General features: G+C 37.2%; 1 protein-coding gene and 1 long non-coding RNA gene across 3 annotated transcripts; both read right to left on the reverse strand.

The window, feature by feature from the left end:
* Positions 1–11,096: 11,096 nt before the first annotated feature.
* On the reverse strand, positions 11,097–12,261 carry LOC143611316 (uncharacterized). 2 transcript variants are annotated; one of them, XR_013149749.1, is made up of 4 exons: positions 12,154–12,261; positions 11,835–12,060; positions 11,444–11,754; positions 11,097–11,352 (listed from the first exon to the last, which is right to left on the reverse strand). It is a non-coding gene; the product is annotated as an uncharacterized LOC143611316 (long non-coding RNA). The 2 variants fall into 2 exon arrangements; XR_013149748.1 differs by having other exon boundaries at positions 11,835–12,261.
* Positions 12,262–33,706: 21,445 nt separating this feature from the next.
* Positions 33,707–40,521, reverse strand: LOC143611314 (ribose-phosphate pyrophosphokinase 1-like). The gene is made up of 9 exons (XM_077085540.1): positions 40,396–40,521; positions 39,511–39,684; positions 38,834–39,082; positions 38,163–38,306; positions 37,338–37,505; positions 37,185–37,254; positions 36,264–36,345; positions 35,266–35,425; positions 33,707–33,882 (listed from the first exon to the last, which is right to left on the reverse strand). Exons 1-9 carry the CDS (start codon positions 40,486–40,488, stop codon positions 33,844–33,846), a joined length of 1,179 nt encoding a protein of 392 aa, XP_076941655.1. The 5' UTR covers positions 40,489–40,521; the 3' UTR covers positions 33,707–33,843.
* Positions 40,522–144,179: the final 103,658 nt, after the last annotated feature.

Below are 144,179 nucleotides of genomic sequence, written 5' to 3' on the forward strand. Positions count from 1 at the left end.
GAAAGTTAAGTCCTCGATTCGTTGGACCTTTCGAGGTACTTGAACGAATTGGTACTGTTGCATACTGCGACTACCTAAGGAAATGAACGGGATACACAATGTATTCCACGTCTCAAATTTGCGCAAATGTCTAGTTAATGAATCTTTGTCATTGCCCTTAAAAGATTTCGAAATAAATGAAAACTTAAAATTCGTAGAACAACCGATTCAAATCGAAGATTCGAAAACAAAGAATTAAAAACAAAACAATGAAGAAAAAGTACTCCCACTTGTTCTAAGAACGAATCTCGCAGACGAGATTCATTCCAAGGTGGGAGGATGTAACATCGTGAAAGTTTCGGATCAAAAATGCCAAGTTTCAAAAGTTAAAGGACCAAAAATGTCAAAATCTAAACTTCAGGGTTTAAATTGAAATATCTGTTTTCCTGACCCATCGCGATACGCGATGGATGAGAAGGAAAACCCATCACGTATCGCGATGGGTTGTCTGACTGGCAAGACACGTGGCAAGCCTATATGTCTTGTCATCAGTCTACGTCGCGATACGCGACGGGTGACCAAGGGGACCATCGCCTATCACGATGAGACCCCTGATCAGCCTATAAATTGAGGTCTTGGACTCTCTCACTCCTCACATCATTTTCACAGCTCCTTTCTCTCTTTAAAGTATTCACTCTCTCACTAGAAACCGCCTCGTTAAACGTGCCATAACTTACCTCGATATCCGTGCCAATAAACCCATGTTTCCTTGATTTTCGTGCCACGTACCGACGACGTTATCTCAAAGAAAGTGCTTCCAAGAGACGACCCGACGACCCGCCTCGATAAGCGTTTCGACGAGTGTGAAGATTTGTGTGTACCGTTTTGCGTGCCAAGGAAAAGGGTTGATCGAGAAGTTCAAGGAGACGAAGCGGCGTCGAAGTGCTGCTCGATTGTGTAGGGTTTCTATATGCCAACAAATATAGGCATAATGCCCGAATAAAATAATAATGAAAAGCTTAAAACCCTAAGTCGAGGATATACTCGATACCTGGATAAATAACAAAAGAAATCATAACAAAGAAAAAAAGAAAAGAAAGAAATATGACTATAATATGAATCTTTATTATACATGTTATTTAAGTTTATAATTATTATAATCTTATATAATAAAGAAAAGAAAGTATACGTTTCTTATAGAAGAAACGTAGGGTTTTAAAGAAAAGTAAAAAAAGTTAAACTAGATGTTTAACTTATAAAAGAAAAGAAAAGTAAATAAGTTAAAAGAAAGAGTTTTAACTTATAAAAGAAAAAGAAAGAATAGATACTTTTAAACTAAATGTTTAAAGTAAAGAAAATATGTTTTGAATAGAGATCAGAAAGTCGTGGATAGTAACTTATCGGCTCATAAGAACTGAAGCTTGTTTTTAGTAGGATTGGGTTTGCTATCGTTGCGGCGCAGCTTGTTTCTCGCTTACCTGCCACTTTATTATCAATCGTTTGGTTGTTTCTAAGTAAAATAAATGTTTTGAGCTAAAGGTTTATAAAGAAAATATAATCGAGGTAAAGATTATAAAAAGAGACTAAAGGTCTTAAGCCGGATTGAATATTCGACTAACAAAAGGCTATACTCGTACTATAGGTGCGAGATAGCAAAGAAAGGGAAAGACCCTCGGACAGTGTATTGAAGCTGATCCAAAAGAAAGGTGAATATGCCCCAACTTTACAAACTTGTTTAAATAGAGTCAATTAAATGAAAAAGAATTACATGGGACTACGTTTCTCTAAAACGTTATAAACAAAAGTAATCGCTAGCCCTCAGGCTGTCGTGTATGTTTGTTTGGATCGTTACATGTGTGGTAAAAAGTCGGTGGGCACACCGCACCACACTTGGTCATGACCTCTGCCACGATGGGCCTACCTAAGTTACGTCGAAGTGATACTGACCATGTGTATACGTATGGTACCTAAGTAATGTAACAATTCGGATTTTCGTTTAACTTACTTATACCAAATACCCGACCCGTTTTATGTTTTGGAAATTTTAATTAATTATTATATTTATCGAGTTAATATAATAATATTAATCAATGGACAACTATCGAGTGTGGGGATAGGATATTTGAGTCGTAGTTAAGTAATGTAACAATTCGGTTTTATTTTCGGGAAATTTTAGTTAATTATTATATTTATCGAGTTAATATTTTATTATTTTGTTTATTATATTTAATAGATTATCAAATATAAACTTTGAACTATACACATTATACACCCTAAACTATAGTTTAAACCCTACATGTCTCCACACTTAAAGTACAAGGACCTTTAAGAAAAATCTGAATTTAAATTTTATTAATAGTTTTTTTTTTATAACCAAACCCAAGCTAGGAACCGAACCCGTATCCAGATTTCAACCCATGACCCATTTGTTTAACTTGCACCCTAATCTTCATCCTAAACACGGAATTGATTATTGTAAATCGTATATACGGTTAAAAAAACTACACCGACTTGTATATTAGGTAAAAGATCATACCTTGATCGTGTTTCTAAAAGCTAACGAAACCGTCTTGGTTCATATATTAATACACCATTTATAGCTAATTATAACACAATTAAACATACGTATTCCTGCATCTCAATCTCTCGAACCAAACCCACAATAATATTTTGATTATCACGGCCTTCGTGTACCTGTTCTACCCTCCGTTGTGTCGACTGCTTAACGCATGATTAAACATCATTACTTGATCTTCTGAGGTAATTAAGTGTATGTTTTAGTTCGTTTTGTTCCTATTTCATTAACCCTAAGGTTAATTGAACCAAAATGCAACAAATCTATGGATTTCGATTCTAGGGTTTATAGCAAATTGGGGCTAATAATCGGCATATGTATAAAATATACTGTTTTCGTTTGTTAATCAATCAAGCAGTTGGCTCAGTTGGTAAGGTCTGCGTGTTAGGACATGGTGGTCGCGGGTTCGAATCCGGCCACAAGGGGTTTTAGTTTTTATTTCTTTTTAGCTATTTTTGTTAATTAATATAGCTAATTTCAATAAATGATAATTTAATAATTAACTGTAAATAAATAATAACTTATGAAAACCGACATCATTAAGTTATGTCATTTGTCAAAATCTCGTTAAAAGTTCTCGTTTACGTGTGTGTATATATATATATATGTATGTATATATATGTATATATATATATATATGTATGTATGTATGTATGTATGTATGTATATATATATATATGTATATGTGTATGTATATATATGTATATACATACACATATACATATAGTCACGAAATGACGAGCCGACACCGTTAAACCATTTAAGTCACAAGATCCGGGTGAAATCAAGTATAAACTGGGCCTAAGATGAGATTAGGGACCACCCTAGCTCATATCTTGATCGAATGGGGCGAAAAACGGTGAAAAACGAGTCAAAACTCTTTTTCCGGCAAATCCGCGTTTTTCCGGCGACGGCGCCGGAAATGGTACGAGGTAAAAGGGAATGTCAGAGAGTGTTCTTGACATTCTCTGACCTAACCTTAATTCGTTAACGGGGAGTTTACGAATTAGGGGTGATTCACCAAGCAGTTCGTTAAAGTTAACATAACGAACTAGACTCAGTTCGTGTTCAAGTTCGCTAAGCATGAGATAACGAACTAGCTTCCGATTCGCTATGACCACTCGTTAAAGGAGATAACGAATTAGAAGATCCAATTTGTTACGCGGACTGATTCGTTATATGAACTAATTCGTCAAAAGGACCGGTTCGTTAAAAGGTCCAATTCCTTTAATAACCAGTTCGTTATGGTTACCCAACTCGTTAAGGATAATTAACGAACTAGAAGTTTAACATAATGGCAGAACAGTCCCTGGACTTAGAAAAGAATGAGATAATTAGACAATAACCTTTGGACTTTGATAACTTATGAAAGATACCTTTGAAGGTTAACGAGTAACGATTAACTAATCGGTAATGATCCAATGAAGTAAAACCGACTTAGATACGTGAGACTAATTAAGTAGATAATAAGAAGAGCTAGAGCCGTATTTAATATATGTATGATTATACAGTTAGTCGTGCTCAGCTCAGGAAAGGATTAACTATAACCGGTGAACGTAATCGCATACTCGATGTTATGTTTTCGGGGCTGTGTGCATACTCGATGTGATAATTAATACACTTACCTTAAATGGTAAGTGTATGCCTTGTATTATTTATGTATGATGATTGTTTGACAATGCATGAACGATCTTCGGATATTGCATGTACCGTCAAGTGATAGTTAAAGGCATGAGTGATGTGTATATATGATAAGTGAAAGATGTATGTATGTTATGATGGTAGTACATGAACGATCTTCGGATATTGCATGTGCTGCCAGGTGATAGCCAAAGATATGACTATAGATATATATGATATATAAATGATGTATGTATGTTATGATGTTGGTACGTGAACGATCTTCGGATATCGCACGTAATATTAAGAAAGGTACGTAAAGACAGGTATGGTACAATGTGCTAAATATAGGGAACCGACCCTAAGGATGTCAGTGAATGTAGGGATTCGACCCTAATAATGTCGGCGAATGCAGGGAACCGACCCTAATAATGTCGGCGAATGTAGGGAACCGACCCTAACAATGTCGGCGAATGCAGGGAACCGACCCTAATAATATCGGCGAAGGTTATAGGGCGAAATGCTCTTTAAATGTATATGTGTGAATGAAAGTATGTATGTAAGTATGAAAGAAAGAATGAAAGTATATGTGTATGTAAGTATGTAAGTAAATATGGAGGTATGCACCTTCGGGTGCATACATAAGTATGTGAATGTATTGTATGTCGTCTGATTAACTAGAACTCACTCAGCGTAGCTGACTTTTAGTATGCACACAGGTTAACAGACTGAGACAGCTGGTTTGAGCGGGACACATGGCAAGATTGAATGAATAGGCTGGCATCTGAAGATTTATCATGATGTTTGATACTATGTTTTAATTATGTTTTAAAAAGACAAGTTATGAATATCTGTAATGAATGGTTGATTTTTATATTGTTTCGCGAAAGTTTTAATTAACTCTGATATTTAGAACTGAGTTTATGAGTAAATCCATTTACGTTCTGGAAATTTAATTAAATATTATATTTATCGAGTTTTTATTTTATTATTTTGTTTATTATATTTAATAGATTATCAAATATAAACTTTGAATTATATACATTATACACCCTAAACGATAGTTTAAACCCTACATGTCTCCACACTTAAAGTACAAGGACCTTTAAGAAAAATCTGAATTTAAATTTTATTATTAGTTTTTTTTTATAACCAAACCCAAGCTAGGACCCGAACCCGTATCCAGATTTTAAACCATGACCCATTTGTTTAACTTGCACCCTAATCTTCATCCTAAACACGGAATTGATTATTGTAAATCGTATATACGGTTAAAACAAACTACACCGACTTGTATATTAGGTAAAAGATCATACCTTGATCGTGTTTCTAAAAGCTAACGAAATCGTCTTCGTTCATATATTAATACACCATTTGTAGCTAATTATAACACAATTAAACATACGTACACCTGCATCTCAATCTCTCGAACCAAACCCACAATAATAATTTGATTAACACAGCCTTCGTGTACATGTTCTGACCCTCCGTTGTGCCGGCTGCTTAACGAACGATTAAACATCATTGCTTGATCTTCTAAGGTAATTAAGTGTATGTTTTAGTTCGTTTTTGTTCCTATTTTATTAACCCTAAGTTTAATTGAACCAAAATGCAACGAATCTATGGATTTCTATTCTAAGGTTTATAGCAAATTGGGGCTAATAATCGGCATATGTATATAATAAACTGTTTTCGTTTGTTAATCAATCAAGCAGTTAGCTCAGTTGGTTAGGTCTGCGTGTTAAGACCTCGTGGTCGCGGGTTCGAATCCGGCCACCAGGGGTTTTAGTTTTTATTTCTTTTTAGCTATTTTTGTTAATTAATATAACTAATTTCAATAAATAATAATTTAATAATTAACTGTAAATAAATAATAACTTATGAAAACCGACATCATTAAGTTATGTCATTTGTCCAAATCTTGTTAAAAGTTCTCGTTTACGTATATATATACATACATATATATACATATATATATGTATATATATATACATATATATATATATGTATATATATATATGTATATATGTATACATATATGTATACATATATATATACATATATATACATATATTTACACACATATATATACCTATATATACATATATATATATACATATATATACATATATATACACACATATATACACACATATATATACATATATATACATATACATATATATATATATATATATATGCGTTATAAATATATTATAATAATAATAATAATAGTAAATCAAATTCTTTTTATTTATAACCCGACACTTTGATTAACGTTTCGTCATCTTTGAACGTCTTTAAAAACTTGTTTATATATGTATATATATATATATTAATAATAAGCGTGTCGAATAGATTTTTGTTAAAAGATTTAAACAAAATATTTATTAATATCTTGGTAGTAATTATATTTAATTATCTACACATTATTATAATTATCTATTTATTTATTTATTAGTAACTTATTTATTTAAATAATTAAAGGTATATTTCAATTAAATTATTTAGTTTATATATTTAATTATTTATATATATTTTATTATTACAACCATATCTTATATCTTAATTATCTAAATATTTAAGTATTTAATATTATATCATGGGTAATTATTGGGGAATTTATAATTAATACGACTATTAATAACAATGACCGTAGAGATTAATCGATCAATTAATAAACATCTTAATCCCAAACATAACTCAAATCACATCGAAATATTAAATCATTAAAGTATGTTGTATAATTTATAATTAATTCTTATTAATATTATTTAACTAGAAATCCTTGACGGTATATCCCGAAGGGTTTACTTTTCTCATCATCCTCATATATATTTCGTTTATCCGATCAGGTGAGTACCACATTCCCTCATTTTACTTCTTTTTCCACGTTTTGGGGTCATATGAGTAAATTATATTTCTTATATATACTTATACTCAAAACTGCAACTATTGTCGTGTGTGTTAACAACTTGTACCTTACTTGTTTATGTGCTTATTTGCTTTATATGCTTCCGCATTTGGGGAGGTCCAACATAATCTCAGTCTAGTATGATCATATGCCAGTCGTTTATAGCCTTGTGATTCTCGACATCTTAGTTATACTTGCTCATTTGGTTAATTTGTTATTCTCATATGACTTGTTGCAATACTTATTTTTTATATATATACTATATGTACATTTAAACTGGTGTGTTGCTCACTCAACATGTGTTGTTGACAAAATTCTATTTTATACGCATATGCAGGTTATCGTAGGAATTTAATGAAGGTTGGTGAAGACTTAGTGAAGAATTTAAGTTAGAAAGTAATTAATCAAGATCATTTATAATATAAGTTGTATCGTTGTATGATTATGGATTATGTATTTGTTGTATTTGATTTATTTGAAAACTTAATTTAATTAATAGATATTGACATTTAAATAATGTTACGTGATAGTAACCTTTGAAAAGCTGTGAGCAATCAGTTCGCGCCCCGGCATTTATGCCGTAGGTTGGGGTGTGACAAGTAATGTCGAACGTTGTGGTGTTTGCTGGGGTGTCTTGTGTGTGACTTGAGTTTATAATTGTGTTTTTATTTAAAGCTTTATTATTCCTAAGCCTCGATGGGCCGGACCTAAGTTATGTCTCGAGGGGTAATCAAGTAAAAGAAAATATTTTAGCATCAGCATATTCACAAGCATGTGTTGCTGACGTATTTTCTAAACATTTTGCAGGTAATCAAAAATAGGAGCTTGGAGACTCGAAGTGCATAACATATCTGATGGTTCGGATTATTTTGTTAAACTTTTAATTATAAATGGTGGTTTAACATAAACAACTAATTTTTTGTATAAACAAGTAATGCATTAAAACGGGTATTTTATAATCCTGTCTTTTGTAATGTACGTATTACACTTTAAATCCAAATAAATATAAGACTTCCAAAAGAGCCTACATTGATCGTGTCCTTACTCTTTACAAATGCAATATTGTAACCCAACTGCAGCTCTAGTAGTTAAAGGAGACATTTTCGGGGCTTCCAATATCCGGAAACAGAGGATGGAAAGGAGAAAATGAGATTGATACCTTATGCGTCAGTAGTCGGGAGCCTTATGTATGCACAAGTTTGTACTCGTCCATATATTGCTTATATTTCTGGAATGTTAGGCCGTTATCAGACTAATCCTGGCCTTAAACACTGCAAAGTAGCTAAGAAGGTGCTTTGATATCTTCAAAGGACGAAAGACTACAAAATAACTTATAGAAGAAGTGATAATTTAGAAGTGGTAGGTTATTCTGATTCTGACATTGCTAGATACAAAGATGACAAGAAGTCCACGTCGGGGTATATCTTTATGTTAGCAGGCGGGCCCATCTCATGGAGGAGTCATAAGCAACAGTTAACGACTACTTCCACTATGATGGCAGAATATATAGCTGTTTATAATGCTACCTGTTGTGGAATGTTGCTTAAAAATCTGATCTCTGGACTCAAATTAGTCAATTCCATTTCTAGACCATTGAAGCTTTATTGTGATAATTCAGCTGTCGTTAATTTCTCGAAAAGTAAAAGTTCGACTAGAGCTGGTTTATATCTTGATACAAAGTATTTGTTCATGCGTGAACGAGTTGAGGAAAATAAACTTTGTATTGAGTATATTAGTACACATAATATGCTGGCGGATCCGATGACTAAAGGTCTCCCACCTAAAGTTTTGAAGAACATGTTGCTAATATGGGATTTACTGAAGACCTTATTTAATTGCATACTGTACTTATTTACATTTTATTTAATAAAATTTCCTCAGTTTTGATTTTGTATGTCTCTTAATATGTTCTGCATACGTAATGACATATAGACAAATTATTATACAAATCAAATATTTGAAGGGCTTACTTATAATATTTTGATCATAACTACTTAAGTTTTAAATAAGGACTGCAGTATCATTAATGGGGTCTTGAGCTGATGTTCAATTCAATGACTGTATTTCTCTGCTCCAGTTTGAGTATAAAGCTAAAATGAGTGTTAAAATCTGCAGACTAATCTAATGCTCATAATATATGATTATTTGGCCAAGTGGGAGAATGTAAGAATAAATATATGGATATATATATATTTATGTATGGCCCTCATAATCATTTATATTATAATAGATCAAAGTTAATTAATTATACCTTATTATTATTAGCTAGGTAATTGTTGATGGACCAAATTACCCTTTCTTACTAATCAAGGGTTTCCCCTTAGGTGTATATATAAATATATGGAGAGGCTAATTAAAATCATACAACATAACCCTAAATCTCACATAAGAATTTGTGACCTCTCTCTCTCTATATAATTCGGTTTCTTAAGAACCCTAATCCTCATCACTAATATACATCCTAAAAGGGAACTCGACCAAGCTGACTATCATGTCGTCTGGATCTTTCTCATCAGTGGTGGTTTCTCTCTCTTTTGTGACAGGTATGTTTTAGTTGTAAGTTTATCACAATATTCATGTTTTCTATTACAAACATGACGAACTGATCAACAGGGTCGGGTAAGCGGGTGATGATGAAGGTGGTAGGAGAGACGGAGATGTTGCAGTGTACCTGTGAAGATGGTGTGTCGGTCGTGTACTGTGGAGGTGGCGTACGTACCCATCTTGACGGCCTACCAATGGTAGTGTGGTGGCCGGTGGTTGGGTGGTGTGGCTTGGGCGGTGTGACCGAGAGGGAGAGAACGAGTGAAATGGAGATAATGAAAGAGTTTGTAGGTTTGCTTGTTGGTATATGAAGGTTTTTATCTAAACGCCACCTTATATAAATAGTTATGAAGCATGGATGGTTTTAAATATCTTGATTAGCCTAGAGTGTGGATTTTGAATTGAGTAAGAAATCAAACAAAATGTTGTGATTTATGGTGAGTGTCGGCCGAAATAGGGTGAAGGGTAAAAGATTTTGGGTTGTACAATATATTATTTTGTGGAACGGCTTGTATATAATTGCAAAGATGGTGTTGAGAATTTATCTTTTGATTAAATAACGTACTATATTGAATCATAAATAAATGTAATGAAAGGGTGGTGGTTTTATTTGGTTAAAGAAAAATTGGATGAAGTGGGGGTATTGACATTGAGGAACCTTAGGTTTGGGTTTTGAAATTTAGAAGATTGTTTAGTGGTTAATTAATGATTTTAAATGTTAACTACACCGTATACATATGTTACTTTGATGTGTTTTAGGTGTTTACTTAACTGTTGTAGAAACTGTCTCGCGTATCTTTAGTGCGTGTTCGTTTTACAAAATTCATGAGAATTCATAAAGAATTTGAATTAAAATCTCATGACATTGTGTGTTCGTTTCATAGGAATTCTTAAATTTATTTTGGTGTGTTCGGTTCAAATAATTAGAATCGGAATTGGAATTCAATTCCTTCAAATTACGTCAAATAAATGAATTTCAAATCATTCCAAAATATGGAGGAATTCAAGAAAATTCATTGAAATCTTTTCTCGAGTTTTTCTTTTAACGAGAACAACAAATAAACATTTTAGTTCCTTTGTGTTGATAGATTCAAATTTATTTGTTAAACGAACACATCAAGAATGAAATTGGATTTCAATTTCTTCCAATTCCAATTCCTATGATGTTCAGATTCCAAGTCTAATTCTTTCAAATTTCAAATCCTATGCAAATTCCAATTCCAATTACATTTCGTTATGTGAAACGAACGCGCCCTTAATGTATAACATCAGCTAGTCGGATTTATATGTATAATATATCATTCGTTATACATAATTAGTTATTTATGTGACGTACTTCTATTTGAATATAATTACATATATACTGATAAAAGAAATACAAAAATTAAAATCTATGTATTTATTGTTGTAACAAGTAATCGTACTCGCGCAATGCTGCGGGCCGAACCGGTGTCCCGTTTGAGACATGTTCACGATTGCATTCGATTATAAAGCAGCCATATCATTGTTAGATTAGAAGTTCATTTTGCACATACACACTTCACGACACGGTTTGAATAAACTTAATTAGGCAGCTACTACGTTTACAAAGATAAATAACCTAAATAACACGTGACTTTAAAACGATAAACACTTGCACGAACGTGAACCATGACTATTATACAACCTCCAAAGCCTAAAGAATCAGCCCTTCATATTCTCCTACTCATCAACTACAAAGCTGAAACCAAGCAAGAATTAACAAACTTAATGGTGATAATATACTAAACTTTATTGAACAATTAAATGTGCATGTACTTTCCACAACATACCTGAACAAAGCTAAATTCCATATTGATGATGGATCAACATATTCAAGCTTTCTACCATCATTAAGCTGTGTGTTTTAGGATCAAGACAATGCTCCAAGAGACAATACCGTCACAGAATATTGCAAGCAATTTCAATATCCCATTGATAAAATAAAACAAATCAGTCACCCAATTAAAGATAATAAGCTTTTTTTTTACTTGATTATGCATGGGTTGTTCAATAAAGATTTAATACTACCACCTAAAACATGATGTACAATACGAACCTCAAAAGTATTTCAGTCGGAACCGCCTACGCAACCACCATGCATCTGAAAACACAAAAGATTTATGAAAAATGAAAACATTTATAATGCTAGTGAAAATTAGATTATCTAAGAGACATGCTTACATCATCGAGACCACCAAGATACTTAGTTGCAGATCTGCACAACAATATCAGCACCATCTGGGAGGTGCATTTATTCAAATATGTAGCAAATATTCCATCATTAGGTATACATAATTATTAAAAAAAATAGTAATAATAGTAGAATGAAACTTAAAGATTTACGTCGAATATTGTGTTCTGAAGGTGCAGCTTATTGAATTCCTAGGTGCTCATTGCAAAGCTAATTCTAGAATTCAAAACACAAATCAAAGCTTTAACTTAAGATACAAATCACAATTATACAAAATCATAAGATGGTAAATAATCAAACTAAAAATACATCAAAGACTGGTGATGAAGATTACCAGGGAGTTCTGACAACCCAATGCCGATGAGTCATTTTGGGTTTGGTAGCTTGTTTGCAATGCGTGAGACATTGAACCATTGCTTGATAAATAGATAAATAAATAAAATAGATAAATAAATAAATAAAATATGGTATGTACCTTCTAGATTGTTCTAAAGAACGACCTCGTTGAATAGCTTCTGACCTTTGCAAAAGAAAAGGTAATTGTTATCATGGTTATAAAAAATCATGATAACTATAGGGTTTATCCCTGACATGAAATTGGAAATTGAAGGTACCGTAAACCATAGTAAAGAGCTGCACAATCGCTATAGAAGATCCGACAACAGAATAATTTGTGAAAACCACAGGCAACATAACGACTTGTGATAAGCGACCGAGTGATAGTCACTATCTGTCGTCGCCATAGATGACCGGAAAGCTTCAATTAGTTGTACCTGATTCTTTAATAGTTGTAAAACGTTGCTACAGTAGAAATCGTCTCACAAAGACAATACGCATTTTAATTATAATATAAATGTAAGCTATAAAAACAAAGGTAATGTTATTTTAGTACATGTGGTTTGGCCAACTACGCAACTTTATTAACTATTCTTTATTTTGTGTAAATGGCTACATCAGTTTCAAAAAATTTGCATTTTTAGTACTTTTTTTCTAACCCCGTCTATTTTTTCGTTAAGTCAGAGATAATTTGGTAAATTTGTTATTTTCCATGTTTTTTTTCTTTTCTTTTAAACGCTTATATCTTGTAAACCCTAAATCCCCAAATCATAATATCAAAATCCAAATCCTAAAATCCCCAAACCCTTTCTCCATATCATCATAGGGTTTGAATTTTTACGATATTTGGGGATTTAGGATTTGGATTTTAATGTTATGATTTGTGGATTTAGGGTTTACAAGATATAAGCGTTTAAAAGAAAAGAAAATAACAAAGTTACCAAATTATCCCTGACTTAACGGAAAAAGTAGACGGAGTTAGAAAAAAGTACTAAAAATATAAGTTTTTAAAACTGAGATAGCCATTTATACAAAATAAAGAATATGTACTAAAATTACGTAGTTTGCCAAACTACAAATACTAAAATGGCACTTAACTCAAATAAATATATGAGCGTTCGAAAGAACAATCATCTAGTATATGGTATTAGATATTTTATAACAATAACTGCATAAGTTGTTTGTAATAATAGAATTCAAGCATCTAAAATTCATAAATTCTATTCGATTGTTTAAACTAGTTTTTTTTTTTATTTTACCACAATATTTCGTATATGTTGTATAAAATTGGAAAGCTCAGATAGATAATCAGAGGGGGCTTGCCCCAATGGCCAGGAACATGATAGATGACCCGGATGTTCCGAGTTCAAATCCTGATTCCGACCAGATTTTACCAGAGCATTAAAACCTGTCATGCCTTCGGGCGGGGTGAGCCAACTGGGTTTTACCGGATCGCCAAGCCAAACTCGGATGCCAGTGTGGATCCCGATCATGTCAACATAGTTGGCCTGAGTGGGGTGGTGGGGCGCGGCGTGTCACACCCCAACCTACGGCGGAAATGCCGGAGCGTGAAATGATTGCCACAGCTCGCAAGGTACTATCATGCAATTGTAAAGCGACAGTATCTAATTAATTTATTAATTGTCAACGAACATTTAAGTACAACAAAAATAGAGAAAATTACAATACAAAACCAACTATTCTTGTTTATGTTTAACATCCTAAGGTCATCTCTATGTGAGCTTCAGTTCGATAAGCAATCTAGTCTATAACCTGCAAATGCGTACAAAATATATATATTTGTCAACAACACATGTTGAGTGAGTAGATTCACCAGTTTTGACACAAACAAAATGATAATATATAATGATATAAATAATAGAGTAAAAATAAGCAAAACTGTTATCTGTGAGTATAAACAATGAATGTTTTAAGCAAGTAATGAGTGTCGGTGAAACCATTGCCAATGCGATCGGGCTCCGGCCACTACGACGGTCGTATGATCATACTATAATGAGATTATGTTGGTCCTCTCCGAATGTGATTCAAGTAAACAAGTAACAGACAGTCATTCAATTGATACACAGCACAAATATCACAGTTTGCGTTTGAGAAATAATAAGATAAATGGTACGCAAGTGTCCCCAAAACATTTGAAAACAAGTAAAATAGGGGAGCGATTACTCACCTGATCAAATGAACGAAATACAAATGAGGGTGATGTGAGAAGGTAAATCATTCTGGATATATCATCAAGGATTCCTAGTTAAATAATATAACATGAATTAATTATAAAATGTATATCATGACTTTAATGAATTAAGATGTCGATGTGATTTGAGTTATGTTTTGATTAGAATGGTCATTGCTTGATCGATTGAACTCTACGGTTACTGTTATTAATTGTCTTATTAATTATAAGTTCCCAAATAATTACCTTTGATATAATATATAATTAATCATAAAAATCCAAATAAGTATATAATTAATTATATATATTAAGAAAAATAATTTGATTAGATATAATCTGTAATATAATATTTCAATAGATACCACACAACATATATAAATTCTTAATATATCATAATATATAATAATGTTTAAATAAATCTAATACTTATAATAGACATATTTAGATGAATATGCATTTCAAATTCCTTAACGAAAATTATTTTTACGAACGAGTGATAAATACATACTTAACATGTTTATTAATGTCATACCATTTTATTTAAAGAAGAACAATATATACATGTATTATACATATAAAATATATATACACAGAGGTTCATAAGGTTGTTTAACGACAAGTTATGCCAAGCAAGACATGTCGGTTCTTACAAAAACAAAGTTTATTTATCATTGATATTAGCTATAAAAGTTTAATCAATAATTAATTAACAAAATTTAATGCTCACAAAAATATATGCGCTGGCCGGGGCTCGAACTCGTGCCCTGGCCGGCTCACTGATGCAATCATCCACACCAGCAACCAACTGAGCTAGGTGTTCAGATGGTTAAAGAACAAGAAAAAAAATAACTTATATGCAGATCTGCTAAAATCCGCAAATTAGATTGAGAACCCTAGAAAACAAGATCAATTAATCCCGTTTATGTTGGTTTAATTAACAATGGGGTTATGAATCCAGCAACATAGAAGAGTTAAACAGTATACTTAATTACCTTTATCGATGCATAAACGATGTCTAATCGGACGAAGATGGACGGCAAAGACATGAAGCAGTAACCCTTATCAGCAGGTAACTAAATCTAAATTAACAATAAGGGAATGGTTGGCGATGGGTGTGAGACGAATTCTGCAAGGTTAATTGAATTTATACGATCGTTTATGTGAATAATGATTTAGGGTTAGGTTCGGCCGGTTATAACATAAATCGCAGATCCGCTTTGATCCAATTAACATAATAGATATGTCGGCAAATCCGCGTAAGGCAAGTATAGCATGTCCAATGACTCATTTACCATGTCAGATGTGAAGATTTAGGTCCAAGCCAAGCCAAATGAATACGGGCATGATAATATGGTATGGATATCGGGTTTGGGTATGGAGAAAACGGGTTATCCAGATTTGATGATGGGTTATAATCAAAGTTTTCATTGTAGACCTTAGGGTTTGAGAATGGATGAAATAAGAGACAAGAGTTTATGTTTGGGTCATTTTTGTCAAAATATAAATGTATTTTATATAATTAATTAAACTAGAATATATTAATAGTTAATTTTCTCGATAAATGCAAATATTTAAACTGATAAGATTCTCAAAACATGAAATGGGTCGGGTTATTTAAAATGAAAAAGACCGAGTTGTTACACGGCGTGTTCGCGCAGTGAATTAATTTAACTGTGAAAGTCACCGATCGAAAAAAAAAACTAAATAAATTACGTAAATGCAATGCATTGTGCATGTTAGACTCATTATGATTAATTATCCATGCATTTTTTTAAAGGAAAGAGGAAATTAGTTTAATGCAAGTATCCTTAATTAAGCCTTAAAGTTGTATGGACGTTGACCAAGTCTAACGGGTGTCACGCCTTACCTAACTAGGTCTATTTCAGTGTTTTAAAAACCAGTTCAAACCGGTCGGTTGAACCGGTTAAACCGGATTTCGCACAGTAAGCCGGTATTTTTGACCGGTTTGCTAGAACATCATACCGGCGGTTTTTGTCTAAAATACCGGAATTTACCGGCAAACCGGTTTTAAGCCCGATATTTGTTTTTATATTTGTGGCCTATATATTCAAAATTACTTTTAACCCAACAATTAACATTTAAACGTTTAAACTTTAGGACTAATTTTTTAAAACTTGAGTGCTTTTGTATTATTTTTTATATGGATTAACTTTTGGATTATTTTTTATTATAGTAATCATTTAGTTTTAGGTTATTTTTGGATTAAAGTTACATTTATAGGCAATTGTAAAGTAAACTATTCAACCGGTTGAACCTCCCGGTATAACCCGGTTCAACATGTTGTACTGTTTTTTAGTCCAATCCGGTACAAATAAAATACCAGTTTTTAAAACATTGGTCTATTCTCTTTTTATCCTCTTTTGTGAGCCGGAAACCCATTTCTATGATAGGCTATACACTTGGTTCATGTTCTTCACCACAGAGGAAAAAAGTTCTCACCAACAGTTTTGACTGTTATTCATATATTACATTATTCATATATTACAACAACTAGTTTTAGAGCCCGAGTCACACACGGAATAATTTTAATTATAAAATTACAAGTAAAGCAAATAATTATATAGCGTATATAAAAAAATGTTTTACAATTATGCTTATATTTATTCTCTGTGTACATAAACTGATTTTATTTATATCACAAAATAATTTTTTTAAATGAACTTAATAAAAAAATGCACATGTAAAAACGTACCAGAGAATGCTTTTTTATATTGAAAATTTCATTCTCAGTGTCATATATGTATAATTGAAAGAATTTTGGTTATGAATCAATTTCATAAATAAGTCTTATCATACGATAGTAATTCTAACCACTCAGCCTAAATATAGAAGGAGCATTACCTTTATTGATATATTTATCAATTTACGACCCATCGAAGGTAATGAGAACATTAAATTGTAACGACGAATGTTCTTCAAGAACTATGTTTTTCTGAGAATTTTGTAAATATTTTGTTTCATTTGAGCGTAGTTTTGCATGACATGTTTTTCATACAACGTTCTGATCATCATTGAATGAAAAGTTAATGTTGACATAAATATTTCAAATTTGATAAAAGTTACAAGCAGTTAGGCATGGGGGTGGCATGTAGAAATGTTCGCAATCTTTTCTTATATTTTAATAGCCAAGGGAAAAACAGTCAATTTGCCAAATCCCAAACCTTTTGATTATTTTCAAAAATTCCCTTGAAAATAAATTTGAAACCCGAATCATGTTTAAAGTTCTAACTTTGATCCGTTTGACATTTTCATGTCAGCAATTTGAACCCATAACAAATTTGATAATAAATCTATTTGCGTTCTCAAAATTTTAAAATTACTCAAATTTCTCACTTTTGACCCGTAACAATTTTGACCTAAATGTAGTTAACTTGTACCAAACAATCAATTTACCAACTTTTAACCCATAAAAAAATGAAGTTCCACAAAAAACCAAAACAATTATTGATAAAAAAACTAAGAAATTAAATATGATGAACTTTGTTATGTCTGAAAGTGATTCGTATATAATATCCTTACATTTTAACATATATATAGTTTACCAAATTAATCGAAAAATAAATGGATTAATTTAAAGCATATATTTATAATTTATAAATTTATATGATAATGAAAATAATAATAATAATAATAATAATAATAATAATAAATGGATTGATTTTATAAAAAATGGATAGACTTTTAAGCATCTATTTATAATTTAATGATTAAAAAAATTACTTTGTAAAATAAAAGCATATTCGAGTTTTGTTTTTCTTTACAATATTCTACAATATACATAGTCTAATATGTTAATGATAAAATTTGAAATTATATTATTTTTCAATTTTTGAAAAACATGGTTTGTTGTTAATTTTTGGATTTCATTATGTATTTTGGAATATATAGTAATATGTTAATATTTATTTTTATAAAAATGTATTTATATATATATATATATATAATAAATAGAGTGTAAAAGGAAAGTGAATAATTATTGATCTGTTACATATATTAGGGCCAATTAAGATCTTAGTTTTGAAGGGAAAAAATTGTGAGAATTAACCAAAAGATGACTAAGTTAACTAATAGTTAATCAGGTTATTCGAGTTAACCCACCCGATTTTTTTTTTTCAAAAACGAACCCGAAATCCAACCATAATAATAGTTTGGGTTATTCAGGTTAACCTTAACAACGTGATTAATACTTTGTAACCCTATTTAACATGGCCCTAAATCCTAATTAGCTTCTTCAGGTTCGAGTCGGGTTCAGGCATTTTAGACACCCCTATTTGTTTATGTGTTATAATGTTTTGATCAAGTATCGAGTTATGCCTCAAATTATGTTCAGTAATTGGACACCCCTATTTGTATGCGTGGATTTTATTTTCATTTGTTTGTCCTTACTTGTACTGTAGATTTCTCCTTTACTAAGTAGCCTTCTGCTTAACCGCATTTTCTTTTTTTGTGTTGTTTTATTTGATTGACTGGTAAACATGGAAATTTAGGGTAACCAGTGATGAGAGAAAAAGATGTTCAAGACATTTCTCTTTCGTTTTTTTTAGTATTTACTAAAATAAGACTTAGGAATCCTTGGTTTGGTTTGAGATTTTGAGTTGTTCCTAGGATTATGCTTATGTTGTTATATGGGTTGTGTTTGGTTTTTGATATATGTAATAATGACACTTTAGCGTGTCCCGGTTTTGGTGTTGCAACATATAGTTTGGAAGTATAAACATAACATTTGTAGAGATTTGACATGAAACCCCTAGAAAAATAACGGATGTCGAAAAACAAAACGTTACCGTAGAAATGATTGGCGCGAGTAGATGTATGAAAATTCGAGTCAGATCGTGGAAATTTTGATGTTAATATCCCCAAATATCAAGTTTTTTATGTTAGCGATGAAAGTTTTGGATGAAAAGAGGTTTATTTGGTGTTTGACAAGGAGAAATGAGGAAGAAGGATAGAAGGAAGCTACCCTTTGAGCATATGTGCACTAAGGAGTTATTCATCCAAGGCAAAATGTGTTCTTGTTGATCAAGTCCTTAGACAACTAACTTAGCTCTTTATTTAGTGATAATGTCATTTTCATCATCTTATTTCTGGGTGTGACCACTAGCAGGAGGTGTAACCAGTGTTTTGAAACCCGGACCGGCCGGTCGGACCGGTCTGACCGGGACCCGCTGCACACACCGGTCCGGTTCATGGTATTTAGTCCGTTTTCTAAATATCTGGCCGGGTTTTACGATTTGCGGTCGGGGCGGACTCGGTGAACCGTCGGTTGACCCAGCATATGTGTTTTTTAAAGAAAAAAATGAAAAAAGAATCAGAATATTTAAAGTAAAAAAACCGCAAAGAACAACGGCTGCAACCAGATCTCGAATAGAGGAACAATAGGACGTGGGTAGCTGTTGTAGCGAAGAACAATGGCTGCAACAACTATCAGGTCTAAGAAAGAAAGCAGTAGTTATCTTATTTTTAGGGCAACTTAGTTGTGTTTATTGTGGGGCATGTGGGCTACGAAACTGGGCCATATAAAATTTTCTATATGGACTACTAAAAGCAATTGTTAGATAACATATAATAGTTCTAACAAATGATATATGGCTTAATACTTGGAACAAATAACTATTAAATTTGTATTGCTTTATTAAACTAATGAACTACTAATATTACTATATGTTCTTTTTAGGTTATTTTAATATCGTTTTAGGTTATCGTCATGAAATTTAGTTTTTTGTTATAATATATTTTGTATACATATATAAAAATCATTTATGACGTTATCCGGGTCAATGACCGGTCCGGTCTGACCTATAACACGATAAGATGTCCTGGTCAATGTCCGGTCCGGGTCTGAAAACATTGGGTGTAACTTCCCAAACATTGGGTATCATAATTGAAGAGGTAGGTCCCAGCAGAGCCCAGTTGGACCCGCAAGACACACCTTGAACAGGGACGTCTGCGCAATGACCAATTGCTCCAGGAGGACCCACCATGCTCAAAGAACCTTACGCGCAGTACGCCAGCTGTACCCGCAGGGAAAGCCTCCCAATGGTGAAGTACCCCGCCTGTTCCCGCAGCTGCGGATACAAGCCATCAGGGAAGGCTACCCGCACTAACAGCAAGGCTACACGCACAAGACATTAGCTACTTCAGTAGTCACATGAAGGAATGAGCAAGGCGGGAATACTCCCGCCTAAATGAGCCAGTCCGTATGCTTCTGGAAGGTCTTTCGTACTATACCTACTAAGGTATGGGCGGAACAGACAATTTGACCAGAGCAGCCCATGAACCAATCACAGGGTGACAGCTCACCGACAACAATACGAGGAGGAGCACCCTCTAGTACTGTTTGTCACTATTAGCCGCTGCCTACTCACCAACCCTTACGATGGGACGTGCACAGCCTACAGTTGGTGGAACAGTGCGTAGCCGGCAGTAACGGAACAGTATACAGCCGACCTTTACTGTTGGCCGTAGCCTATCCACCAACCAGCATGGCCTGTGCGTAGTCCACTGTTGGTGGAACAGGAATACTATTCAGCCGGCTGTACCTTCTAGGAAACCTACCTTCGGCTATAAATACTCCAACACCTTGGAATGGTAAGGGGATCATCTGATATCTCAATCTTATCTAGCAATCTCTTAATATACACTTATATTCAGAGCAATCTAGTCTGATTCTCACGCCGGAGGGTGGTCACAAGGAGGAACCCCCCCCCCCTTCTCAGTGACGAGCTTACGGTGTCTGTTTTGCAGGTCCCCTGAAGAAGAACTCTCTGCTAGACCTCATCCTCGTGGGAAACATTACTTAACCCCCAGATTATCTATAATCTGTCCAGGGTTCACTTAGTGTTTCTTCATTGGCGCCATCCGTGCATAAAAGCTAGAACTAATTCTTAGTTTTTTCAAAGTTTCTGAAGAAATGGTTAACGTTACTCCGGTCCCAAGACCAGTAAGTGACCAAGAAACCCCGGTGACCACAACCCCAGTAACTGGGAACACCGGCGGTTATACAAATCTTACGAACACTACCCCGGCTACCCAAGCCGGGGCAAGTGCAGTAAATATTCCACTGGGGTTCACTGATGCCCAGTTGGAAAAACGAACGAGGGTCCCTCGCCAAACACTAGATCAAGTGAAGGCGTGGGCCGAAGCACGTCAGAGAGAGTTCCAAGCTGAATTGGATGAACGCTTGCGTTCAGTTCAACAGGCTGACGAATTCGGCAGTACTCGCCAACATCTCAATATGAACAGTGAGTGCGAGTACTCAGACGACGAGAGGGAAGAATCCGATACCGACGCAAACCCTCGCCATAAGGCGAAAGGGAAGCGTAAGGAAACGGACTTCCAACCAAAAAGGAATTTTGGGGAAGCTTTTAAACCAACAAATGCGGAGAGAAACCCGCGTGACTTCTCCAAAACCTTTAGACCAACTGCTACAAATGCAGGAAAGTCAAAGTTCGCAAGGGACATTGCGGAAGCAATCGCCCCGAGAAGTGCCAAACAAATATCCAACATTGGCACTTATGATGGTCTATCCGACCCGGACGACCACTTGAACAGATTCATTGCGGGGGCAACTGTCAGTAACTGGACGGAACCCACGTGGTGTTATATGTTCCAGATGACTCTGGTTGGAGCGGCCAGGGCATGGTTCGACCGTTTACCGGTCCACCACATTTATGATTGGGCGGACTTTCAGAATAAGTTCAGCCAGCACTTCAGCCAGCAGAGGAAATATACTAAAGAACAGTGGACGATCCTCAACTGCGTTAGAGAGGAGGATGAATCTTTACTAGACTTCATCACCCGCTTCAACTCCAAAAAGCTAAGTCTCGGCAACATAAGTGAAGATCTTGTTCGCGCCGCTTTCATCCAAGGCGCCGAATACCCAGAGCTTATCCGCACATTGACGGGTAAGGATGGCATGCCATCAACATGGGATGCCATCATGACGGCGGCAAAGCGCTTTGCCGAGACGGAGAAGCAACTGGGAAGGGATCTTCCCCAGAGTACACACCTCTACACGCAGAGGACAAGAGAGAACAATGTTCGGATCGCCCGACAGAACAAAAAGAGGAAGCTAGGTATCTGGCAGTCAAGGGTAAACTTTGACACCTCATCCAGCTCTCACCCTCTTGTTGGTGGAAGAAATCACACACACCCTTCAAGCCAAAAGCACCGGTGGACGCCACTCACCAAAAGCGTCACGGAGATATTTGCCACTGAAAAGCTACCATGGCCAAAGGCTCCAATGATCCGGCAGCGACCTAATGCGGATCAGAGTAAATCCTGTGACTTCCACGGGACAAAAGGTCATAGTACGGAAGAGTGTACATCCTTGAAGGATATTATTGAAGCATTCGTCAAGGATGGAAGACTGGCACACCTGGTGGCATCAATCAAGAAGGGAGGAAGAAACGAAAACCGGTACCGAGGCAACGGACAAAAGCCCGTTGACATCAGCATCAACATGGTTCATGGTAAGATCAGAGGAAGAAAAAGGCGAACGACAGAACCATGTGCGTGGAAGGAAGCTGAGGTGCGCTTCCCGCGAGTGCCAGGAGGACCCAGCAAAGAAGGCCCTATCGTCATCAAAAGCCAGCTGGGGCACTACATCACTTCTCGCACTCTTGCTGACAACGGTGCCTCGTCAACGGTGATGTACAGGCAGTTCTTTGACAAGCTAGATGACGAAGACAAGGAACGCCTGGAAACGATCTGCGCCTCGATGGAAGGGTTTGATGGCAGCACAAACACCCCCTTGGGTATCCTATCGTTCCCCGTCACTCTTACGGATGGGAAACACTCCCGCACAGAAGATGTGGACTTTGTCGTGATGAGGAAGCCACACCACACATACGACATTCTCTTCGGGAGAGACGGGATGGCAAGATTCAACGCCGTGGTATCCTCAGTCCACGGCATGATGGGATGGCCAACAGCTGAGGGTGTAGCGATGATCACCGGCATTCCCCAGGTATGCATCGCATCTGTCTCATCTAAACCCAAACCAAAGATGGCTAAACCAACCATCACTGAACCAGAAAGATGGGCCTTCAATGGCAAGTACCCTGACCAGGCCGTCACCATTGGCCCGACAATTGTTGATCCCACACGCACCCTACTCAAGCGCTTATTACAAAAAAACGCTGACATCTTCGCGTGGACACCAGCTGACATGACTGGTGTACCCCGAAGTAAGGCAGAGCATAAGCTCAAATGCGATCTGGCTGTTACGCCGATCGTACAAAAGCGCAGAGTAATGGGGCCAGAACAAACTAACGCGTGTAGAACCCAAGTCAAGGAACTCCTTGACGCAAGCATCGTACGCGTTAGTAGATATCAAACTTGGGTTGCAAATCCCGTTATGGTACCGAAGAATAACAAACAATGGTGCATGTGCATAGATTTCAAGGACTTGAACAAAGCATGCCCCAAAGATTGTTATCCGTTACCCGAAATTGATCTTAAGGTGGACTCATTGGCACCGTTCCGCCTTAAATGCTTCCTGGACGCGTATAAGGGGTACCATCAAATCCACATGGCCGTTGATGATCAGGACAAAACCGCATTTCGGACGCCCGATGGCACATTTTGTTACCAAATGATGCCATTCGGACTTAAGAATGCCGGGTCCACATACCAACGCTTGATGGACAACCAGTTTCATGCCCAAATTGGGAGGAACTTGGAAGTCTACATGGATGACTTGGTCATCAAAAGCCCTGACCCAGAAGCGATGTTGAAAGACATCGAAGAGACTTTCAACACGCTCAGGAAGATAAACATGAAGCTCAACCCGAGCAAGTGTGCCTTTGGAATGGAAGAAGGGAAGTTCTTGGGGGTCATCGTCACTAAAGATGGCTTTAGAGCGAACCCTGAAAAGGTCGAAGCCATTATCAAAATGGAATCACCTACTACCATCAAACAGGCTCAGACACTGAATGGACGACTAGTGGCACTTAATCGCTTTTTGGCAAACCACGCAGAAAAGTCGTTTCCTTTCGTGTCAACGTTGAGAAACTGTTTAAAGAAAACGCACTTCCGCTGGGCACCAGAAGCGGAAGCAGCTTTTCAGGAGATTCGGTCACGCTTGATCGAACTCCCAACGCTCACAGCGCCTAAAGCGGGAGAGGAGTTAATCCTATACCTTTCCGCAACAGATAGAGCAACCGGGGCAGTACTGCTAGTAGAGCGAAAAGGCATCCAGATGCCAATCTATTATGTCAGCCGTATCCTAACAGACGTAGAAACCCGGTACTCTACCCTCGAAAAATTAGTCTTAGCACTTATACATGCTTCACGCAGGTTAAGACGATATTTCCAGGGTCACCCAATCACCATTCTCTCTAACTTCAAACTTGCAAACGTCCTAGGCAAACCCGAGTTATCGGGACGCCTAGCCAAATGGGCAATCGAGTTGGGGGAATACGCGATAAAGTATAAGCCAAGACCAGCCATAAAAGGCCAGGTTCTGGCCGACTTTATTGCAGAAGTGCCTGTATCGCGGGAAAAAGAGTGCCAGGAAGAGGCTCAACCCTCTCCAGCACAAGACATCAATGACGTCTGGCGACTCTACACTGATGGAGCAGCCAGTAACGAGGGTTCAGGCGCATGGCTGAAACTAACCAACCCAGCAGGCCAAGAATACACTTACGCTATTCGACTGGATTTTCCAAGTACGAATAACGAAGCCGAGTATGAGGCATTCTTGGCTGGGCTGAGAATTGCGCGTAAGATGGGGGTGAAAAACTTGGAAGCCCACGTGGATTCCATGCTGGTAGCCAATCAAATCAACGGGACGTACACGGCCGTGAACGACACAATGGCCCTGTACCTAGCACAAGCAAAATCCCTTATGCGCGATTTCAACAACTGCAAAGTCATACACGTCAAGCGTAGTGAAAACAAATCTGCGGATGCGTTAAGCAAGCTTGCATCATTAGCCTTCACCCACTTAGGAAAAGATATCCGCATTGAACTCCTCGAGGCACCTTCGGTCCCGCACAAGGAAATTTGTGTCATTCAAACCGGCACGGAAACGTGGATGACACCAATAATAAAATACCTTGCGACAGGTACACTACCAGAATCAAAAACACAGGCAAGAAAACTACGCTGTAAAGCACTAAATTATCAACTCATCAATGACATCCTTTACAGACGTAACTTTCTTGGCCCACTCTTAAGATGCGTGGACAACCAAGATGCTGACTACCTCCTAAGGGAAGTACACGAAGGCATCTGTGGAGTACACGCAGGTCCCCGTGCTGTTGTAGCTAAGCTAAACAACGCGGGATACTTTTGGCCGGGGATGCATACGGATGCACTGGCATAAATCAGAAAATGCAGGTCTTGCCAGCTTTACGCACCCAACACGCACCGCCCGAAGAATGAACTTGTTCCAGTCACTTCTTCATGGCCATTTCAGAAGTGGGCCATAGATGTGACAGGTCCATTTCCTACAGCAGCAGGAAATGTTCAGTTCTTAGTAGTAGCCATCGACTACTTCACCAAGTGGATAGAAGCAAAACCCTTAGCCCAAACAACCGCAAAACATATCAAAAAATTTATTTGGGAATTTATTATTTGTCGTTTTGGACTTCCACAGAATTTGGTGAGCGATAACGGCACCAACTTTGCTGACAAGAAGCTACAACAGTGGCTCAAAGAACTTCAAATCACCCACACCTTTACCTCAGTGGCATACCCGCAAGGTAATGGTGAGGTGGAAAGAACAAATAAGAGCATCGTCGAAGGCATCAAGAGAAGACTCTTGGAACACAGATCCGGCTGGGTGGACGAGCTTCCGCACGTCCTTTGGGCAAACAGAACGCTAAAGAAGGCCAGTACGGGAGAAACCCCGTTCAGTCTCACTTATGGCACTGAAGCCATGGTCCCGGTCGAAATTGGTTTACCCTCACCAAGGGTCTTGATTCAGCCAGAAGACAATGATGCGGAAAGACGGTTAGACCTTATGCTAACCGAGGAACGCAGAGACTTAGCCGCAGTGCGTGAAGAGAACTAGAAGCGACAAATGCAAAAGTACTACAACACGCGGGTAAAACTCTGCAACTTCAAAGTAGGAGAGTACATACTGCGTAACAACGAGGCTTCGAACCAAGAACGCCCAGGAAAGTTGGCCCCGGTCTGGGAAGGGCCATACATCATCAAAGAAGTCCTTGGAAAGGGCGCATACCGGCTCGAAAGGCTCGATGGCACTCCCATCCCAAGAACATGGAATGGAGCTCAATTACGCAAATGTTATATGTAGATCAAATCCAAACTTGTAAAGAAAAGGCCTAGAGCCACTTTTAATGGAAATGATTCTCCTTTCACAATGTGTTGATAGCCTTACCTTTATACTTATGAACTTCCCACACTATTGTGCCGGTATTCACCGCATAAATGGGGGAAGAAGTAAGTCGTTACGTGTGGAAGGCGGCAAAACCCGCATAAACACAACGCTAAAAATGTTAAAGTTTTAAGGAAAACCTACACGCAGGTCAGATGTAAGTAAAGTTTAGCCATCCTTGTAAGTGCAAGTGACGGTCTTACCCGCACAATCACGAACAAGGAAGCAAAACTTCAACCTATCATCTACCACGTTCAAAGGTTAACTTATTCTGAACACTTAGAAAATTTCAAAGGAAAAGATGAGGAAAACTTCCACGCAGGTCAGATATAAGTAAAGTTAAGCCATCCTACTAAGTGTAAGTGACGGTCATACCCGCACAATCATGAAAGAGGAAGCGAAACAAACTTATAATTTACCACGTTAAAAAGTTAACTTATCTAAGTACTAAAGAAATTGCTAAGTTAGATCAAAACATGCGTAAATAAACAAGGCAAAGAACAAACACAATCTTTATTTCATCAAAATTCAAATATTACAAAGAGCTATACAAAAGCAAAAATCTACGCTAGTGGTGGAAAGGGATCTTCAGAATCAAGCTTCAGGACCACTTCCACTAGGACCCGCTCCATCAGTAGAGCGTGGTGGTTCAAGGAAAGCTCTAAGGATAGCAAGCCCATCATCAGCAGCAGCGACTTCGTTCACCTTCTCCACCACCGGATGCGGGAAGGCGGCATACTGATTCACTGCTTGGTCGTAAACAGCTTCAGTATCAACATTGTACTAAGGGAAGTTGGAAGGCAGGATGCATTTCTCAACAAACCCTAGACCAAGCAGGAAGCCGGCCTTTTCCCCATCCTCATGAGAAGCGTTGAGGGCTGCGCTCATAGCATCGTCATAAGACGTCTCTGAGAAGACCCGATGCACAACCTACAAGAAAATATACAAGTATCAGAACCCTTTCTATTTACAAAGAAAAGCGTAAAGACATGAAAGCTTACCTGAGACAACGCTTCTCGAAGAAGCCATTCCTTGGCAACCAGAGCTTCTTGGAGGGCAGCTTGAGTTTCGTTACGGGCGCGTTCGGCTTCACTCTTGTTGAGGTTGGCAAGCAACACTTCCTTTGCAGCAGCCTCTTCGACGCCCTTTAACTTCCGCTCAGTATGGTCAAGCACCCCCCTCTGGTCCAAGATCTCCTGGAGCTTTTTGGCGTCTTCCATCGCCAAGGTATCATGAGCCTGCTGGAGAGCCTCTAATTTGGCTTTAAGCTCTTCATTCTCCACGCGTAGAGGCTCAGCAACGGCTTCAGCCTTGGTGGCCCTCTCGGTTGCGTTCCTCGCAGTTTCCTTAGCCAGTCGAAGCTGTTCATTAACAGCTTGGGCAGCCTTGGAACGGGCCTCGAGTCGAGCCTGAACTTCAACCTCGAGGGCCTTGAAGGCATTCTCCTTTTCCGCAGCCACTGCGGAAAGCCTTTGGTTCTCCTCCCGGACAGCCCGCGCCAGAGCCACTTCTTTAAGGCGAGCTGCTTTTAACTTGTCGTTTTCACGACAAAGTAGCTCGACGCGCGGCTGCATCCGGGCCAGGAGAACCCGAAGCTCAATGGTTAGCCTACCCTCCTGGTAGCTAGCCATGGCTTCCCCCAACGCACCACTGGGAGCAGCGTGACGAGCCCATTCCACGCACTCCACAGGGGTGCGAAGGGTTGTTCCACGGCGAATGTTCCATCGTGGAACATACACTTCATTGGAATCCGACACTGCAAAAAACATAAAGCAGTTAGGAAAAGATGATAAAAAAAATATATATATATATATATATATGAAAAGGGCCAAAAGAACCCTACGCACCTGTAGGGTCAATAACAGGCCGATAGCCGCCGAACCCATCACCTGAACCCAAGGGAAATCCATCCAAGAGGTTAGGCAGATGGGAAGGTGGCAGAAATTGGCGAGAAGCCCCATGCGTACCTGATGGATCGGCCGTCGTTGCCGATGACGGGGGCATGGTAGCAGCCGCCGCGGTCGCCGCCGCGGAATCCGCAGCAATAGTAACAGCCGGCTCGGTGAAAGATGCTGTAAAAATCGCACTCACAGCCGGCGGTGACGTCATCTCAGCTGGAACAGTCGGCTCAAAGGAGTGAGCAACTGAACCAGCGGAAGCAGGCGCAGGCGCCTGGGTCGACGCCTCAGGTAGGCTGACCAAGCCTACCGTCATTGGCGGAGAGGTACTCCTCTGCGCTCCACCCTGGAATGCGTCAACATTCACGCCTGCGTAAAGAAGATAAGTGTTAAATGATATTAAGCTATGAAGTTAAAAAACAAGAAGTTTGTACTTACGGGTTTTCTTGAGCCTAAAGGTACGGAGAGGCGGGGACGAACCCGATGGAGCCGGCCTCTTTGCGCCGGTTACCGTCGTCTTCTTGGGCTCTCCGGAGGTGACAGTCGCAGCCTCCGGAGCGGTGGTCTTATCACCACCGGGATTCCCCGCCACCTCTTCGCTCTCGGTCTCCGAATCAGACCGAGGCGCCGGATCGGCAGTGGAGGCCACCTCCTTTCCCTTCCCGCCGGCAGCCTTCTTCTTCCGCACCAACGGAGGACCATCTGCGGATTCCTCATCAGAACATACGATTAGAGGAATTCCAGCAGAGGTTTCAACATTGAGGGGTCGAGGGTTGAAGAGCGCCTTACCTGGCCGCCTGGCGCTCAGGATCTCGTGGCCTAGCGGGTAGACCTCCACGAACCGATCCGCAGTTTGTTCTAGGATGGGCAACTCGTTCTCGTCTAGAGCGCGAGTACCCATCCGAGCGGGACCGTCAGCCTCCCGCGGGTTCAGGAGCGACTGCAGGTCCTTCCCCTCTGAAATAAACAGGAAAAAAGTTAGAAGAAATTCAGAGTCAATAAAAAGAAACAAAGCATACCGTAAGGAACAGAGTTCGAACCGTATTCGAGGACGATCGGAACCTTTTGCGCATCCGCCGCCTTCCACACCCGGCTCATCCCCAACATCACCATCCCGGACTCCGCAAACCGGTAAACCGGAGATTGGACCCGGGAAATCCTCGAAAACCATTCCGCCTCCTCGTAGTTGGAGGCGTGAAGGCTGGGAAGAGCTTGCCCGTTCTTAAACTTCATGGCAAGGGGGATGGCGCGAGCGGATATGAAGAAGAACTCCCGCTTCCACGCGCGAAGACTGCGCTCGGTCGCGCAAATCTTCAAACCCTTGATTCGGGTTATCAGGGTATACCACCCCTGGATGCACCTCCAAGTGTAGAAGGTCATCAGGCGGTCAACATAGGGCTCAATGCCCAAAATCCGGCACACCCACTCAAAGTGGCGAATCTTGGCGATCGCCATGGGGTGCAACTCGGTCAAATGAACACCGTGCCTCTCAAGGACACGGTAAACAAACTTTGTCAATGGGAACCTAAGATTCCCATAAACAAAGAATGCAGCATAAACCCCGATCTTGCCTCTGGGGGCATCGTACACCGTCTGATGGGGTTCAGGAAACTCAGGCTCGAGAGACTCGAGCATGAACTTCCTGACGACGTACCGATACAGATCGCCAGGCAGAGCAAACTGGCACTCACCAGCAGTACTCTTGTCATCAGCTGTAGAATCGAGATCACGAGACATCTTGTAAAAGAAAAAGAAAACGATTTCGGGAGAATGCTTGCCTGAAAAGGTGAGTATTCGCCGGAAATCGCTTAGAAGATGAAGAGAAGAGTGAAAGTGTGGATTACAAAGAACCCTCTCCCCCTTTATATACTAATCGCAATTAATGCGATGCATTTAATGCGGAAGAGAGAGAAATCGAAGGTGCAATGAAACTATGACACGTGGCAAAAAGCAAGCTGGCAACAGCTGTTGACAGGACGCATACCATTAATTTCGCGGCCACGCGCCCGAAAAATCAGGCCCACGCGCCTGAAAAAGCGTCTGGAATGACCATGTACTGTCACGTCACCATAACTTCCTGCACGTCCTGACACAGTCAGAAGAAACCGTCGCACGACGTTTCAGAGGTTTGGACTGTTCTTATCCTTCCACCAACTCTTCGAATTTCAAAATTCAAAATTCAAAAAGATTCAAAAGTAAGCGGGAAAATACCCCTTACCTTGGCAACCAAGTAACCATAAGACAGGTGCGGGTACAGTGTCAAGGCAAAACCCTTCACATACTTAGCACCCGCAGGGAATTGACGCCAGGAATACCTTGGAAGTAAAGTAACCGTAAGACAAGTGCGGGTACAGTGTCAAGGCAAAACCCTTCACATACTTAGCACTCTGCAGGGAATTCAAACCAAGAAGGATCTTCTGGGCCATGCTTGCGGAAACGGGAATAACACCCCCGCATGACGGGAACGTCGAGAACTATATTGTTTGAAACTCCAAGATGGAATTGGTGGTTTTAGCATAATTGATCGCTATGTTGAAAACTACCAAGACCCCATGGAGAATCCACACAAGTGGGACTCAACGCTCCTGACGTGCGAGGAGGTTACAAACCTACCCGCTTCACACCCAAAGATCAAGCAGAAAAGTCGGGAATTTCTGCGTGACATCAGGAAAACCGCGGGAAGAATCACCACGGAAAACCTAAAAACTAAACCCTTTTCAAAACCCCTTGCTAAGTCCAAAAGTTCACCTCACTTATTAATAATTCATGAGAAGAACATTGGACTGGGGGGACTTGAAGAGGTAGGTCCCAGCAGAACCCAGTTGGACCCGCAAGACTCACCTTGAACAGGGACGTCTGCGCAATGACCAATTGCTCCAGCAGGACCCACCATGCTCAAAGAACCTTACGCGCAGTACGCCAGCTGTACCCGCAGGGAAAGCCTCCCAATGGTGAAGTACCCCGCCTGTTCCCGCAGCTGCGGATACAAACCATCAGGGAAGGCTACCCGCACTAAGAGCAAGGCTACACGCACAAGGCATTAGCTACTTCAGTAGTCACATGAAGGAATGAGCAAGGCGGGAATACTCCCGCCTAAATGAGCCAGTCCGTATGCTTCTGGAAGGTCTTTCGTACTATACCTACTAAGGTATGGGCGGAACAGACAATTTGACCAGAGCAGCCCATGAACCAATCACAGGGTGACAGCTCACCGACAACAATACGAGGAGGAGCACCCTCTAATACTGTTTGTCACTATTAGCCGCTGCCTACTCACCAACCCTTACGATGGGACGTGCACAGCCTACAGTTGGTGGAACAGTGCGTAGCCGGCAGTAACGGAACAGTATACAGCCGACCTTTACTGTTGGCCGTAGCCTATCCACCAACCAGCATGGCCTGTGCGTAGTCCACTGTTGGTGGAACAGGAATACTATTCAGCCGGCTGTACCTTCTAGGAAACCTACCTTCGGCTATAAATACTCCAACACCTTGGAATGGTAAGGGGATCATCTGATATCTCAATCTTATCTAGCAATCTCTTAATATACACTTATATTCAGAGCAATCTAGTCTGATTCTCACGCCGGAGGGTGGTCACAAGGAGGAACCCCCCCCCCCCTCCCTTCTCAGTGACGAGCTTACGGTGTCTGTTTTGCAGGTCCCCTGAAGAACAACTCTCTGCTAGACCTCATCCTCGTGGGAAACATTACTTAACCCCCAGATTATCTATAATCTGTCCAGGGTTCACTTAGTGTTTCTTCAATAATTTTATTGACTTAGGATATACACACATTAAAGTCATTGTGATAGTTATATTTAATGTTTGGTGAGCAATCAAAGGGCAGTAGATGGTTGGGTATAGGGCTGACTGCTGAGCACCTTGGGAAAGCCATGAACAAGATGTGACGGCGGTTTTGGTTAGGCTGACTTATTCAAGGGTGAAGGATTGGATGGTTTTATTATGGGTTCAAAATAATGTAACGTGTGGGTGAATGGGAACGAAAGAGATGCTTACATTAAATAATTAACCAATTTGTGTGTAAATGATGGTTAATTATGAGGTTACAGGGTCACCCGCTTTTGAAGGGGGAACAAAGCGGATATTAGTTAAGTGGGTTAAAGGACTAGTGTAATTGTGTCATGTATTAGTTAAGTGGGTTAAAGCCTTAAAAGGACCGGTGTAATTGTGTCATGGACATGGTATAGAAAGCATGACATGTATTTTTATAAGATTTCATGCATTTATCTTTATGTGTATCAGTGTATGGTAAGGGTTTCATAACCAAACCGGTCGCCTTAGTAGTGCCCTGGTCAAACTGAACTAAATTTTTTTTTGAACGGCCAACTAAGTAACGCCGGGTACCCCGTACGCGGCCCCCATTGGCTAAAGGTAGCCCGAGCCGGCCACTAGTCCGGACGGACGGAGCCCCTAGCGGTCCACCTGTTGAGGGATTCACCGGATAAAACCCGACCCCCACGCCCGCCAAACGGCACGACAGCGAAGAGCCAGTAAAACCGGGTGAGATCAGGACTCGAACCCTGGCAAGCAAGGGTCATCCCTCATATCTCCCATATAAGTTGGTGGTAGTGAGGTTTGATCCTCCTACCTCTCACTTATAAAGTGAGTGCTCTACCATTAAGCCACAACCAACTTATATGTCAAACTGGACTAAATAACAAGATAACATTATAATTAATTAAATTTTTTTAAAATTATTAAGTATTGTATACCCATTTCTCAAAATAAGCTTGTTCTTCGAAATTATGTTTAGTCACTGATTTTGGTTTATATTTGATTTCTTAATGTACTGAATTACTGATGCATTTCATAATTGTGGAAAATGACGCATTACATGATTAAGTTTATCCTTTGTGTTGTGGAAATAGAGTTCCTATAGTGACATTTAGCAACAATATATGCATAAATTTTTTAAAACGATCCGATAACTTATGTAACAAGTTTTGTAGATCTATTAGCTGATAGGTCATTTCGAGTTTCAAATGTGCAGACGCGATGCTACATTTTACACCAAAACACTCACAAAACAGTGTTTCCCGTCACTTAGCTAACTCCAAAGAGTTTGTATACCTAAGCTTGTTTAGAATTACAAGGTAGGCCTTTATACAACACAAGTTTGAATCTGCGGAGGGTTTTTATATTTGTACAAAGCACGAGAATCGAGACATGTCAACTACACGCAGTCTTAATCAATGCCCAAACCAGAGAAGTGTTCAAAACCACCCTGTATCAACACGGATTCACACAAATTAGTAACTTCCAGAACCGCTCACTTTTTAGCAATGATATACATGCCAGGTTGAGGTAGGGGTGAGCATGAGTGGATTTGGGCTTAAGCTTAACCGAAATTTCGATTTTCGGTTTCATTTTATTCTTGCCATTTGGGCTCTAAATATTTTGGCATAAAAAATGGCCAAAATCATGAATTTGGGCTTAAATCTTTTTTGTTATTTAATATCAAATTGACTAGTATACGTTTAGGGCTTATATATTTGTGGTACAGTATTTTTTAAATTCTTATAAATTACTAAATATTTATTAGAAAAAATGAAAATCTATAAGTGTAGTTCTGTTTTTCCGGCTTCTATTACATCAAAACCAAAGCCGAATACGAAATATAAAACCAAATTGTTGGTTTTTGTTTTATTCGGTTTTTCCAGTTTCATGCACACCCCTAGTTCGCAGGTTGTCGTGTCAAGCCCAAACATGACATGAACCTAAAATCATGTCACACACGTGAAACAGAAGACGACACTAATAATCTGCGAGTTGATATAAACACGGCCCATCTAACCAGATATCAATTTTACTTTATTAATACTCTAAAATAACAAATGTGCATAAAATCACGTGTTAAGTTATAAAACTTGGGTTATTTAAATGCAGGTATAATTATCCCAACCGTTTAAGTTATGACATAAAACACATTTATAATTTTTTTTATAAAAATCTTCATGGGATTTACCAGAAGACATATTGACTAAAAACGAATTTCGTGTTAGGTTCTTGTCATATCAGAAATATACACCTCTGATGATGATGATGATGATAAATTATTATTATTATTATTATCATTATTAGTGCTGCTGCTGCTCCTCCTGCTCCTGCTCCTCCTACTCCTCCTCCTCCTACTACGACTACTACTACTACTCCTACTCCTCCTCCTACTCCTACTACTCCTCCTCCTCCTGCTGCTGCTGCTGCTGCTCCTCCTCCTCCTCCTACTACTCCTACTCCTGCTGCTGCTACTATTAGTATTATTATTATTATAACTATTGCTATTACTATTACTATTAGTATTATTATTATTATTATAACTATTACTGTTACTATTACTATTAGTATTATTATTATAACTATTACTGTTACTATTACTATTAGTATTATTATTATAACTATTACTATTATTATTATTACTACTACTACTATTACTATTAGTATTATTATTATTACTACTACTACTACTATTATTATTATTATCATCATTATCATTATCATTATCATTATTAATTTATTATTATTATTATATTATTATTATTATTATTATTATTATTATTATTATTATTATTATTATTATTATTATTATCATATGTTCAACATTACTTACAGGGTAATCATCATGCACACGCCAGATGCTCTCGCCAAGTAAGTTTGCTACCGACAAAACAGTCAGCTGTGGGAAATAGTTCTTTTCCGACACCGGAATGGTATTCGTGATAATCACCTCTTGGAACAAACCGCTTGACAACCGTTCAATTGCCGGTGGACTGCAGTAAAAAATATCAACTTTCAATAGTTTACTTCAAATTACATAACTCCACCCAATAAAACATCAGTGAGTTTCAATTTATATATTCTGCACATCTTTTTAACATGTGAAAACAAATAACTCCATATCTGAGATACTAGGCTTGCAGATCAGAAGTAACAAAATTGAAATGGTTTAGAAGTATGGAATACATTGAGAATCACAACACTATATGTTTTAAATATAAAATCCATACCTAATAAATTAGTAATCGGTAACGCCACATCCCAATTCATTGAGCCCAAATTTCTTTTTTCTGCCTCTCTTACTTCACCCCTTTAATGTAGTAACTTATACGTAATTTCAATCATATCTTATCTCAATATATCATTTTATAATTACTAAATCTTCATTACATAGTATAAACTATGTAATATTTTTTCAAAAACACGGTTTCTAACCTAGTTATAAATGTATATAAAGATAAAAGATAGATGTGTATAAAATAATGAATAACTAATAAACAAGCCGAGCTTAAGCTTTAAACAGAGCTTGAGCTCTCTTAAGTTAAACGAACCGAACTCCAGCTTCAGTGAGCTCGGACTCTAAAGTGCTTGAGGACATCAAAACTTTAGCGTTTCTTTGGATGAAAAATAGATCTTCGTTTAAATTGCTAAATTGGAAGGATTGATGTATTTTTTTTTCTTTTTAATGGTTTGGTTTGTTGGCCGCTAGTGTTTTGCTAGCTTGTCTTTATTTAATGAAAGTTACTGTTAAAAAGAAAAGGCGCCATTACCTTGAGAAAGTTGGTTGACCAAATTTAACACTACAAGGCAAAACATATGTGAGCGAGTTACCTAAAAACAGCATGTGTGCTGCAAGCATAGACTTCTCTTGCCCCTTCATGATGCAACAAGGCTGCTCCTTTGGAAATGGTACCTATAATTATAAACATAAAATCTTGGTTTAAAAAGGCGCGCCAGAGGCGTGAGGCGCTCAAGGCGTTTTTGAAAACGCCTTATTTTACGTAAGGCGATAAAATACATGAGGCGCCCTGAGGCGACGCATTAGCGGGTGAGGCGTGAGGCGCTTGAGGCAGCGCTTCATGTGATGCAGTCTGAATTAAACAAAAAACGTAACTGTTTGGGACCATTTGCTTAAAATATTAACGTTGGGAACATTACCAGCCATATTATATATATATTTATCATTCTATCTTCAACTCAAATCACTCTTTAATTTTCATATTCAAAGTTTATCTGCTCCTCGGTTATTACTCCCATCTTTTTTAATTAGTTCAAACTTATCTTCTCCTAATTATTACACATCTTTTTATGACTCAAGTCTCAAGGTATGTTTTCTTCATTATTCCTTTTTACTATACACTTATACTTTCTTTTATTATTAAACGCTTGTGTAATACATTTTTTATATTTAATCAGCTCGTTTTTTAAGAATGTATAAGTGTTTTGCAACTTTTAAGTATGTTTTTATAATGTTTAAACTACATATAAAGTATTCATGTTTAGTTTTATAAATATGTTTTATTTTTATTATTGATTAACAAGTAGAATATGTCATGTATAATTAATTTTTAGTATTTTTTGTACTGAGCGCCTCACGTACGTGAAGCTCTCGCCTCACGCCTAGCGCTTTGCGCTTCGGCTTTTTGGACCAAAACCCCTCGCCTCGCCTAACGCTTTTTTAAACCAAGCATAAAATCAACATACTAATTGCCATACAAACTAGCACAAAAGAAAGAAGAAACGAGCTCTCACCAGCAGTATCGATCATATCATCCACCATAACCGCTACTTTACCCTTCACATCACCAATCAAATTCATCACCTGCAAAAAATAATAGACAAAACATCACGTTAAGTCGATAATGAAACTGGGTTTTGTAAATTGGGGTGCATTTATTAACTTACTTCAGCCACATTGTGTCCATGACGCCGCTTATCGACAATGGCTAAAGGCGCGTCTGATAACTTTTTGGCAAAAGCGCGTGCTCTAGCGACTCCACCAACATCCGGGGAGACCACTACTAAATCATCAGTTTTAATCGTCTTGCTAGCAAGGTAATCAAGTATCACAGGCTAGTGATGCACCAGAAAAAACAAATTAATGAAATTATTAATAATTAAAACACAAAAATATAAATGCAGAAAGTATATCAACAAGGACTCTTAATCATAGAAGATTTGATGACACAAACCAACCCTTAATAATTTTACCATACTAAAAAGCATACCAAAAATAAACTGAATAAAGATACTAAATAAACTAATCTATCTTTTGACTCTTTTACGGTTCACCCCCTCAACTTTCACTTTCTTTCAAAATGACCCTGAAGGTCTTAATCCTAATTGGGCCAGTATGAAAGAAAGCGAAAAATGAAGGGGTGAATCATGAAAGATGAAATATAGATTTATTTTATATAGTATGTTATTCGTTTATTTGGTATGTTTGTTGGATATTAAGTATAAATAAATAGATGGCTACAGTTAATTTATCGAACATATCAAGCCTTTGCAAAAGTTTTCTTCTCCGTTTTCTATTCATCGTGTGTGTATTAAATTATGCCAACAGGCCCATTTCAGGATTAAAAGTAACAGCAACTTAAAATGTCAAACTCGCATCTATTTAGATTTAACTGAATTGACTATATTTATAGGAAACATCAACAATTGTAGCAAGTAGGAACTGATTGAGACTTAAAACACTAAACTATCAAAGAGAGAGTTACTCAGTACCTGACCATGAACATGATCAACTGGAATGTCAAAATAGCCCATCGATTGACCAGAATGAAGATCACAAGCAAGAACTCGATCTGCTCCTGCTTCGGTTATCAGATTTGCAACAAGTTTTGCTGCAATAGATTCTCGTCCTTGAGTCTGAACCATCATTGAAAGAGAATAAGCATAAGATATAAGTTACGTGTTCAACAAACATAACCCAACAGTCTAATTATCTGGTTCTCTAGGGGTGCAAACAAGACAAGCCGCTTGTGATCTACTCGAGAGCAGAATGAGCCAAGCCATTTCGATCCCGAGCCTCAAATAAAGCTCGATTAGTATCGAGCCCGAGCTCAAGCCTTTTATGGGAAGATCATTTAGGCTCATCGAGCCTTGTATCTTTTCAAGTTTAAAGTTATTTTGACTTCTATGTATTAATTTCAAACTACACAACCAAGCTAGAGCCGAGCTTTGGCTCGTTTAAGGTGCTACACACGAGCTCAATCCGAGCTTAAGCTCATTTAAGGTTTTTCTCTACATATAAATATATAGAAATAATTAAAAATGTATATAAATTAATAAATAATAAACAACCGAGCTTGAGCTTAAAAAAAGAGCTCGAAACGAGCCCAAGCTTGGGCTCGGCTAGGATCGTTTACACCCCTATAATGATAATGCCACATTACCTTCCGATCAGCCCTGGCATATCCAAAGTAAGGGATAACCGCAGTAATAGTTTTAGCAGATGCTCTGCGACAAGCATCTATCATGATTAAAAGCTCCATAAGATTCTCATTTGCAGGAGGACATGTTGGCTGCACAAGATATACATCACACCCTCTAACACTCTCGCGCAACTGGACATATATTTCTCCATCTGCAAACCGTTTTATATCAATCTTTCCAAGCTCCAGGCCCATATAGCATGCAACCTCCTGTCAAACAAAACCACATACAATGAGATCTTATTAAGTTCAGCAACAAGATAGATGAAAGTATCGCTCATTGACCAGATTGTACCTCACAAGGCCAACCCTAAGGTAGGGCGAACCAGGCGGTCAGCTGTGGCACGTAACTTTCTTTTTTAGAGGGGAGGGGGGGGGGCAAAAATTTTTATATATAATATATATACTTTTTAAATATGTATGGATCTTAATCATCTTAAATATATTGGACCTGAAACTTTCTTTTATCCATAACTCATTTAAGCTATTGGGCCCAAACTAAATTTAGAAACTAAAAAAAAATGATAATCGTCGTTTAAAAAAATTTAGCTTATATATGTCGTTACTCGTTAGGGCCTACGGGCCTTTTTATTTCGACTCGGCCAAGGTATTTAAATTCTGGGAGACGGCCCTAGTACCTCAGATAATAAAGGATTCGCAGTGCCTGAAAAAATCCTAAGCCGTTTCTCATCCTTTCTAACCGGCATTCTCTCAAATTGATTTGAAGTCAGGAAGTTAGGAAAAGTTTCTTGCTCGCTGGTGAGGATTTGTGCACTCGGCCTTCCATTCTCCTTGTAATTGACCCTACAACTCTGTTTCCAAAACATCAGAATTATTATGTATGCCTACATATCTACTTATGATTACATAACAACATCCAAATGCAAACTTTCGGAATCAGATATCAATCTTTTAGTGTATTTAAAGATGCAAACAAAAATGCATAAACGTGTTCACTTACATAAGCACTTACATATCATGAACACAAATATTCAGGTGCTTGTGTAAATTAGCAGAGTGCATGACGCCATGGTTTTGCATGTAATAAAAAGCAAAAAAAAAAAAGGAACCAACTCAAATTTATATATTTTCATTTTCTATCTTAACTTTTATTTTTTAAGTTATTTATAATATTTTGTCTTTTTGGATCGTTTTTTTGGCCCACACGTATAAAATTCAATCAATTATTAAGCTTAGATGGCAAAACTGAAAAAAACCAAAACCTAACAGTTTTGAAAAATTAAAAAACCAAAGCTTCGGTTTTTGGTTTGGTTTTGTCCGAAAACTGAAGCGTGGCGTAAACCCTAGAAACAAAGTGAAGAGTTTGTTGTTAAATATTACTGTCCTAAATAATGTTTGAATTCCATTGATGCAGATAGATGTAACAGAAGCACATACTACACAAAGAAAGAAAACGAGTAAAAGCTACTTAAATTAATCACTCGGTGCAATTAAATAGCTAGCACACAAACAGAAATGATGAGTGAATTAAAGCGTAACTGAAACGAATTAAACGGACTCACAATTAAGTTGTTCCTAGAAGGGATTTTAGAGCAAAATCTGTTGCTAGGTGCCAGACTACCAGTTGAATAATAATAAGCAGCAGCAGCAGCCATTGGCGAACGCACGCTTGCTCTCTGCAGTGAGTGGCTTGATATTTATTTAGGGTTTCCAAATATCTACTCTTTGTTAAATTTTTTGTCGATTCGAGACTCGTTTTTGGTTTTAATATATCGTTTTGTACGTTTTTTCAGTTTTGTTTTTGTTCGGTTTCAATTTTTTTAGTTTTGTTTTGATCGATTTTTTTGATTTCGATTGATTTGGTTCTGTTTTGGCTTTTTGTTTCATTTTCGTCTATTTTTTCGGTATTGATTCGATTTCTAAATGGTTTTTGATTATGAAACAAGGACAACAAATGAAACATTTTAGTTTGTTTGCTATTTTTTTTGTTTATGATTTATATTTTGAGTTATGATTTTTATATTATTATTAATGAATATTTTTAAGGGTTTTTTTTATCTTAATAGAAAACCCTTCTAAAAAAATCAAAAAGAATAATAGCTAAATCTAAAAAACTAAAATGTTTCCCTCATTATCCTTGTTCCAAAAAAAACCTGACACCCGTTCCGACACTAACATGTTCTGAACAAAACCAAAACATTTAATTGACCCGTTATGATCCTAACTTGTTTTAATCAAAACCAGCTTCAATCCATGACTCGTTTCAACCCATGACATGTTCAACCTAACCCAACCCATTTACCACCTCTAACTACAGCTAGCTAAACAAACTGAATGGTACATAAAACATAACATAATATAAAACCTTAGAAGTGTACATCACCTCATTTTATATATTCACAACTATGTCTTCAACATACCAAAGTAAAAAACAAAAAAAAATACATGACTAAATAGCCAAGAAAAAGGAAATATATACACATTATTTCAAATCTCCGCTTGCAACTTGTGAGTCGGGAGTTTGTTAAACAAATAACACCTTTGCAATCTTTGTTGTGCCCTTACACAACTAGCAACATTCCTCGATATCAAATCATAAAATGTGTGCAGCTAGACAGCCATCATAGCGAAAAGTGGCAGTTGACTCAGACCGTACAAAACCTAAATCACATATTGCCTTGCAACCGGCTCGAGCCTCATGTACATGGTTTTAAACAAAAAGGTTGCACACTGATGTGCTAAAAGTAGTTATAAAATTATTAACTATAATTATATTAATCTATACACTAAGTAATAATTCTAGACTCTTAACTTAATTAAAACTACTAACCAGCAAGTGAACCGGTCGACTCTAGTACCGCTAAGTAAGTCCGAATATCGAACCACACAGACTCTTTCAATTACGTTAACTAGTTAAATTAGACTCAACTACTAACACGACTATTTATTTATTCTTAAAAAGGGGTTTTACTAAATACTAAGATTAAACTAATATTAAAATTAATTAATAAAACTTAAGATAACCTAAAGATGGACTTAATTTAGATGATGACGAACAACCACCTAGGCTAGAAAATCCCTAATGCATCAATTATCAAATAGTTGGAAAATGCTAAGTAATGGAACCGGGATCTTAAACCATTCACTTAATAGGAAACCGAACAAGACCCTTGATCCTTCTCAAGAAGACACCTATGGAATCGTAATACGCTATTAAAATTACCGGTTTAATTAGACTCTCTTACGGTCGCTAATTTATTTTATGACAAGTACCTCTATAAGAAATACTACCTTACAGCGCGGAAATCAAAGATAGTTTAAAGAATTCACTCGAGTAGATAGACGAGACAAATAAACCAAACCTAGAATGACTCTTTACAGAGAACTAAATCGAGCAATTCATCAACCAAGACCTATCACATAATCTATCACCTTACAACTATTTAGATTAGCAGCATACTTAGGTCTACTTGATTTATTAATATTGTTCCTATGGTTTTATTACAAGTCAACCATAAACTAGTCAAAAACACACAGTAGATAACCTAACGTTATCCTATCATATAAAACAATCACTAAAGAAACTATGTAACAATAAAACTAGTCAAACAATCCTAAGCACACATATGCATCGAATGAAAAACAATAAACTTCTTACTTAATCATAAATCCAAAAAGGAAATCAAAATCCAAACCAAAATCCAAAATCAACAAAAGTTCATCATAAGCCTAGGCGGTCTAAGGGTTTAGCCAACAACCATACACAAGAACAAAACATAATGATTAAGCTCAAACTAACTAATAATGATGTTTGAATAAGTAGATGTTGGACCCGTGCTTGCTTCTCTCTTGTGTGACCAGGGATGGTCCCCAAAGCCTCCTTAACCTCTTGCCTGTAGTCTTCCAATCCCAACCTTCTGTCGGTTTTTTTTCCTTTTTTTTTCTTTTCAAAATAGGTTTTCTTTTTCTTTTATGCGATGTGCCGTGCGTCTCACCAAAGCTACAACAATGCTCATAAATTCATTTAAATTTATCTTAAGCCCATTATCCTTTAATTATTGTTATCTCATATTCTCGTTTACTCCAAATCAATTCCCACCTGAGAATGAGATGTACATATTATATTACTTTTATTATAAAAAGAATATTATTTCATTTATATTAACTTTTAACGAGTATACATAATTAGCTTTTACTCATTATTACATGATCTTTAAATTCTATTTTATATTAAAACTAAGCGACCAATATCAAACATATGTTTTAGGTTGTTTTAGTTCGTTGTCTCTCAAACTCTTTAAACTCTGTATATGAACCATTTAAAAAATAACATTTAATAAAAATTTGGCTTAAAAGTATTTGAAAGTGTAGGAAATATTTATATAATAATATGTATATTTTAGACCACATAAAATATCCCTACAGTTAAACATTTTTCGCCCCGAAAAGGAAACATGCGATGAAATTATAATCGGAACAAAAATTGGTTTTAGAAACATATATATTATTTTAAACATTATAAAACGCAAAAACCTTGATTGTCGATATTGTTGTTCACTTAAACCCATCTATCAGTTTATTAAGGCCCCAGGCATATTAAGCATTTAAGTTCAAGTGATATCAAAAACCTATGGGTCTCACAGTTTTAGAGTTACCAATCCACTTACCCTATCTCAAGCATAATAAAAACAATTAAAAATCAGGTTGAAGTAGGCTGGTTCAACCTATCACCGTAAGATAAGAACCCCTTAATGGTAAGAAGAAAATACACTTAGATGGAATTTGTGAATGATAGAGCAAATGAGGTCGTACGAGCATGGCCTAAATATTATTGGACTTTGTCCTATGTATTCCGTAAGAAAAATATTTATTGGCTAAAAACATTGAGCCCCAATAGTGTATCCTTAGAGTCACCATCCCCTTGGTAACACGTAAACTCTCAGTCTCATCTAGCATTTGCACTTTGGCATCTTTTTCTATGTTTTTTAGAATGCTTCTTTGGCATTTTTCAACACAAAACTTTTCTCACTTTTTTTCTTTTGCTTTCAGACCAATACTTTAGAATACTTTGTAAGTTTTTTTTTCATTGTCCACTTAGGCATCTTCAACCTATAATATATAACTAAAGACTAAAGCTTGTATAAAATTGGACAAGGCGAAGCGCCACCACTCTTTATTTATTTTCATAAAACGGAGTGATGTGCTAATTTAAAGTGCATCTAATTCTCACCACCTCAGGGTAGTCAGATTATGGTAATACTCCCCATGTCTTATTAATTTCAGTTTCACTATCCCCTTATGATGAAATCCCACAAAATCTAAGATTAATTAGATTTATTAAGAATATGCAATGGGAAACATTTCAAAATTCGTTGGGCCTACTGACACTTTCAAACTAAGTACGCTTTCTTTTATATTATCTCATATTATATTAGTAGTTTGAAAAACCAATTCCCGATATTTCTATCACCTTCCATTTTAGTGCAAAATTTCTTGGGACATTTTTCAATTTTTTTTCAACTCTCATCCAGTTTATTTTTCAAATTTTTTTATTTTTGCCGAAAACATCAATTTCTTTTCCCCGCACTTAAATTTCACATTGTCTTTGATGTGAGAACAAAGAAATTACAAATAAAATTATGCAAAAAATAAACTAATGAATTAGAATAGACTCTTTGGTAAATTGATGATATGCCTCATGAGTCGTGTTCTATGCCCTCCAATTCGAACGTGGTCAGTGAAATAATTCAAGCAACATAATGTCTCACGAACAAAAGTGGCAATCCTAAAGCAAGTGGCATCCTCACACTTGTTTAAAACCATATCTCATCTACCATATCATAAGCAACCATGGAACAACCTGCAAATAAGAGAAGAAACAATCGAAAGAGAAAAGAAATAAAACCAATATAAAAATAAAATAAAATGAAAATATAGTACCGGGTTGCCTCCCGAAAAGCGATAAGTTTAAAAAAAGTCTTCAGCCAGACTTACTCCTGAAACCTCAATCAGGAGGCTTCTCCTTAATCCTTTTCTCATCAGTGCTCCTCAACACTCTTCTTTTATAATTAGTTGGGAAGAAACTAATTTCCAAACTCATGTGGGCCCAAAAATATGCATTCAACTCGATCCACAAATTCTTGAAATTCTGAGGATATGACAAATTCGGCACACTTTGATCCTTAGTCCAAATATCCTCCTTCTTGAGACTCTTGATTTATGCAGCGATCCACGAATAAATATTTCAAAAAACCGATCAGCTTCACCGTGCATATGCAAATGATGTTTCACAACGAGATGCAGCTCTTTATTCTTCAATTCTTCGGATATCTCTTGTGATTTGTATTTGGCATTTATTTTATTAACCGGCTCCCCGAATAGCAATACTTCAAACTCCTCAAGATCTCTTTCGGGGTTAAAATATCTCTCATCCACATCCGCTAAATCCACCAAATCTTCACCAAATCCATCTATAAACTCGTCCTCCAAAGAGGGAAAACACTCATTTATCTTATTCTGCAACACAACATCCTCAAACTCGATCGTTGTCTCATTAAATTGTATTTGACTCATTAAGCCTAGCCGAAAATACTCCATAATTCGTTCATACGGAATTGGTTGTACTTGTATTACAGCTATGGATGACACGTAAGAAATCCATTAATATCTCTTCTGGATGTAGTATGTGATCCATCTTTGCACCAGATGAGTCTTTACAACCAAGAACATTGGATCTTATCAAACACCATGCAGAATTTAGGCTTCACGTTGTTTTTCTCAAAGTGGTATATAATTGCTTGTATTTCCAACTCCCGCACTGTGTAACCTCTTTGATCTTTATAGTGGTCTTCTTCAAATCCGAACCCGTAGTAATACTCCATGAAGATCACTATAAAGATAAACTTAAACAAAAAAGGATCACGGGCACTGAATATTAGTAAAATAAAAAATATATATTAAATAAAACTATTTAAAGCAATAAAACTAAACTATATTAACCTAACTCTTACAACTTAAAACAGACTCGAAAAAAAAAACAAAAAAGGAAAATAATAAAATTAAATTAAAAAACTACTTAGATTCCTACGACTCAAAATAAACAAAAACAAAAATAAAACAAATAGCACGTTTGTAGCAAGTAAGTCTAATCAAAGCTAATGAACGCAATCGTCAAGAGTCCCCGGTAACGGCGCCAAAACCTTGATTTGCTAGAAGTAGTTATAAAATTAGTAACTAAAATTATATTAATCTAGACACTAAGTAATAATTCTAGACTCTTAACTTTTCTAAAACTACTAACCTACAAGTAGAACGGTCGACTCTAGTATCGCTATGTAAGTCTGAATATCGAACCACACCGACTCTTTCAATTACGTTAACTAGCTAAATTAGACTCAACTACTGACACGACTATTTATTTATTCTTAAAAAGGGGTTTTACTAAATACTAAGATTAAACTAATATTAAAACTAATTACTAAAACTTAAGACGACCTGAAGCTGGACTTAATTTAGATGATGACGAACAACCGCCTAGGCTAGAATCCATAATGCATCAATTATCAAGTGGTTGGAAAATGCCAAGTTATGGAACCGGGATCTTAAACCATTCACTTAATGGGAAACCAGAACGGGACCATTGACCCTTCTCAAGAAGACACTTATTGAATCCTAATAAGCTATTAAAATTACCGGTTTAATTAGACTCGCTTACAGTTGCTAATTTATTATATGACAAGTACCTCTATAAGAAATACCTTACAGCGTGCTAATCAAAGGTAGCTTAAAGAATTCACTCGACTACATAGATAAGACATATAAACCAAATCTAGAAGGACTCCTTACAGAGAACTAAATATAGCAATTCATCAACCAAGACCTATCACATAATCTATCACCTTACAACTATTTAGATTAGCAGAACACTTAGGTCTACTTAATCTAACTATACTATTAAAGCAATCGACTTTATGTCAAAATCCTCCCTTTCTATTGGTTGTTCACTAGAGTTTCCATGTATATCAATAGCTTCTCTATTTTTCATCTTAATTAAATAAATCAATAATAAATTAAAATAAGATTAATCAATTCTCTTAAAGTATTCTCTTTCATCATTCATTTAATGTTTGATTTTGAATTTGAATTTTAAATCTTTTTTAATTATGTTTCAACTTAATTATCATAGTTAATAATTAATTACGATTTATTTATTATGTATACTATAAATATAAATATGTTTTGAAACTAATTTTATGTTATTATTTTTGATTGATGATTGATTTTATTCACACTTTTTGTTTCTTCTCAGCAGGTGTAACATCCCGAATCTCAAATAATAATATTTTATATATTATTCGTAATGGAAAAGTTTACTTGGACTAATAAATAAAATAATAAAAGATGGAAAGAGAAGTAGGCTAATTAGATGGATTAATCATGGACTAAAAAGGAAAGATGGGCCTCAGGTCCATGGGCTTAAGGGAGTATAAATACCCCCTTAAACCCTAAATCTTTCCATTTTCCATCCATCTTATCCACTTTACACCACAAAACACACCTACAAACCTTCCTATTTCGGCCGCCACCTAGAGTAAGAAACCGAGATCAAAAATCAAACCTTTATTGATAGATCTTTGCGATACAAGCTAGATACAAGATCAATACTTCATAACAAGCTAGCCGTGACCTTATTAAAGTCTAAAGGTATGTTCTTTATGATTAAAGCTTACGTTTTTGTGAATGGTTTGCTATGAAACTTGACCCTAGAGTAGATTGGGTCTAGATGCTTCATAAAAATGCAAACTTGATGATTAAAATGAACCTAATGGTCTAATGATAGTATACGGCTCAAAGATGAACCCTAGATCTAGCCTAGAACATTTTAAAATTATAAAGGTCCAAGCTTTATGCCTAAAACGAGATAGATCTTGAAGCCGGGATAGTAATGGGTGTAAAACGGGTATGGGCGATGATGATATAAGATTAAAAGTTCAAGATTTGAGCTATGAATCAAGAAATATGGGTAAGACAGAATCATATGATAGAAGAATGGGTGAGTTGGGTGTTTTCGGCCACCATGTGAACTCGGTTAGCAAGAATTCTTGGTGACCAAGGGTTCTCGGCCAAAATGGGAACTCGGTCAACATGAGTTCTTGGTCAACCCAAGTTCTCGGCCAGGTGGTTCTCGACCAAAATGGGAACTCGGTCAACACGAGTTCTCGGTCTACCCAAGTTCTCGGCCAAGAAGGGTTCTCGGCCAAGAGGGTTCTCGGTCAAGAACCAAGGTTCTCGGTCAACGGACGAGTTCTCGGTCGTCCCAGTCCTCTGTTGGGCCCAGATAGTGAACAGTTGGGCCTGAATTAACTAAATCCATAAATGTTAAGCCCATTATCTTGGCTGAGTAGATAAGCCCAACTTAGAAGATAACTTAAAAGATGCCACAACATTCTTCTAAAGACGCCAGCCTCTTCGGTTCAATGTCATGTGTCTTCATTCAAACTAGCTGCCTTAGCCTATTTACCTGCGTGCATACTAAAAGTCAGCTACGCTGAGTGAGTTCTAGTTAATTAAGAAACTTATCATACAACCACTACATACATCATATACGTGTCCGAAGACACATAACCCCCAGTCTAACCCGCTACTGCTTAACCACTTAATTACCCCTACAGCTTAGCCACTTAATTACCCCTACAACTTAACCACTTATGCCACTTGATGCCACTTATGCCACTAGTGCCACTTTATGCCACTAGTGCCACTTTATGCCACTTATGCCACTTTATGCCACTTTAATAACGAAGGCACGCATAGACTCACTCTACCACGTGCTCACGTTATGCCCCTAACTCTATTACTAGACCCCTATCCACTTCTATCACACTATACTTCTACTTGTCTATAACCACTTCCTATCAGCACATTATTTACATAATAAGCAAGTCACATCAACAATCATACACACTAATAACCACTTGACAGTCACTATCCTTGGCGATACGTGCAATATCCGAAGATCGTTGACGCACCGGCAAGCATTATTTATTAGCTACTTGTATAACATCTATAGCATACACTTACCACTTAAGGTAAGTGTATTCACACTTCACATCGAGTATGCACACAGCCCGAAAACATAACAAGGAAATGGGGCTAGAAACTCACCTGAACTCTGCTTCTTCATTCGATAGTTGTTAATCCCTCCTTTACTGAGCTCGGCTGACTGTATATAAGTTATACGTATTAATACTCGTCCTATCGTATCAGATTACTTTTACTTAGTATTAGGCGAACTTAGTATTAACTGTACGCTAACTTAACATGGCGAACTTATACCTTAAGCGAACTTAGCCTTAGGCGAAGTTAGCATTAAAAGAACTTATCCTCAGGCGAAGTTGCTCAGCGAACTTGCTGGCGAACTTGGCTGCAGGCGAACTTAGCCGCAGGCGAAGTTGCCCAGCAGCGGCTACTGTTCGCACTTCACACCCATAATCACCTCCGTTTTCACATGAAACCCCTTGGTATGATATTACCAACCCCGCGAACATTTCCTATGATCGATATTGGGTAAAACTCGGCCCGGAAAAGCATAAAGTTCTGACCTTTAAGCTAAAACGTTCAAAACTAGACCTAGGGTTCATTCTAAACGAGTTGCACCTGTTTGCAGGTCCATTAAGTTAGTTTTAGCATCAAGTTCGCAACTTTACGTTTCATTTATACCCGATCTAATCTCGTTCTAAGTTTCAAGACTAAACGTTTATAAAAACATAACCTTTAACGATAAAGAACGTGCCTTTACCCGTTTTTAGGTCACGGTTAAGATTGGTTATGAACTACGATCTTGTATCTTGAATGTATATCAAAGATTTAGGCTAGAATCGGTCTCGGATCTCATCCTTCTTCTCACGGGCGCAATAGTGGTGTTTATGTGTGTGTTTTGGGTGTGTAGAGATTATGGAAAGATAGAATGATAAGTTAGGGTTTTAGGATGGCTCAAGGGGGTATTTATATCCCTTAAAGCCCATGGACCTAAGGCCCATCCCACCATCTTAATTCATATTAATTACCCAAGTCCATACTTCTTCCTATATTTAATATTAATTAAATATTAACACTCGCTTTTAAATAATGGACTTCTTTTATTTATTAATATAAAATTCGGGATGTTACAAAGACCGTTTGGTTTAGGTTTTTGGGTTTTCTGCTTTGCTTTGGTTCGGTATCAGTTTTTTCATTTTACCATTTTGGTTGAGATTTTGGGTAAAAATAAATGGCCAGAGATAATGAATTTAGGCCCAAATTTTTTGTTAACTAAAAATTATTAAACAGTATGGATTAGCTTACATGATATATGGCAGAGAGCATGGCAAGCTTTGCATTAGAATCAAGGGATTCTTGTAGTATAAAAATCAACTTCGAGTCTTGGTAAGGAATGTGCATCTGTTTTCCACTTTGAGAAACCACAATTTATTCAAATTCCTACATAATAAAACACATTATTTAATTCAATATACAGTCAACTTATAAAAACAGAACAAACTGTGAGCTTCCATACTTAAGCTGTAAGAGGGAACACGAACATCTGATTTTGCTGATATGGGATCCTCAAATCTTGAACCGGTCCAAACATACTTCAAAACATTGAACAAATTATTCATGGCAAGTGTACCTACACTGCGATAGGTGATAATATAGCAACATATTTGATCATTTTGCACCATGTAGAAACATAAAGACAATATAATCATCCATTACATTATAAAATACCATGAACAAAATTTTAAAACATTGTTTTAGTATAAAAATTAAGCTAAAAAGACAAAATAACTAGCTATGCCTTCAACATCATAAATATGAAAAATGATAACTCAAGACCAGATCAAGCCTGAATGGTTTGTGCTAAAATGTCAAACTCTTGGAACTTTGCAGCTCACAAACTTACAGCATCAAAATCTATTTGGAAATTCTAGTTAACTATGAAAATCAACATCTTCAAGTTATATTGAAAAATGATTTATGAATTATAACTGATTCAATCACATATATAATATATCAAATAACATGAAATATAAAAACTTATTTAAACCATTAATAAACACCTAATTGACATATGATGTAGGGTAAAGATCAACCTAACAGTAAAAGGTAGATAAAAAAATCGAAACAAAAATACTAACTTATTAGATGGGATTTAAATCGGCCCAAACATGTTTCTCTCCTTACTAACAGAGGTAGAAAAAAAGTCCTCATTATGTCTAAAGAGAAGAGAATAAGCAAAAGAGCCCGATCCATCAAATATCTAGGTTTTATGCTCAGAATCATAAAACTATTAAATCAGAGGTTGAAAACGACATATACCTGTATACCAGTGATGGTTATATTCGATCTGGCCTCCGAGCAGCTTCATTCGGGTTCCTTTAAACAGTTATTGCACCTTCAAAATACGGGTATAGTTCAGTTTCAGTCTATTATCATCATTATCGAACATGATGTAACACCCGTCAAAATTCCTTGCCAAATTTTCAACTTATAATAATTGAAGGGTCAAAATGTAACAACCAAACATAAGAAGTAGATGTAAACATATAGTTAATAAAATTATTCCACTTTATATTATTCTTACTTGAACGTCTATCAAAATTACCATCGTTTAAACTAATCAAACATCGTTAGAGACTAAAACAAATATAAATCAACTAATAAAAAAACATGTATAACAAAAATGTCACCAAATGCTTTTAATACAAATATGTTTCATTCTCATTTTTATACACTAAATGATATGTGTGTGTTTTAGTATTGAGAGTCCTTACCACATATCTTATATAATTACACCTTACATAGCAAATAATTGTCACGTTCGTTTTAGTTTACCAACAATATTATAGTTGACATTTGTTAATTTAAATAATCATCACACATAATTCAACCAAGCTCATAAATCAACCAAGCCCCTCAACAGGTGTATGCGATGCTAACTATAAACTATAATAGTATAATTGATTACGTGACTCTACAAAAACTTAAGACTATAGAAATGTAGTAATAGAAACCTTCAACTTGAAGAAACTAGTACAACACTCATTTATTACTTCTAAATACATTAATACAAACAATAAAACACACACACACACATATATATATATATATTAATAATAAGTTTGCATCATCATTTTGAAAAACACATATATTTGTTTGCTGTGATTCAACAAATGATATGTAACATTCTAAATATTCTAATAATAAATAAAGAAAGTCGTGTTTTAATTATCGTGTGTTAATATTTAATTGATATTAAATATAGAGTGTGTCATGGACTTGGATTAATTAAGATGGATTTAAGGGTAATGGGCCTTAGGTCCATGGGCTTTAAGGGATATAAATATCCCTTAAACCATCCTAAAACCCTAACCATCATTTCCATCTTTCATAAATCTCTACAAACTCAAAAACACACACTTCCTTATTATTATTTACGGCCGAGAGAGAGGATGAGGGTGAAACGACCAACGAACATCGAATAGCAATAAATCTCTCATATACAAGCTAGATACAAGATAACCAAGCGAAACGCGACCAATCGAACGTATAAAGATATGTTCCAATCTTAAAGTTAACGTTTTATAAACGTTTAGTATTGAAACGTGAAATAATAGTGGATCGGGTCTGGGTGGAACGGAAAGTAGCGCGCTTGATGATAAAACGAACCTAATGAACATAAACGGCTCGTTTAAAATGGAACCCTAAGATCTAGTTTTGAACGTTTTAGCTTAAAGGTCCAAACTTTACGCTTATCTGGGTCAAGTCTTATCCGAAGTTGACCATGGGAACGTTTACAAGGATGGTTAAAAGGTTTATACATTGAAACATAGCCGATTAGTGGGGTTAAAGCAAAACCAGTGACCGTCGCTGGATAACTTCGCATTAAGCAACTTCGCTGTAAGCAACTTCGCAGTAGGCAACTTCGTTGTAAGCTAAGTTCGCTTAACGCTTAACTTCGCCAAGTTAATTTCGCCATTTTTAAGTTCGCCATCAGCTAAGTTCGCCCACTAATATGTTCGCTTAAGTTAAGTTCGCGTAAATACTTAAGTTCGCTGAACTGTTTAAGTTCGCTTAAATGCTTAAGTTCGCTTAACTGTTTAAGTTCGCTTAACGACCAAGTAAAAGAAAACTAATGCTAGACCGTAGACTAGATTAGACGAGTATTGATACTTGAAACCTATATACAGATAGCAGAGCACAGTTAAAGAGAGGAATCACGATAAACGGAGAAAGAAACCGGATACAGGTGAGTTTCTAGTCCCATTTCCTTGTTATGTTTTCGGGGTTGTGTGCATACTCGGTGTGATAGTTAATACGCTTACCTTAAATGGTAAGTGTATGCCATGTATGATTTATATGATAGATATTATGTTATGGTTGTGAATGAAAGCTTGTCAATACGTGAACGATCTTCGGATATTGCACGTGTTGACAAGGGAGGTATGTACATTGTGAATGAAAGCTTGTCAATACGTGAACGATCTTCGGCTATTGCACGTGTGGAAAAGGGAGGTATGTATATGAAAGATGAATGTGTGTGATATAAATATATGAATGATATATGAGTATGTTATAATGATTAAAGAAAGTATATGTATGAGTATGTAAAGATGGTATGAACGAAGAAGAAGAAAGAGGGATCAGGTCCTAATAATATCTGAGATAGAGAAGACGGGATCAGACCCTTATAATATCTGAGATAGAGAAGTAAAAAAGGGATCAGACCCTAATAATATCTGAGATAGAAAAGGAAGGGATCAGACCCTAAATAATATCTGAGATAGACAAAGGAAAGAGGGATCAGACCCTAATAATATCTGAGATAGAAAAGGAAGGGATCAGACCCTAATAATATCCGAGATAGAAAAGGAAGGGATCAGACCATAATAATATCTGAGATAGAATGGACAGTAAGTATAAAGTATGAACTTAATAAAGTATGTACGTATGTATGAAGGTATGAAATAAAAGTAAATTAGTAAAGTAATTATTATGTATCTTTGGATGCATGGTTGAAGGTAAGTGAATGTATTGTATGATGTATTTTTAACTAGAACTCACTCAGCGTAGCTGACTTTTAGTATGCACGCAGGTGAGTAGGATGAGACAGCTGGCGTGAGTGGAACACATGGCAGAAGAATAAAAGCCTGGCATCTGAGGACCCTTTTATGTTTTATAAGTTATGTTTTAATTTCGAAAGACAAGAAGAATGTTTTAAGACATGTTTATGATTTGATATGTAATGTTTTATGAAAGCCTGGCATCTGAATAATGTTTGAACTCTGATTTTAGAACTGCGTTTATGAGTAAATCCAACACCAAAGTAGGGCTACCGGCAACGGGGCCTTACAAGTTGCTATCAGAGAAAAGTTCGAGAGATTTAAGCATCCTACATGCTTAGACTTAAACAGAGAATGGGATTTAAGTAAGAAAAGAAAGAAAATGCCTGTTCAAGAATGCCACGTGTCGCTCAAGCAAGCTCATCAAAGGTAAGATGTATGATTAAATGATGTATGTTAAATGATAAAGAAAGGATATGTGTACGTTAGGGATAGGATTAATTGATTGTTTTGATTGACTAACTGTTTAAGTAGAACCAGCACAAATAGACTCATAAAGGGAAGTGTATAGGACACAGAAAGTAACGTGAACAGCTAATCACCGCTGGCCACTGTTATTACCTGTTAGCCTTACTATCCTTGTACTAAATAGTTGCTTGAGTGATGACGTTTGTGTTTTCCCTTTTTAGAATACGATGGCTGGAACAGGAGGAAATGTGGGAGCTGGAGGTCACACTGGACGTCGTGGCAGGCCTCGTCGTGTCCGACAACTTTCGGTTGAAACAGCTTCCAACACCGGAGATGAGGGAAGCGCAGCTGGAGGGAACCCGAACAACAATGAAGGGGTTCAACTGGATCCCGCAATCCAAGCAGCTATTGTTCAAGCTGTATCCACTGCTGTGAAGAATATGACTCTTGGAGAGTCTGCTGGAAGCCGTGAAAGAACTGCTGAAGGGGCAGGAGGTGATGGTAGGAGAGACGAAGAAGAAGAGAGGGAGGCCCCGAGTGGGGTTGATTCTGTGAAAGCCGATGACGGGAAAAGAGGCCGAGGTGGGTGCAACTATAAGTCCTTCAAGGGTTGTGACCCGCCGAAGCTGACCGGTTTGGAAGACGCAATCGCTACTCTTCAATGGATAACCACCATGGATAAGATTATCCGTATTAGCGAGTGCCGTCTCGACCAAGCTGTGGGTTATGCCACTCAATCATTCGGTGATGAGGCTATGTACTGGTGGGAATCTGTTGAACAGAGGAAGACCCGAGAGGAGATAAAAGCTATGCGGTGGGATGATTTGAAAGATCTGGTGATGAAGAAGTTTTGTGCGGATGCAGAGGTTGAAAGGGTTGAAATGAAGTTTGAGTCTGAAGGCGGGTAAGATGACACACCGCGAATACACCACTGAATTCAACCGCCTGTCTCGGTTGGTGCCAGACATGGTGAACACTGAAGCCAAGCGGATCAAGTGTTACCTGAGGGGACTGCCGCAGAATATTCGCGTCTTGGTCAAGGCGGGTAGACCAGGTACTTTTGATTCTGCTGTGGGGCTCGCAGAAACGGTTTATGAGGACTTGGAAGATGAGGTGGTTATGGAAGAGAAGAAAGAGAAGAAGTGGGTCGCTCCTGCCAAACGACCTGGTACTCAGTTATGGAACCCCAAGAACAAGCAACCAAGAGTTTGGGAGAAGAGATCGTGCTAGACGTGTGGAAAGATGCACGGGGGTGAGTGTAAGTGGGGTAAAGGATCTGATGTGTGTTATAAGTGTGGTAAGGCTCATGGTGGGGAATGCAGGCTGGGATCGAATGCCTGTTATAAGTGTGGAAAGGTGGGGCATTATGCTCCCGATTGTACTGCAAAATCCGCATGTTACAAGTGCGGTAAGCCAGGACATTTTGCTAAGGAATGCACTGATGGTGGTACCGGAGGGAGTGGGAAGAATGATGCTGATCAGACTAGGCCAAGAGCCTACATGCTGACTCAGGAGCATGCTAAACAGATTCCAGATGTTGTGACTGGTACGTTTCTAGTAAACGGTATTTCTGCTTCTGTATTGTTTGATTCGGGTGAGAATAAAAGTTTTGTAGCTACTCCATTTAGTAAATTAGCTAAAATGAAATGTTGCTGAGTGTCTGAAACTTTTATAGTAGAGACCGCTAGTGACACTTCGGTTACAATAATGAAAATGGTTAAGGACTGTAAGATAGAGTTAGAGGGACATGAGTTCCCAGTTACTTTGTATGTAATGACCTTAGGAGGGTTCGATGTGGTTTTGGGAATGGATTGGTTATCTGAGTTTGAAGCTCAGATAGTATGTAAGAGTAGGATAATAAGGTTAAAGTCCTTGGATGGCAGTGCGGTGGCGGTTTATGGTGATAAGGAAAGTTCTGGGCTTAAAGTCATTTCAATGATAAAAGCCGAGGGTTTGTTAAGGCGAGGGTGCGGTGCCTACCTGGCGTATATTGTCAACGCTACGGCCGAGACAAAAGAAATGAAAGATGTTCCTATCATGTGCGACTACCCAGAAGTATTCCCAGAGGATCTTCCGGGGTTTGCCACCGGAGCGAGAGATAGAATTCCAGATAGATTTAGTACCAGGAGCCCAACCCGTCGCGAAAGCACCTTACCGTTTAGCGCTGTCCGAGATGAAAGAACTGATGTCCCAACTGCAAGAACTCCTCGACAAAGGTTTCATAAGACCAAGTGTTTCCGCGTGGGGCGCACCGGTGTTGTTCGTAAAGAAGAAGGATGGAAGCATGAGAATGTGCACAGATTATCGCGAGTTGAATAACTGACGGTGAAGAACAGGTATCCTTTGCCAAGGATTGATGATCTGTTTGACCAACTGCAAGGTTCAAGTTGGTTCTCACGGATAGATCTCAGATCAAACTGAGATGGGATTGCACGTGTTTATGGGTTGAACGAGATTCAAGCTGGGGAAATGGTTGAATTTGCCAGCGGTGTGAAAGGAATAGCCTTGAATCTTGAGAATGAGAATGTAGGGATTGTTGTCTTTGGTAGTGATACTGCTATTAAAGAAGGAGATCTTGTCAAGCGCACTGGCTCTATTGTGGATGTCCCTGACTACTGAGCAGGGGCAAAAATATGATAAGTAGATACATAATTTCGAGTGTGATCAGACAACCAAAAATTAGACAATGACAGAGCGGCCTGTGATTCAGGATTGATCGACGCCCGAGGAACGCTGGCTATCATCAGCTGAAGGTGAAAGAGGCAGACATCCCTAAACAGCGTTTCGGACGCGGTACGGACATTACGAGTTCCTCGTGATGTCATTCGGTCTAACGAATGCTCCCGCAACATTTATGGACATGATGAATAGGGTATGTCGGCCTATGTTGGATAAATTGGTAATCGTCTTTATTGATGACATATTGATTTATTCAAAGAATGAGACTGATCATGCCGATCATTTGAGGGAGGTATTCGAGACTCTGAAGAAGGAGAAGTTATATGCTAAATTTTCGAAGTGCGCGTTCTGGTTGCGAGAAGTGCAATTCCTAGGACACGTGATTAATCCGGAAGGGATTATGGTAGACCCCGCAAAGATTGAAGCGATAGCAAATTGGAAGACTCTGCAGAATCCGACTGATATACGAAGCTTCTTAGGGTTAGCTGGCTACTATAGGAGATTCATCGAAGGTTTCTCCAAGATAGCCGCACCGCTGACCAGTATGACCCGAAAGACGATAGTATTCAGTTGGGGTAAGTTTCGAGAAGAAGCTTTTCAGGAATTAAAGAAGAGACTCACGCAAGCTCCAATCCTTGCTTTACCCGATGGTGACGAGGATTTGGTTGTTTGTACAGATGCTTCGCATCGTGGGTTAGGTTGCGTGTTGATGCAACGAGGGAAGGTGATAGCTTACGTGTCCAGGCAGTTAAAGGTTCACGAGAGTACTTATCCGACGCATGATTTAGAGCTAGCAGCAGTAGTGCATGCCTTAAAGATATGGAGGCATTACCTGTATGGTACCAAGTGTACTATTTATACGGATCATAAAAGTTTAAAGTACTTCTTCGAGCAAAAAGAATTGAATATGAGGCTGAGAAAGTGGTTAGAATTGATAAAAGATTACGACTGCGACATTAAGTACTATCCTGGTAAGGCTAATGTGGTCGCCGACGCGCTGAGTCGTAAGAATGAGGAAGTCCTTGCAACAGTAAAGTCATACCAACTGATTATGAACTCAAGTCTTTTTGAAGAGATTGTCAAGGTACAGTCAGAGGTGCTAGTAGATGAAGGGTTAGTTAAGAAAGAAAGGATTTATGGCTAGCAAGATGAGTTGATGGAAAACACTCATGGTGTTAAGACTAGATTTGACCGTATGTGGATTCCACGCCATGGAGATCTCAGAGGTCGAATCTTAGATGAAGCTCATAAATCAAGATACTCGATTCATCCTGGAGCTACAAAGATGTATCAAGATTTGAAAAGAGACTACTGGTGGCCTGGAATGAAGAGTGATGTAGTAGATTATGTCAGTAAGTGCTTAACTTGCTTACAAGTCAAAGCCGAACATCAGAAGCCTTATGGAAAGATGCAACCACTGGAGATACCTGAATGGAAATGGGAACACATCACCATGGATTTCATAACTAAGCTACCCCGTACAGCTAAGCATCATGATACCATCTGGGTGATAGTGGACCGTTTGACCAAAAGTGCTCACTTTCTGCCTATACGAGAGGCCATCTCGTCAGAAACGTTAGCAAGTTTGTTCATCAAAGAGGTTGTATCTAAGCATGGAGTGCCACTGTCGATCGTGTCCAATAGAGATACTCGATTCACTTCGAGGTTCTGGAAGAAATTCCATCAAGCTATGGGAACAAGATTGAACATCAGTAAAGGCGTATCATCCTCAAACCGATGGGCAGTCTGAAAGGACGATCCAAACCTTTGAGAATATGCTATGTGCTTGTGTTTTAGACTTTGGAGGAAGTTGGGATGATCATCTGCACCTAACAGAATTCTCCTACAACAACATCTACCATTCAAGTATTGGTATGCCACCGTTTGAGATGCTTTACGGGAGACGATGTAGAACCCCGGTGTATTGGGGAGAAATTGGTCAGAAGGAGATGGGAAGCCTAGAGGTTGTGCAAGAAACATCATCAAAGTTTGATCAGATCAAAGCAAGAATGAAAGCTGCTCAAGACAGACAGAAGTTGTATGCTGACAAGCGGCGACGACCGATTGAGTTTAACATTGGTGACAATGTGATGCTCAAGGTCTCGCCTTGGAAGGGGATTATTCGTTTTAGAAAAAGAGGGAAGTTGAGTCCGAGGTACATCGGACCGTTTAAAATCTTAGATTGTGTGGGTGAAGTAGCTTATAAGTTGGATTTACCCGATGAGTTAGAAGGAATTCATTCAACCTTTCATGTTTCTCATCTGAGGAAGTGTCTAGCCGATGACACGTCTCACGTGCCATTGATGGAGATCGAAGTTGATGAACAACTGAACTACATTGAGCAACCGATAGAGATTGTTGATCTCAAGGAGAAGCGGCTTCGCCACAAGGTCATACCTTTGGTAAAAGTGATATGGAAGCATCGCAAGGGATCAGATGCTACTTGGGAAGCTGAGGATGAGATGCGCAAGTTCTACCCTAGTTTGTTTAAGTAATAGTTAGGTTTCGCGGACGAAGCCTCTTTAAGGAGGGAAGACTTGTAACATCCTAAATATTCTAATAATAAATAATGAAAGTCGTGTTTTAATTATCGTGTGTTAATATTTAATTGATATTAAATATAGAAAGTGTCATGGACTTGGATTAATTAAGATGGATTTAAGGGTAATGGGCCTTAGGTCCATGGGCTTTAAGGGATATAAATACCCCTTAAACCATCCTAAAACCCTAACCATCATTTCCATCTTTCATAAATCTCTACACACTCAAAAACATACACTTCCTTATTATTATTTACGTCCGAGAGAGAGGAAGAGGGTGAAACGACCAACGAACATCGAATAGCAATAAATCTCTCATATACAAGCTAGATACAAGATAACCAAGCGAAACGCGAACAATCGAACGTATAAAGGTATGTTCCAATCTTAAAGTTAACGTTTTATAAACGTTTAGTATTGAAACGTGAAATAATAGTGGATCGGGTCTGGGTGGAACGGAAAGTAGCGCGCTTGATGATAAAACGAACCTAATGAACATAAACGGGTCGATCTAGTTTTGAACGTTTTAGCTTAAAGGTCCAAACTTTACGCTTATCCGGGTCAAGTCTTATCTGAAGTTGACCATGGGAATGTTTACGAGGATGTTTAAAAGGTTTATACATTGAAACATAGCCGATTAGTGGGGTTAAAGCCAAACCAGTGGCCGTCGCTGGATAACTTCGCATTAAGCAACTTCGCTGTAAGCAACTTCGCAGTAGGCAACTTCGTTGTAAGCTAAGTTCGCTTAACGCTTAACTTCGCCAAGTTAATTTCGCCATTTTTAAGTTCGCCATCAGCTAAGTTCGCCCACTAACATGTTCGCTTAAGTTAAGTTCGCGTAAATACTTAAGTTCGCTTAACTGTTTAAGTTCGCTTAAATGCTTAAGTTCGCTTAACTGTTTAAGTTTGCTTAACGACCAAGTAAAAGAAAACTAATGCTAGACCGTAGACTAGATTAGACGAGTATTGATACTTGAAACCTATATACAGATAGCAGAGCACAGTTAAAGAGAGGAATCACGATAAACGGAGAAAGAAACCGGATACAGGTGAGTTTCTAGCCCCATTTCCTTGTTATGTTTTCAGGGTTGTGTGCATACTCGATGTGATAGTTAATACGCTTACCTTAAATGGTAAGTGTATGCCATGTATGATTTATGTGATAGATATTATGTTATGATTGTGAATGAAAGCTTGTCAATATGTGAACGATCTTCGGATATTGCACGTGTTGACAAAGGAGGTATGTACATTGTGAATGAAAGCTTGTCAATACGTGAACGATCTTCGGATATTGCACGTGTTGACAAGGGAGGTATGTACATTGTGAATGAAAGCTTGTCAATACGTGAACGATCTTCGGATATTGCACGTGTGGACAAGGGAGGTATGTATATGAACGATGAATGTGTATGATATAAATATATGAACGATATATGAGTACTTTATAATGATTAAAGAAAGTATATGTATGAGTATGTAAAGATGGTATGAACAAAGAAAAAGAAAGAGGGATCAGACCCTAATAATATCTAAGATAGAGAAGACGGGATCAGACCCTTATAATATATGAGATAGAGAAGTAAAAAGGGATCAGACCCTAATAATATCTGAGATAGACAAGAAAGGGATCGGACCCTAAATAATATCTGAGATAGACAAAGGAAAGAGGGATCAGACCTTAATAATATCTGAGATATAAAAGGAATGGATCAGACCCTAATAATATCTGAGATAGAATGGACAGTAAGTATAAAGTATGAACTTAATAAAGTATGTATGTATGTATGAAGGTATGAAATAAAAGTAAATTAGTAAAGTAATTATTAGGTATCTCCGGATGCATGGTTGAAGGTAAGTGAATGTATTGTATGATGTATGATTAACTAGAATCACGCAGCGTAGCTGACTTTTAGTATGCACGCAGGTGAGTAGGATGCGACAGCGGGCGTGAGTGGAACACATGGCAGAAGAATAAAAGCCTGGTATCTGAGGACCCTTTTATGTTTTATAAGATATGTTTTAATTTCGAAAGACAAGAAAAATGTTTTAAGGCATGTTTATGATTTGATATGTAATGTTTTATGAAATTTTATATTCCGCGTAAAGTTTTTAATTAAATATGATTTTAGAACTGCGTTTATCAGTAAATCCAACACCAAAGTAGGGCTACCGGCAACGGGGCCTTACATGATATAATATGCATATTATGGATATGGATAACAAAATAACCAACCGACTAACACCATCAATATATACACACATACAAAATCTCAATTTCTTACACACTAGCATGCATTTTCTTTATCGGAAAAAAATAATAAAGATAATAATAATAAAGAAAGGGGGTAGTAGGGGTAGCTAAGTAAACATCAGTGGTGGTGATGTTCGATAATCAACGGTGAGATCGGTGTCATGACGTGATAAACAAGGCGCCTAGCAAAGTCGTGGTGGACCGCCACCACAGTCCTTTAAGAACTGCTAGACCAGTTTTCAAAAGAAGGCTTCATGGGTGGGTTAAGGCATTCCAACTCGTTCTCGACACCCTACAACGACTCGAGTTCCCGAGCCTCGAAGTTCATGCCATCAAGTTGGAATTCCAGCGCCACTCCGGAGTACCGACGTTTCGTTCCCCCGAAGACACTTGACGTGTAGTAGAGGTGTTATACATTCGTCCATAAGCATTCTAACCAAATACCCATTTAAGGTAGGATTATTCTTAAGTTATTATTTTATTATTATATGGCTTAGACCATAGTCAGGGATATAGCCCAAACCTTGATCATAAATATGTTTACATAAGCTTTAAACATACAAAGAATTATAATAGTGTTTCTTTACAATTAGGAAACATCAGTTTTACATTCATAAGGGTATATAGTTTCTTCACAATTAAGAAACGTAACATTCTATATACAAGGAATATAGTTAAAACATTGTTTCTTTATAATTAAGAAACATAAGATTTTTTCATACAAAAATAGCAGTCAATGAATGTTTCTCCTTGAAGAAGAAATAGATTATAGATGTTTCTTCAGGAAGCAGCGTCTCAGCATATGATTTGGTAAATAAACAGAAATACTACAGGTCTTGATATTTTATTTAAACTAATGATCAGTCAAGGTTTAAAGCTATTAGAACCAGATTAAAGGTCTGTAGCCGGATCAAGAAACGATCCGTGTATTTATGTAAACCTATTTTATAGGTCAATCATCAATCAATCAATCATTCACAGTCAAGGTTTCAAACGAAATCACCATATTTTTCAGAACAGACAATCACAGGTGAATACGTTAACCTTTTCAATCAGTCAAAACATATTTATACTCGATAAGATGAACGGGTGTTTGTCTTAACGAGTCAATCAAATGTCTACATGAGATCATGTGATCTCTAAAACGTTATAATACAAAGTAGAGAATAAATCAACTCCGACCGAATACGCATGTGTCTGGATCCAAACATAACTGTTAAAGCTCAATCAATCAATCAAAGGCGAGGTAGCCGCGTCAGGGCCGTGTGGCTCGGAGAATACCGTTATGTGTGTAGGGCAGTGGTACATATACCCGAAGTAGAAATGCTTCCGCTGAGTTTATCAAGAAAACTATGTTTGTATTGTAATCGTCATTCAAAATGTTTTATTGAGTCATACGTGTTCACCAGCATATAGCTGGCGTATTTTTCCAACCCATTGCAGGTAGTTAAGCATAAGTAACAGTTACAAGGATTGGAGTCTATATTGCAGATAGAAGCGCGTAACGAGATGGCTCCATTTTGAAATATAATCCTTGTAATATGAAACATATGTTTTGTAAACCAATACTTGGTATTTAATTCCCAAGGAAATTTTCAATGTAAATTAATATTAAATACAACCTAAGTCTTCCGCTAAGATTAACCCATAAACTCTTATATATTTACAAAACAGGTACCAACTTGTGGTCACACGCCTAGGCCCTAAGTCGGGGTGTGACAGGTTGGTATCAGAGCCATCAGTTTTAGCGAATTATGTATTTGACCAAAGTACCTAGGCTTTAACTAGTTTAGAATTTGATAAGTACGGATAAGATATGGTAGTACAATTTCTTATCTTAAATCCTAACTAAATAATTCGACAATATTATTCCCATCGACTCCACACCCAACAAATAATTATTTGTGTAAGCCAAGTAAGGCAATTGTCTGTATCTCAGCCTATACCAATAAAATGACTAATAAACAAACGCCAACGACATTTTGTGACATGATCTATTAGAATAAAATGAAAAAAGTAAAAGAAATTGGTAAGCATATACCGAAGAAAAGACTAATGCACGCAAATCAATTGTATACTCCACTTTGGATAAATTGAAGGTTTGGCATAACACCTACCTGAATGGAACCCAATATTAATGGAATCAAGGCTTGACCAAGTGGCTTTAGGAATCCTATTATGCAAATGCAAGTTACATAAAGGATGATGTAGCAACCATTTTAATTATAATAATAACAATAAAAGAACAATAATACAAAGTAATAGATTGACTAATAAAATCATTTCATATTATATAGTTGAAGTATATAAAAATATTACAACAAAGTAATAGATTGACTAATAAAATCATTTCATATTATATAGTTGAAGTATATAAAAATATTACAACTTTATGATAAAAATGAATCATAAACTTATTCAAGAGTTCAAAAGTTAATATCATTACTTTATCACATACTTTATGTGTATGATTATATTATATACAGATGTTTAATAATGATGTATATTTGTATGAAATGGATAAGAAAGTCTCTACAATATGACACGTTGTCAGAGACACTAACTTAAAACTAGTAATTTGTAATTCCACACTTGATATCTGCAAATTCTATTTGCATATGTATACTTGCATATAAACTTTGAGTCTTGAGAGGATTCAAAATAAAGTACAGATTAACCAAATATTTAATGATGAGGAGTAGAAAGCGAGTTTTAATTGATGGCGTCGCGTTGCCAGTAATAGAAGTAGTGTTTCACAAATTGCTAAAAAAGTAATAATAATTTTTTTTTTAAAATGGTCCCAACTGATTACTATCAAAAGTTCCCGATAGTTCGCCGGGAATGTCAAAGGCAATTGACCGCCATCCCTTATGACAATTGTACACCACAACTAATAATTTATATGTTATGATAACCTTTTTACATGTGTCGGGTAACGTATTATATCGCGACCTAATAGACCGCCACCATATGCATACGGTATGCAACAAATCGACAAGTAGGCTATAAAATTGGCAACCATGTCAGAAGAAGATCCATATGCGGACTTTTTAGAATGTCCCATCTTTAATCTTACATAAGTAAGATATCAACAAGATATAATGATAAGATTATTAAAATTCATAGCCCTAGTATGGGTATAAATCGACAAATCATTACCATTGACTAAGTATCCTATTAAGGTAATTTAAGAGAATGTAGCTTTCAATATGAATCATGAAAGGAAATATTTAGAATACAAAGCACTAAAGTAAATAGCTAATTACAACTGGCCATTGTTATTAACAGTTTACATTACTCATTATATTCTGAATTATTATCTTACATGACAACATTCGAGACCCCACGTCTATAATAATTACAAAACATCTTTTTCTATCAACCCACATGATTAATTTTATGGATAGAGCCAAGTAGGAAATATTTTAGAAATTTTAAAACTTCATAAGAAAATCATTTAGAAAGTTTTCAATGGTGTTTTTTTACACTATCTACTAAAATATAAATATCATGATAGTAATAGACCAACTTATAAGATTGAGTAAAAAAAATAAAAAAAATAAAATAAAATAAATAAGAGACTACATATACAGATAAAGCTAAGTTAAGCTACTCATGAAACTAAATCAAACAAATACAAAAAGCTAAAATTACGTAACCAACATTAGTCGTCATAAAATAGACACACAATAAATTGAAAACTTTGTCTAAAGAAAACTCATATAAAGGAATATGTCAAAATACTCCATGTAGAATACACCATCCGTATTTAAAAAAAAATAATAATAAATCAAATGATTTAGAACAGGAACAAAGTGCTTCAAAGAGAACTAAGGAATAATTTTATATAAAAATTAAATTAATTGCATGATGTGAAATAATAATAATAATAATAATAATAATAATAATAATAATAATAATAATAATAAAATAGTATAAAGACATACCCACACCATCTAAATTATAAAATTATAATATGACAAATCATAATTACTAAAGGTTAGGATACCAAATATCAAAGAATTCTTCGTCAAAAGGAATTATTAAAAAAAAATCATGTAAAATTTAAACGTATAAAAGTAATAATAAAATAAATAAATGGATGAGAGAAGATATAGAAATAATAGTATATAACATATTTCATTTCTATAGATTATAGAAGATATTGAATATATAAAATATGAAAGTACATGAAAGAAAAGAAAAACGACTTACTATTCGCTAAAGAAAAGAAAATTTTAAAGCATATAACAAAAGATAACTAAGAATCTTGAGTAAGAACGAACTATTACACGTAGCTAATTTGCTAGTCGGTCATCTTATAAGAATGAGATTAAGATTTAAATTATGTAACCGAACATATATATTAAGCAATTATCTTATATAATGATATTTTCAACTATTTATTTTGAAAAGAAGAAGAAGAAAAGTAGTCAAATTACATAATATTAATATGGTCTAAGAAAAGAATAAGATTTATCTATATAAGAAGTATTCAACTAAAGCATAACTCAAGAATAAAATATATTTTAAATCAAGTACTGGAGTTTTTTATAAAAAAAAATAAAATCAAAAATCAATTTAATAGTTATAAAGGGCGGTTTATTTATAGTCATAATAAAAATATAACCAGAGCTATTAAATGCTTACAAAACCGGCACCTTTGATGTTCACACCGGCATAAAAGTTTTTTTTCCCGAAACTGATATGAACAATATTATTATCTTCAGTAACTTACCAAACAATCATATATATACCATGAGATAAAGAAAAAAGAAAAAAAAATTAACCAAATTTTGAATCGATACCAGAATCATGATGAGATAAAATCTCTTTGAGAAGAAAGGAATATTCTTGAACCACTTTCCATATTTATACATGATAACCGGAAAAAAAAATTATTATAAGAGTTTTATTATCAAATTGAAACCATACATAGATGAGTTATCAATAAAAGAATATGCTCATTCAAATAATAAATAATTATAATACATATGAGAATCAAGGACTAGTAGAGTGATTTATTAAAATAAGTAAAGACAACACAAAAAGGGCGTGTCATTATACCCTGGTTAAGATCGTTGGTAAAATTATTATAGTGCGAAAATAGAAATATTCTTACATAACAAATCTCGAGGACGAGATTTAAATAAAGGTGGGGAGGATGTAACACCCGTCAAAATTCCTTCCAAATTTTCAACTTATAATAATTGAAGGGTCAAAATGTAACAACCAAATATAAAAAGTGGATGTAAAGATATAGTTAATAAAATATTCCACTTTATATTATTCTTACTTGAACGTCTATCAAAATTACCATCGTTTAAACTAATCAAACATCGTTAGAGACTAAAACAAATATAAATCAACTAATCAAAAACATGTATAACAAAAATGTCACCGAATGCTTTTAATACAAATATGTTTCATTCTCATTTTTATACACTAAATGATATGTGTGTGTTTTAGTATTGAGAGGCCCTGCCACATATCTTATATAATTTCACCTTACATAGCAAATAATTGTCACGTTCGTTTTAGTTTACCAACAATATTATAGTTGACATTTGTTAATTTAAATAATCATCACACATAATTCAACCAAGCTCATAAATCAACCAAGCCCCTCAACAGGTGTATGGGATGCTAACTATAAACTATAATAGTATAATTGATTACTTGACTCTACAAAAACTTAAGAATATATAAATGTAGTAATAGAAACCTTCAACTTGAAGAAACTAGTACAACACTCATTTATTACTTCTATATACATTAATATAAACAATAAGACATATATATATATATATATGTATGTATATTTATAATAAGTTTGCATCATCATTTTGGAAAACACATATATTTGTTTGTTGTGATTCAACAAATGATATAATATGCATATTATGGATATGGATAACAAAATATCTCAACAACCAACCGACTAACACCATCAATATATACACACATACAAAATCTCAATTTCTTACACACTAGCATGCATTTTCTTTATCGGAAACTAATAATAATAAAGATAATAATAATATTAATAAAGAAAGGGAGTAGTAGGGGTAGCTAAGTAAACATCAGTGGTGGTGATGTTCGATAATCAACGGTGAGATCGGTGTCACGACGTGATAAACAAGGCGGCTCACAAAGTCGTGGTGGACCGTCACCACAGTCCGTTAAGGACTGCTAGACCAGTTTGCAAAAGAAGGCTTCATGGGTGGGTTAAGGCATTCCAACTCGTTCTCGACACCCTACAACGACTCGAGTTCCCGAGCCTCGAAGTTCATGCCATCAAGTTGGAATCCCAGTGCCACTCCGAAGTACCAACGTTTCGTTCCCCCGACGACACTTGACGTGTAGTAGAGGTGTTATCCATTCGTCCATAAGCATTCTAACCGAATACCCATTTAAGGTAGGATTATTCTTAAGTTATTATTTTATTATTATATGGCTTAGACCATAGTCAGGGATATAGAAACGATCCGGTATTTATGTAAACCTATTTTATAGGTCAATCATCAATCAATCAATCATTCACAGTCAAGGTTTCAAACAAAATCACCATATCATTCAGAACAGACAATCACAGGTGAATACGTTAACCTTTTCAATCAGTCAAAACATATTTATACTCGATAAAATGAACGGGTGTTTGTCTTAACGAGTCAATCAAATGTCTACATGAGATCATGTGATCTCTAAAACGTTATAATACAAAGTAGAGAATAAAATAAACTCAGACCGAATACGCATGTGTCTGGATCCAAACATAACTGTTAAAGCTCAATCAATCAAAGGCGAGGTAGCCGCGAGCTTTAATGGTCATGACCAGTTCTCTGTTCAGGGCCGTGTGGCTCGGAGAATACCGTTATGTGTGTAGGGCAGTGGTACATATACCGGAAGTAGAAATGCTTCCGCTGAGTTTGTCAAGAAAACTATGTTTGTATTGTAATCGTCATTCAAAATGTTTTATTGAGTCATACGTGTTCACCAGCATATAGCTGGCGTATTTTTCCAACCCATTGCAGGTAGTTAAGCATAAGTAACAGTAACAAGGATTGGAGTCTATATTGCAGATAGAAGCGCGTAACGAGATGGCTCCATTTTGAAATATAATCCTTGTAATATGAAACATATGTTTTGTAAACCAATACTTAGGTATTTAATTCCCAAGGAAATTTTCAATGTAAATTAATATTAAATACAACCTAAGTCTTCCGCTAAAATTAACCCATATACTCTGATATATTTACAAAACAGGTACCAACTTGTGGTCACACGCCTAGGCCCTAAGTCGGGGTGTGACTTAATCAGACAAATAAACATACCTCTGGAGTCTCGAACGGAACCCTAGGTCGACGGTTCTTCCCCTCTCTCAAATATATAGCCCAAACCGAGGGCAATAAATGTATTATTTGATCGATTTCAATTATCATTAATCGATTCCAGATGCAAATCGCTCATGATTTATGGCTTGGATACGATTTAGGGTTTCATGTAGCTTTCCACTTCTCTCTCCAAACGCTCGTCTGTATGTATGTGTGGAATTTAGATTTTGAAATTTGAATTTGGATGTCCCGCGTGTTTTCAACCAGGGTGTTTCAAGGGCTAGAACAACTTGTACACAATGCTAAAAGGAATTGTACCTCTTAATTTTAAGAGTTTTTGGGTAAATTACCATCTTGCCCTTCCTACATGTATTATAAGATAGTATATATATATATATATGTATATATATATATATATATATATATATATATATATATAATTACATCAAAATAATGTTACCGACTCCGTTCATAAATTTTCTTAAAATTCTTGTTGCTTATTAATATTTTAAGATTTTGCTTCTATCCATGTTACATATTACTAAACTAGTTTGAGGCCCGTGTATTACACGGGCAATTGTTGAAAATTTTAAACGTAGACCATTAAGTGAAATACAGTCAATAAATTGATCATATATTGTTAATACAATTATAATTAAATTAGAATTACAGAAATTACATAACTAAGATTACACAAATATGTTATAAATAGGTAAAAATTTCTTTTACACTACATTTGTGATTGTATTAGCAGGTATACATAGTTTATCAAAAATCAAAATTTTTAGTCCATGTCTGCTTGTAACTCTTAATAAAGTAACATTGCCTGCTTATAACTCTTGATATAGCTATATATAGTTGTCCGTGTGACAAAAAAGGTTCTCCAAGTACATACCAACTCTAGATAAGTGATAATATATATCCATGATACTAATAAAAAATTGTCATAGATTTTAATCAATTAATATAATGTCATTTGATAGCATCTCCTCAATTTATAAAAGAAAACATAATTATCCCAAAAATCATATACCTGAACTTTGATGCTATAATTATCCTTGAAATCTTTACAATTTAAAATTGATTGATCGTGATAAATTTGTTGTCATTAATATTCCGTGTATGGCAAATTTTTAATTAACTTTATATTTTACAATTAAAAATTGTATAATCAAGCAAAATAAAAACCGAAAATTTAAATATAACAAAATGATTTATTTATTTCATATGAATGTAATTGTATGAAAAATACATATAACATTAAAACCATATTCAAATAATAGTGATTATTATGAGTTGAAAGAATATTAGAAGATTTAAAGTTGCATAAAATGATTGTAGTGATTCTTATTTATAATATTTGAAAGTATGACTGCCACTTTTACCCGTAATATGAAACCCAACCCAAGAAAACCCGTATCTAAACCCAAACTAACTTGACCTAGGAAACTCGAACCCAAGAAAATACTACCCGAACCTGAACCGAAGTAATTCAGGTTGGTTCTTGGGTCCGAATTCTAGGTTTCAGGTCAACTCGAAAACTTTTAATTTTAAAATCATATGTATTTTTAGGTATTAAAGGCTAAGCCTTAGCCGCTAACGTTATCAGAATTTAGTCCAAGTCGATTGTTCTCATTTCACATATTATGAATCAAATGTTTATTATTTTGAATATAAACCATAATAAACACTTTAATTAACACTTCAAAATTCACTAATCGTCTCTTGTCAATCAATATGGAGAATACTTATTATATGTAGTAATGAATTTAGTTGGAATAAACCTATAATTTTAATGTCATATATTGAAATAACTTAAAAATAAGGACCATATATGAAAATTGGTTGAAAGAAAGGTGAGGAGGGCTATTGTGTTGACAAGTGGCAAAAATGGTAGACTTTTATTAGAATAGATAGATATGTTTCTATTTATTTATTTATTATTATTATTATTATTATTATTTCAAAATTCAAAGGCCATTTACGTTTATCACTAAGTTATTACTTAGTTTATATGTCAAATATTATTATTATTATTATTAGTAGCTAATAATATATATACTTTAATTATTGATGTATTTGAAAAATTTTATTTTATTGTTTAAGAAATTTCCAGGCATTACATATATATACAAGTAGTGTAATTACATCGTAGTGTAATTACACTGTGTTGTATATATAATTACACTACTTGACTCATATAGTTAGCATGTTAATTTTATTTATGTTTGATCTAAACGCATATTTTGTATACCTATTGAATACACTGAACTAAATGTTAAATGAAATATTATAATAATAATAGTTAAATTTTAAAATATTTGTTTATATACAATATTTGACATGGTATTTGTAATTTTCATCTTTATCAAAGATTAATACCTTTAGTCATTCTTAATTCTGGAATAATGCAACTTCCAATTGAACACAATAAAAATGATTTTATTCACAACCATCTAAAATACTACTTAGATCATGTGTAGTGGATGAAGCCTATATGACATATGAGGGTGTACGTCATGTGATGTTATGTCATCATAAATGCGTTTTGACAAAAAAAGGATGTAGTGAATGGATTCCCAAAAAATCATTACCTTATTATTAATTTTTTAATAAGAATAAAATAAATAAAATAAATTAACAAAACACAGTAAAATTATCACACCATATGAAAAAGAAAAAAAAATTATATTAAATAAAAAACAATACCCTTTTCTCCTTTTCCATCCTTCGCGCCTCCTTCCCCATCCAAACACCTGCAAACCCTCATCTCATATTCTCAAAAAAAGCTTTGAATTTCATCATCTCAGGTTTCTTGACTTCTTCCCACCAATCGTAGGTAAGTTTCTCCCCCCCCTTTCGGCGCTATGTGGGAGGCTCCCCCTATACCATTTCCACCCAAGGCGCCCCACTACACATGGTCTATGAAGTCTCGGATCCATAATTAAACACGAACTAAACGAATAACTCTCGCTTATATTAATAAGAAAATATCACACTAAAAACTGATCAGAACTCTATCAAACCCTAACTCGGTTTGACTCTTGATGAATCCTAACTCGGTTACATCAACCTCATGATCTCTAATGTCTAACCATAACTCGGTGTATATAGACTAACCTAACTTGCTGGCCAATACATTACCAAATATAATAAAACCCTAATTCTTGGGTTGGGCCTTACACTTTGTCCAAACAACAATTGAGCCAACAATCCCCCCCCCCCCCCCAATTTCTAACAACTCGAAGATATTTTTTAATTTAATACCCGACCCATTTCGATGTTTGGAAAATTTTATCACATTTATCGAGTTAATTTATTTATTATAATATTAATGTTTAATTATTTATTTAAAATATACTTATAACTTTCAAGTAATGACAAGAAGTACCCTAAACTAAAACTATTACCTTATTATGTTTCCACCCTCAATCTATAGGAACTAAAGTGCAAATCATATCATAACCCATCAAAATCTAGTAACCCTGATCCGAACCCGTTAACCCAGACCCTATTCGCAAACTCGCTTGCATGGAGATGTCTTGGACCCCAATTATCGTAAGAATTATGGTAATTGGATCAACTATTGTATTATACTTGCTTATTTCAGCATAACCAACATTTTTTATGTTAATTACATCAAACAAATTCGTCTTTCTTGATATACCTTGGCAGACACCACCTCGTCTTAGTATACATGTAATACGACCATAATAGTTCAATTAAACCAAGTTATACAATCCTTATAACCTCGCCGATCAAACCCCTATAACGAATTACATTACCATTAATCGTGTCTGCTGTTCTTGATCGTTTTTGGCTGGCCACTATGTCAAGGAATTAACCTTCATATAATCGTTCTTACAGATAATCCGTCACATCAATCAGTTCATCTTGATCCTATGTTGATTAACCCTATGGTTAATCGGCCAAACGTTACACGGATTGGCCGATTGATGTTTTAGGGTTCTTATTTTGATTTGGGTATTTAACTTTCCTTCTTATTTATTTTCGTTTTCATGTTTAATAACAACTGGTACACCAGCCCACATGGCAGCTGGTGTGTGTGGGTTATTTGATTCGCTGGGCTGGAGGTCGCGGGTCAATCCCCATCCAGGACTGATTTTTGTTTCTTTTTTGTGATAATTCTTATATATATATATATATATATATACACTAGTCAGGTGCCCACGTTATGCAGCGGAGTACGTGCGCAAACCCGATGACGGTGCGTTCGTAACTCGAAATTGGACGCGTAACACATGCAAAGCCAGTACATGTGTAACTGACAGTTGAACACGCATAACCGGCACCTGAATGCATGTTACTTGCATTAAACATGCTTAACAGTGATCATGTGTGTAACTCACGTTGATTACATGTGCGTTACATGGTGTTGGGCGCTTACCAAGGTTGGTCAATGCTCGTTACGTGGTGTTGACACGTGTTTATCGGGTATGGTACACGTAAACAATGTCATCACGGAACTGATGCCTAAAATGTACATGAATTTCAAAAAAATCGATTCTCAAACCAACCCGTTTTGACCTGAAACCCATTTGGACCAGACACCGTTTTAACTCGAAATCCGTTTAGACCCGATACCCTTTTGACATGACCCCTTTTGACCTGAACCCATCCCTACCCGAAACAAATTAACCAGCTTTTGTATTGACTTGTTTTGACTCTAATTCATTTTGACCCATGATTCGAACCGCCCAACTTGACCCATTGTCGTTACAAACTGGTAATGACGTAAATGTTAATTTTTTTTAATTAATAAACTATAGCAAAATCATACTCAAAATAAAAATAATAAAATTTCGTTTTTATAGAATATTTTTCTTAAAAAAATATTAACATATGAAAAAGTTATGAACGTTTAAAAGTCATGGAGGTAGTTTGTTTTAAATAAGGGGTAGATGTGTAACTATTATATAAGTTAACAAAATTTTATTAATGTTAGAGGACTAAAATTGAAACTATTATGTAAGAAACTAAAGTAACCGTACATGTTGTACTAAAAAGACAACATTACCCTTAAAATTTCTTAAATTTATGCATAGCATGTTGTACAATAAGCAACAAGTTAGGTACCTCATAAACTTTAAGAGGTCACTGACTCATGCTTTATATATAGTAGAGATATATTAATATATTAACCATTTAGTTTATATTATAAATATTATAAGTACAATAATTAATTAGTATTTTACTAAAACTGACATATTAACCGATTATTTTGCTAAACCTATGTTAAAACCATACATATATATATGTGTGTGTGTGTGTGTATGATTATTTATTTAGTATTAAAAAATTGTTAAAGGTTTTACTTTTACAAAAAGGTTTTTTTTAATATATATATATAGAATATCTCGTTAATTAATATATTAAAATATAGTATAAGATTTTATTTTATATAAATTATTTATTTATTATCTAATATTTACAGTGTTAAATTTAAAAGATATATTTATTAATAATAAAAATATTATTTACGATAAAACTTTGATAATAAAATTTATAATAAATTTAAAGAAATGAAATAATAAAATTATTAATAAATGAATGTGATAATTAACTATCGCTAGTACTCACTCGATCATCGAATTTCCGATTCTCTATCTAGTTTTAGATTCGTCATTTAAATTATAGTTATTTATTCAACAATTATTGTTTCTTAGGATTTTATCGTCGGTAATTCCCAAAGAGCGTGATTTATCGCTTCTTGTCGTATTCTATCCCGCTTTGCTTATTCGAGCAGGTGAATACCCTTTTCAACTCATTTTAACTGTTTTCGAGACATATGCGTTCGTAGATATTTTACTATTATTTATTACTCAAACTTGCAACTGTTAGTCTTGTGTGTTAACATCCTATACCTAACGTGTTATATGCTTATATAATTTACTTGAATACATGTTGGAGAGGTCCAACATATTCACAGACTAGTATGATCCTATGCCCTTCGTGTTAGCCATCGTTCAGTTCATCTTACATCGAGCTTACCGACAACATTATTTACTTGCTCATTGGTTAAATTGCTTATCTCACTTGACACGGTTTGCTCTTTTATATTATTATTATAGTGTCTTAAATCTGGTGTTTTACTCACTCAACCTTGTGTTGACAAACCCTATTTGTATTTTTAACGCATATGCATGTTATCGTGTGATGTGATTCTCAAGTTATTTGAAGACACTTAGGATTGTATGCTAGAGAAGAAGATACAAGAATAAAATTTTGGATTTTGTTTTACTTGTTGTATTTCTAGATTATGTAATTTGTTTACTTTGATGTATTTGATTATTTAATTAAATTTAATAGATATTGTCACCTTTAATATTGCATGATAGTACCTTGAGAGCTGTGAGCAATCAGCTCACGCCCCGGCATTTCCGCATTAGGTTGGGGTGTGACACAATTGTTGTATCCGACTCACCTGACTCACCCCATAGTTTCCTACTCGAAATAGACGAGTCTTCAACTTCACGCTTGACATCATTCTCGTGATTCTCCCGAGGCATTTCATGATCTCTTGCAATGTTCTTTGGGCTCCACTTAGCTTCAAGAAACACTTGCTTCGTATGATCATTAGACGTCTTCCTTTGGGCTTGGATCATTTTCTTGACCGCGCATTTAGTTTCTTGAACCATCTTCTTTGGACTTTGAAATTTGGAACTTGGATATTTGATTGGAATCTAACTCGTACTCTTCTTGTCTTCTTTCAGTCCAATTCTTTGATGATCCCAACTCGCAAAATTCTTCATTCCAATGATAGCTCGTTTACCACTTGCTATCTTGAGGCTAATCTTGTACAATTGGATCTTGGTCCTTGTCATCTTCATCAAAATCTTACCTGTATCATCTTTAATGGTTAGAAAATCATGTTTCATTTGAATCTCGCATACACATTCAGTTGCTTGACCAAGACTTATGATATTGCACTGTAGGCTCGGGATGTAGTTGACATCGGTCAACAGGAGCTGCTCACATGCCTTTCCTTCAATTAAGACCGGCCCTTTTTTCCGAATATCAATACAGTATTCATCTCTGAACTGCACCTTTCCCGTTACTTGTTCATTCAATTCCTAAAAATACGCTTTATTACACGTCAAGTGATTCGATGCTTTGTTGTCAAGATACCAGACATTTTTCTCCGTTGTCTATGATTTAAAACGCTTTGGAATCACCCCGTCTTCATTTAGTAAATCTGTCTCTTGATCACCTTTTATCATAAACAAAGATGGATGAAAATCATCAATATTGTTCAAATTAGATTCTTCATTTTTCTTCCAACGTTCTAGACACAAGACGCAAAGTGACCGAACTCATCACAATGGTAACACTGAACCTGTGTGTAAGGCCCCGTTCCCGGTGCCTCACTTTAACTTTGGATTTACTCATAAACACAGTTCTAAACATCAGAGTTATATAAAACTTTCGCGGAATATTAAAACGTTCATAAAACATTACATAATAATTCATAACTTGTCTTAATTAAACATTCTTGTTTTTCAAAATAAACGTCAATTAACATTAAGACATCTTGAGTCTTCAGATGCCATTCTCTTATTCGCCCACCATCTGCCCGCTCAAGTTAGCTGTCCCAATCCACTCACCTGCGTGCATACTAAAAGTCTGCTATGCTGAGTGAGTTCTAGTTAATCAGGCAACATATAATACATACACATATCATACATACATACATACATACCCGAAGATACATATCCATACTTAACCAGTTACCTTTCCAACATACATTCATGCATACATAGTATTACCTACCTCAGCCTACCGAGAGCATGTTCATAGTTCGCCGTCTATACCTATACACAAGGTCGTGAACACGTAAAAGGTCCGCAGTCCTTACCTATGTTCATCATTTAAGGTACGTGCAAGGTCCGCAGTCATTCCCTATACCATCCTACAATAACAACACGTACAAGGTCCGCTGTCCTTCCCTATGTTGCAACCTAGTTCATAGCACGTACGAGGTCCGCAGTCCTCCCCTATGCTACCACAATACAATTACAACATGTATAAGGTCCACAGTCCTTTCCTATGCTGGATCCTATCCGAAGTACGTATAAGGCCCACAGTCCTTAACTACGTTCTCATCTATCATCTATAACGCGTATAAGGCCCGCAGTCCTTAACTACATTCTCATCTATCATCGATAACGTGTATAAGGCCCGCAGTCCTTAACTACGTTCTCATCTATCATCTATAACACGTATAAGCCCCAAAATCCTTTACGCCATCATATGCCAAGTCTATATCCAACGGAAGTTAGGGGGATTTACCTGTAACAACCCGGATTTAAGCGAAATATGCCCGGGTGCAACGTACATATCACTCATAAGCTCGCAACATTATTAAAAGTGACAATATATTTATTTTATTTCATAATTTCACAAGTACACAAATAGTTTGATAATGAGACAAAAAGAACATCACATCTAAATGAAGCAAATATTATTCATTGAAATAATCCTATGGTATAACTAATTTTCTTGTCATGTTACTTCATCGTATCAACCTGCAGCACGTTTAAAATAATATATTTTGTCAACAACACATGTTGGTGAGTTTTCATAAGTTTTTGCGTATATAAATATATATTAAATATGTGATTCAACAATCGTCATGCAATAAACATTCAAACATAATGTAAATGAAATCAAATAGTGTCGTCCTCCCGTTCATTCAGCCGAAGCCGTAGAAGTCGGGGAAATGATAACCACCTTACGTAAACAACCGAAGTCGTAACGTTGGACGGCGCAGGTACGTCCCGTCGGACCCTCCCACTATGTGTATGCGTTTGCGTTTGCGTAACTTCCATCATAAAAACAATAAACATGTTGCAAGGAAGTTCACGTATAATCATAAACAATATGCAAGAATAATATTAACATGTTCGATAAATGTGAATCGTTTTGTAAATAAGCGCATAACTAACTAAATAAAAACTTGTGACATGCTACACCCCAAAAATATTAAAAGAGTTAAAAAGGGGTTATGAAAAACTCACTTGTTAAGTAAGGGAGTCAAGAGAGAAAAATGCCTTTGAACGAGTGAACTGAAAAAGTTCGGTTCAACGAACGGCCCTAGATAAATAATAGCTAGGCTTAATAATAAGTTGCTTAAAGAAAATAATTTGGCGAGGAAGTTCGGTTTATGGCAAAGCAATTTATAAGAAAAAAAATATATATTTTGGGTTTATAAAAAAAGGCTTTTGGTTATTTGGTTTGTTAATTTAATTTATTTTAGCCTTAGAAAAACAAAAGGGTTATAATAAATATTAATTAATTTATATGAGTCCGGTTTGTTCCAACCGAACAATTAATTAAGAAAACTAGTTTTAGTGGTTTGTTTTTTGGTCGGACACGAACCCGGTTATTGAGTCGGGTTTGTGAGTAACATAATTTGAAAAATATGAAGTAGTATGTTAAAAAAAATGTTTGTTCTTGATTATTAGTTTGTAAAAATAAAACTTGACTTTTAAACATAAAATTCATAAATCGAACATAAGCAAGCCAATTACGCAGGATGATATGTCTCCATGAATGTCATTTGGGTTGTCATCATGGAAACAATCGTTATGCGTAATGACAAGAAATAAATATTACCCGGGGATTGTATCACAAAAGAAGAAGAAAATAATATACTTCTTGAGAAGTTGTCTTTTGAAGTTTAAACTTTTGACTTGAGAGGAATTGACAAGTTTGGATGATTTTGAGTGTGTATTGGTTGTGACAAGAAATTCTAGAGAATGAGTGAGCTTTATATATGCTCAAAATTGTTAATAAAAAGGTCAAAGTGAGTTAATTTGATGGCTAGTTAAGAGGCTAGTCATAAGGCTTGAAAAATGATTTTGACTAGTTGAATGTCTTTTATGACCAATTAAATGTCTTTGACTCAATTTATGAAAAACAAAATTGATATAATACTTAGGACATCATAAGTACCAAAATAACATAAAAAAACATGAACAACATCATGAACATATATACAAAAATAATTCACCATTTATTAATAAATAAAGATCGGAAAGATGTCGAAATTTAAAATGGGTCGGGTTTTTGGGTTTCAAAAATGACGAATGTCACAGGATTCACAACTTTTAGAAATTTCGTCCCGAAATTAAATTACAAATAAAATTAAGGAAACAACTACTACATGGAGTTGTTAAAAGTTTTATCAAATTTTATATATATATATATATGAAAAATAAAATCAACAAATAAACAAATTAATAACACTGATCTTTGAATGACTAAAAAAAAACCGCCACAAATGGGATGTATGGCAAGGACACTTATATATAGGATGTACCATCGGCGTATTCACCATGCTCTTATCATACTTCATTTGTCCCGTTTCCTAAAATCATTCCAAGTTCCGAGTTATTCCACACAACCGTACTTATTATGTTTTCCATGCGAGGACTTTGATAATTACGTGTCGACCCATAATTACATTTATCGTCAGATGGTCTACATAATCCGTCCCAATGTGTGGGTTTTAAGATAAATAAATAAATTTCTTATATGAAAACTTGAAAATCAAGAAAAATGAACTATAAGGATCAAACCTAACATAAAAATATATAAACAAACCCTTGGGGTCAAGGATCACATGAGATTATTAGGTAAAAATTAATAAATTAAACTATTTAAGTTTAACATAATAAACCATGTTATTGGGTTTAAAACGAAATAAACAGTGTTATTAAGGTTAAAACGATATAAACGATGTTATTGAGGTTTAAAACAAAATAAACGAAACTATTGAAGTTAAAATGAAATAAACGAATCTCTAGAGTAAAACAAAATGATAAACATAATGAATGAAATATTAAAGCCATCAACATTACAATAAGTAAATGGAATAATGTGGGTCAAGAATAGATGGGTGACTTGAACTAACAACATATAACCAAGTAAGTCGATACAACGTTGATTAAGTTTTTGGGGTCAATAATGACACGCTAAACAAGTGAAAATTTAATATACATTAAAGTATCAACAAGAATAAATGCAACATTGAGATTATGAATAACAAAGTGAACAGTTGAAACTTCAAAATTGAGAATAACAAAGTAAAACATTGGACTTAAATTGACGAAACATTAAGATCAAGAATAACAAGATGGTTCGATAAAACATTGAGCGGGAAAACAACCAAACAAATAACCAAAGCAATTCATTTAAAGTAAATATAAAATGAACATGTGACTTCTACTAGATAGCTATAATCATAGTCCTGGTTATAAATAAACGAATCCGTTTAGAGGTAACCGGTAATGGATAGCCAAAGGTAGAAATATGGTTTCTATTAGATAACTATGTACACAACCATGTTCATAGTCCCAACTTCCACTAAACGATTACGTTCATGGGAAATCAGTCATAGACCACGAGATTGAGGTAACAAAAGTAAACCAATTCGACAAAGCGACTATATGTATTATAAATTATGCATTTACTTGTTTGTTTCGTGCTTGAGAGTAAACATGAACGAAAATAGGTCAACAATCAATAAATAACCAAACTCAAATATTAATTTCATAACAACCTTCAAAGAAATTAGAATACATAGAATTATTTCGATTATATCATGATAGAATCATATGTAAACAAAATACATGAAGAAGTTAAAGGAAAATAAAATGAAGTTTGCGATCTCGTCTTCTCGAAGGTAGGTGTGTTTGAGGTATGAAGGCTAGGGTGAGGGAGGTTTCATGATTTGTTAATTGAAACTCGTTGGCGTTGAGGAAGGAGGGAAGAAAAATGATTTTTAACATTCATTTTAATTAGTGAAAATCGGTTGCAAAACGTGATTTTTTATTATTCAAAGATATATATTTCTGTATGATAAATGAAAGTCCTTAATTAGTATTAAGGCTTGCGAACTATATGAAATTTTTTTATGTAAAATAAAGGATTCCATTTTGGTGGTGCCCTATGAAAATTTAGAGAGAATCGCCAAATAAAATGTCTCGTTTTGATAGAAATGTTATAGTGATAATGTAATAGCCTCATGAGCTTAAGACTTGTTTGAAACAAAAGATTTTATTTAAAGATTTCATTTAACCTTGGTAAAATATTATATATAATAAGAATAATAATAGGGATAATTATAGTGATAATAATAGTAGTAATAGTAGTGATGATGATGATGATAATAATAATAATAATAAACCATTTCATTTGACTTAAAGTATTTTTGAAGAAAATCAACTTAACTTGTAAATTAGATATATTAAAAGAGTCGATGATTTGAAATTATAAGTGTAATGTATTCATAAAAAAAATGAATGCAGAGAAACATGTGTGGTTTAAAAAAAATTTGGTATGTTTGATGAGTAGGAAAGGACTAAGTATTGGCGCAAGGCTAAGAGTGAGCTTCAAGTGGCCAGGGAATGCGGTTTAGAGTATTGCAAGGCAAAACACAAGTTAGGCGTTCCTGAGCATTGTTGGTGTGTTTGGGTCAATATAGTGTAATAGGCTTGCAACATGAGCATATGGTAAAACATAAGGTGTGGTAAATGGTTGAGTAATGGGTCGTGGGAAGCATTTCGATATGTGAGGCGATTGAGTGGTGACGTATAAACAAGTTATACAAAGGTTGTGTGTTCCGTGCAGGGTTTTTTTTTTCTTAGTTGGGTTGGATTTGGGTATATTGGGTTTGTGTTGGGTTTTAGATTGGCTAGGGCATAGATTTGGTGTTTGTGCTTGTTATTGTGGTTGGTGTTGATGAGTTTTGATGCATTTGGGTCATCATGGTGGGGATAATGATTGCATATTGTTTGAAATTTGGGCTGTCCCTTTACGGGTTGAGTTTCGAGGGCGAAGTCGAGGAAAATGAGAATACATGCTACGAAGCGGAAATGATTCACTTGACACGGGACGTAAATATCAAATTCGAATTACCAACCAAAAGAAACACTACATGAAACATTCAGAAATCTTAATTACTCTGTATAAATCATAAAAAAAAATAAAGTTACATGAAGCAATATTTGAATTCGAGTTTGAAATGTCCATGACCCAACATGAGTTTTCACAATTCAGTAAGAATTTCATAAATAACAGAATTAAAACTATATCAACATTGAATTCAGAATATCCATGAACCACGATGGATTTTCGTATCCCAATAAAAACTTATATAAACAGTAAAATCGAATGTTCATGTATCACCAGAATTTTTTGAAATTTAAACTAAAACCATAATAATAAATGAATATATAACTAAAGAAAAACGAATTGAAAACTTGACAATTCATGTGTCACCATGACTTTTTGAATTTTCATTTAAAACCATAATAAATGAATATAAAAATAAAGAAAACGAAATGAAACTTGACTATTTATGTATCACCATGATTTTTTGAATTTTCAATTAAAACCATAATATAAACAATTGAGTCTTTGGAATCATACATTACATAGAGTAAGATGAAACCACTTTCTATTCACAAAGAAAAATAAATACGTTTGATAACTTAAAGTAGTAGTTCGTATGACGTTTGGTATGGTATGTTTTGGCCTAATAAGTTTCAGCACCCTTATCGTAAGCAACCAGGTCTCGCGGTTGATTGTGATTTATACGTATTGCTTATCCTTAGGTTTAATACATTGGTGTCAAGGTTTCAAAAAAAAAAAAAAAACAAGTGTGTCCTTCTTCCAGTTACTACATACTCGTCGAATAAAACCATCTTTAATGACAACGAAAAACCGAAATATCGAAACACGAATTATTAAATTAAACATCACAAATTCGTTGAAAAATATAAAAGATTACAAAAGTACTAGGCATAAGCCTTAGAGTTTGTTTGTGAGTATGTGTGCATGCGACGTTATAAATTATTATAAATATACTTGAAGCATATGAACAATCTTAAAATATGCGGGCACATAATACATAGTGTATACATGCAATTGGGGCCCTAAAATAAACTATAACTATTCTAGGTCGTTATGTCTAACCACCTATCTTATAGTCACGGCTCTGATACCAATCTGTAACACCCCGGCTTTAAGCGGAATATGCCAGGGTGCAACGCATCACTCATAAGCTCGTAACACTATTAAAAGTGACAATATATTTATTTTATTTCATAATTTCACATGTACACAAATAGTTTGATAATGAGACAAAAAGAACATCACATCTAAATGAAGCAAATATTATTCATTGATATAATCCTATGGTATAACTAATTTTCTTGTCCTGTTACTTCATCGTATCAACCTGTAGCACGTTTAAAATAATATATTTTGTCAACAACACATGTTGGTGAGTTTTCATAAGTTTTTGCGTATATAAATATATATTAAATATGTGATTCAACAATCGTCATGCAATAAACATTCAAACATAATGTAAATGAAATCAAATAGTGTCGTCCTCACCGTTCATTCAGCCGAAGCCGTAGATGTCGGGGAAATGATAACCACCTTACGTAAACAACCGAAGTCGTAACGTTAGACGGCGCAGGTACGTCCCGTCGGACCCTCCCACTATGTGTATGCGTTTGCGTTTGCGTAACTTCCATCATAAAAACAGTAAACATGTTGCAAGCAAGTTCACGTATAATCATAAACAATATGCAAGAATAATATTAACATGTACGATAAATGTGAATCGTTTTGTAAATAAGCGCATAACTAACGAAATAAAAACTTGTGACATGTTACACCCCAAAAATATTAAAAGAGTTAAAAAGGGGTTATGAAAAACTCACTTGTTAAGTAAGGGAGTCGAGAGCGAATAATGCCTTTAAACGAGTGAACCGACAAAGTTCGGTTCAACGAACGGCCCTAGATAAATAAATAGCTAGGCTTAATAATAAGTTGCTTAAAGAAAATAATTTGGCGAGGAAGTTCGGTTTATGGCAAAGCAATTTATAAGAAAAAAAATATATATTTTGGGTTTATAAAAAAAGGCTTTTGGTTATTTGGTTTGTTAATTTAATTTATTTTAGTCTTAGAAAAACAAAAGGGTTATAATAAATATTAATTAATTTAGAAGAGTCCGGTTTGTTCCAACCGAACAATTAATCAAGAAAACTAGTTTAACGAGTGGTTCGTTTTTTGGTCGAACACGAACCCGGTTATAGAGTCGGGTCTGTGAGTAACATAATTTGAAAAATATGAAGTAGTATGTTAAAAAAATATTTGTTCTTGATTATTAGTTTGTAAAAATAAAACTTGACTTTTAAACATAAAATTCATAAACCGAACATAAGCAAGCCAATTACGCAGGATGATATGTCTCCATGAATGTCGTTTGGGTTGTCATCATGGAAACAATCGTTATGCGTAATGACAAGAAATAAATATTACCCGGGGATTGTATCACAAAAGAAGAAGAACATAATATACTTTTTGAGAAGTTGTCTTTTGAAGTTTAAACTTTTGACTTGAGAGAAATTGACAAGTTTGGATGATTTTGAGTATGAATTGGTTGTGACAAGAAATTCTAGAGAATGAGTGAGCTTTATATAGGCTCAAAATTTTTAATAACAAGGTCAAAGTGAGTTAATTTGATGGCTAGTCAAGAGGCTAGTCATAAGGCTTGAAAAATGATTTTGACTAGTTGAATGTGTTTTATGACCAAATAAATGTCTTTCACTCAATTTATGAAAAACTAAATTGATATAATACTTAGGACATCATAAGTAACAAAATAACATAAAATAAACATGAACAACATCATAAACATATATACAAAAATAATTCACCATTTATTAATAAATAAAGATTCGAAAGGTGTCGAAATTTAAAATGGGTCGGGTTTTTGGGTTTCAAAAATGACGAATGTCACATTACCATCCTAACTTACTACGTCAGACGTAGAACTCATTTACCGTTCCTGTACCTGCATACACTTACTTTGGTACAACAGTTATTTCGTAGTATAAGAACACTCTAGGCGTTCTTCACATCATTCATTTAACAATCATACTCCTTGTCGTTACGTGCAATATCCGAAGATCGTTCACGTCCCGACAAACATTCATACATAACGTTCATACATCGTTCATACATTATATATAACATTCATATCTTTATTTATAACTTGACAGTATGCACAATATCCGAAGATTGTTCACGTACCGACAAGCAATCATTCATATCTATCCACTATATCATATATAGCATACACCTACCACTGAAGGTAAGTGTATTAACTAATCACATCGAGTATGCACACAGCCCCGAAAACATGCAAGGAATGGGCTAGAAACTCACCTGAATGCGGTTACGTTCAGAGTTAATGGTAATCACTTCCTTTAGTTGTGCACAGCTAACTTAAACGAGTCGGTTTATGAACACGATATAGTCTTGACGTTGGTTTGGTTTGTCACAAGGCTCTAACACTATCAAGCTCAGGTTCTCAACTTCGGATCTTGGCTCGGGATAAAGGATGGTGTTTGTGTGTGTTTTCCAAGGTGTAGGCTATGGTGTAAAGATGGATAAAAATGGAAAGGATTAGGGTTTAAGGGGTATTTATACTCCCTTAAGCACATGGACCTAAGGCCCATCTTTCCTTTTTGGTCCATATTTAATTCCATCTAATTAGCCTATTCCACATATCGTTAATCTTTTATTGTTTCTCTACTAACTCAAGTAAACTTTTTCATCATAAACAAATAATATATAAAATATTATTCTTAGAAATTTCGGGATGTTACACTGTGACATATCCTTCCTTCTCCATTGATGATCCTTCGTTCTTCTTTTGACTCGTATACCTTGACCCAAGATGTTGACCATCTCAGTTTTCATAACCATATTGATCCTCATCCTCTCGCTATTGAACTCCGGTTTCCCGGTCTCTTCCACGCTCTTATGAACTCGGCCATCCCTTATCGCGGCTACCAGACTGATCATACGACTTGCCTTTGTAACTACTTTCCGACCGATTGAAAAGTAACCGACCTTGTGAATTTGAAGCGCGTTCTCTCCCTCGTAGACGTTCCTCAAACGCCTTAAGTCTTCCAACAACATCTTCAAACATCATACTATCGAGATCAACATTTTGCTTGATTGAGGCAACAAGTTGAAAGTACTTATCTAGAACTGCATCCAGTAAATTCTCACCAAGACATCTTGCTCGATCACGTGACCTAGACTCGCTGCCTTTGAAACCATACTTGTTATTTTCCTACAAACTGATCAACAGTCTCGTCTTCCGCCATCTTGAGTTTCTCAAATTCACTTTTCAACGTTAGTAGTCGAGCCTTTTGAACTCGCTCGTCCCCAACAACCGTGCTTTCAAAGCTGTCCATAATTCTCGGGCATTCTTGTATTGAGCAACCTGAAGAAGAATATCACCTTCTATTACTTGAAACACAAACGCTCTCACGTCCCGACAAGCATTCATACATAACGTTCATACATCCTTCATACGTTACATATAACATTCATATCTTTATTTACAACCTGATAGTACACGCAATATCCGAAGATCATTCACGTACCGACAAGCAATCATTCATATCTATCCACTATATCATATATTGCATACACTTACCACTTAAGGTAAGTGTATTAACTAATCACATCGAGTATGCACACAGCCCCGAAAACATAACAAGGAATGGGGCTGGAAACTCACCTGAATGCGGTTACGTTCTGAGTTAATGGTAATCCCTTTCTTTAGTTGTGCACAACTAACTTAAATGAGTCGGTTTATGAACGCGGTATAGTCTTGATGTTGTTTTGGTTCGTCACAAGGCTCTAACACTATCAAGCTCGGGTTCTCAACTTCGGATCTTGGCTCGGGATAAAAGATGGTGTTTGTGTGTGTTTTCCAAGGTGTAGGCTATGGTGTATAGATAGATAAAAATGGAATGAATTAGGGTTTAAGAGGTATTTATACTCCCTTAAGCCCATGGACCTAAGGCCCGTCTTTCCTTTTTGGTCCATATTTAATTCCATCTAATTAGCCTATTCCACCTATCTTTAATCTTTTATTATTTCTCTACTAACTCAAGTAAACTTTTCCATCATAAACAAATAATATATAAAATATTATTCTTAGAAATGTCGGGATGTTACACTGTGACATATCCTTCCTTCTCCATTGATGATCCTTCGTTCTTCTTTGACTCGTATACATTGACCCACGATGTTGACCATCTCGGTTTTCACAACCATATTGATCCTCATCCTCTCTCTCTTGAACTTCGGTTTCCCGGCCTCTTCCACGCTCCTATGAACTCGGCCATCCCTTATCGCGGCTACCAGACTGATCATACGACTTGCCTTTGTAACTACTTTCCAACCGATTGAAAAGTAACCGACCTTGTGAATTTGAAGCGCGTTCTCTTCCTCGTAGACGTTCCTCAAACGCCTAAAGTCTTCCAACAACATCTTCAAACATCATACTATCGAGATCAACACTTTGCTTGATTAAGGCAACAAGTTGAAAGTACTTATCTAGAACTGCATCCAGTAAATTCTCACCAAGACATCTTGCTCGAACACGTGACCTAGACTCGCTGCTTTTGAAACCATACTTGTTATTTTCCTACAAACTGATCAACAGTCTCGTTTTCTGCCATCTTGAGTTTCTCAAATTCACTTTTCAACGTTAGTAGTCGAGCCTTTTGAACTCGCTCGTCCCCAACATACCGTGCTTTCAAAGCTGTCCATAATTCTCGGGCATTCTTGTATTGAGCAACCTGTAGAAGAATATCACCTTCTATTACTTGAAACATAAACACTCTTGCCGTTTTATCCTTCTTCGCATAAATAGCCGCACCCTCTTTCGATTGAACAACTTCCCATAACTCTTGATCATCTAAGATCGCTTCCACCACAATTGACCATGTGATGTAATTAGTTCTATTAAGCTTTGTCCCCCCCCACTCACTTTGGGTTGGATTATCGGATCCTCTTTGTCACCAGCCATTGACGGTGTTGAACCTCCTTTGCTCCACTTATTTGGAACAAATACGAACAACTTAGTCCCAAACAACTTTTTAGAACCGAACCCGCTTACTCGTAAAATAAATAAATCAACCCTTGGTTAAAACCTTACTCATTAGTAAAAATTAAACCTGATTGTTCCTTTCTTTTTTATCGCAGCACACAAAAAGAAAAGAAACTAATTTTGTTGACTTTGTGTTCCACAATAGAAAACAAACTATTATTTACCTTTTTTTTCTTTATAGCACAAATTAGTAGCACAAAATTCAAGAAAGAAATCAACTTTTTTTTCTATTCTTGAATTCTGAACCAGCCACAAAAGTCAAACTGGGTCGTCCTTTTCATTCAAGAAAAGGAATTCCTCACATATAGGTTCTCAAGAATTTCCAACTTGAGACCCTGACAACAACCGAAACTTTTATACGAAGTCACAACGTAATGGTCGAACCAATTTGCTTGTTCTACCCGTTCACCGCATAAGACCCCGATTCGGAAACCCAACTCAGTTCCGATACGCGCAGATAGATAGCTCCTCCTCAAGCCATCGTTCGCCGTTGACCGATTATCAATTTTTTAAACTTGGCTCTGATACTAATTCAAGTCCCAGATAGATAATCAAACACGAACTAAATGAATAACTCTCGTTTATATAAATAAGAAAATATCACTCTAAAAACTAATTGCAACACTATCAAACCCTACATCGGTTCGACTCTTGATGAACCCTAACTCGGTTACATCAACCTCATGATCTCTAATGCTTAACTATAACTCGGTTTATATGGACTAACCTAACTTGCTAGCCAAGACATTACCAAATATAATAAAACCCTAATTCTTGGGTTGGACCTTACACTTGGGCCAACAACAATTGAGCCAGCAGTCTTATGACTAACATAATTATGTATTGAGTATAAGAGTATTTGGGATTGAGTTTGGAAACACTTTTATTGGCTTGTTGGCTTTTTCAGGAGCCAGTAAGTCAAAAAGGTGTTTGGCCATTACATAAATCATTTTTATTTTAGCTTTTTGAAAGGATTAAAAAATAGTTTTCTAAATGCACAAAATCCCGGTTTTTCAAAGTAGGTTTTTGAAAAAACCAATAAGTTTTCAAACTCAATCCCAAACATGTTCTAGATGAGTACAAAGTAACAAATATAACATGACAGCAGGCACTCGACACCGTGGGCCCCCATCGGGTCCATTGTCATGTTTTTAATATAGTGGCTAGTGAAGGTAAGTTGATTTTGAGTCCCATAAATATAACTTGAATTATTCAACAGATAAGTTACTCAACAGGGAATTCCTTTAGATAGCCTCATAAGGGCTCTTAAACATGTATGGTAATGCATTTGATTTAACTTGGGTTGTCGCTTTTAATCGAAACTCCACTCGAATATGAACCATACTAACCCAATTTGAAAAACCTAAAGCCAATTAAAACTAATGAACCGAAAATATTTGAGTTGGTTACTGGGTCTGATTTTCATGTTTCAAATATATTTTTATATATAATAGGTGAAACATTATTCACTAAGCTTATTAGGATCTAGCACAAATGGGTTGCTCCCATTCCATCAATTATGGATCGACTATTTATTATTTATATATGTTTTCGATCATGACCCAATCGAACAACCCTAATCACAACAACGACCTATCATTAGCAACTTCACTGCGGCGACATAGCAGTATAGGTTCAATCGAGTTATGGTTCAAATGATTTTTTTTGTTATGGTTTAAATGATTTTTGATTAATAGGTTAATTATGGTTTGATGATGATTTAACATCAAGTTCTATTATGGTATATCTTGTTAATAAATTATAATTTTCGTTAATGAAAAATTTGATTATGGTATCGTATATTTGTTTGATCGATTAGTAGGTTCAATCAAGTTTGATAGGTTTAAATGTTTTCTTTAATTATGGTGCAAATGATTTTTTATTATGGCTTAAATGATTTATAATTATGATTTTTGATTAGTAGGTTCACTTACAATTCGATTATGATTCAATATCAAATTCGATTATGGTTAGATTATGATTCAGTAACAAGTTTGATTTTGGTACAAATGATTTTGGTACAAATTGAGTAGTACGTTAATAGGTACAATCGAGTCCAATCATTGTCTTTCAGAGTTATGTTGGTTTATTATTTGGTTATTAAGAGGGAAGAGTAATACGTTGCTTTAATTTTAGTATTGTAGTTTTTTTTCTCTTAAATACCCGAAACCCAATTAACTTAACCTGAAGAAACCTGAACCCCGAATTACTTGAACTCGAAAAAACCTTGAGAGATTTGGGTTAGGTTTCGGGTGTATATTTAAAACTTTGAAACGCGAATAACTCGACAAAAACCCAAAACCTGAAAGACAAATGCAAATGACACCCCTAGATTGAATAGCTTGTAACATTTATTATTTGAAGTTAAAAAAAAGTCTTTTAACTATATAATCTTGGATTATCATATTAAAAAAGAAAAAAGAAAAACAATATCATTTCCATCATTTTCAACTCCAATATGTCTCTTGAATTGACAAAAAAAAAAAAATCTAAATTATCGTGACATATATATAGGCATAAAAATTTCAAAACTCTAAAACAAAATTGAGTAACTTGCAACTGCGTTTTTTCTAATATAGCTCATTTAACACAAAATGCAAACTAATGTCGAATTAGTACTTGATGTTTAATTTAATTGCAACTTTAACCAGCTTGTTTTACCCAAAATGCTTAACTTATGGCAAATTAATACTTGACGTTAATTTTGACTACAATTTTAGTCCTTGAGGCTATAAATAGTAAGTTTTTTGGTGTTTTCTTCTTTTATTTCTTTTTCTTTTTTTTTTATTTTGCTTTTATTATTTTAATCACTTTTATTTTGTAGCTTTGAAAAAAAAAATTATTAGTTAGTTAACTAGTTTATTAATTAAAAATGTATATTTTTTCTATACTTTGTTATTTTTTCAATTTTTTATTATCATTTGTTTGAAGGAGAAAAATTAAGGTTTTCATCTAATTTAACACCCCATCACATCCTCCGGTACAAGAATGGAATATATGGGTTTATCATTCATTTTCTATCCTTTTCTTTATGTTGTTTTAAAGAAATAAAAAGTTAATATAAAATGTTATTTTATTGAATACAGATAAAGAAGAAGACAAAATGGCAAAACAGGTCCTTTATGTTTGCATGTTTTTTCATTAGACGTCATTTGGCAAACTTAATGACAAAAGACGTATTTCATGTTTCAAATTCTGTTCACGTTACGTCCTTTGGTACTAACCCAGTTAAATTTTTTCGTTAAATATGATCATGTGATTTGCACAAGAGGACAGTGTGGTCATTTTACCCTTTAAGGATTATTTGTGTAACTAGACTAAAGGTTTAACCTTTTAAAAAAATATTCATCTCTCTCTCCTCTCTCATCCCGCCAATATTCATCATCATCTCCATTTCTTCTTCATGTAACCACCACCTACCCCAACACCACCACCGCTTATCACCACCAAATCCGGCCCCACCAGAAAACTCCATCTCTGACAACCATTAAATCCGGCCACCTTACCACCACCATCATATTCTTTCTTCTCCAAAACCCAAAACCACCACCACTTGTTGCAAACAGCCGCCACCCACCATTCCACCTCTGCCACCATCACCATCCCCTTCGTATTTCTTCAAATCCAACTTCACCCACCACCTGCCGCCACCACGTCGCCGCCGGCGCACATTACCGCCCCCTCAATCTCTCTGTCAATCACTGAAAATTGCCCACAGCTTTCTCTCCGACTCACTCCATAACAAAAGCTAAAACCCCCAAATTTCAATTACCAATTTCCGAATTAGGGTTTTCAAACCCTAAGACGAGGTATTAGAACAAGAAATCGTGGGATCTGGGTATTTGTTTGCTCAGAGTAAAAAAGAGAGAGTGATTAGACGACGGTGACGGCGGTGGTATTCTGATAAAATGGAGGTCGAAAATGGTGACGGTGGTTGTTGATGGTGATGCGTACAGAGAAAGATATATTTGCAGGTTATATAAATATTTCATCTTTTTAGTTCTCCAAGATACTTGAATGGCTTCTTCATGTCAAAAACTATTGATGTATTGATGTAGAATCATCACCAACATTAGTTCTTAACAACCCAATTGGATCTGACCAGTTATGTTGTGATTTATATATATATATATATATATATATATATATATTATTAAGCATAAGTGATGGATAGAAGAGCCATTTCACAATTAGAGGACAGGGACATAAACGACATTTCATAATTGGGTAGAAAAAGTAATTCGACAATCATTCGATCCGTTCTTAAAACGCTTGGTACAACTTGATAAAGCTTCACACTTTATAAAATTACTATTCAATCCTTTTGGATTCAAAAGGTTTATGTGGTGTTATTCTTATTATATATTTTGCCCCTCATTCACATTGAATGCCATAAATTGAATGTACATCTGTTTTAATTAACATGAGATCATTGTGGAGCATCCCAAGAGGTGTTTCACAAGCATCAATTCCACCATCAATTCATTTGATATTGCCTTTGAATACCACAATTGAATCGAAACAACTAATTGCACAATAATTACGATGCTATTACACTATCAAATCTTCAACTTCCACCCATTAACACGACATTTAATTGTGTTGCATTAATTCATACTATATATATTATCGCATCATTGAAGAACCCCTAAAAGCCCTAAAGCTCTGCATGTGCCTTTGAATCATCATCTTCCTCGCTTTCAATTTCATTTGTGGCCCTACTCCAGGTATTATTATTATGAAGCACAATTTCAGGTTATTCATGTTATGGTTAGTTTTTTAATTCGAATTTTAGGGTCATTTAGGTGTAATAATAGTTGGTAGAAGATCATTATCAACTCCCAATTCATAAAGCCGTTAATATGATTTCTCATCAATGAGGAGGAAATCACGTTCGACAACACAGATCGCTTACTATTTTCAACGGTGAAAAAGAAGCTCTTGATCGCAACAAGGTAAACGCTAATTGTTCAATTAGATAGCTTATGTTTATGAGATGTTTTTACTATATGCACATCGTTTGTGCCTGTTTATGACAAATCAATGTTTCTATTGAGTGCAAAATAGATGAATTGTCGGTATTGTTGCAGTTTAAGTAGAACCTCTTTCATCTTGGACAAACAGATAGAAGTACCATTAGGTTGTTTAAGAAAACATGACTTCATACAATATGGTTCAACACCTAAAAGGTATATCATATTTTGTTGCTTATAAATGTAATCAAAATGGAGAAAAATCTAACTATTTTTTACATGCTTTAGTAAATCTTTGAGTATAATGTAGAATCAGACCCACATTAAGAGCTGACATAAAAAATGTGATTGTTAGTTATGTGGACGGTTACAACTTGTGTATTTTTGCATACGGGGTCCGGGAAAACACATACAATGGTGAGAATGACTTCAACAAGGTATAATTTTTAAAGTCATTTTTTTAATACACTATACCTCATAATTAGATTATATTTAAATGTACTGTTGACTTCTTTGATAATTTGATTACATAGTGTTTGACAAATTATGTCATTTCTTAACTTAGCATGTTAACTAATTAAAAAATGAGATTCTTGTTAAAGTGAAGAGAGTTTTTGAAAACTGAAATAGACTTTTTATTCAGGTTAAAAGAACGTCCATGTAATTAAGTACATATAGTTTACTCCCAGTTCATCAGTTCATATTTAATAATGCCATTTATTATATATTAATTTGCAAAAAAAATTTTACACATTTTTTTTGTGCACAGGCTACAACTTTGTATTGCATCAGTTCTGACCACGTATCATTACACGTGCTGATTTATGGCGCCACCGTTTCCGTGATATTAATCAACACCGTTGTGCAGTACTACAGTTTTGTGTTTTTGTACTACGGGCCACAGATATGGGTTGGGTATGTGAGTATTATGGTTCAAGTGCTTGATTTTGAGGGAAATTTGATCGTAGGTGGGATTTCTCATAACGGACTCATTATGGAAATGGTAGTTGGGGGCGACTCGGGTTTCACTTTAGCAAACTTTAAAAACGTTGTGTCTGAAAATTACACATAGTGGTATACAGAGTTCCATAATTATATAGGTGGTGGTGATTGTTGGTGGTGATGACACAACTGTTACTAAGACCAAGGAGACAATCCTAATTCCCCATTACCGATAAGGCGCGGTTCAAGCAAAAATAAACTATAAATAGAAAATAGGAACTTCTAAAATGGGTCAAACGAGTTAGAATTAAAATGGCAAGAGGCTGTAGGCGTAATGGTGAACATCAAGTCATTGAGAAACCTTCACCTATAGCTTAAGAAGAAAAGGAAACTTGCATGTGTAATCGACAATGCCCCAGATAAGAAACTGCATGAGGATCAGGAGACTACTAATGACTATGACAATCAAGCCATCACATGGATGTAACCCATAATTGGGTAAGGATGGGAACACGTGCAATTTAAAAATATAAAAGCTTGTCATGCTCGAAAACCACTGAAGAAACACTAGATGAACCCTGGGCAGATTATAGATAATCTGGGGGTTAAGTAATGTTTCCCACGAGGATGAGGTCCAGCAGAGAAGGTTGTTCTTCAGGGGACCTGCAAAACAGACACCGTAAGCTCGTCACTGAGAAGGGGGGGTTCCTCCTTGTGACCACCCTCCGGCGTGAGAATCAGACTAGATTGTTCTGAATATAAGTGTATATTAAGAGATTGCTAGATAAGATTGAGATATCAGATGATGTCCTTACCATTCCAAGGTGTTGGAGTATTTATAGCCGAAGGTAGGTTTCCTAGAAGGTACAGCCGGCTGAATAGTATTCCTGTTCCACCAACAGTGGACTACGCACAGGCCATGCTGGTTGGTAGATAGGCTACGGCCGACAGTAACAAGGTCGGCTGTACACTGTTCCTTTACTGTCGGCTACGCACTGTTCCACCAACTGTAGGCTGCGCACGTCCCATCGTAAGGGTTGGTGAGTAGGCAGCGGCTAATAGTGACAAACAGTACTAGAGGGTGCTCCTCCTCGTACTGTTGTCGGTGAGCTGTCACCCTGTGATTGGTTCATGGGCTGTTCTGGTCAAATCGTCTGTTCTGCCCATACCTTAGTAGGTATAGTACAAAAGATCTTCCAGAAGCATACGGACTGGCTCATTTAGGCGGGAGAATTCCCGCCTTGCTCATTCCTTCATGTGACTACTGAAGTAGCTAGTGCCTTGTGCGTGTAGCCTTGCTGTTAGTGCGGGTAGCCTTCCCTGATGGCTTGTATCCGCAACTGCGGGAACAGGCGGGGTACTTCACCATTGGGAGGCTTTCCCTGCGGGTACAGCTGGCGTACTGCGCGTAAGGTTCTCTGAGCATGGTGGGTCCTGCGGGAGCAGTTGGTCGTTGCGCAGACGTCCCTGTTCAAGTTGAGTCTTGCGGGTCCAACTGGGCTCTGCTGGGACCTACCTCTTCAAGTCCCCCCAGTCCAATGTTCTTCTCATGAATTATTAATAAGTGAGGTGAACTTTTGGACTTAGCAAGGGGTTTTGAAAAGGGTTTAGTTTTTAGGTTTTCCGTGGTGATTCTTCCCGCGGTTTTCCTGATGTCACGCAGAAATTCCCGAGTTTTCTGCTTGATCTTTAGGTATGAAGCGGGTAGGTTTGTAACCTCCTCGCAAGTCAGGAGCGTTGAGTCCCACTTGTGTGGATTCTCCATGGGGTTTTGGTAGTTTTCAACATACTGATCAACTATGTTAAAACCACCAATTCCATCTTGGAGTTTCAAACAATATAGTTCTCGACGTTCCCGTTACGCGGGGATGTTATTCCCGTTTCCGCAGGCATGGCCCAGAAGATCCTTCTTGGTTTGAATTCCCTGCAGAGTGCTAAGTATGTGAAGGGTTTTGCCTTGACACTGTACCCGCACTCGTCTTATGGTTACTTTACTTCCAAGGTATTCCTGGCGTCAATTCCCTGCGGGTGCTAAGTATGTGAAGGGTTTTGCCTTGACATTGTACCCGCACCCGTCTTATGGTTACTTGGTTGCCAAGGTAAGGGGTATTTTCCCGCTTACTTTTGAATCTTTTTGAATTTTGAAATTCGAAGAGTTGGTGAAAGGATAAGAACAGTCCAAACCTCTGAAACGTCGTGCGACGGTTTCTTCTGACTGTGTCAGGACGTGCAGGAAGTTATGGTGACGTAACAGTACCTGGTCATTTCAGACGCTTTTTCAGGCGCGTGGGCGCGATTTTTCGGGCGCGTGGCCGCGAAATTAATGGTACACGTCCTTTCAACAGCTGTTGCCAGCTTGCTTTTTGTCACGTGTCATAGTTTCATTGCACCTTCGATTTCTCTCTCTTCCGCATTAAATTCACCGCATTAATTGCGATTAGTATATAAAGGGGGAGAGGGTCCTTTGCAATTCACACTTTCACTTCTCTCTTCATCTTCAAAACGATTTCCGGCGAATACTCATCTTTTCAGTCGAGCATTCCCTTGAAATCGTTTTCTTCTTTCATATCTGCAAGATGTCGTCTCGTGATCTTGAATCTACAGCCGATGACAAGAGTACTGCTGGCGAGTGCCAGTGTGCTCTGCCTGTCGATCTGTATCAGTACGTCGTCAGGAAGTTCATGCTCGAGTCTTTCGAGCCTGAGTTTCCTGAACCCCATCAGACGGTGTACGATGCCCCCAGAGGCAAGATCGGGGTATATGCTGCATTCTTTGTTTATGGGAATCTTAGGTTCCCATTGACAAAGTTTGTGTACCGTGTCCTGGAGAGGCACGGTGTGCACCTGACAGAGGTGCACCCAATGGCGATTGCCAAGATTCAGCACTTCGAGTGGGTGTGCCGGATTCTGGGCATTGAGCCCTATGTTGACCGCCTGATGACCTTTTACACTTGGAGGTGCATCCAGGGGTGGTATACGTTGATAACCCGAATTAAGGGTTTGAATATTTGCGCAACCGAGCGTAGTCTTCGCTCGTGGAAGCAGGAGTTCTTCTACATCTCCGCTCGCGCCATCCCCCTTGCCATGAAATTCAAGAACGGGCAAGCACTTCCCAGCCTTCACGCCTCCAACTACCAGGAGGCGGAATGGTTCTCGAAGATATCCTGGGTCCAATCTCCGGTTTACCCGTTTGCGGAGTCCGGGATGGTGATGCTCGGGATGAGCCGGGTGTGGAAGAATGCGGATGTGCGAAAGATTCCGATCGTCCTCGAATACGGTTCGAACTCTGTTCCTTACGGTATGCCTTGTTTCTTTTTGTTGATTTAGAATCTCTTCTAACTTCTTTCCTGTTTATTTCAGAGGGGAACGACTTGCAGTCGCTCATGCACCCGCGGGAGGCTGACGGTCCCGCTCGGATGGGTACTCGCGCTCTAGACGAGAACGAGTTGCCCATCCTAGAACAAACGGCGGATCGGTTCGAGGAGGTCTATCCGCTAGGCCACGAGATCCTTAGCGCCAGGCGGCCAGGTAAGGCGCTGTTCGACCCTCGACCCCTCAATGTTGAAACCTCTGCTGGAATTCCTCTAATCGTATGTTCTGATGAGGAATCCGCAGATGGTCCACCGTTGGTGCGGAAGAAGAAGGCTGCCGGCGGGAAGGGGAAGGAGAAGGTGGCCTCCACTGCCGATCCGGCGCCTCGGTCTGATTCGGAGACCGAGAGCGAAGAGGTGGCGGGGAATCCCGGTGGTGATAAGACCGCTCCGGAGGCTGCGACGATTGTCACCTCCGGAGAGCCCAGGATAACAACGGTGACCGGCGTGAAGAGGCCGGCTCCATCGGGTTCATCCCCGCCCGTCCGCACTTTCAGGCTCAAGAAAACCCGTAAGTACAAACTTCCTGTCTTTTAACTTCATAGTTTTCCATCATTGATACTTATCTTCTTTGTGCAGGCGTGGATGTTGACGCATTCCAGGGTGGAGCGCAGAGGAGTACCTCTCCGCCAATGACGGTAGGCTTGGTCAGCCTACCTGAGGCGACGACCCAGGCGCCTGCGCCTGCTTCCGCTGGTTCAGTTGCTCACTCTGAGCAGACTGTTCCAGCTGTGATGACGTCACCGCCGGCTGTGAGTGCCATTTTTACCGCATCTTTCACCGAGCCGGCGGTTACGTTTGCTGCGGACTCCGCAGCGGCGACCGCGGCGGACTTCACCATGCCTCCTCCGTCATCAGCCTCGACGGCCGATCCTTCAGGTACGCATGGGGCTTCTCGCCAACCTCTGCCTCCTTCCCATCTACCTGACCTCTTGGACGGATTTCCCTTGGGTTCAGGTGACGGGTTTGGCGGCTATCGGCCTGTTATTGACCCTACAGGTGCGTAGGGTTCTTTTGGCCTATTTTATATATATATATATATTTTATATCATCTTTTCCTAACAGCTTTTTGTTTTTTGCAGTGTCGGATTCCAATGAAGTGTATGTTCCACGATGGAACATCCGCCGAGGAACAACCCTTCGCACACCTGTGGAGTGCGTGGAGTGGGCTCGTCACGCTGCTCCCAGTGGTGCGTTGGGGGAAGCCATGGCTAGCTACCAGGAGGGTAGGCTAAGCAATGAGCTTCTGGTTCTCCTGGCCCGGATGCAGCCGCGCGTCGAGCTGCTCTGTCATGAAAACGACAAGTTAAAAGCAGCTCGCCTTCAGGAAGTAGCTCAGGCGCGGGCTGTCCGGGAGGAGAATAGGAGGCTTTCCGCCGCGGCGGCGGAGAAGGAGAAGGCGTTCAAGGCCCTTGAATTTGAGGTTCAGGCCCGTCTCGAGGCTCGCTCCAAGGCTGCCCAAGCTGTTAATGAACAGCTTCGGCTGGCTAAGGAAACTGCTAGGAACGCAACTGAAAGGGCCACCAAGGCTGAAGCTGTTGCTGAGCCTCTACGCGTGGAGAATGAAGAGCTTAAAGCCAAATTAGAGGCTCTCCAGCAGGCTCATGATGCCTTGGCGATGGAGGACGCGAAGAAGCTCCAAGAGATCCTGGACCAGTGGGGCGTGCTTGACCATACTGAGCGGAAGTTAAAGGGCGTCGAAGAGGCTGCTGCAAAGGAAGTGTTGCTTGCCAACCTTAATAAAAGTGAAGCCGAACGCGCCTGTACCCAAGCTCAAGCCGCCCTCCAAGAAGCTCTGGTTGCCAAGGAATGGCTTCTTCGAGAAGCGTTGTCTCGGGTAAGCTTTTCATGTCTTTACGCTTTTCTTTGTAAATAGAAAAGGTTCTGATACTTGTATTTTTTCTTTGTAGGTTGTGCATCGGGTCTTCTCAGAGACGTCTTATGACGATGCTATGAGCGCAGCCCTCAACGCTTCTCATGAGGATGGGGAAAAGGCCGGCTTCCTGCTTGGTCTAGGGTTCGTTGAGAAAGGCATACCGCCTTCCAACTTCCCTTTGTACGATGTGAATACTGAAGCTGTTTATGACCAAGCAGTGAACCAGTATGCCACCTTCCCGCATCCGGTGGTGGAGAAGGTGAACGAAGTCGCTGCTGCTGATGATGGGCTAGCTATCCTTAAAGCTTTCCTTGAACCACCACGCTCTACTGATGGAGCGGGTCCAAGTGGAAGTGGTCCTGAAGCTTGATTCTGAAGATCCCTTTCCACCATTAGCGTAGATTTTTGCTTTTGTATAGAAATCTTTGTAATATTTGAATTTGATGAAATAAAGATTGTGTTAGTTCTTTGCCTTGTTTATTTTACGCATGTTTTGATCTAACTTAGCAATTTCTTTAGTACTTAGATAAGTTAACTTTTTAACGTGGCAAATTATAAGTTTGTTTCGCTTCCTCTTTCATGATTGTGCGGGTATGACCGTCACTTACACTTAGTAGGATGGCTTAACTTTACTTATATCCGACCTGCGTGGAAGTTTTCCTCATCTTTTCCTTTGAAATTTTCTAAGTGTTCAGAATAAGTTAACCTTTGAACGTGGTAGATGATAGGTTGAAGTTTTGCTTCCTTGTTCGTGATTGTGCGGGTAAGACCGTCACTTGCACTTACAAGGATGGCTAAACTTTACTTACATCTGACCTGCGTGTAGGTTTTCCTTAAAACTTGAGATTTCTAGCGTTGTGTTTATGCGGGTTTTGCCACCTTCCACACGTTACGACTTACTTCTTCCCCCATTTATGCGGTGAATACCGGCACATCAGTGTGGGAAGTTCATAAGTATAAAGGTAAGGCTATCAACACATTGTGAAAGGAGAATCATTTCCATTAGAAGTGGCTCTAGGCCTTTTCTTTACAAGTTTGGAATTGATCTACATATAACATTTGCGTAATTGAGCTCCATTCCATGTTCTTGGGATGGGAGTGCCATCGAGCCTTTCGAGCCGGTATGCGCCCTTTCCCAGGACTTCTTTGATAATGTATGGCCCTTCCCAGACCGGGGCCAGCTTTCCTGGGCGTTCTTGGTTCGAAGCCTCGTTGTTACGCAGTATGTAGTCTCCTACTTTGAAGTTGCAGAGTTTTACCCGCGTGTTGTAGTACTTTTGCATTTGTCGCTTGTAGTTCTCTTCACGCACTGCGGCTAAGTCTCTGCGTTCCTCGGTTAGCATAAGGTCCAACCGTCTTTCCGCATCATTGTCTTCTGGCTGAATCAAGACCCTTGGTGAGGGTAAACCAATTTCGACTGGGACCATGGCTTCAGTGCCATAAGTGAGACTGAACGGGGTTTCTCCCGTACTGGCCTTCTTCAGCGTTCTGTTTGCCCAAAGGACGTGCGGAAGCTCATCTACCCAGCCGGATTTGTGTTCCAAGAGTCTTTTCTTTATGCCTTCGACGATGCTCTTATTTGCTCTTTCCACCTCACCATTACCTTGCGGGTGTGCCACTGAGGTAAAGGTGTGGGTGATTTGAAGTTCTTTCAGCCACTGTTGTAGCTTCTTGTCAGCAAAGTTGGTACCATTATCGCTCACCAAATTCTGTGGAAGTCCAAAACGACAAATAATAAATTCCCAAATAAATTTTTTGATATGTTTCGCGGTTGTTTGGGCTAAGGGTTTTGCTTCTATCCACTTGGTGAAGTAGTCGATGGCTACCACTAGGAACTGAACATTTCCTGCTGCTGTAGGAAATGGGCCTGTCACATCGATGGCCCACTTCTGAAATGGCCATGAAGAGGTGACTGGAAGAAGTTCATTCTTCGGGCGGTGCGTGTTGGGTGCGTAAAGCTGGCAAGACCTGCATTTTCTGATGTATGCCAGCGCATCCGTATGCATCCCCGGCCAAAAGTATCCCGCGTTGTTTAGCTTAGCTACAACAGCGCGGGGACCTGCGTGTACTCCACAGATGCCTTCGTGTACTTCCCTTAGGAGGTAGTCAGCATCTTGGTTGTCCACGCATCTTAAGAGTGGGCCAAGAAAGTTACGTCTGTAAAGGATGTCATCGATCAGTTGATAATTCAGTGCTTTACAGCGTAGTTTTCTTGCCTGTGTTTTTGACTCTGGTAGTGTACCTGCCGCAAGGTATTTTATTATTGGTGTCATCCATGTTTCTGTGCAGGTTTGGATGACACAAATTTCCTTGTGCGGGACCGAAGGTGTCTCGAGGAGTTCAATGCGGATGTCCTTTCCTAAGTGGGTGAAGGCTAACGATGCAAGCTTGCTTAACGCATCCGCAGATTTGTTTTCACTTCGCTTGACGTGTATGACTTTGCAGTCGTTGAAATCGCGCATAAGGGATTTTGCTTGTGCGAGGTACAGGGCCATTGTGTCGTTCAAGGCCGTGTACGTCCCATTGATTTGATTGGCTACTAACATGGAATCCACGTGGGCTTCCAAGTGTTTCACTCCCATCTTACGCGCAATTCTCAGCCCAGCCAAGAATGCCTCATACTCGGCTTCGTTATTCGTACTTGGAAAATCCAGTCGAATAGCGTAAGTGTATTCTTGGCCTGCTGGGTTGGTTAGTTTCAGCCCTGCGCCTGAACCCTCGTTACTGGCTGCTCCATCAGTGTAGAGTCGCCAGACATCATTGATGTCTTGTGCTGGAGAGGGTTGAGCCTCTTCCTGGCACTCTTTTTCCCGCGATGCAGGCACTTCTGCAATAAAGTCGGCCAAAAACTGGCCTTTTATGGCTGGTCTTGGCTTATACTTTATCGCGTACTCCCCCAACTCAATTGCCCATTTGGCTAGGCGTCCCGATAATTCGGGTTTGCCTAGAACGTTTGCAAGTTTGAAGTTGGAGAGAATGGTGATTGGGTGACCCTGGAAATATCGTCTTAACCTGCGTGAAGCGTGTATAAGTGCTAAGACTAATTTTTCGAGGGTAGAGTACCGGGTTTCTACGTCTGTTAGGATATGACTGACATAATAGATTGGCATCTGGATGCCTTTTCGCTCTACTAGCAGGACTGCCCCGGTTGCTCTATCTGTTGCGGAAAGGTATAGGATTAACTCCTCTCCCGCTTTTGGTGCTGTAAGCGTTGGGAGTTCGATCAAGCGTGACCGAATCTCCTGAAAAGCTGCTTCCGCTTCTGGTGTCCAGCGGAAGTGCGTTTTCTTTAAACAGTTTCTCAATGTTGACACGAAGGGAAACGACTTATCCGCGTGGTTTGCCAAAAAGCGATTAAGTGCCACTAGTCGTCCATTCAGTGTCTGAGCCTGTTTGATGGTGGTAGGTGATTCCATTTTGATTATGGCTTCGACCTTTTCAGGGTTCGCTCTGAAGCCATCTTTAGTGACGATGACCCCTAAGAACTTCCCTTCTTCCATTCCAAAGGCACACTTGCTCGGGTTGAGCTTCATGTTTATCTTCCTGAGCGTGTTGAAAGTTTCTTCGATGTCTTTCAACATCGCTTCTGGGTCAGGGCTTTTGATGACCAAGTCATCCATGTAGACTTCCAAGTTCCTCCCAATTTGGGCATGAAACTGGTTGTCCATCAGGCGTTGGTATGTGGACCCGGCATTCTTACGTCCGAATGGCATCATTTGGTAACAAAATGTGCCATCGGGCGTCCGAAAAGCGGTTTTGTCCTGATCATCAACGGCCATGTGGATTTGATGGTACCCCTTATACGCGTCCAGGAAGCATTTAAGGCGGAACGGTGCCAACGAATCCACCTTAAGATCAATTTCAGGTAACGGATAACAATCTTTGGGGCATGCTTTGTTCAAGTCCTTGAAATCTATGCACATGCGCCATTGTTTGTTATTCTTCGGTACCATAACGGGATTTGCAACCAAAGTTTGATATCTACTAACGCGTACGATGCCTGCGTCAAGGAGTTCCTTGACTTGGGTTCTACACGCGTTAGTTTGTTCTGGCCCCATTACTCTGCGCTTTTGTACGATTGGCGTAACAGCCGGATCGCATTTGAGCTTATGCTCTGCCTTACTTCGGGGTACACCAGTCATGTCAGCTGGTGTCCACGCGAAGATGTCAGCGTTTTTTTGTAATAAGCGCTTGAGTAAGGTGCTTGTGGGATCAACAACTGTTGGGCCAATGGAGACGGCCTGGTCAGGGTATTTGCCGTTGAAGGCCCATCTTTCTGGTTCGGTGATGGTTGGTTTAGCCATCTTTGGTTTGGGTTTAGATGAGACAGATGCGATGCATACCTGGGGAATGCCGGTGATCATCGCTACACCCTCAGCTGTTGGCCATCCCATCATGCCGTGGACTGAGGATACCACGGCGTTGAATCTTGCCATCCCGTCTCTTCCGAAGAGAATGTCGTATGTGTGGTGTGGCTTCCTCATTACGACAAAATCCACGTCTTCTGTGCGTGAGTGATTCCCGTCCGTAAGAGTGATGGGGAAAGATAGGATACCCAGGGGGGTGTTTGTGCTACCATCGAACCCTTCCATCGAGGCGCAGATCGTTTCCAGGCGTTCCTTGTCTTCGTCATCTAGCTTGTCGAAGAACTGCCTGTACATCACCGTTGACGAGGCGCCGTTGTCAGCAAGAGTGCGAGAAGTGATGTAGTGCCCCAGCTGGCTTTTGATGACGATAGGGCCTTCTTTGCTGGGTCCTCCTGGCACTCGCGGGAAGCGCACCTCAGCTTCCTTCCACGCACATGGTTCTGTCGTTCGCCTTTTTCTTCCTCTGATCTTGCCATGAACCATGTTGATGCTGATGTCAACGGGCTTTCGTCCGTTGCCTCGGTACCGGTTGTCGTTCCTTCCTCCCTTCTTGATTGATGCCACCAGGTGTGCCAGTCTTCCATCCTTGACGAATGCTTCAACAATATCCTTCAAGGATGTACACTCTTCCGTACCATGACCTTTTGTCCCGTGGAAGTCACAGGATTTACTCTGATCCGCATTAGGTCGCTGCCGGATCATTGGAGCTTTTGGCCATGGTAGCTTTTCAGTGGCAAATATCTCTGTGACGCTTTTGGTGAGTGGCGTCCACCGGTGTTTTTGGCTTGAAGGGTGTGTGTTATTTATTCCGCCAACAAGAGGGTGAGAGCTGGATGAGGTGTCAAAGTTTACCCTTGACTGCCAAATACCTAGCTTCCTCTTTTTGTTCTGCCAGGCGATCCGAACATTGTTTTCTCTGGTCCTTTGCGTGTAGAGGTGTGTACTCTGGGGAAGATCCCTTCCCAGTTGCTTCTCCGTCTCGGCAAAGCGCTTGGCTGCCGTCATGATGGCATCCCATGTGGATGGCATGCCGTCCTTACCCGTCAATGTGCGGATAAGCTCTGGGTATTCGGCGCCCTGGATGAAAGCGGCGCGAACAAGATCTTCACTTATGTTGCCCAGACTTAGCTTTTTGGAGTTGAAGCGAGTGATGAAGTCTAGTAAAGATTCATCCTCCTCTCTGACGCAGTTGAGGATCGTCCAATGTTCTTCAGTATATTTCCTTTGTTGGCTGAAGTGTTGGCTGAACTTGTTTTGAAAGTCCGCCCAATCATATATGTGGTGGACCGGTAAACGATCGAACCATGCCCTGGCCGCTCCAACCAGAGTCATCTGGAACATATAACACCACGTGGGTTCCGTCCAGTTACTGACGGTTGCCCCCGCAATGAATCTGTTCAAGTGGTCGTCTGGGTCGGATAGACCATCATAAGTGCCAATGTTGGACATTTGTTTGGCACTTCTCGGGGCGATTGCTTCCGCAATGTCCCTTGCGAACTTTGACTTTCCTGCATTTGTAGCAGTTGGTCTAAAGGTTTTGGAGAAGTCACGCGGGTTTCTCTCCGCATTCGTTGGTTTAAAGGCTTCCCCAAAATTCATTTTCGGTTGGAAGTCCGTTTCCTTACGCTTCCCTTTCGCCTTATGGCGAGGGTTTGCGTCGGTATCGGATTCTTCCCTCTCATCGTCTGAGTACTCGCACTCACTGTTCATATTGAGATGTTGGCGAGTACTGCCGAATTCGTCAGCCTGTTGAACTGAACGCAAGCGTTCATCCAATTCAGCTTGGAACTCTCTCTGACGTGCTTCGGCCCACTCCTTAACTTGATCTAGTGTTTGGCGAGGGACCCTCGTTCGTTTTTCCAACTGGGCATCAGTGAACCCCAGTGGAATATTTACTGCACTTGCCCCGGCTTGGGTAACCGGGGTAGTGTTCGTAAGATTTGTATAACCGCCGGTGTTCCCCCCAGTTGCTGGGGTTGTGGTTACCGGGGTTTCTTGGTCGATTACTGGCCTTGGGACCGGAGTAACGTTAACCATTTCTTCAGAAATTTTGAAAAAACTAATAATTAGTTCTAGCTTTTATGCACGGATGGCGCCAATGAAGAAACACTAGATGAACCCTGGGCAGATTATAGATAATCTGGGGGTTAAGTAATGTTTCCCACGAGGATGAGGTCCAGCAGAGAAGGTTGTTCTTCAGGGGACCTGCAAAACAGACACCGTAAGCTCGTCACTGAGAAGGGGGGGGGGGGGTTCCTCCTTGTGACCACCCTCCGGCGTGAGAATCAGACTAGATTGCTCTGAATATAAGTGTATATTAAGAGATTGCTAGATAAGATTGAGATATCAGATGATGTCCTTACCATTCCAAGGTGTTGGAGTATTTATAGCCGAAGGTAGGTTTCCTAGAAGGTACAGCCGGCTGAATAGTATTCCTGTTCCACCAACAGTGGACTACGCACAGGCCATGCTGGTTGGTAGATAGGCTACGGCCGACAGTAACAAGGTCGGCTGTACACTGTTCCTTTACTGTCGGCTACGCACTGTTCCACCAACTGTAGGCTGCGCACGTCCCATCGTAAGGGTTGGTGAGTAGGCAGCGGCTAATAGTGACAAACAGTACTAGAGGGTGCTCCTCCTCGTACTGTTGTCGGTGAGCTGTCACCCTGTGATTGGTTCATGGGCTGTTCTGGTCAAATCGTCTGTTCTGCCCATACCTTAGTAGGTATAGTACAAAAGATCTTCCAGAAGCATACGGACTGGCTCATTTAGGCGGGAGAATTCCCGCCTTGCTCATTCCTTCATGTGACTACTGAAGTAGCTAGTGCCTTGTGCGTGTAGCCTTGCTGTTAGTGCGGGTAGCCTTCCCTGATGGCTTGTATCCGCAACTGCGGGAACAGGCGGGGTACTTCACCATTGGGAGGCTTTCCCTGCGGGTACAGCTGGCGTACTGCGCTTAAGGTTCTCTGAGCATGGTGGGTCCTGCGGGAGCAGTTGGTCGTTGCGCAGACGTCCCTGTTCAAGGTGAGTCTTGCGGGTCCAACTGGGCTCTGCTGGGACCTACCTCTTCAACCACATTTTTATTTTATTAATACTTTTAATAAACTTAAAATTTAGAATTTATTCTGTTGAGTTCAATTGTGATTGTATATTCAAAATAGTGGTATAAAGTTTGTTACGTATATCTAATATGGCTGAGAAAACATTTCAAATATAGAATATTACCAACACACAAATGTCCCTTGTTTAATTTTTAAACTTAAGATTATTGTTAAAAAAAATTTCCCGTTTTTGAAACCTAAGCTATTTTTATAATACCGTAGTTTAGAAAGTGTTTAAAATACATAAATGTGTTTATTAAAAATCGATACATACGTAGTTGTATCTAATTTATTTTTATGTAATGTTATGTAAATTTGTTATCGTTGTACCATAATTTGCATTGACTAAAAAAATTACAATAACAAATGTTGGTGTCATAACGAACTGATCCCTACTGACCGAATTCCTATGGCGTTATGCCATGCTTATTTTGGGGTACATTTTTCTCAAGTTTGCTTATATATATTCTATAGTTTATAATGTAGATTTAGTGACGGGGCTATCCTCTTTTACTTCATGGCAAGTTGAATTAAGTTTTTTTAACAAATTGATTTAGTCATCTTTTTTATTTATTCATGTTCCGCCCATTTAAACAGTCGTCTAGCCAAAAGCCCAAGTAGATGACGAATAGGTGGCGCTGTTTACGATCCAAGGAATCATCTTAGCCAGTTTTTTAGATCTCTATACAAGTGAAGCAAGGTGATTAGGCGCTGAATTTATGGTAAAAATAGAATTTAATGATTTTGAACTTATCTGACATAAGAAAATTTTATTTAATGTATCGTAATTTAATCTTTGATTCAACTAGAGAACTTTGTGATAATCACCGAAGCAATGAAGGTAATTTCATAATTAGAGCATGAGGACATAAAAAACATTTCACAATTGGGCATGAAAAGTAATTTGAGAATACCCTAATCCGTTCTTTAAGTGTTTGGTGCAACTTGATGAAGCGTCACCTACTATTTAAATTACTCTTTTGTCCTTTGAGAATGCAAAAAATGTTTGTGGAGGTGAAGCATGTGGAGATAGAAATGGAGGTGAAGTCCTTGAAAACAAGGATCTAATTGTTATTCGTGTGGCCAAACATTAAGGAGACATTCGTGATTTGCTACATCTTGACTTAAATTAAAGTCAAACGATCAGCTTGACGATACTACAGAACTTTAAATTCTTATAACTAACAATATTATGGTCATATTTCACAACTGTCGCGGTTGGAATTAACAATTGATACATTTGGCAAATTTTTAAGTGTTTGGATAATGAAAAGAAAGAACCAGCAACAATCAAAGTTGTTTGATGGATAAACAAATATCATGAAGCTGCCATGATTAAAATTCATATTTCACATAAGCTAGCTAGCTAGCAAGACACGATGTCGGTGGCTCACAGTATGTGGTCGTTTATTTCTTTATTTGTTTGTTTGTCTTTTAAAATTGTTTACTTTATAACTTTTTTTTTCCGGTTTTGTGCAAATGCACAACGGGTTTGCCTATCGTAATCATATTTGTAAACACGTTATGATAAAAATTGATATGTTATTTCTTTTAAACAACCATAATTTCATCTTTGTGAATTGTGCCATTCACTCGACAACATATTCCTAGATTTAAAAACTTTTAACCAAAAACAATACCTAAAAAGTCATTTACCATTACTTTTTGGATTCCAAACAAATATATTTATCACATGATCAATTACTAAAAAAAGTTCCTCCTTCTCACTGATACGTCAATCTAATGCTTCGTCATGTATAAAAAATAGAATTCAATACAACTTTTGTAAATCTGGTGTAACTCCTCCCCAATTAGGCTACCCATTGCTAGCTGGCACATCCGGAGAGGGTGTGGCGCGATCACGTTGTTCACGCATACCATAACATGTCCACAAGATGAGGGGACATGATGGGCCTTCCGCGACCCCACTAGCGGCCCGATTGAGGAATATGACCGTTGGAACGTGTTGAGTGATGCTGGGTGTTGGAACTGTGGAGAAGACAATGGCTTTGAAGTAAGAATCACATAGGTTATACCTTTAACCTAACATTTAAGTTTTCTTGGTGAGCTTTGAAGAATATTAGTGGGTTTTATAATTCATAAATTAAAAAAAAAAGAATTTAAAATTTACCGATGGGTTTTGAAGAACCGGTATTGGGGGCTTCATTATTTGGGGTAACAATATATGTGTATTTATAACTTTAACCTAACACTTAATTCATTCTTCAAAAAAAAAAAAAAACTCCGGTATACATGTATTTTTAATTTATGATTCAAGAAAAAAGAAAATAAAATTCTTTGAAGCCCATGTTCGCCTGAAGCACAACATGCCCAGGTGGACTTCAACAGGGGTTTAAACGCACCTCAACGTACAGTCAGCACTGCATGACACTACATTACAGGATGAATCCATAGGATTGCTTTAACAACAACACACAACCTTAACACACAGTCAATCCTTATGTTGATTATAAATCACAAAACCACAAACCTAATTTATTAACAAATATTTCATGTGACACGATGTATCCAATACATAGTCAATATTTAAGTGTGCAACCCCGCACAAAAAACAATAACCAACAAACAATTTACACATGCGGCAACGCGCTCACACTGATAACCCGTTACACATCACATGACAGGATAATTTACACGAACCCGCAGCAACGCGCGGGCACTACTGCTAGTATATATATATATATAGAGAGAGAGAGAGAGAGAAAGAGAATTTGTTATTAAATATTTTCATCTTGACTCAAAGTTTAAGTTATCTACACTAATAGTCCCTGAAGGAGTAAAAGACAAATTTACCCTCATATGCTTTGCACATGATCATATTTAACGGAAAAATTTAACTGGGTTAGTACCAAAGGACGTAACGTGAACAAAATTTGAAACATGAAATACATCTTTTGTCATTAAGTTTGCCAAAGGACGTCTAATGAAAAAAACGTTCAAACATAAAGGACCTGTTTTGCCATTTTGTCAAAAAAGAATGATGCAGTCGATTTCCAAAAATAATAAAATATCAAAGATGAAGATATTTTTAGTTAAATTATAGAGAGTAGAATAAGGAACCCGAAGTTTTGGTCACAAACTCACATGACAAGATTAATCCAAATTTTATATAGTTTCGGTCATTAAGTTAAAAGCTTTGACAAAGGCCCGTCTCTTAGACTGTCCGTGGTGGCTTGCCACCACAGCCGCGAGCGACCTGGTGCGAACCAAGCCAACCACGAAACCCCAACACACCGTCGTGAGTTGAAGAGGAATATTGGGGTTTTTTTTACTTTCCATATTAACCCATAACAAACACTTTCACAAACCAGAAAACTTACAAAAAAAAAACTCAAATATTCTACTCATTTTTTCTAGAGATGTGCATCGGTTCAGAACCGAACCGGGACCATTAAATGTTAAATATAAGAACCATAACCAGACCGTATTTTAACGGTTCCGGACCGGTTCAGAAGCGAGTTAAACAGTTCTTGTCATAACCGGTTTTCAATTAAACATCTAAATATAAACTATTAGAAGGTACAAGCAACAATACGGAATATAAAACATTATTATATCAACATATTATATTTAAATGGAGGGGATTGCGAATAGATTAGAATGACTCAAAATGTTACAGAAAACAATTATATCTTAAAACAGATTTAGGGCAGTGGAAGATGATTATATTTAAGGGATTGTATATAACCAGGAATGAGAGAGCGTGTATGGTCGCTAGTACATGGAAGTTGGAAAGCCTACTAATATATAGGATTTTAAATATAATCTTTAAAGTTTAAACCTAACCCGGTTCTAACAGTTCTATAACTGGAACCGCCAGTTCTAACCAAAACTGAACCGGGAACCGTTTTCACCTAAATTTAAGAACCATAACCGGACCCGATATACAATAATATGGTTCAGATCTTGCGGTTCGGTTTCAATTCCCCGGTTCAGGCGGTTTGGAACCACGAATTGCTCACAACTACATTTTTCTCCAATAATCCAATGTATTTACTTTTCTTCGTCGGAATCTTTTGAGGAAGACGACTTTATTTTTGAAGCCGCAATAATAACAGTTATCTTGTTGGTTGAACGGTTTCAAGGGCGACAAAGACTAGCAAGACAATCACCTCTTCTTCGTGATCGAGCAGGCGCTAATGAAACTTTGGTACGTCATTATTAGCCCTGATCCCATTTATGACAGACAACATTTTAGGCTTCAGTTTCGATGAGTAGAAAATTATTCATGCGTTTATCAAATGATTTGTTGGATCGGTATCCTTTTTTTCAACAAAGAATAGATGCAAGAGGTAGACATGGTTTCAACCAGCGTATGGAATTTCGTCAAACACAATGGATGAATATCTATAAATGTCTGAAAAAGTTTCACGAGACTCACTTCATTTTTTCTATCTAGGTATACATATATACATATATTTCGTTTAGTTATATTTATATAGTGTTCGAGAGTTTACTTGACAATGTTTATACATATGGATCATATCGATTTACTCACGGAGTTATTTGCGCAAACCAACTTTGTATAATATCCAACGCATATAAAAGGTGCACAGTGAAAAACATGGTTTCCCCGGAATGCTCGTGAGCATCGACTGTACGCATGCTGGATGGGATATGTGTCCTACGGCCTGTTGAAGTCAGTTACAACAGGGTGATCACCCTGCCCCATTATTATGCTTGAGGTGACCCCCCCCCCCAAGATCTTTAGTTCTGGCATGCATTTTTTTGGCGTTGCTAGGTAAAATATTGACATAAATGTTAAGAACAATCATCGATATTCGATGACATTATTGACGGGATTGAGCCAAGTCAATCGTTTTATGCGAATGGGTAACAATTCAAGCATGGATACTGTTGGGATCAAGAATTTATCAAGGAAGATTGGAATATTCTCAACCTCCTCAAGAAATATGCTAAGTATGCAAAACGAGCAAACTAGACACTTCGAGCAAGCATAAAAGTTATTCAAGCAAGATATCTTACATCGGGAAAAGTTACCTTCTGGAATTCTTCTATGTGTTTAGTTCAAGCAAACTACACTTCATCAAGAAAGGTTGTTCTTTAGTCGAGCAAGGTTTGTTTTAGAGCAAACTCTTGACTTAACCAAGCTTAAACCAAGTAATTTGGTGGGTCGAGCAAGGTTTCAACAATAGTGATCTCAAGCACACTTGTACGAGCAAGGTTCAACCTCGAGAAAACTAAAGTACCACCAACACACTTAGCTTGCTAGAATAAGTTATCATCAAAAGGTTGAAGAGATCCAGAAGAACAAGTTTGCTCGTAGGATATTATCGAGCAAAGTTTGATATTATCATGAAGATTGAAGTGCTTGAAAAATCATTTCTAAGGAAAATATTCTAAGTAAAGCTTGCTCGAAGAACTGTTCCAGCACACTTACGGATTACAAGGTTTGCTCGACAAAGACAAAAGCTTACTCGAAGACCTGTTTACATTTGTAATAATTTTGAATACGTTTGAATATGTTTTTCCAATGATTAGGGTTTCTAGAAGGTGTCATGTGTGCCTATTTAATCAAAGTTTATGTCACATTTATGCGGGTGAGAAAACAGTGATTTGATAGCTGATTAGACTTTTTTAGCAAACATAATATCCTTGTATGGAAAGTAGCCTTACCTGACATTCCACCTAGAAACCCTAAAGTTATTCCTTTGTATTATGAATTAATATCAATGGAATTCTTTCGAGTGTCTCGCGTGTTTGTCATCTTTATGTTATTTGAGCAACAACTTGAGTCCTATTGATTCCGCATTTAACATTCATTGGTTTGTTTTTTACATTAGCATATTCGTAACCGTCTTGTCAACATTAAGTTGTTGTTTACGGGATTGATAATGATAAAATCGATGCTGACAAGTGGTAGAAAAGCTTCGTTTTCCTTTTGTGAAGACCAATGTGTTGCTGTGAAGACTGATTGTGAAGCTTTTACTGAATGTTATTTTATTTTTGAAGAAGAAGATGATGACGTCAGCTGAGCACTGTTCTATTGAGTTGTGACGTTAGCTTTTCTATTCTTCAATTTTCAGATCTACAATCATATAAAGTTTAAAAGTAATCTAATCTCATATTCACTTTGATTATTATCGGTTTGAGTCCAGATCTTTGTTTAGTTCATCTTTTTTCATCAGATTAAAGGATTTTATCCTCAAATCTGAGTATTTTTTTCTTAATATGTTAAAAAAAAAATTTAACTAATTTTTATTTCAAAAGATTATTAAAAATACCAAAATTTTTTTTAAACAGATGGATGATCAAGAAGTGTCTACTAACAAGATTCCAAGATTGTTAGGTAAAGAAAATAATATTAAGTGAACAGTTTTGTTTGAGGTTGCGTTTGCTACAATGACACTAAAATGTGAAAATCCATAAAAATGGTCCTTATGTTCCCACTGAAGCAACAAATAACAAGGACAAATGAAGAAAAGGGATGAAAAGCCCTTTCTATGTTGAAACTGGGTTTGTCATGGGAAATATTGACAAGTGCGAATCATCACACATCTGCAAAAGCTATGTATGTGGTAGATATGTTTGAAGGAAACACTGAGTTAAAAGATATCAAGAAAGATAGGCTGAAGTAACAACGTGACATATTCAAGTTTAAAGAAAGAGAAGGATTGAAATCAGTTTTGCAAAGATTTGTGGCAATTGTCAATGAAATCAGAACAACTGATCTTGCTATCACTGATTTTGATCTAAACAAGAGGCTGTTTTCTTCCTTATCTGGTGAATGGTACACAACTAGCAAGTTTAATAAAGAGAAGGCAAACTTTCCCAATTTCAAGCTCGATGATGTTATCTGTATTCTGCAAGCAGCTGAGCATGAAATGATTGAACATCATATGATAAAAAAGAGAAACCAAGCTTTCAAGTTGCAAATGCTCTAATAGCTCCAATGGGAAATTTGTCAACTAAGAATCAACAGCAAATTCCCATTATTGAAGAGCCTAGTGAATTCAATTATGAGACTCCAAGACTCTATGTGGCAAGTCAATATGGAAGCCAATTGGACATCAAGATTTAATTTCTAAATGATAGATGATAATGATACATCTTTTATGACAAGTGGGCATGCTTCATATGTTCCTGGAAACACAAGCCAAGGAAATGAATATAAGGCCTTGTTTTCAATGTTTACTGAATCTTATAATGCCTTTGTGGCCAAAAACCTGATTCATACAAGAGGATATGGAACAGACTGATGCAGATGATCTTGAAGATATGGATCTTAAATGGCAAGCTGCAATGTTAGTTTTAAGAAGCAACAGATTGTACAACAGGACTGGAAGGTCTACATTCTCTGGTCCAAATGACAGGATTAGATTTGATAAATCCAAGGCAATTTTCTACAATTGTCAACAACATGGTCACTTTTCTAGAGAATGCAACCAACCAAGACAATTCCAAAACAACAACAACAATCTTCAAGGAAATCAGTTCCAGTATCAGAATCAGGGGCAAGGACAACAATAGAGACAATTCTATAACAACTTTCAACCACAACAAAACCAACAACAAATGAACCAACAACAGATCATTCCTCAACAACAACCTCTTTAGAGAAATCAACAAGTCCCTCCTCAAGGTCCTACAAATTAGAATATATACAATGCAACTCAGCCCATAAATAAAGGAAATGTTGGTGTAGCCCAACAACCACGAGATGGTTTGTTTGACTGGAGTAATCATGCAGAAGATATTGAAAAGGAAAATGTTTCTTTCATGGCTAAAATCAATGATCAAGCTGAATGTTCCATATTTCAGGTACATTAAAATCTCTCAGCCTCAGAATTACTTGATATGAATGATTTATTGAGAAAAGAGGTTGGTCATCTAAAGGCCGAGTGTTTCAAGAAGGAAAGTATAATTAAAATTGTAACATCCTAAATTCTCGTATTTAATAAAAGAAAGTTGTGTTTAGTTATCGGGCATGAATAATTAATTAGTATTAATAAAGAACATGGACTTGAACTAATTAAGATGGATTAAAGGGAATGGGCCTTAGGTCCATGGGCTTTAAGGGATATAAATATCCCCTAAACCAACCTAAAACCCTAAATCCTCATTCTTACCATCTTATTCTCTAACACACTTCAAAAACACATACACCACACCACCATATACGGCCAGCGGCAGAGAGAGAGAAACGAGCAAGATCCGAGAGAGATTAAACGTTAGTTGTGATTAGATTTTTGTTATTCGAGTCCTACACGAGATCTAGAGTTCCTAAACAAGCTAACCAAGATCGAACGAGCACAAAAGGTATGTTCTTGACCTTTAAAGTTTACGTTTTATTGAACGTTTTTACCATAAAGGTCCGAACTTTACGTCATTCCGGGCTAAGTTTTACCCGAACAAGGCCATGGGAATGATCGCGGGACTTGTTAACGTCATATCCAAGAATTTCTCGATGAAATGAGGGTGATTCTGGTGATTACGAATGAAGAGAGGCGAATGCTGAATAACTTCGCGTACAAGCCAACTTCGCCTTCAAGCAAGTTCGCCAGCCAAGTTTGCCCCTGAAAACTTCGCCTGGCATATGTTCACTTAAGGTTAACTTCGCCAAACTTAACTTCGCTTGATGTTAAGTTCGCTTCAAGCAAGTTCGCCTACCTTATCAACTTCGCTGAACCATATGTTCGCTGGACTCTAAGTTCGCCGAGTCTTAAGTTCGCCGAACCTTAAGTTCGCTTAAGTTAAGTTCGCTTAACATGCATTTTAAGGTAACAAATCGGGCTAATGAATGAGTAGGTGAATAAAATAGTAACTTAAAATCCTAATAGGAAATGCGTTAAGACAGTTAATGAAAATAAAATTTTTCCAAGCTGACCTGGCAGCTCGACCTTATGTGAATAATGTGAAATGTATGAATGATTGCTTGATGGTACGTGAACGATCTTCGGATATTGCACGTACTGTCAGGTTGTAACGCTATGTTTAAGGTAAGTATGATATGTATGCTTATGTGTATGAACGTGATAAAGTTAATAAAAGAAGGAAAGGATGGTTGTATGGTTGTATGGTTACGAAAAGGGTACCGAGCCCTAATAATACTCGAGGTATGATGTATGGTTGTATGGTAACGAAGAGGGAATCGAACTCTACTAATATTCGAGAACTAGGGAACCGAACCCTACTAATATTCGAGGAAAGAGGGTACCGAGCCCTAATAATACTCGAGGAAGGAGGGTACCGAGCCCTAATAATACTCGAGGAAGGAGGGTACCGAGCCCTAATAATACTCGAGGAATGTAGGGCGTAATTCTCTTTATAACGTAAGATATGAAAGCAAGTTAGTACAAAAGAAAGTATGAAAGTATGAAAGTATGAATGAAAGAATATAAGTTTGTGTGTATTGTATAATGTATGATTAACTAGAACTCACTCAGCGTAGCTGACTTTTAGTATGCACGCAGGTGAGTAGGATGAGGCAGCTCGCTTGAGGAGACACGTGGCGTTGAATAAGAGACTGGCATCGGAAGGCTCAGGGCGTGTTATGTTTTAATTACTTAGTTTTCGAAAGACAAGTTGGTTGTTTAAGACAAGTTTTGAATTGTTATGAAATGTTTTATTAAAGTTTTTATATTTCGTGAATGTTTTTAATTAACTCTGATATTAGAACTGCGTTTATGAGTAAATCCAACACGAAAGTAAGGCTACCGGTAACGGGGCCTTACAAAAATCTATGAAATGAGTGAAATAACTTTGAGAATCAAATAAAAGGTCTAGAGCAAGACTGTATGGACAACAACTTATGAGAATCATATGAAAATGTTGCTTTCATGGAGTGATCATGGTGATACATCTTCTATGGCAAGTGGACATGCTCCATATTTCCTGGAAACTCAAGCCAAGGAAATAAATATTAGGCCTTATTTTCTATGTTCCTGAATCCTAAAATGCATTTGTGGCCAAGAATTTGATTCATACTAGTGTTGTTCAAGATGATTTGGAATAGATTGATGCAGATGATCTTGAAGATATGGATTTGAAATGGAAAGTTCCCATGTTAGCTTTGAGAAGCAAGAGGTTGTACAACGGGACTGGAAGGTCTACATTCTCTAGTCCAAATGACAAGATTGGATTTGATAAATCCAAGGTAATTTGTTACAATTGTCAACAACCTGGTCATTTTGCAAGAGAATGCAATCAACCAAGGAAATTCCAGAACAACAACAATCTCCAAAGAAACTAATTCCAATATCTTAAAGTCAAGGTCAACAACAAAAATAGTTCTATAACAACAACTTTTACCCACAAATGAACCAACAACAAATCATTCCCCAACAACAACCTCTTCATAGAAATCAACAAATCCCTCCTCAAGGTACTACAAATCAGAACAGAAACAATGCAACTCAGCCAATAAATCAAGAAAATGTTGTTGTAGCCCAATAACCACAAGATGGTTTGTTTGACTGAAGTAATCATGCTGAAGAGATAGAAAAGGTAAATGTTACATTCATTGCTAAAATCAATGATCAAGCTGATTCTTCCACATCCTCAGGCACATTCAAATCTCTCAACCTCATAATTACTTGATATGAATGATTTATTGAGAAAAGAGGTTGGTCATTTAAAAGCTGAGTGTTTCAAGAAGGAAAGTATAATCAATGTCTATGAAATGAGTGAAATAACTTATGAGAATCAAATCAAAGGTCTAGAGCAAGACTGTATGGATAGTTATGAAACTCAATCAAGATACACCACATAAAGATCATAAGCTCACGCCTCCGGTATTTTCGCCGTAGGTTGGGGTGTGACAACTGAACTCTTCACAAAGTTGACCTTTTCCAATTATATTGAATTTTCATTCAAAATGTTTTCTTTTCTTGGTCTCAACCATCATTTTTCATAATCCTCCATGTCTTCTACATCTCCAGTGTCAAACAATTCACGATTGGAGAACACAGGACAGATTTGAAAAGGATTTATTTGGAAAAAAAGATCAAGAATACCCAACTTCAAGTTGAGGTTGATTTTTTAAAAAATCTTGTTTCAAATGGTAACATTTGTGGGAAACTGATGAAGATTAAAGAAGAAGATAAGTATAAAGTTGTTCCACCACCATTTAATGACAATTATTCATTTAAAGTGGACATGGAGAAAAGAGAGGCATATCTTGAATAGTTCAAGCAGGTTTTTGAAGATAAAGAAGAATTTGTTGAAAAGTATAAGATGGCTGGTGTTGATGAAGAAGGAAAGTTTGTGTTAAAGAATGATGAAACAAAAGAAAAGGAAACCGGAGAATCTGTTTATGTTAAAGTTTCTATATAAGATCAAGAGTCAAGTGAGTCATGTGAAGATAACTCAAGTATGTCAAGTGATTAATGCTCAAGTTGTGGAAGTCTAAAGGGTAAAGACAAGAAAAGAGTGAATTCAGAGAAAAATGTTTCTAGACTACCCAAAATTACACAAAAAATGAGGAAGGTCTATGAACAAATGAGAATAGACCACAAGCCTTTTGACATTTGTGGAGGGACTCAAGATAAGAAAAACAAGAATGACATTCAAACAAGCAAAGGGTTTTCTAAGAAAACTAGTATCAAAGTAAGCAAGAAGAATGACAAAACCTTCAAGAGTGATGATCATTTTCTACCAATCTGTCCTGTGTTCTTCAATCGTGAATTGTTTGACATTGGAGATGTAGAAGACATGGAGGATTATGAAAAATGATGGTTGAGACCAAGAAAAGAAAACATTTTGAATGAAAATTCAATATAATTGGAAAAGGTCAACTTTGTGAAGAGTTCAGTTGTCACACCCCAACCTACGGCGAAAATACCGGAGGCGTGAGCTTATTGATCAAAGCTCTCAAGGTACTATAACACAATATTAAATGTGACAATATCTATTAAATTTAATTAAAAATCCATAATTCAAATAAGTAAGACAAAATAAATATATCAAAGTCCATATACTTGTTTATTCTCTCTAGCATGCAATCCTAAGTTTTTCTTATGAACCAGCTTGAAAATCACATCACACGATGACCTGCATATGCGTTAAAAATACAATAAGTTTTGTCAACGCTAGGTTGAGTGAGTAAAACACCATATTTAAGATACTCATAATAATAATAATAATATCAAAGAGCAAACTGTGTCAAGTGAGATAAGCAATTTAACCAATGAGCAAGTAAATAATGTTGTCGGTAAGATCGATGTCAGATGAACTGAACAATGGATAACACGACGGGCGTATGATTATACTTGTTTGCGAATATGTTGGACCTCTCCGACATGTATTCAAGTAAAGTATATAAGCGTATAACACGTTAGGTATAAATTGTTAAACACACATGACTAACAGTTGCAAGTTGAGTAATACATAGCAATAAAATAAATAGAACGCAATGTCCCCGAAACGGTTAAAAATGAGCTAAAGGAGGGAGTGAGATACTCACATGATTAGATGAATGAAATACAAACGAGGAAGATGTGAGAAAGATAAATCATTCGGGATATACCGTCAAGGATTCCTAGTTAAAAAATGGTAATAAGATCAATTATAAAGATATAACATGATTTAATAAGTTAAGATTTCGATGTGATTCGAGTTATGTTGTGAGTAGAATGGTTATTGATTGATCGATTGAACTCTATGGTTATTGTTATTGCAATCCATTATTTTTGTTATCATTTTAAATAATTATTACCCTTATTTTATAGAATCACCATTACGTATACTTGATAAAAATCATATAGTTAGACTTATAAATACATATTTTAAATATATAATTTAAATATAAAATATACTTATAATCATTTGAGTAAAAAAAATACTACTCTACAAATAAATAGATAATCATATTAATAATGTGTAATTAATTAAATATAATATGTTCAAGATATAAATAAATATTTTTTTAATCTTTTAAGAAAAATATGTATAATACGTTTAGTATATATATAGATATAAGTTTATAAAGACGTCCAACGACAAGAATCCTCAATGATGATATATAATTATATAGACAGACACACACACACACGCGCGCGCGCGCGCACACACACACACATATATATATGGTAGAGTTAATGTAAAGATCAATAGTTTTGTGAGAAACATAAGAATTGATGTACACCTTTGGATCTAGGATCTAGTGGTTGAGGTTGGTAGTTTTAAAAGTGGTTTAGTTTCCTATTTACATGTTTTAGTGTCCTATTTAGGTGGTGTACTTTATTTTAAAGTCTTCTCACACTTCTCACAAAACAATTATTTAATATTTAATAATGATTAATATTAGTTACAAACATTTATAAAAACACATAACAAACCGCGTCCAGGGGGCTCGAACATGCGCCCCTGGCTGGTTCAATGAGATAGACACACACACACACACACACCATTAACCAACTGCGCTGGGATGTCTGATTGTTTAAAGTACATAATATTAAATTAAATACAGTAACCAAGAAAACCCCCAAATCCTATGAACCCTAATTCAAGAATCGATCAATCCATTGTATTGTAGTTTAATTAATCAAAGGGCTATTGTTATACGCATTTAGGAGATCTTAATGCATAGACTAATTACCTTAAACGAAGACGAATTGAATGCCAATGGAGATACAAGGCCGACGGCGCAAGAACAAATTCGAAACACCATAAGCAGGTTGTTATACCTCAATTCCTCCTATGGTTTTGTTCAAGGGATTAAGATAGCAGTGCAGTGACGTTTAATTTTGTTAATGTGAATTATTAAAGGTATAACCTATATTGAACGAAGCTGGTTAGGTTAATCTTATCAATTCGTATCATGCAGATCCTAATTTCCTAACTATAAGTGTCGGTGCATGATATATAATACGTGATTAGCGATTTGCAAGATTAATTCTGAGTATAGCCCAAAGATTTAGCTACAAGAAAACAATTTGGTAGCGGGTTTGGTTTCAGAACCGGGTATGGGAGAACGGGTAAACGGGTTAAGGATGGTGGGTTTGGATAATATTTGGCAAAAATTGCATTTTAGTCCCTGGACTTTAAGGTGGAAACATAATGGGATTAAAGTATAGTGTAAGGTTAATTTTGCCATAAATTGAAAGTTATGAATATATATTATATATCCAATTAAAAACAATAATAATAATAACAATTAACTAGTTCGATAGATGCGGTACTTTTATTTGATAAAATAACCCAAACATAAAAGCGGGTCGGGTAAAGGTTAAGAAAATAATAATATAAAAATCCGAGTTGTTACATCAGTGGAAAAAAGAGACGAAAAGATTGAAGAATTCTTACTGTTCTCAATCAACTTTGATAATCAACTTTCTCATCAAAAGACCTTTGGAATTGATCCTCCAAGACCAAGTGAAAGATTTAAAAAGAGAAATTTGTGTGAAAGTTTTAAGGGAAAAGTATGGTGCAAAATATGTGATGTCTATGGTCATCATACTGATTCGTGTCAAGAAAGGTTCTCTCCAAAACCATTTCATATTCCAAACTGTACTAAGTTTGGATAGGGCTTCGCATCTTACAAGTTTAAATATTCTGAGTACTTGAATAAGGGAAAGAAGGAACTTGAGAAGTTTAAAGAAAGTAAAAATAACAACACATGTCCATCAATAAATTATGAGAAATCATTTGTTTATGAAGAATCAATAAACAATGAAAAGAAAAGTAAGTTGAAGAACAAAGTCTTCAAAATAAAGCAATGTAAAGAACTTACTGGTGATGAAAAATTTCTTATGAAACATGGTTATGAACCACAAGGGTTCTTGTGGAAGCCAAAAGATGAAGCTCCAAAGATAATCATCAAAAGGGAGACTGTAATTGAAGAATATAAAAGCATAATTCCCTACTTTGGAAACTCATTTGAAACGGCTTATGAGACGGATGAGTCTTGTGAATTGGTTTATGGAGATCCCAAACCAAATGCAACTACTAATGTTGTTACTGATGACTTGTAAGCTGGGATAGCTTGTGATTCATCACTTAACTGATTACTTTCTTTTCAGTTGTGCAGGAACAATCCACATAAGTCAATGATGTATGGTATATGGATAGTAGATGTTCCAGGGACATGAACTGTGATAAGAGATTACTTGTCAACTATGAAGAAAAGTTTGAAGACCCAGTTGCTTTTGGTAGTGACGAAAATGGACGGAAAACTGTGGGCAAAGGCATTCTCATAAATGGGAAAGTCTCCTATGATAATGATTTTCTTGTTGAAGGTCTCCAATATAATCTTTTGAGCATCTCACAAATGTGTGATAAAGGTTATAAAGTTGGATTTGATCAATCTTACTGTTTCATTTTGAAACCTGAGTTTGTGATTCCACCTAAGATGATAATGATGATGGCTCATAGAAATGGAAACTTATATGAACTAAGAATGAAAGATGCCATTTCTAGAGGTGGAACATGCTTTATCTCGAAAGCATCTGAAAATGAATCCAAACAATGGCATAGAAAGTTATGTCATGTGAATATGAAGAACATGAACAAACTTGTTAGAGGTGAACATGTTGTTGGTTTACCAACAAGAGAGTTCAAGTTGGATGACAAATGTGTTTCATGCCAAAAGGGTAAACAACATAAATCATCTCACAAAACAAAACTCATAAACTCCATTGATCAAGTTCTTGAAATGCTTCATATGGATCTCTTTGGGCCTGTAATTGTTCCAAGTTTAGGAAAAATGAGGTATTGTTTGGTGATGATAGATGATTACTCAAGATTCACATGGGTATATTTTCTAAGTTCGAAAGATGAAGCTGCAGAACTAATCAAAAGATGTGTAATCAGGGTTGAAAATCAATTGGATGCAAAGGTTAAGGTAATGAGAAGTGACAATGGTTATGAGTTCAAGAATGGGACTATGACTGAATTTTGTCAAGTAAAATGAATATTTCAGCAATTCAGTGCCCCTAAAACTCCTGAACAGAATGGTGTTGCAGAAAGAAGAAATAAAACATTAATAGATGCTGTAAGGACCATGCTTGCAGATGCCTATTTGCTTGTAACATTTTGGGCATAGAAATCAACACTGCATGTTATGTTCAAAACAGGGTCCTTCTCAACAAAAGACAAAACAAAACTCCTTATGAGATTTTGTACACAGAAAGCTCTATATTAAATTTCTCAAATCCTTTGGATGCAAATGTTCTCTATTAAACACCAAAGATTACTTGAACAAGTTTCAATCAAAGTCATTGGACCGGTTCTTTGTTGGTTATTCTTCACACTCAAAGGCATTTAGAGTATATGTTAAAGATCATCTGAGTGAAATTGAATCATCTGATATAATCTTCAATGCGAATCAGTTTAATACTGTTGATGGAGCTAGTTGACTGTTTGATCTAGAGAAGCTGATCAAATCCTTCAAAATCTATCCTGAAGATATTAATGAACATTCATGTAGAACAAGTATTCCTAAAGCAACTTCTGAAAATAATATTGACTTGGACAAATTATGGTCTAAAGTTGCTAATGAAAACCATGAGTTGTCATTTGAAAGGAAGATTTCTAAAGAAAATGAAGATGAGCAAAATGAACAAAATGGTCAACCACAAGAACAAGAGAACATTGAAATAATTGGTGATCAAACCATTATCCAATAAGATAAGAATCAATATGACAGACAATCAAGGTTTGAAAATTTCTTTCAAAATTTGAATATGTCAAATGATGTTGCATCAACATCCAATCAAAATGTTGAAGAGACAGAATTGAACAATAAATCACAAGATTTTATCATTGAGGAACCTGATCAAAATGAATCAAATCTGGATTCAAATTTGACTTCCACTCAAATCATTCAAACTTCTTCTGTTTAAAGAAATCATCTTATTGAAAACATTATTGGTGACCTGTATGAAAGAGTGACCATAAGTGCTTCTGAAACTGCAAACATTGGTTTGTATTCCTTCTTTCTATCTCAAATAGAACCTATGAACATTGTTCAAGCACTAAAGGACAACAATTGGGTAGAAGCCATGCATGAAAGTTAGCTCAGTCCAGAAATCTGCAAGTCTGGGAACTAATTGACAAGCCAAGAGGAAAATATGCCATAGGTACCAAGTGGGTTTTTAGAAACAAGACGGATGAAAGAGGGATTGTAATGAAAAACAAGCAAAATTAGTTGCTCTTGGTTGCTTACAAGAAGAAGGAATTGACTATGAGGAAGAATTTGCTCCTGTAGCAAGAGTGGAAGCAATTAGAATATTTTTGGCATATGCTGCTGCATCAAAGAATATAAGAGTATTTCAGTTGGATGTTAAATCTGCTTTCTTAAATGGAAAGATAGAAGAGGAGGTGTATGTCACTCAACCTCTAGGTTTTGAGGATCCTGATTATCAAAGAGTATACAAACTGCACAAGGCTCTATATGGATTACATCGAGCTCCAAGAGCTTGGTATGATGAGTTGTCAAATCATCTGCTTGCTAATGCTTTTCAAAGGGGAGCCATTGACATGACCTTGTTCTACAATAAAAGATAAATAGATTTACTCCCACTTCACGTTTATGTTGATGATATCATCTTTGGATCTACAAATGAACAGATGTGTTTAGAATTTGAAGAAGTCATGAAGTCCAAATACAGTATGAGTTATGTGGGAGAGATGAATTTCTTCCTTGGATTCCAAGTACAACAAGAAGATGGATGGAATATTCATTTGTCATTCCAAGTATGTACAAGACATCTTAACCAAGTTCAAATGCCAGATTTGAAGACTGCTGCTACTCCAATGGACACACATGAAAAGATGATAGCTGATGAAAAGTGGGAGCCTGTGGCTTAACATGAATACAAAGCTAAGATTGGATCACTCATGTATCTAACTGCTTCAAGACCAGATTCATGTTTGTTGTATGTGTGTGTGCAAGATTCAAAGCTAATCCTAAAGTCTCACATATGAAGGCTGTCAAGAGAATCTTCAGATACTTGAAAGGAAAGCCAGACTAGAGAATTTGGTATCCAAAGAACAATGCTTTTGATCTTCTTGCCTACACATATAGTGACTATGATGGATGCAATATGAGCAGGAAGTCAACATCTGGTGGTTGTCAATTCTTAGGAGACAGGCTGGTCTTATGGCAATGCAAGAAGCAAACAACTGTGTCAATTTCAATTGTTGAAGCTGAATACATTGCTACATCTGCTTGCTGTGCTCAAGTCCTCTTGATTCAGAATCAATTGCTTGATTATGGTCTGAATCACTAAAACACTTCAATATTTATTGATAATACTGCTTTATCCGTAGTGAAAAATCCTGTTCAACACTCAAAGACCAAACATATTGAAATCAGACACCATTTCATCAGAGATTGCAATGATAAAGGACTAATAGAAATGAAAAGAATTGAAACTAGTGACAACTTGGCTGATTTGTTCACCAAGCCACTATATAAGACTAGATTCAACTTTCTAAAAAAAACTTTACGCATTATCAACTCTGATGAAGTCTGATTGATGATATATGTACACATGTGCTAATTGATTAAATGTTTGAAGGTCTTGAATGGTTTATTTGTGTGCTTATGTGATATCTGCTATGATAAAATGTTCTTGAATGATTATGTGTGACTTAAGTATCTATGATGCTTAGGTATATATTTGTGTTTATGTTTCATGACAGTTTTATGAGTATGATTAAATCTGAATTGAAGTGTTTTATCAGCATACTTGTCTGATATATTGCTCATGATTGCTGTTTTGAAATGATTATGCATTGTGTGCTTAGAACAAGTTGGTGTATGCATGCTTTATCTTGATAATATTTCATGTTCGCCTACTTGTGTTTATGCATGAATGTGATTTCTGATTATGCTTGATTATGTAAACAATTTGTCTTTGTCAAATATGCTTTTGTGTTAAAACTTATGTGATTAAATGAATTATCAAAGAAATTTTTCAAAGCAAAAATGTTTTTAACTAAAGAGCAAACTTATGATAAGATTATTCAGTTCAAGCTTTAAAGAAGCTTAAAAGGTTTTAAATGAATATTGATTCAACCTTATAGGAAATGATAGAAAATTGGTTACTTACACTAATTATATGGATTTAATAGGCTGAAAAGACTATTAATGAAGTCATTGATATGTGTGATAGCTTTCAGGATGTGTAAAAACTGAGGTGATATAAACTACATGAAAATTCTAAGCTTAATGTGAAGATACATTGTTGAAATATACATGTTTCAAAATAAATCTTTCCAAATAATAGGCAGAAAAGCAATTAACCAGTCATACACAAGCTTGTTGGTATTTGGTCACTCAAAATGATTTACTTTTAAATATGACAAAGAACAAAATTGAGCAAAAAGGATTGTATATCAACCATAAGTTGATAAAATTTACAAACATGAGGGTTTAAACTAGAACTACAAAGGCGGGGCGTTAATATAAGTCCTAAACACTTTGAATGTAAGGCATATAAGCTCGAACTGCATGGCTTGTAAGTCCAACGTTCAACCTTAAAGTTTAAAACGTTTTGAAATGATATATTTGATAAAAAAAATATTATCCATGTTCTGTCCTAAAAGATATTTTTACCAAATATTAGGGGGTTGAAGTCAATTTAGGGTGATCTGGGGAAAGCCAAATAATCTTTAAGAAGAGATATGAGACATCATAGTGCAATACGTGTTATCCAATTATGTATTATGCAACTAATTGAATCTTAAGCATATCACCATGGTAATGATATTCATGTTAAGTATTACCTACTATTAGCCTGCCTAATGTGTCATAATAATTTTGAGAATGAAGTATTGAAAGGTGACTTAGTCAATTGTGATCCCATGTTGAGATCTTTTCATTAAAGAAAAACGATTTGAAATGACAAAACTGAAATTTGATCTCCAAAATGCACCATTTGTTCTTAAATTTTTTATCTGATTTGAAAATCTGTTTCAAAAAGGGTTGAAGTAATAAATGGTTGCACTCTGATTATGTCTTATTACTTTGTTCTTAAATGCAAGTGTTTTCGAGTAAACTTTGTTTATCGAGCACACTTTGTGCTTCAAGCACACTTCTATGTGAACCTTTAACGCTATAAGTGTCCTCCAGCATGCTTTAACTTTTCGAGTAGACTTGACAATATATCGTTGAACAATGTTAACTTTTTGTATCATTAAGTTCTTTTGAGTATACTTCAGTTTACTAGGCAATTCGAGTAAGGTTTGACATTTAGGAATATTTCTAAGTAAATATATTGAGATCTTAATTGATTTCGAGCAAAGTTGTCTATTTGAGCAAAAGATACTTGATTGTGTAGCTTGTGATTAATTTCTCGAGCAATCTTGTACATTCGAGTAAACTACTTTCATTTTTCTCACTTAGTATATTTCTAATAATTTTAAAATTGAGTATACTTTATACACAAGCACGCTTTGGTAAAATACTTTATCGAGCAAGCTTTGTGTTTGAAATATTTGAAAATTCGGTTTTGGCAGTATTCAGTTACTAAACGACAAAAATCATTTAAAACCCACTTTCAAATGCATAAGGGTATAGTATAAAAGAGGGTCTTAGAAAATTGTTCATTCATCTTTTCCCTCTCTCTATCTCTTCTATTTTACTCAACTTGCTCGCAACCTAAGTTATTCAACCGTTGCTCACTAATTCTCTCTAAATATTATCATCCATCCTAATTTCGACTTGGTAAGCTTTGATTAAATGATTTCCGACACTCATTATATGGGTTTATGGTTTCAATTTTTATTTTCACTAACATCTCTGTTTTATGTGTAGGTTAGTATATTGTTGAAGAACAAGTTCATAAAGACTATCCTTTTTATACTTTCTTCTTCAATTATATATACATGCATGTTCAATTTATGTTCAGATTGACTAACTTATGCTTTGAATGCGTATTTAATTTGTGTGTGTGCAGATATGGCTTATAAATTTGAGCAAAAGCACAATATGTGCGCGTCTCTCCAAATTACCGAGGAGAATCTCCCCTTGGATCTAATGATTAATTGGCTGATAAACTCAAATTTGCGGTTTGCTTTAACGAAAATCCATTATCTACAGAAATCATCACTTGGATTTATGTAGATCTGCGCAATACGTTGATGACATAAATGGGAGAAGAATAGAGGCCAATGTGCTTCGCAGGGAGATTAAAGTGACTGAAAAACTTATATGCACAAGCCTCGAATTGAATGATGATTTTGAAGTACAATTATCCTACTCCTAGCAGAGGCTGTTAAGAATTTTTCAAGACACATTGGGATATCAAGGAAATATTAATGAGGGACAATTCCAAAAGGGAATGCTTTCTCTAATCTACAGTTTCCTAATTCATCACATAATCTAAAGTATGACTCCAAGAAGAGGGACCTGGACATTGATGAGCAGAGAGATTGCTACAGCCACTGTTGCTGTCTTGTATGACCCAACCATTCAACTTTTACAGAATGATTTTTGAAGGAATGGTAACAAACACAAGGAAGAGAGAGGAAGACAAATTTCTCTTATATCCTAGACTTTTACAGATAATCTTCAACATGATACATCAAGACTTGCCAACTGTCAGTGCAACACATGTATTACAAGATCCGAATGTTTACAGGAGGATCAGCATGTTGGGGGCAACAAGTCAATTTGATCAGGAAGTAGAGTTTGATATACTCCATTGGTTGATAAATAATGATGTTGAGACAATGGAGGTTCTACTTCACCTGTGGTGAGCAGTGAAGAAGATACTGATGAGGAATATACTGATGGTGAGAGTGAGTCTGATGATAGTGATGATGATCATGATGTTGAAAGAGATGATGATATTATTGGTGAGAATGTGGATGATGATATAGCACATTTTGAGGAGGAGGCATCTTATGATGAAATTATTTCTAAGGTTGTACACCATGTTTCAACCATTACATCACCTGTTTCAGCACCACCACAATAATCACCACCTCAAACACAAATCCATGAGCCTTACATCCCTTCACCACCTCATTCACCATAAACCTTTGAGCCATACATCCCATTACCACCACCTTCACCACAAACCCAAACCTATAAAATTGAACCAGAACCTTACATACCATAACTTATTCCATACCACCTTATAATCCAACAGACACACCATACCAGTCACCAACACACTCAATAGACATTGCCCAGACTAATATTCCTTTATCACCTCCCACCCAAAGCCATATACCTTTAATTCAAACCAGAAACCCTTTACCGCACACAAGTTCCCAAATCCTTCAAAGCCCAGTACACCAAACTCAACCAACCCAATCATCTGAACCTGCACAAGTTTCCCCAGTCATTTCACCATCCCCAAATGCAAGAATGATCCTGTTACAAAGAAACTTTGATCTCCTGGTTTAAAATTGTGATTTAAAGACAGACTATTCAGAGCTGAGGGAGAGAAACAAAGAATTAGAAACTAAGCTACAACATGCTTTTCAAAGGATTCAAATCCTGGTGTCTGAGGTTGAGAAGACCCCAGATGCATCAAAACAGGGGGAGAATGTCCCTTTAGCTTGATGCGTGTTTAATGAATGCCCTTTTTAAATAACTCACAACTAATCTTTAAATTTATAAACGAAAGTCCTAACAAATCCACACACAACCAGCAAGTGTACCGATCACTAATAGTATAGACCTAAGGAAGTCCGAGTATCGAACACAAGGAAACGAGAGAACGTACTTAATACTTAACCCTAACCAAGACTCACCTAAGAAAAATAATTTTTTAAATGATTTTTAGTTATTAACTACTTAACCTAACTTACTTTAATTAACTTAAAAGACTTAACTTAAGAAGACTAAACGAAACTTTGAGAATAAGATTTATCCATGGAGACAACGTCTACCTAGGTAAGAATCCTATTGAAGGTATAATAAGCTAATGGATTGTAGAATCTCACGACACCGGTTCCTAAGGATGACACAGCTAAGGTTCACTCAAGAAAGCTAGATCACCTCTCGGTCTCACTAACAAACCCTAACCTACACTTAGTTGATTTTAAGAACTAACCGGATAACGAATTGTTAAAGTGCTCTAATGTCGACTCTCCTCTCGGTCTCACCGACTCACTATCATAATGGGGACGAATACTACGCAACCAAGGATAGAGGAACAATTTAGTTTAACTTAAACTAGGTCAACTAGTTACTTACAAACCCAAACCCAACAAGAACCGAACCCGCTCTCGCGCGATCCTAGTCCTAACAAGTAAAAGCTATGAGACGACCCTACTTCCTATCACCTCTCGGTCTAAGAAGGTGCCTACCCGCTGATTTTAACTAATTAATATACCCACTTAAACCCTACATTTGATCACCCCGCAAACAATCTCTAAACATAAAGTAAAGAGTTCAAACAAGCTAAAATCAATCAAAACCGATTCAATCAATCTAAGCAAGAGGTATATGAGTATAAATAATCAAATCACAGCCACTAAACACAACCTAATTCAATACTAAACCAAACTTTCATTAACAATTCAAGTCATGATCATCAACAATCCAATTTACTTACTAAAACCTAACAATATTCATCTAACCTAGGTAGAACTAACTAATTTAGCCTAACATTAGTTTTGGACAGCAACATATATTCAAGTTAAACATCATAAACATCAACATAAACATAACTAAACTCATTCATGATTCAATAACAATCAAACACAAGTCAATCTTCAAGTTACTTGCAAAACAATCCAAAGAAAAAGATCAAAGTAACTAGTTATGAAACTTGAGTAAAAGAACAAAGTTTATGGAGTTTCACTCAATGATTATGGCTGAGTTTATGTTGCTTAAAGTCCCTAGCTGCTGTATATAACCGTCCTTGGTCTTCTTTCTCTTCTTCCAGCCGTCACCTAGCCGCCACCTAGCTTTTTTCTTCTTTCTTGCTTGCTGGAATTTTCGATCGGAAATCTGCTAGGAGTTAGGGTTTTTTCTTGTTAATTAACTTAATATATTATCATGTAAGGCTTTAATCTTGTGGGCTTGGGTCAGGCCTTGAGTTTTAGTTTTAAAAATTGATCAAAAAGGCCCCTAGAGTCTTCAAACTTTACTCTTTTTTCCTTAAAACACAAAACCTACAAGTAATCAATCTAACTTTGTAAAATTAAGCAAAAACAAGCTATAACTCTTAATAATTAAACTCAAAAGCAATTAAATCATGATAAAACGATAAGGAAAGTAAGTGTGCTTTACAACACATCAAACATCCCCACACTTAAGTTTTTTTCGTCCCTGAAAAAGTTTAATGCAGTTGGATCAGAATCGGAAAATACAGTTTTAAAAACATATAGGTTTATTTTTTAAAGCTTAGAAGAACGCAAAAACCGCGATCATCGATATTGTTATCCACCTAAACCCATGCCTTAATATTTACCGGGACAAATAAGATCCAACAATAATATTACTCAGTGGTTTACACAATTAAGACCCGCTTATTTTCAGCTTTTACCGGACCAGGCCACCCCAAATTGACTTAAACCTCAAAATTAGCAGAATTAAAACTTTTGTTGCTTTATTTTTTTTCATGAATAGTTAAGACGATCAAGGGTATTGTTTATCCACCTAAGCTTAAGCAACAAAGTCTACCAAGCAGCCATTAGATACGATTAAGGTTCAATTAATTAATAGCTAGTGTTCCCCACAACATGACATACCCCCGTTATCAAGCAATACACCGAAACTATCACCATAGGTGAGTATGCAAAATTTCATCTGTAGGGCTTACATGTAGCGTGTCCCTTGTGGTCCGTTTCTTAATGGTAGTGAGACGCGAGCAAGAGGACCCCACATGGCTAACAGCGTGGATGATCAAGTCTGTAGTGTATTTGTACTTTTGTACTTTTGTGATCATGTTTAAAGACTTATAAGAGTTTGCTCTTTTTGGCTTTATTTTAAATATCCACAACCCCACTTAGGAATTGTGAATACCCAGATGAATAGATTGCATACAGACCCATGGTCTCCGGACCTGAAGCATCCCATCAATACAAGATTTAAGGTTATAAAACCATACACCAATGAGGTGTAAAACACTAAACTAGCAGTTTATGTAAGGCCCCGTTACTGGTGCCTCACATTTGGACGTTGGGTTTACTCATAAACACAGTTTTAAATATCAGAGTTAATTAAAACTTTACGCGGAATATAAATCTTTCATAAAACATCACATATCAATCATAAACATGTCTTAAAACATTCCTCTTGTCTTTCAAAATCAAACCATAACTGGTAAAACATAACAGGTCTTCAGATGCCAGGCTTTTATTCTTCTGCCATGTGTTCCCGCTCAAGCCAGTTGTCTCATTCTACTCACCTGCGTGCATACTAAAGGTCAGCTACGCTGAGTGAGTTCTAGTTAATCATACATCATACAATACCTTTACTTACCTTCAATTATGCATCCGAAGATACATAATAATTACTTTACTCATTTACTTTCATTACATAATTTCATACACATGTTCATACTTTATTATTTTCATACTATATAATCACTGTTCATTCTATCTCAGATATTATTAGGGTTTGATCCCTCTTTCCTTTGTGTATCTCAGATATTATTAGGGTCTGATCCCTTTCTTGTCTATCTCAGATATTATTAGGGTATGATCCCTCTTTCCTTTGTCTATCTCAGATATTATTAGTGTCTGATCCCTTTCTTGTCTATCTCATATATTATTAGGGTCTGATCCCTTTTTACTTCTCTATCTCAAATATTATTAGGGTCTGATCCCTTTCTTCTCTCTCAGATATTATTAGGGTCTGATCCCTTACTTCTTCATCTTCGTACATACTGACTTTTCATACCCATAACATACATATACTTTCTTTAACTATTATTACATACTCATGTGTTGTACATATATATATATATATATATATCATACACATTCATTTTTCATATTCATACCGCCCTTGTCAATACGTATAATATCCGAAGATCGTTCACGTACCAACAAGCTTTCGTTCACACACATAACATAATATCTATCACATAAATCATACGTGGCATACACTTACCATTTAAGGTAAGTGTATTAACTATCACATCGAGTATGCACACAACCCCGAAAATATAACAAGGAAATGGGGCTAGAAACTCACCTGGATTCGGTTGCGCTCGCCGTTAATCGTAATCCCCTTCTTTAGTTGAGCACGGCTAACTGTTATTTATATATATATATATATATATGTTAATCACCCGTATACTTAATTAAGTGGGTTATTTAGTTAGCTTAAGCATCTTCTAAGTTGGGCTTGTTGTTAGATGGGTTATGGGTTTAGGCCAGGCCCAACTGTCCATTAAAGCTTAGGCCCAGCTAGGGTCAGGCCCAAACAGAAACTGGGTCAGCCGAGAACTCTAGGCAGAAATCCCCAGTTTGACCGAGAACTGCGTTTTTGGCCGAGAACGTTTGTTGACTGTCCGGTTGGCCAAGAACTTTTGTTGACTGTCCGGTTGGCTGAGAACCACAAAGTTTGACCAAGGATCTTCACAGTTGGCCGAAACCCCCCAGCTCGACTTGTTTTTCTACCCTAGGTTCCCACCTTGCCCAGCCAATTTGTTTTATGGCTCAAATCATGACCTTTAACCCTTTCATTATCATTACTCATAATCGTTTTACACTCGTTAGTAGTCCTTCATCAAGATCTAGTCTATTTTAGGTACAAAGTTTAAACCTTTATTCCGTTTTAGGTCTAAAGCTTAAAGCTTTATCGGTTTTAAACCCATTTTAGCTAGATCCTTATCTAATGAATAGATTAAGTCCACTTTTATCATCAAGTTTGCAACTTTATAAACATCTAGACCCGATCTACTCTAGGGTTAAGTTTCATAGCAAACCGTTCATTAAAACATATACTTTAGGACCAAGAACATACCTTTAATCGTTAGTAAGGTCACGGTCTAGCTCGGTTATGAACTTGTAGCTTGTATATAGCTTGTATACCAAAGATCTATCAATAAAAGGCTTAATTTGACCTCGAATCTTCCTTTTCCTCTCACGGCCGCAAATGGAAAGTTTGTGTGTGTTTTATGGAGGTGTAGGGAATATTATAGATAAGATGGATGGAAATGGAAAGATTTAGGGTTTAAGGGGGTATTTATACTCCCTTAAGCCCATGGAGCTGAGGCCCATCTTTCCTTTTTAGTCCATGATTAATCCATCTAATTAGCCTACTTCTCTTTCCATCTTTTATTATTTTATTTATTAATCCAAGTAAACTTTTCCATTAAGAATAATATATCAAATATTATTATTTCAAATTCGGGATGTTACAGTTTAAGATTTATATCACAGGCTACACAGCATACTCTAACGTTAAACCTACCCAAGCATCATATGAAAACGAATTCAGATTTTTAAATTTATAACATTTTCACATTTCATACCAATAATTGAGGCTTGAGTATGGCCCGACCTTTCATTACTTATCTTCCACGGACAAAACGCTTTATCCACAAAAGATTTCCGTTTTAACCATTTTTTCAAATTTGCCCTTTCATTTTTAAGGCTGAGCCTATCGACACATCCCAATTTATGTGCGTTTTCATTTATTTATATCATATTATTAGTAGTTTGGAAAACTGATTTCCGATAAATATCATTATCTCCCACTTTAATGCAAAAAAAAAACTAAATTCAAGAGACATTTTTCTTTAAAACCTTTTTTGTTATATATATATATATATATTATTGTTTTATTTTAATTTTAAAATGTTTTTTCCTACAACTAAGTAAAATAAATTCCCATCCCCACACTTAGAACGAAATCGTCCTGGATGAGAACAAGGAAAAGAAATAAAAGTAAATAAAAATAAAACTTCAAGCAAAAAGTAAAATAGAGAACGGGTTATTCCCCTGGTTTATATGCAGATTCTTCATCAACTGTGTATCAATCGAACGACCATATAGCATTTCATTCGCGGCCGCAACCTCGGGTGAACCAGTTCCAAAACGTCATCAGAGCTACCATGCGCATAATAAAACCTGCAATGACTCAAACTCGCTCACATGTGCGTACAAAACAGAAAACAGAAACATAAAAAATAAAAAACAAAAAAGATTAACCCTCTGAAGGGCCCATGAAGCACAATGTTCCAACTCAATAGGGAGATGACAGGGCTTCCCATAAATCATCCAAAATGGTGTGGAACCAGTCGGAGTCTTGTAGGCTGTACGGAAGGCCCACAAAGCATCATCTAATTTGTCGGACCAATCCCGACGATTTGTACCAACCGTTTTCTCGAGAATACGTTTGATTCCCCGATTACTCACTTCCACTTGCCCACTAATCTATGGGTGGTAGGCGGTCACAAGCCGATGGGTGACCCAATAACGCTGCAACGCCTTATCCATCTGCGAGTTGCAGAAGTGAGTACCTCGCTCACTGATCAAGGCTTTCGGGACTCCAAAACGAGCAGATAGACTTTTTAGAAAACGGATTACCACTCGGGCATCATTGGTGGGTAAAGCTTTGGCCTCAACCCACTTAGACACGTAATCGACGGCCACGAGTATGTACTTGTTCCCACGCGAAGATGGAAACGGTCCCATGAAATCAATGCCCCACACATCGAAAACCTCACAAACTTGAATAGCATTTTGGGGCATTTCGTTTCGCGAAGAAATGTTGCCGACACACTGGCAACGATCACAACTCTTAACGAACAAATCAGCATCCTTAAAGATAGACTGCCAGTAAAAACCAGAATCAAAGACTTTCTTCGCCGCCAAACTCACACCGTGGTGACCTCCTGTCGGTCCCACATGACAATGGCTCAGATGCTGCCATCCCTCCTTAACATCTACACACCTCCTAATAAGCTGATCAGCACCGATGCGGAAAAGATATGGGTCGTCCCAAAGGTAAAATTTGATTTCAGCAAAGAATTTCTTATTTTGCTGGTAAGGCATCTTCGGGATGTACCCGTCAGCGAGATAGTTCGCGAAATCAGCGAACCATGGAAAACCTTCCTCTTGTGCCGTAACAAACATCAGACTCTCCGTCGGAAAACGATCGTCGTTCCTGATCCCCGAATCTCCTAACTCAACTCCCTCTAGACGTGAAAGATGATCGGACACCATATTTCGGGCCCCCTTTTAGCACGGATCTCTATATCAAACTCTTGAAGCAACAGGATCCATCGGATAAGACGAGGCTTAGCATCCTGCTTGCTGAAGAGATATCGAATAGCAGCATGATCCGTGTAAACAATCGTCTTGGACAGAACCAGATAAGGCCTAATTTTATCGAAGCGAACACCACATCTAAAAGTTCTTTTTCGGTGGTGGTATAGCTTTCATGTGTGCCATTTAAGGTCCGGATAGCGTAGTAAATCGGATGGAAGTGTTTATCCTTCCGCTGTCCAAGAACCGCTCCGACTGCGAAGTCACTCGCGTCACAAATCAACTCGAATGGTAACGACCAGTCGGGAGCAACCATGATCGGGGCATTAACGAGTTTGTCTTTCAAAAGATCAAACGCCTCGATACACTGCTAAGAAAAATTGAATGGAGCATCCTTCTCCATAAGTTTGGTCATGGGCCTCGCGATTTTTGAAAAATCTTTGATGAACCGGTGGTAGAACCCGGCATGACCTAGAAAGCTACGAATGGATCTCACAGAAGTGGGTGGGGAAGATTAGAAATGGTCTTGACCTTCGCTCGGTCAACCTCTATCCCCGCACTTGAAATCCGATGCCCCAGAACAATGCCCACGCGAACCATGAAATGACACTTCTCCCAGTTAAGGACTAGGTTGGTGTCGAAACAGCGGGACATCATCCTCTCAAGATTAAACAATCAATGATTGAAGGAACTCCCAAATACGGAAAAATCTTCCATGAACACTTCCATGAAATCCTCGATCATATCTTGGAAAATGGCCACCATACACCTCTAGAATGTGGCCGGAGCATTACACAGTCCGAACGGCATACGTTTGTAAGCAAACGTTCCGTAAGGGCAGGTAAAAGTGGTTTTCTCCTAGTCTTCGGGAGCTATAGGAACCTGGAAAAACCCGGAGAAACCATCTAGGAAGCAGTAGTACTGCTGACCTGCTAAACGCTCTAACATCTGATCAATGAAGGGTAAAGGAAATTGGTCTTTCCTGGTGGCATCATTTAGTCTGCGATAGTCGATGTAGACTCGCCATCCCATCACAGTCCTAGTGGGAATAAGCTCATTCCTCTCGTTGGTGACGACAGTCATGCCACCTTTTTTAGGAACCACTTGGACTGAACTCACGCAAGCACTATCAGAAATGGGGAAAATGATTCCCGCATCAAGGAGTTTAATGATCTCCTTCTTCACAACCTCTTGCATTTTCATATTAAGCCGCCGTTGCGGCTGAATGACAGTTTTGAAATTTTCCTCCATGAGAATTTTATGAGTGCAAAATGAAGGGTTAATACCCTTAATGTCCCATGCAATCGTCTCTTTGTGCTCTCGTAGCACCCTCAAAAACTTCTCCTTCTCGACCTCCGTCAAAGCAGATGCAATGATAACCGGCAGCTTCCTCTCTTCATCTAAAAACGCATACTCAAGATGGGCAGGCAAATCCTTAAGTTCTAAGGAAGAAGGAGGACTCTTGACAGAAGGTCGGTCCAGAGGGTCATCTCGTACGATCTCAGCAGACATGCCAGATTAGGGATATGCGACTCGGTGTCGTTATATAAGGATTGATTAGTCATGGCAACCATCTGAATCTCTGGAATCTCCCTATCGAGAATCTGGGTGTCGGAGGCAGATCCTCCACAGATTTCGCTGAGAAACTCCCCGACATGCTCCATGATGGTATCAATGATGTATAAGGAGTCATCAGCAGACTTGGGGTATTTTAGTGACTATCGAACGTCAAAGGTGACGTTCTCATCCCCAACTCTTAAGATCAACTTACCCTAGCATATGTAGATCAACGCCTGTGCAGTGGCAAGGAATGGTCGGCCCAAGATAAGTGGGACACTATCATCGTCGTTCATGTCCAAGATGACAAAGTCCACCGGGAAGATGAACTTGTCGACACGAACAAGCATGTTCTCAACCACCCCTAGGGGGTATTTCACAGAACGATAACCAAGCTGTATACTCATACGGGTAGGTCTCGGCTCGCCTAGACCCGACTTGTGATACACGGAATACGACATGAGATTAGTACTGGCACCAAAATCCGCCAGCGCATGAACAACCGTATTATCACTCAAGATGCAGGGAATCGTGAAACTCCCTGGATCAGACATCTTTTCTGGTAACTTTCTCTGCAAGACTGCAGAGCAACCAACACTCAATGGAATGGAAGAGACTTCAGCTAACTTCTCTTTGTTCAAAAGAATATCCTTAAGTAACTTTGCATATTTGGGCATTTGCGTGAGTGCCTCAAAGAATGGAATGTTAAGGTGAAGCTGCTTCAGAAGATCAAGAAATTTGGAGTTCTGCTCCTCGTCTCTATCCCTACGGACTCTCACGGGATATGGAAGTCTAGGTTTGTAGACTCTCGCTGGTGTGCTGGGTAATGGCTGGTTCTCGGCCTGTGCTTTACTTCCTGGGCTGCACCTCTGATGCACCTTGGCCGGTGGAGACTCCAACTGAATCTCCTCGTCTACCTGCTCGTCTACATCTACTGCAGGCTCGTCAACGACTCCTCTCGTCACCTTCTGAATCACGGGCTCGCTACGTGCCCCTGCACCGCTCCTCGTCTTCACAGCCTTCGCGAACGCCTTCGGATTTTGTTCGGTATTACTTGGAAGTGTTCCTGGAGACCTCTCATTTAGACGACTTGCTATCTCTCCCATCTGCCACTCAAGATTTTGAATTGATGCTCTTTGATTTCTCATGAATGACTCGTGCTCCCAAAATTTCTTTTGAGTCTCTTTGTGACGGGAGTCCTCTCGAGTCATAAGCTGCGACATCATCTGTGTCTGCTGTGCCATCATCTCCTCTAACGTGGGATTCTTCTCCCCACTATTCGTTCCCTCACCAGAATACTGGAATAGGCTCTGACGCTGCTGGAAGCCGGATTGATTTCCGTTCCTCCAGTTGGAATTTTAGTTACCTCTCCACCCCGAATTATAAGAATTGCAAGAGTTTTGATTTTGGTTTGGATTATTAACAAAGTCGACTGCCTCCTCCTGGAAACCTACGGGGCACTGAAAGGTATCATGCCCCCCTCTACAGATCTCGCATAACTTACTTTTCACCTACAGGTCCTTCACGATATTTGCCAGTGCCTCAACCTGTGCTGCAAGTGCGGTGCTCGTGTCGACTGGATGCATGCCGCGTGATAAGGAGTCGATGGTTTTGGTACTCTTAGCTGGTAGTTGCTGGTATCCACTCATGGCTAACCCGTTAAACAAATCAATGCACTCATCCATATCCTTCGTTGTCAATAAGTTACCTCTCGCAGCCGTGTCGAGCATGCTCTGAGTCGCGTACGTCACTCCGTTATAGAACTTCTCAACAATTGCCTAGTCTTGTAGACTGTGGTTTGGACATAAAACAAGTAGATTTTTGAATCTCTCCCACGCCTCGTAGAAGCTCTCGGTGTCCTTCATCTGAAAAGAATGAATTTGGTTGCGCAAACGAGCGTCCTTAGCCGGAGGATCGTATTTTTCGAGAAACTGGGTTTGCATGGCAGCTCAAGTAGCAATGGATCCCTGTGGGAGGGACTCAAGCCACAGACTCGCATGATCAACGAGTGAGAACGGAAAAATACGGAGTTTGATGGCGTCTTTGGATACGCCGTCAAGATGAAAAGTGTCGCAAATACGTGCAATGCGAGTGAGATGAGAATGTGGATTCTCGTGGAGAAACCCGTGAAATTGAGCAGAATGAGAAATCGTGTTCAGAATATTAGATGGAATCTGCCAAGTTGTGAGAACTCCGATGGCTGGTGGAGCAATGCTGGATCTCGTGCCTGCATCGACCGGACGGGCCCGGTCTGCAACTGTCCTCCTCGGTGGTGGATTCGCGTCGGAAGATCCTTCGGTTTCTGTCACACCCTCAAAATCCACTCACGGAGTTTTACCGTCAGAGGGTGTGAACTGGCAGAATCGGAATCATCAGTTAAAATCAACCATAAAAACGTTTAAATGCAAATAAGTGCGGAAGCGTAAAAACCTTAATTCAAAAGTTGTGTCACGCAGGACGACTTAAAACCAAAGATAACTGTTAAAAATAAGTTTGCAGAATAAAAGTGTTTTCATTTAATGCATGCTCCTAAACCGCGCGCCCGCCTCGGCTACCTGAGAATAACATACTAAAAGTGTCAACACAAGGTTGGTGAGTTCACAAGTTATATAAGATAAATCGTTTAGCGTTTGCATTCAGCGTTTACGTTAAGTGTTTTGCGTAACCTCGTTACGGCGTTTAAGCGTTTTGCGTAACCACGTTACGGCGTTTTGCGTAACCACGTTACGGCGTTTTGCGTTACCAGATAATGTTATGTCAAATTATATATCGATAGGTAGCTAATCTATACAACAAGTATTACTAAGTGGTTCGACACCGAAGCTGACTGTTTATCAAGTGCCCGTCACCAGGTCAATCCAGACCATGGTAAGTGTTAGCCAAAATTACACCCACTCAACCTCCAGTTGAGCTTAGCGTCGGGTGGGGTTTGTCAAACCCAGTAGTACTACTCAACAGTGACTCGCTATTCTAAATATTAACCAGTTCGATGTGTGGGACTTCAAATGTTACGTTTGCCGCTTAGTCTTTACAAGTGATATATAATTTATAACAAAATCTTAAATATGCGTTTATCTCAAAAATGCGTTTATCGGAGTATGTTATCTCACCCAAGTGAAAAACGTTTGAAAACAGTTTAAGAGTGGGGTAAGTGAACTCACTGTTTGCGAAGAATATCCCGAATTAGATCACCAAGTGATGCGCGTCGTAGAAACTCTCTAGCGTTCTAAATAACAAAGAGATTTTCTAAGTATCGGTATGTTTAACGAGTCTCTAGACTCGGCACATAATACCTATGCACGTAACATGTTTCGTGTTTCGTTTGTGAATCGTGTGTGACTTAAACAAGTACAATTGTGATACGATACGTGAGTGAACAATTACTTTTGTGTCATGTATTAATAACATACTTTACTAGCAATTATCCCCGTAAGGGCATTTTGGTCAACAAATAACAATTACTAGCCATTATTCCCCATAAGGGCAATTTGGTCAAATCATGGCAATCAATTTGCAACTATTCCCCGTAAGGGTATTTTGGTCAAAACATAACAATTATATAAGAAATATCATATTTCATGCACTTATACACAACTCAGCAGCTAGTTTCACTGTGACAGAATTTCTACTTGAAAGATTGTTCTATTTCACTGATCATATCATCTCAATTAATTCACCAAAAATCACCACTGAAACATACATGTCTTAGGTTTCCAGAACATATTTTATCTTATTTTTATTCCATATAGATTTCTCATAATGATCAAAACACTACAGTAAACTCATATCAGTCAGATTCATGCGCAACAGAATGTTATTTGCAATTCCCGTTAAACGAAAAATCCAATAAATGCAAGACTACTTGGGTTTGGTTCCTAACTCAATGAGTCAACTTCCAGAAGTGGAACCAACCCAATTGGTCTCGTAGTTCATGAGATATAACATTTACAACATAACCTAACAGCAGGTCTAACAGCTCAGCTTTGCACAACGTTTTTGTAAAATCATAAAAGTAAACTTCTACTTGTCCAAAAATTACAAACTTATACTTTATAGAAACTAGACTCAACCTAGTTTACTGCAGTACCCACAATCTCAACCAATTTTCACGTTTACACTTTGTTACAGTCACTTAAACATCGTATACACATTCTGTCCAGAATCTTTTCACATCAAAACTCAACAATTTAACTATCTATGGACCATAAATCAATCATATAACATGCTAGACACTACAACCACTATCCATGCATATCAATTACACCATACATACAAGATTAGGGTTTGTGTTTTAACTCAAATCAAAGACAACAATCAATCAAGCAACAACATCAATACTAGTTATCAATCATCATGAATTCAACAACCATCATGTTAACTCATACATACATATAAAAATCGGCTGCCTAGGGTTCTTAATTAACCCATTAAACATCAAAATTAAACAACAAGAAGGTAAAGGATGATCAATTATACCTTCCTAGCACCTAGTTCTTGGATTAAACACTTGATTAGGGCTTGTATGTGTGTGTGCTTGTGGACGGCAGCCAAGAGGGAGCAAGGGAGGGGCCGATCGGAGCTTGTAGGTTTATAATAATAAGTTAGGGTTAAGTGTTAAGGTTATATTTATAGATATACAAGTTACACTCTACTCCCTCTACTTTCAAGTGTTGTTTTTCTAGCCTAACTAGCTTGTTTTCGTCTTGAGTTAACGTTTATAATAATGTTATCACATAACACATAAGTCTAACACATAATTATCACATAATTATTGTTTTGACGTTTTTCGTTTATTTATCAATCGTTTGCGTCAACTCGTTTGCGTTTCGGTGCAAATCCCGAAAGACTACACATGTAGTAAGTGTTAAGCGTCATTTAAACCCTAGTTTAAATGTAATGATGTGTGCGTTATAGATTCAATGATCTTAAAGTTTGAATTGACGGAGTTGAGTTAACGGAGTTAACCTGAAACTGACGATTGTCACATCATTCCCATGTTAAAGAATTTTCGTCCCGAAAATTTGAGTCAAGTCGTGATGAGAGTCTGAAAGAGTAAAAAAAAAATTTTCAGTTTGTCATATCATCCCCTAGTAGAAAGAAATTTCGTCCCGAAATTTAATTCATACCTCCGGTGATGTTTGACGGTTTGCCGGGTTTCGCGGTTTTCGGTGTTTGGTTAGCCCTTCAAAAAGGTGAGGATACTTTTTCATCATTTGATCCTCGCGTTCCCACGTGAACTCCGGTCCACGTCTCGAGTTCCAACGAACCTTAACGATTGGAATTTTGCTGTGTTTGAGCGTTTTGGTTTCCCAATCCAAAACCTCTATTGGTTCTTCAATGAAACGTAACTGTTCATCAACTTGTAGTTCCTCCAAAGGGACTACTTGGGATTCATCAGATAGGCATTTCTTCAAATTTGATACGTGGAATACATCGTGTACGCCACTGAGTTCTGTTGGTAGGTCCAGTCGGTACGCCACCGGGCCAATGCGCTCAGTTATCCGGTACGGACCAACATACCGTGGGTTGAGTTTGTTTCGCTTTCCAAAGCGAACCACACCTTTCCAAGGTGAGGCTTTGAGTAACACCCGATCGTTCACTTGAAATTCGAGAGGTTTTCGGCGCTTGTCGGCGTAACTCTTTTGGCGATCTCGTGCTGCTGCCGTGCGATTTCGGATTTGAACAATCTTTTCCGAGGTTTCGAGTACCAGTTCCGGACCAGTGATTTGGCTGTCACCCACCTCTGCCCAGCAGAGTGGTGATCGACACTTCCGTCCGTACAGCGCTTCAAACGGCGCTGCCTTAATACTTGCGTGGTAGCTGTTATTATACGAAAACTCTACCAAGGGTAAGTGGGGTTCCCAACTTTTTCCGAAATCTAAAACGCATGCACGCAACATATCCTCCAGGGTCTGAATAGTCCGTTCACTTTGCCCATCCGTCTGAGGATGGTATGCTGTACTCATATCGAGACGGGTGCCCAGTGCGCTGTGCAGCGACTTCCAAAAGTGCGAGGTGAAACGAGAATCTCGGTCGGAAATGATCGAGACAGGCACTCCGTGTCTAGACACCACTTCTTTCATGTATACGCGAGTCAGTCTTTCCATTTTGTCCGTTTCCTTAATTGCTAGGAAGTGTGCCGATTTAGTCAACCGGTCAACGATCACCCAGATGGTATCGCATCCCGTCGGTGTCTTAGGCAAACCCGTAATAAAATCCATTGAGATGTGCTCCCATTTCCACATTGGGAGTTCCGGTTGTTGCAGTAGACCAGATGGTTTCTGGTATTCTATCTTGACTCTGGCACAAGTCAAGCATTTGCTCACGTAGGTGGCAATGTCGGCTTTCATGTTCGGCCACCAGTAAAGTGCCCTTAAATCATGATACATTTTGTCTGAGCCAGGGTGGGTAGAATATCGGGACTTCTGAGCTTCGTCCATCACTAGAGTTCTCAACTCTCCGTATCGTGGAACCCAAATCCGGTTCTCAAAATATCGGACCCCGTCCGATCTGGTTTCAAGTTGCTTGTTCATTCCCCGCATGAGTTCCGATGGGAGATTTTCATCTTTCAAAGCTTCAAGTTGCGCATCGCGAATCTGATCGGGTAAGCTGGCATGAATCGTGAGTTGCAATGCTCTCACCCGTCTGGGTTTA

This window comes from Bidens hawaiensis, unplaced genomic scaffold (genome assembly GCF_021521415.1).
Source record: "Bidens hawaiensis isolate Kalapana, Puna unplaced genomic scaffold, B.hawaiensis_p1.1 tig00030560_1, whole genome shotgun sequence".
Lineage (NCBI taxonomy): Eukaryota > Viridiplantae > Streptophyta > Magnoliopsida > Asterales > Asteraceae > Bidens > Bidens hawaiensis.

Bases quoted from the DNA above. Each gene is read 5' to 3' on its own strand.
- LOC143611314 (XM_077085540.1), bottom strand. From the start codon at position 40,488: ATGGCTGCTGCTGCTGCTTATTATTATTCAACTGGTAGTCTGGCACCT. The intron at 39,083-39,510 runs GTACTAGGGCCG...TTTGTTTGACAG, and splicing joins CGAATCCTTTATTATCTGAG to GAGGTTGCATGCTATATGGG. The intron at 38,307-38,833 runs GTAATGTGGCAT...ATGATGGTTCAG, and splicing joins ATGCCAGGGCTGATCGGAAG to ACTCAAGGACGAGAATCTAT.